The sequence below is a fragment of the Cydia splendana genome, chromosome 21, assembly GCF_910591565.1.
Source record: "Cydia splendana chromosome 21, ilCydSple1.2, whole genome shotgun sequence".
Classification (NCBI taxonomy): Eukaryota; Metazoa; Arthropoda; class Insecta; order Lepidoptera; family Tortricidae; genus Cydia; species Cydia splendana.
In genome coordinates, this window is record NC_085980.1 from 10,474,108 (window position 1) to 10,618,286 (window position 144,179).

The 144,179-nt window shown below is 38.5% G+C and overlaps 5 protein-coding genes and 1 non-coding gene across 6 annotated transcripts; 3 read left to right on the forward strand and 3 right to left on the reverse strand.

Annotated features, from left to right (window-relative positions):
* Nucleotides 1-2,903: 2,903 nt before the first annotated feature.
* LOC134801314 (4-hydroxybutyrate coenzyme A transferase) lies at nt 2,904-31,675 on the reverse strand. The gene is made up of 10 exons (XM_063773856.1): nt 31,388-31,675; nt 24,752-24,914; nt 16,045-16,183; nt 15,201-15,291; nt 10,041-10,229; nt 6,239-6,365; nt 5,464-5,552; nt 4,820-4,939; nt 4,092-4,238; nt 2,904-3,610 (listed from the first exon to the last, which is right to left on the reverse strand). The coding sequence occupies exons 1-10, from the start codon at nt 31,560-31,562 to the stop codon at nt 3,426-3,428; spliced, it is 1,425 nt and encodes a 474-aa protein (XP_063629926.1). The 5' UTR covers nt 31,563-31,675; the 3' UTR covers nt 2,904-3,425.
* Nucleotides 31,676-33,652: 1,977 nt separating this feature from the next.
* LOC134801029 (V-type proton ATPase subunit B) lies at nt 33,653-47,845 on the forward strand. Its single transcript, XM_063773529.1, has 11 exons — nt 33,653-33,808; nt 36,289-36,407; nt 37,781-37,910; nt 39,860-39,991; nt 40,868-40,992; nt 42,345-42,575; nt 43,217-43,319; nt 43,794-43,948; nt 44,850-44,987; nt 46,168-46,296; nt 46,687-47,845. The coding sequence occupies exons 1-11, from the start codon at nt 33,736-33,738 to the stop codon at nt 46,822-46,824; spliced, it is 1,473 nt and encodes a 490-aa protein (XP_063629599.1). The 5' UTR covers nt 33,653-33,735; the 3' UTR covers nt 46,825-47,845.
* Nucleotides 47,846-48,273: 428 nt separating this feature from the next.
* LOC134801023 (serine/threonine-protein phosphatase PP2A 65 kDa regulatory subunit) lies at nt 48,274-56,934 on the reverse strand. Its single transcript, XM_063773524.1, has 6 exons — nt 56,557-56,934; nt 55,300-55,534; nt 53,147-53,333; nt 52,226-52,380; nt 50,169-50,286; nt 48,274-49,336 (listed from the first exon to the last, which is right to left on the reverse strand). The coding sequence occupies exons 1-6, from the start codon at nt 56,780-56,782 to the stop codon at nt 48,485-48,487; spliced, it is 1,773 nt and encodes a 590-aa protein (XP_063629594.1). The 5' UTR covers nt 56,783-56,934; the 3' UTR covers nt 48,274-48,484.
* Nucleotides 56,935-57,390: 456 nt separating this feature from the next.
* LOC134801228 (uncharacterized) lies at nt 57,391-59,958 on the forward strand. The gene is made up of 2 exons (XM_063773760.1): nt 57,391-57,613; nt 59,501-59,958. The coding sequence occupies exons 1-2, from the start codon at nt 57,412-57,414 to the stop codon at nt 59,956-59,958; spliced, it is 660 nt and encodes a 219-aa protein (XP_063629830.1). The 5' UTR covers nt 57,391-57,411.
* A 5,117-nt stretch (nt 59,959-65,075) lies between these two features.
* LOC134801229 (uncharacterized) lies at nt 65,076-66,600 on the forward strand. The gene is made up of 2 exons (XM_063773761.1): nt 65,076-65,336; nt 66,163-66,600. The coding sequence occupies exons 1-2, from the start codon at nt 65,177-65,179 to the stop codon at nt 66,579-66,581; spliced, it is 579 nt and encodes a 192-aa protein (XP_063629831.1). The 5' UTR covers nt 65,076-65,176; the 3' UTR covers nt 66,582-66,600.
* Nucleotides 66,601-86,442: 19,842 nt separating this feature from the next.
* LOC134801376 (U6 spliceosomal RNA) lies at nt 86,443-86,546 on the reverse strand. Its single transcript, XR_010145665.1, has one exon. It is a non-coding gene; the product is annotated as a U6 spliceosomal RNA (small nuclear RNA).
* Between the last annotated feature and the right edge of the window lie 57,633 nt (nt 86,547-144,179).

Here is a 144,179-nt window from a genome sequence, read left to right on the forward strand (position 1 = left end):
AACTACTAGGTATACTATCAAACTAAATAACACCGTCATTCTAAGGTAACAAGTCTCATTTTGCCACGACTATTATAATAAACATGATGGTGGATGTAACGTCAAAGTGTCAGTGCAAGTGTCAACTTGGGTTCGTTCACTGCGTTCCTAAATAATACGAATTGCATAACTAAACTTGTCCAAAATTCGACTAGCTTAAAAAGTCACAAAAATTGCCTCATGATCGAAAGTCACGCACATGTCACACGAGAAGGCTTTTCACGAAAAATGTGACTTTTGTGACCATCTGGCAACACTGGCACAGTGGCCACACGGCACACCATGAATCTAGAATATACCTGGATCTGGCATGAGTGGTGGGGGGGGTAACTGACAGAACGGGATAGTCTTATGTATCTTTCAGTAGGAGTAGCAGCGAAAGAACTATTATTGTTTGTCCTTGTCACAGTCTCACATTTTATTTGTTACCCACCTTTTTTTTAGTATGGATAATGGTGGGCAACAAATGAATTCGACCAATCACAGCGTCGCATTTGCGTATGTTTTGTTCCTCACCGTGGCACGCGTATACCACTTCTATACGATCCTACCTTCTATGCGGCACACGGCAATAAAAACGACCTAAAGCACACATGCGCAAAATTCAACGGCGCGATATGATTAGTCCGCTGCTCACTTACACAGACGTACTACGATTGCGCATCGAAATTTCTTTATCTGCCTCTCTATCGCTCGCAAAAACACGAGCGTTATGAGAGGCAGATATATATAATATATTATCCTAATTTCGATTTTTGGTTTTCGCTGTAGGCCCTCTGTGCTGTGCTGTAAAGTTCTTTGCAAAAGCACCTTCACAGAGTGATTGACTAAGTAGATATCAAAGAGTAGTATAATATGTATAGATGGTCAAGCAAATCTTGTCGGTAGAAAAAGGCGCGAAATTCAAATTTTCTATGGAAGGACAACCTTTCGCACCTACATTTTTCAAATTTGCCGCGTTTTCCAACTGACAAGATCTGCTTGACCAAGTTATAGATATATGTATAGCCTGTCATTGCTGTCAAGCCATTTCCATCGTAGAAAAAGGCGGCAAATTAAAAAAATGGAGGCGCGAAAGGTGGACAACCTTTCGCGCCTCCATTTTTTTAATTTCCGTTGAAAATTTGAATTTCGCGCCTTCTTCTAATAATAAAGTGGGTTTGCCACGGTATATATTCTGGCACAGCCACTTTGTTAGGAGAAAAACTAGAAAAAGGCGGCAAATTTAAAAAAATATAGGCGTGAAGGGTTGATCTTCTATAGAAAATTTAAATCCCACCAAAAACATTTTCATGTAAAATGTTGCCAAGACGAAACCATAAGGCTCGCACTGACAAAAAGTTATCAGATCTCTTGTAGAGCCAAGCTTCTAACTCTACAAGCCCTAACTTCACAGACTCTACACCTTAGTCAAAATATGTGGCTTGACCGTTTCGTCACATGGGCGTAAGGTGAAAAATATTTTCACTATTCATTATTTTTTATTATAAAATAGTTCTTGTAGTAATGAAACGGCCAAGCCACATATTTTGACTAAGGTGTAGAGTCTGTGAAGTTAGGGCTTGTAGAGTTAGAAGCTTGGCGCATGGCTCTACAAGAGATCTGATAACTTTTTGTCAGTGCGAGCCTTATGGGTTCGTCTTGGCAACATTTTACATGAAAATGTTTTTGGTGGGATTTCACATATTTTTGTAAGTTGCTTATGACAATCTTCCATCCCGTAATATAAAGGGTTGCGGGTGATTTACTATTTAAAATCCTGAAATACGTACCTGGGGCATTTTTTATACAATCTGCTTTTTACTGAATCCCCATACAAACTTCAACCCCTTTTTCCCCTAACGCCTTTTTCCACCCCTTTTCATCCTTACGGGGTGATTTTGGAGTTGAAACCTATTCTATATCCTTCCCCATAACAAAAACAGTCCACCAAATTTCAACTAAATCGGTTCAGCGGTTATTGATTTCCCATACAAATTTCCACCCCCTTAGGGACTAAAAATTTCAAGTTTTTGAATTTTTTTGTTGTTTGTGGACTAATACTATGTTACATGCCAAATTTCAGTTTCCTAGGACTTCAGGAAGTACCCTGGAGGTTTTGATGATCAACAGTGAGTCAGTGACGAAATCGGCGTTTTTTAGGCATGAATAAAATCTAAAGTGTAAGAGCTATGCAATTAAATTTTTTTATGCTTAATAAGTTCACTATTGACATCATATCCCGAGAGTTTTATCTGATATAATACAAACCCAAGTTATGAGGGTTCAAAAAAACGACGAAGGGCTTCGAGAAAAGGTAGGTAGTGCCCTTGCGCTTCGCTTTGCTCCAAAGAATATAATTGCTCGTTTTGGCGGGGGCACTACCGTGCCCCCAGATTAGACGCCTTTTTCTACTGATAAGTTTGGGTGTTTGAGAAAGCTTAAAATTAAATTAGTCTAAAGATTCTTTTGTAGTGCATATGTTACCAAATAAAATTTCCAGAATAACTATATTTTTATTTACAAATATAGGAAAATCAACTACAAATTGTAATTAACATCTACGTTTTACTCTGAACATCATCTAAATATTCTAAATCAATGTGTTTGGACAGTTGTCCAATATGTATTGCGCCTCACATTTTGCTTAATGAGAGGGTGAGACGCAATGACATTGGACAGGTGGAATACCACCCTTATGCGTCGTTCCAGGTTATCTATTATAAATATTGGCATGCACGTCCTACACAGTTGCAATCTCATGAAAGACATGCCCTATTACATATCGTTATTACGATACGAGTACTTTCTGGATACGAGTGTAGGTAGGCTTACTTCGCTTACTCCATAGATTTAGGCCATTTAGGGTAAGTAAATAAAAAGAGTTTTATTTAACTAGAAGTACGTTTAATACATAAAAAATACAACATAATTAATCGAAAATATTGACTGTTAACAATATAAATTCGCAGCGTTACAAGAAGCAATAACTTACAAAAAATACTATAAATAAATCCGACCAAAATGGAAAATAATGAAAAATAAGTGTTGATTTAGTGATCTTAAAAAAACAGTACGCTTACACTACCTACGAATGACGGGGTATCACCTATTTATAAAATAATACATTTTATCTATTGACAATATAAGGCAATCGGTAATATTAGGCTATATTGGAGACTACTGACCCCTAGCGTCCTAAAACCAATCCAAATGCATAATGGAATCACTGGAAACAGCCAATGTAAATTACAATTGTAAATTGTATAAAGGCAGTGCGTTTATAGTAACTATCATGCAACTAGGTAAACTACCATAACGTAGTTATTTTTTTATGCTGGCAACCCACAAGGGTGATTATGAATACTTCTGCATATGGGGTTATTTTATTCCTTTTTTTTATTTATTTAAGGCGCAGGCATGCACTTCAGTCTTTCGAAAGCGGCCTTCTCGAGTGCCTGACGGTGGTCGGGATGGGCGATCTTGATGAGTTCATAGGCACGCTGGCGCAGAGTTTTGCCGAACAGATTCGCGATGCCTTGCTCGGTGACTACGTAGTGGACGTGGGCGCGTGTGGTCACTACGCCGCCTCCTGTGAATCATAACATATGTGAAATAAGGTTATATAATGGTAGAAAATGTGGAGGTTAGTTTTCAGGTTAGGTCATCCAGTAGGAGTCCACTGGACTGAATGATCGTCAAAATAAAGTGTTTCGGTGTTAGTTTCTGTTTCGGCAGGTATTTGCATTAAAATCATGTTTCGGCCGTAGGTTCATGTTCAGTTTCCACCAAAAGACTGTCAAAACTGTATTTTCGGTAGTGCCCGATCGAAGTTTCGGTTTCAGTTTCGGCATAAAAATCATGTCATGTTTCGGTTGAAGGTTCGGTTTCGGCCGAAACTAATCAAAACCGAAGCTTCAGTTTCGGCTAAAAAAACCGGTTTCAGTCGAAATGGTATTTGTACGACTTAGAATAAAAGAGTAATTTGGAGTATATTCATATATTAGATTTAAATAAATTTTGTGGGGGGTTGTTACACTTGGTGCCGTGACCAGGATATTGAACACACTCACCGACTTTAAGAGTTGGTACGATCTTGCTCTCGCCGCGCTTGGTGTTGGAGACGATGGCGATGATGGGCTTGCCGCGCCCGTCCACGGCCTCGGCGGCGCCGCGGATGAAGTCTACTTGACCGCCGAAGCCGGAGTACATGCGAGTGCCTGGAATACGTTTTTGAGCAGAAACAATTAATTTAAAAATTACAATAAAGTCGGACTACGATAAGTTTTCATGTTTGCGCTTATAGGGAAATTTATGCATTATTACTGCCAAGTTTACTTCAGAACAGTTGGTATATACCACTTGCTGGGCACAGGCCTCCTCTCATGCGCGAAAAGGCTTGGGCTATAGTCCCCACGTTAGCCCAATGCGGATTGGGTACTTCACATACACCTTTGAATTTCTACGCAGATGTATGCAGGTTTCCTCACGATGTTTTCCTTCACGGAAAAGCTACTGGTAAATATCAAATGGACAATCATAGACTAGGAATCCTCTAGACGGAGTTTAGAGCTATTATATCATGAAACTGCTGCCAAAAATACTGGGGTGCGGGGGACTTGGTGAGCGAGTTCCTGTGCCGTGATTGGTCCGTTCAAAGACACGGACGTCACACAAAGACACTTTCGACTCGAAAATGGAGTAAAACTACCGTATATTGTGGCAGAGGGGGTAGAGCTACTATGCTCAGTCTGGAGGATGTCTTGTCTGTGTGGACAATAGAACATGCGAAAAGGCTAACCGATGGAATCCGCCGCCACTTGTCCAGTGAGGTCCACCTCGATACAGGAGTTGATGGCGGTCATGGTGGGCTGCAGGGACACGATGTGCGTGTTGTTCACGTAGTCGATTTCCAACATTTCTGTAACCAACACAAATGGTTAAAATACACACCCGTTTCGGTTTAAAAGCACGTTCTTTTGACCGACAGCCATACATTTAACCAAGCAAAGCTAGAGTCCAATAGCCTTCCGAAGATTCACGATGACGCGCCGATGCGTTCAAAGGGTTAATAACATAAAGTGTAAAAATTATCTTCATTTACTGTAATAATAATTACAATTGCGCATGCTACAACCCTGGGACTGTGACGTGTCGGTCACAATATAACAAATAAAAAGTACAAATGTGATCCTAGCATTGAATGTAAGACCCAAGGCTCGGAACCGGTTTTTTTATCATACAAAAAATACCGGTATTATTTCGTTCTTTAGTTTGTTATTTCATTTTTAATGGGATAATGAGATAATACTAAGTTGTTACCTAAGTACATGATTCAGTCCTACGTAAGGAGCATAAAATAATTAAAAATATTGGCCTATATCGGCTTTTTCAAAAAAATCGGTTCCTAGCCTCGGTAAGACCACCCCATCGGTCAATACGTACCAATGGCGGGATTGTTGTCAACAAAGTCGTAGAGCTCGCGGTTGCCGACCAAGAAGCTTCCGACGATACGACCGCGGTGAGTCTTCTTCCTGCATAGAAAGTAGGATCCTATAGAAGTGGTATACCGTGCCTCCGTGAGGGACAAAACATACGCAATGCGACAGGACTTGACAGGAGTATGATTGGTCGAATTTATTTGTTGCCCACCATAAGACATACTAAATTTACGGTGGGGAATTTAAAAAAATGTGAGACTGCCAAGGACAAACAATAATAGCGCTTTCTCTGATACTCCTACTGAAAGATACGTAAGACTATCCCGTTCTGTCAGTTACCCCCACCACTCATGCCCAATCCAGTTTAATACTAGATTCATGTCTTCCTGTAATATCATACCATGAATATGGGGCCAATTTTCAAACAATAAAAACTCTCTCTCTTTGGGGTTGTGCACAAATCACGCGAAGTGTTTTCGGCTACTTTTTAACCCCCCTCCCCCTTGGTGATATTTGGTGAGGTTTTTAGCTACCCCCTCTCCCCCACATAACCTCACGTGTATTTTTTTGAATGTTTTTCCATCCGACCGATCAAGGCCACGCGCTCCAAAATTTTGTAAAATAGACTCGCTATTTTGAAGTGCGGAGTGAAAATGTAGGCTAATGAAACCGAGAAAAAGTATCTACTGATGATACGTGTGGTGGGGCAGTTTTAGGACTAGGTTGAGCTGTACATAATTTCGTTGTCCTGTCCCCAATAATAAAAAATAAAAACTCACTTGTTGTTAGTAATGCATCCGCGACGGAACAGGTCAATGACTCCAACACTAAACATTTCCGAGTGGATTCCGAGGTCCTTGTGGTTTTTCAGGGCGGAGAGCACAGCGTCGGGGATGCTCCCAATACCTGTTACAGATAACGTATATACAGGGTGATCAATCCAAATGGGTCAGTATGGAGAAGTCAGAAACTATAAGAGATAGCGAAATCTGTTCTTAGAAACCATGGCTTCGATTTTAGATTTAATAATAATGGCATTCAATTTTTTTTTAATCTATCGTACATAACCGGGATTCGAACCTGGTCAATATTCTTGTTGTTTGTTTGTATGGCAACTTTTAAACGATGCGCGATAGGTGGGGGGTGCTCGACCAAATATCATAGAGGGCCCCGAGACAAAACAAACTACATAAAAAAAAAATCAAAATGGCAGACTTTTTTTAATTTTTTCAAGTTGGTCCGAGCGCGCTGAGATTTGGCATGCGGCGAGCCTGGGGGCCCAAGATTACCATGTCAAAAATTTTTTTTGGAAAAATCCAAAATGGCGGCGGACACGGGCAAAGTCAAATTTCCAAGTAGGTTAAGCGAACCCGAAGGGCGAGTTTCAGGCCGGGAGACCGAAGGCCGACCCCGGCGGAGGGCCGAAGGCCCGGAGCCTCCACCCCGACTCCCAATAGGAAAAGTGTTGGGTCGTGTTTAAGTTCCAACTTCCCCCTTTCGTGTGACGCTTCGGGCCTTCGGCCCTACGCGGAGCTCGGCCTTCGTTTACTCGGCTTCGGCCTCGCGTTTTGGGAGTCGGGGTGGAGGCTCCGGGCCTTCGGCCCTCCGCCGGGGTCGGCCTTCGGCCTCCCGGCCTGAAGTTCGCCCTTCGGACTCGCTTAACCTACTTGGAAATTTGACTTTGCCCGTGTCCGCCGCCATTTTGGATTTTTCCAAAATTTTTTTTTGACATGGTAATCTTGGGCTCCCAGGCTCGCCACATGCCAAATCTCATCGCGCTCGGACCAACTTGAAAAAATTAAAAAAAATCGGCCATTTTGAATTTTTTTACTGTAGTTTGTTTTGTCTCGGGGCCCTCTATGATATTTGGTCGAGCATCCCCCACCAATTACGCATCGTTTAAAAGTTGCCACACAAACAAACAACAAGAATATTGACCAGGTTCGAATCCCGGTTATGTATGATAGATTTAAAAAAAATTGAATGCCATTATTATTAAATCTAAAATCGAAGCCATGGTTCTTAAGAACAGATTTCGCTATCTCTCATAGTTTCCGACTTCTCCATACTGACCCATTTGGATTGATCACCCTGTATAATTAACTATTATACAAATACATTTGAGAAACGGAGTGCGATGGATTGAGTTTAGTCTGTCTCAACCTAACTCCACTTCGCACTGTTAGGTCCACAGACAAAACATCCTCCAGATTGAGCATAGTCGCGCTACCCCCCTCTGCCAGGTTTACCCTTGAATTGCCGACAGACATTTCATCGAATGTTATTTCGAAGACAACGTTTCAAGTATTTTCATTTCATCGACAAGTTATTGCGTCGAAGAATCGATACTAGTAAATTTAAATCGGGGACTTTTAATTGGTACTTGAGTTGTTTTGTATATAGTTTATATCGTGGTATTTCTTTACGGGTTTTCTTATTTCTTTTTGGATTGTATTTAATAAAATTTAATACGCGTAAAATTATTTCAATTTGTAATATTTCGTTATCGAAACTAAACGCAATCACGTCAGTTGGCTCACTCTGCGCGCTAATAGATAGCTATGTGCTCTAATTTTGAAGATATAATTTTACAATTATAAATAGGTTGGTAACAATAATTTTACTTACTAAGCCGTTCATTTCTGTGTAGGGTCGCAGTTCTAACCTAACCTTAACCTACTTTGAAAGCCGTTTGTTTCTGTGTGGGGTCGCAGTTCTAACCTAACCTAAACCTACTTTGAAAGCCGTTTGTTTCTGTGTGGGGTCGCAGTTCTAACCTAACCTAAACCTACTTTGAAAGCCGTTTGTTTCTGTGTGGGGTCGCAGTTCTAACCTAACCTAAACCTACTTTGAAAGCCGTTTGTTTCTGTGTGGGGTCGCAGTTCTAACCTAACCTAAACCTACTTTGAAAGCCGTTCGTTTCTGTGTGGGGTCGCAATTCTAACCTAACCTAAACCTACTTTAAAAGCCGTTCGTTTCTGTGTGGGGTCGCAGTTCTAACCTAACCTAAACCTACTTTGAAAGCCGTTCGTTTCTGTGTGGGATCGCAGTTCTAACCTTACCTAAACCTACTTTGAAAGCTGTTGTTTCTGTGTGAGGTCGCAGTTCTAACCTAACCTAAACCTACTTTGAAAGCCGTTCGTTTCTGTGTGGGATCGCAGTTCTAACCTTACCTAAACCTACTTTGAAAGCTGTTGTTTCTGTGTGAGGTCGCAGTTCTAACCTAACCTAAACCTACTTTGAAAGCCGTTCGTTTCTGTGTGGGGTCGCAATTCTAACCTAACCTAAACCTACTTTAAAAGCCGTTCGTTTCTGTGTGGGGTCGCAGTTCTAACCTAACCTAAACCTACTTTGAAAGCCGTTCGTTTCTGTGTGGGGTCGCAGTTGTAACCTAATCTAAACCGACTTTGATAGCCGTTGATTTCTGTGTGGGGTCGCAGTTCTAACCTAACCTAAACCGACTTTGATAGCCGATCGTTTCTGTGTGGTGTCGCAGTTCTAACCTAACCTAAATCTAAAATTCTTACAACAGAAAAATGTATAAATGTGTAGTACGACATATAAAAATGTATTAAAGTAATACGTCGAACAAATGAATTGCAATGTTTAGTAGTTGTGCCAATTAAAATAATTTGAAACGAATTATCGATCAAGTAATATTCGTTGAATAATATTTCTACGCAGTAAGAAAAATTGAAATAAATAGTATATGAAACAAAATAACGCCAAACAATATTACTAGTAATAACGTTTCGATGAATCGTTGTCGATGAAATAATATTCGATGAAAAGTTTGTCGCCAAAACAAGGGTACACCCCTCTGCCACGCTTACGGTAATTTTACTCCATGTTCGAGTCGAAAGTGTCTTTGTGTGACGTCCGTGTCTTTGAACGGACCAATCACGGCACGGGACTTCGCTCACCTCGTCCCGCGCACCCCCGCATTTTTGGCATCATCGGTTGCATGAAATAATTGCTCTAAACTCGGTCTAGAGGATTCCTAGTCTATGGTTAGGTCTCATTGACTATCAAAATTTTAAAATTTATTATGCAAGTAGACCTCAACGACTCTTTTACAAGTCAATACAACATTTACAGTAAAACACTTTAAACTCTTGCGTTTTGTACACATATTTAATTACACAAACGGGTCTACCGCGATATAACAGCTCAACTGAAACGTCGGAATATAAGGTAAAAACAATGAAATTATATCGCGGTAGGCCCGTTTATGTAATTAAACATTTACAGTGACATAATACAGTGAAAACACATGAAAAATACATAGCAACATTCATAAATACAACAGCCAATACTTGATCATCTTGTCCCTGATCAGCTGTCCAATCTTTTCTCTGCAGGACACGACCGTTTGCTCCAAGTTTTAGCAACCTAACATCAGTTCTATTCAACCGCACAGTCAACTCTACGTGTCACCGTTACGTCTCATTGACTTACCCATCTGAAGCGTAGCACCATCTTCAACCAAGTTGTCTTCGATCAGTTGTCCAATCTTCGTCTCCTATTCTACTTAACTGCAGAGTCAACTCAATTTGGAACCGTAAGGTCTCATTGACTTACCCATCTGAAGCGTAGCACCATCTTCAACCAAGTTGTCTCCGATAAGTTGTCCAATCTTCGTCTCCTCAGGACTTCCGCCTTTGCCACCATGCTCCGGTAATGGAGTATTGTCCTCAACGGCGTAGTCGATGTGCGACACGTGGATGATGGCGTCGCCGAATGTGCGAGGCATGTTTACGTTCACTTGAGCTGGAAATAATAATAATAGGGAATATTACGCAAAACTCTGCGTAGGGGGCACCATATCACAATATCCACACCACAAGACGGGAATCTACCGCGAAACAAGAATATCGAAATTTCGTTATCTAACCTCTCTATCACTCTTGCATATTCGATCGATAAAGAGGCAGATAACAAAATTTCGATTTTCGCGTTTCCCGGTGGGCCCTTGTTAACAAACCGCCTTGATGCGTCAATGTCATATTTTATTGTCTGACGTGAAAACTTGTCAAAAAACAGTTTAAGGCGAGGTATGCCCGAGGAAAATTTTCAGTTTCTGTCAAATTACCCCATTTCACACACAAGCACACTTCACGCACACTACCTCACTTTACTGGGCCAGGTCAGTGACCCATCCTGTTTTTTTTAAGATGCAAATGAGAGTATTTTGAGTTTCGTGTTAACCACTAGCCTCCTTTGAGGAAGAGAAACTCTAAAAAAGTTCCATTGAAAGAAGGAAGAGAAACAATATATTTTATCTTACTCTCCTTGTCTTTTCATGTCACATGTGACGTATTTAAATATATATTAACTAAAATCGAATTAATTAGGTACGCGTACTAAATAAACCAATAAATACAGAAGTCGTCAGATGAAAAACATTATTTAGGTACTACTCTATTCAATAGGGCTTTCGATAAGGCGCAAAATCAATTCAATGACAATTTCATTGAAATCATATGTGTATTCCGATGATCTTATTATTATATAACTTACTTACCTTAGCTTAGCTTCAATCTGTATATATTTAGTTGTAGTACCTAGCTAATAAGAAAATTTTGCATGCTTTTTCAAGTGAAATGTAGGGGAGAGCGGGGACAAACGTAACGGCGGATGGAAAGGAAAGTAACTATTGCTCTTAATGTTTATCTAATAGTCAAAACACCACTCCGCTGCTATTAGGTGATACACAGTGGCGCCCCCTTCACTTGCAACCAGTCGAAACGGGCGCCACGTGCTATAAGGTTGTGTGAGAGAACGCAACGTGATTTTTCGAATCAAAAGTACGTTTTTGGACTTTTGTTTTTTGATGTTTACGTTGTATTAAATACATACATTTTCTGAATATTTGCATATCCCCTAGAGTGGCATTGTCCGGCTCCCGGTCTCTACGGTAAGTGGCGGGGAGCCGGGAGACGGACAGACATAACAAGCCGTTGAATGGCGGCGCCTCAGATTTAACGGTGGGTTGAGGTTGAGTGGCGCGGCCATTTTGGAAAAATATACGTGTAGTGGCGGGGCCTCTAGGGTGGTCGCGCGTTAGAAATATGTCAATTTCTCAAAAAATATGTATGAATGATATACATTAACTACGTATTATTGAATTCAGCGTAAAGTGGTTTATTTGATTGTATACCAATGAATTACATTCTAATTTATGTGAATTATGCTGGACTTGATCAAATCTCATATTATTACCAAATTTTTTCTACTTTCATGTATAAAAATACGTATAATTAGGAAATAAAACAATTGATTGTAGAAAAAGCAGTTTTTATGACAAAACAATACATTTAATATGATTCACACAGTTCTAACAAACTTTATTTTACGCGGGAATTCGACCGTTAAGGAATACCATCCTTGTTTATTGACGAATGCATCTTGCAAGAGTGAGCAAGCAAGGCATAGTTTTAACGGTTTTATTTTAGGCGCGAAATACGATGTCGCACAGAGGCCGGGAGACAGTCTCTACCACTCACGGGCTTGTTATGACGGAACCGTCTCCCGGTTCGCCGCCAATTAGGGAAGTGTCCGGCTCCCGGCCCCTGCCACGCAGGGGCATATTTTAAAAAATGGCCGCGCCATTTCTCCTACCCTTCAACCGGAGGCCCTGCCACCCGAAGGGATGTTGATTATTGATTAGATTGATTGCAATTTATTTTCTTGAGCACGTTCCGTTTCAAATATATCTTTCATGTTTTCAGAAAAATGCGGTCGGGTACAAGAGTAACAAAGCCGTATAGGTACAAAAGTAACATTTACATCCCATACAATATATATCTATTGAATCTTATATGGGGTCACATGCTTAATGCGTCAATGATGATTTAAACGATGTATGCCATATTTGTGAGTAAAAAAACTCTGACCCTGAATAATCTGAGTAGAAAACATGTTTATAACAGAATAATTGATCTCATCACTTGAAATATAAACAATTTCTAACGAGGACTTAATATTGATTTGTTTTCTTAAAATGCTAATGTTTATGTAGTAAAAACGCAAATATTAAAGTGTGTGATCAATAATAATTTACATAGTTAATTAGTACTTTTTTGATTTGATATGTCATATTATATTAATTACAGCCCACTGTGTCTTGTTACTTTTGACCCACACGTGTTACTTTCTGCACGACAACGGGGTCATAAGTAACAAAAGACGATTTTGTCACTCTGGTACTTACATACAACATACACAATTATAAGGTTAATCAAGATGTTAATGTACAGAACATGAAATGAAGTTATATATGACTACATTAATTTCATCAAAATAATAGCGGTTAGCCAGAAACTAAGGTCAAAGTACAAAGTGTTGCGTTTCTGCCCGCTCTCCCCTACGCATCCAAAATTACTGTCCACCTATGTTCATTACTACATTTTTGCAAATAAACATATCGTTATCTTTATCGATAAATAAAGTCCTGGCAGGGTGGAAATTTAATATTGGCGGATTGTTTTTCTCTGCATCTGACTGTACAGCTACGCCAAATTTTTGGTAAACTTACGGTTATATGTTCAGAATCTGAATCTGTGTAGTTATTTAGTACGAAAATACTTAAGATATATGGACATTCCTCTGGTCCTTGAACTACGTCCAAAAGAGAGGTATGGGCACTGTGAATTACATCTCGCTTTGTGTGGTAGGACACAGCACAGCGGATGTCATTCCAGATCTAGAGCAAAGCTCAACCTTACAAAATCTGCAGCCAAATAACACTAGATCCTACTCATAGTATTGTTCCTGCCGGTGAGTATGGTTGCCAGTTATCAACGAGGGTGCGGAGGGTTAGGCACGGCAACGAGCATGTACCTAACACCTCTGGAGTTGCAGGCGTCCATAGGCTACGGAGACTGCTTACCATCAGACGGGCCGTATGTTCTTTTGTCAGCGACGAGGTATAAAAAATAAAATTAAATATGCACAGAATATAATTGAACTAAAAACTTTGTTTTATTTTATAGTAAATTTGGATAACAATCGATACAAAGACAATCACAGTAAACCAGTCCGCAGCCTGTAAGCCTCGTAGGCAAGTATATCTCGGCCTCACGAGCCGCAAAATCTCGCTAGGACTGAGGCTAGACCATAGTAGTTTATTTATTCTTGATTTCATGAAGGTTTGCAGAACAGCACGTAACCGCATTATACATCAAGGACCTCACAGCAACAAAATAGGTGTACCGCTCAAGATTTTCAAGTAGTACACGAAATATTTACATATCGTTCCGTATTAATAGGTAATATTTGAAGATCAAAAGTTCTCTAACATAAATACAAGATCACAAAATTGTCATCACAATCAGTTCATTGACGTTGACGTACAGAAGTCACATGGGTACGTTTTTAAAATGACGCAATATTAGGTAATACCAGCATAATGAAAATTAACTCCAATGAGTAAGTATGAGTCTTCAAACTTTTTTCATTTTAAGCGGGGTTTCAAGGAGCAAATTACTTAAATGATTTTGGAACCGTATTGTTTTAAGATAGTTTACTGCATTTTTCAATAATTATGCCCCATAAAAAACAACAAATCAAATTTAAGATGAGACTCGAGCTCTATGTGATGATAATTTATTTACCCTATTTTTTTAAATACAATTTGTCTACTGGTATACTTTTTCGTATACGTATATGATTTAATGTCAAACTAATTGCAAAATCCAACTGTCAGTTTAGTGCGCTCCGCGATAGGACCGCCTTCGTTCAAGCCCAGCGGGCATCTGATCAAAGAAGTTGCGTGCACGGGACCGCTGATATCATGTTTTTGAACTTATTTATTTAATGTTAAATTAAAAAAAAAAGTAATCGCGGAATTCGCTCAAGCATAAAATTGCGCGTTATTAGAAGCAGTTTTCATATTTTTATCTTTTGTGCACAAATTGTTACGAATCTTTAAAGTCTGTTTTAGACCTATGTTCGTGATCGTTTTCTATCGAGCAAAAGTCAAAAACTTAGGATTCGAATCGTGGAAGTCCCTAGAAGAAGCCCTCAAGATTGCTAATTGAATGTATGGCAGCCGTATTGTGATCCAAAAAAGAGCTACGGCTTTTTAAAAACTTCGTTTTCTGAACCCACTGCACCTTAAGGCACAGTATGTATAAGTTATTCTATGGTTTACTAGCTAGCTTAGTGCTGCACTCTGGCGGCAGAACATTGCAGTAATAATACCCCCTATTAACTAGATGAGGTTTTTAGAATTTTTACCCTTATCGAGGTTTATAATATAATCTTTAATTAAAGTCAATAAATAAAAATATATACACGCAGTCCCTGTGCCCGTAATCGACTAGCAGATCATCAATATCATCATTATCTGAAGGTGAATTTATCACTACACCTTATAAAACAAAGTCCCCCGCCGCGTCTGTCTGTTTGTGCGTTTGTATGTTTGTTCGCGATAAACTCAATAACTACTGAACGGATTTTCATGCAGTTTTCACCTATCAATAGAGTGATTCTTGAGGAAGGTTTAGGTGTATAATTTGTTAACTCGTGCGAAGCTCGGACGGGTCGCTACTATAATATAAAGGTATTTTTTACCGACTATGGGACCAATTATCAAATCACGAAAAAAATTTAGATGACGGTATTTAGACTGGAACAGCCACTTTAATTCTTAGTCTTCTCTTTAGCTAGATATTTCTCAATTGCATGCGAATTCTAGTTTCTGTGGCAACGGTAAATATATTGAGATGGATCACTCACCGATAATGATTTTAGAGTTGACTAGAGCGGCGCGTACGCAGTCTACGGACGTGCCCAAACTGCAGTAGCCGTGGCTGTCGGGGGGAGATACCTGCGACAACAGGAATTAGATTATATAACAAGATAATACTGCAGAACATGTTAAAAACGCAATTAAGATCATAAAAGGTGAAGAACTAGTCGTTATTCGTCTTGCAAATATCGTCAGGTGACAAGCAAAACTCACTAATTACTACCACAAGTTAATAGCCATAGTGAACCATATTAATACCTAAATAAGGTTGATTTTTGTTTAATATTTTTTAGTAATTAGTGAGTTTTGCTTGTCACTTGACGATATACAATACCACATTCCACCTATCCAATTTCTTGGTCCAATGTGTTTTACGTCTCACATTTTGCTTAATGACAGAGTGAGGCACAATGACATTGGACAAAGAAATTAGACAGGTGGAATACCACCCTAAAACACGTACCTGGATGACAGCAATGTCGGGCTGGATGATCTTCCTGTGGAACAGTTTGGGGATATCCTGGAGGAAGATGGGGATGGCGTCGGAGCGACCCTCGGCCACTGCCTTGCGTACGTCGGCCGCCAACATTAACGCTGTTTGATTGTGAACCGTATTGCAAAGATATAAGGTCCAATGGTCTCATTACCTGGATGACAGCAATGTCGGGCTGGATGATCTTCCTGTGGAACAGTTTGGGGATGTCCTGGAGGAAGATGGGGATGGCGTCGGAGCGACCGTCGGCCACTGCCTTGCGGACGTTGGCCGCCAACATTAACGCTGTTCGATTGTGAACCTTGCTGCAAAGATATAAGGTCCAATGGGATCATTACCTGGATGACAGCAATGTCGGGCTGGATGATCTTCCTGTGGAACAGTTTGGGGATGTCCTGGAGGAAGATGGGGATGGCGTCGGAGCGACCCTCGGCCACTGCCTTGCGGACGTTGGCCGCCATGAACAGGGAACATGACCTGGAAACCAATGTTTTTGTATTCATTCAGGTATTACTTAGAAAATATCGCCTCGTTTTCGGCGTGGAACTCGCTTCGACTTCGTCCACTAAAAACGCTCCGAGTATATCCGATCGAAAAAGAAATTAAAGCGCTCTCGTCCTGAGCTTTTCGTTGCCTTTTAGGCCAATGCATGCACTGCTTCACAAATATGGTAGATAGTTAGGGTTCCGTACCCAAAAGGTAAAACGGGACCCTATTACTAAGACTTCGCTGTCCGTCCGTCCGTCCGTCCGTCCGTCCGTCCGTCCGTCTGTCTGTCACCAGGCTGTATCTCACGAACCGTGATAGCTAGACAGTTGAAATTTTCACAGATGATGTATTTCTGTTGCCGCTATTTTAATTTAATTTAATTTAATTAATTTATTTATAAAATAATAATTTTACACGTCACATCATAAAAATATATCACAATTATTAATAGTAAATCACACACATAATTACCTACATATAAAACAATAATTTTGTGGTACCTACATATATCACATGCTTATTTTTGTCGAGTATGAATGTAGACAGTTAGTGGTTCGACTTTGTACTTTTTTTTTAATAACTAGGTAGGTACATACTTTTTACTTACTTAAGAAATCACGCAACGAATAATACGCAGCAGAGACTAAGTAAGATTTCAGTTTTGATACGAACAAGTTATTGTTTCTAGCAGTCTTTATGTCATCGGAGACTTGATTATAGATTTTAGGACCGATGTAGTTGAGACACTTTTTTGCCTTGGCCAACCGCGTTCGAGGAGCGCGGAGCTCCTGGCCGCGCCTGAGGTGATATTTGGGTTCATCAGCGTAGCTATAACAACAAATACTAAAAACAGAATAAAATAAAGATTTAAATGGGGCTCCCATACAACAAACGTGATTTTTGATCAAAGTTAAGCAACGTCGGGCGTGGTCAGTACTTGGATGGGTGACCGTTTTTTTTTTTGCATTTTTTTCCCGTTTGTTTTTTCATTATGGTACGGAACCCTTCGTGCGCGAGTGCGACTCGCACTTGCCCGGTTTTTTTATTTCTTGTGTTCTTATATCAGAAACATGTGAAATAAGCAAATCTAAATGTATAGACCTATATCGTCAGGTGACAAGCAAAAGTCACTAATTAGTAATTACAAAAAAAAAATTAAACAAAAATCGACCTTCTTTTCGTACTAATATGGTTCACTATGGCTATGAACTTGTGGTGGTACTTAGTGACTTTTGCTTGTCACCCGACGATATATGAATAGTCCTAGTATATAAGCGACTTGATTTTTTGGAATGTAATGCTTACTTATATATTTTGCCATAAATAAACAATTAAATCTGTTAATTTTACTCCTATGCCATCGCCCATCCTCGTAGTGTTAATTAAGCTTAAAAAAATATTTTATCACAGGAAATTCGCACGACTTGGCATATTTATAAGAAACAATTTTGATAAGATTAGTTATATATAGTTCGAACATGATTATCGCTGTACTTCCCCGTACCATCGCCCGTGCTTTGCCCACACTTAACTGTACATCGGTGGACCTTATTCCTTTTGTATTAAGACGAAACAGGAGCTGAGTTTTAAATATTTTAGGTAAATATACCCGTCTCGCTAACGGAAGCGGCACCTAAAAGTAGTGCGATAAGGACAAGGCGAAAAATCCTGCGTAAAAATCTCAAAAATCGAGGTTTCGTACTCCTCTGTTTCCTCCTCCAAAACTTAACCAATCGTAACCAAATTTGGAAATCTAAATGATTATGAAATTATCTGTGTCGGACCGTTTTGCTTTTTTGGCTAATTGATATCAGTTTTGAATGCCACGCCTCTCATTGCGGCATAGTCAATTAGGCCATTTTGGCCATTTTTGAAGGGCTCTAGCGCCTTAAAAAACATAAATATCAAAAAAAGCAAAACGGTCCGACACAGATATTGACAATATTAATCTGTGTTAAAAAAAATCATTGCTCTAGCTTCAAAAACCACGGAGGAAAACGAGGAGTACGTTTGTATGGAGAAATGACCACTCCCGTTGGCTCTTAAGGTCCACCGATGTACAGTGAGTGTTGCTGTTTGTACATTATGCTGCAACTCTAGATGGCAAGAGTTGACAATTTATAGTTACCACAAATTCCACAAAACAAATAGCGATGTAAAGAAACTTGAGGGCCCTTTTTAGGGTTCCGTACCCGAAGGGTAAAAACGGGACCCTATTACTAAGACTCCTCTGTCCGTCTGTCTGTCTGCCATCAGGCTGTATCTCATTAACCGTGATAGTTGAAATGTTCACAGATGATGTATTACTGTTGCCGCTATAACAACAAATACTAAAAACAGAATAAAATAAATATTTAAGCGGGGCTCCCATACAACAAACGTGATTTTTTGGCGTTTTTTGCGTAATGGTGGGGAACCCTTCGTGCGCGAATCGGACTCGCACTTGGCCGTTCTTTTCTTTTTTTTTCTTTGCGTTTGGCGTTTGTCTATGCAAGATTGTCATCTTCACAAGGCCCCGTTTTCCTTTACCCTTATTGTAAGAAAGACCAATTATCACTACCTTTGACTCACCTTTAAAGTCGCCATCAGATATATCGGGGCGGCCGAGATGCTCACAGATATCTGAACAAGTGAACACGCCTCTATTGTCATGGCGCTAGAGTGCGTGTTTAGGTATTTTTGAGCACCTCGGTAGCTTCCATATATCTGATGGCGACTGTACCTGCCTGATATCAGGCATATCTTTACTCGACTGCAAATAGTTTACACATTAAAATAAATCTTAATTCGATAGCAGTAGCGGTCAATATTGAATATCAAATCTTTACGTAAATGTCAAACAAAACTGTTGAGCCATAAAACGACAAGTTTATCTGATGATATGAGATAAAATGCTTGGAAATATCTGAATTTAACAAGTTACTGTAAATGTACGTGTTTCCATGCTAGTGTTAGTAATATCACTAGGTATATATGTGTTCCATTCTTCCATTAGATACACATTGTGATATTCTATTACTCAGCTAAACAAATATAAGAGAATAGTTCATATGATTACGACTTAAGGTTTCATTTAGCGTCATGCATGAGATGAGGCGACGTTTTTCTCTGTGTGCATGTGTGGACAACCCTGGTGTCCTTGAGAGAGCCTGCCTACCGTTCTTATTTCTCGTTGGAACCCTCAGAGCGCTAAGACCTATTTCCAAAAAATGCTCATTCGGGCGCCACATAGGCGGCATCTTTCTTTGTGTGCATGTCAGCATGTGTACAAACCTGATGTCCTTGAGAGAGCCTGCCTTGCCCACCGCTGTCATTGCACCTTAACTCGTAGCACTAGAGCCTAGTTTCAAACAATCCTCACCTAAAGATGCCTTCACAGTCGGGCGCCACATAGGCGGCATCTTTCTCTGTATGTGTAATGTAGGTACATACAAATACATTAATAAGCGCTTGACAGCGCGGGTAGATCTAAGACTCATTCTTGCAATATATGTAGATTCCTAACGGTTGTGTTTCCTTGTGCTCCCGCTAATATAAATATCCCGAGGGATTTACTGGATACTTTACAGTGGCGACGAGTCAATTAAATAAGTTATCTCTCGACGGACATTAAAATTAACACCGGAGTTCGATATGTCGATCGGAAAATTAAGTGTGTTCGACGTTAAGTGCGGGGTGTGGTCGTCGTACGTGGATCGGCTTAAAATGTACATAAAGGTTAATAAAGTGGCGGACGATATGAAGTTACCAGTGCTTATCGCGTCCATGGGGGACGAAGCATATGAACTATTAGTGAATTTGGCCAGCCCGAAAGAACCTGAAAAGTTAACATTTGACGAGGCGGTAAAGTGCATGAGTGATCACTTACAGCCGGCGCCATCGGCGTTGGCAGAGCGGTTCCGGTTTAGACAAAGGAGACAGGGCGCGGATGAAACTATAGCCGGTTATGTTGCGGAATTAAAAAAATTGTCAAGGTATTGCAAGTTCGGAGATAAACTGGATGACAACATGCGGGATCAGTTCGTGTGTGGAATAAATAGTGACATTATTCGCCAGCGGTTATTTGCTGAGAGTGACGGCGTGACCTATGCGCGAGCGGTGAAGGTCGCGACCGCCCTCGAGGCGGCGGAACGGGACTCGGCCGCGGTGGAGGCGAAGGGGTCACGGGAGTCGGAGGCCAGCGGGAGCGGCGGCGGCGGCGAGGCGGCCGCGGTACATGCGCTCGCGCCGGCTGGCGGGAGCGGCCTACGCAAGCGGGGAGGTGGCGGAGTGGGCCCGGCATGGGCCAGCCAGCAGCGGGCGGGCTTCGGGAGGGTCAACCGGCCCAGCGGGGGCCCTACAGTCGGGCCGCAACAGCGCTATTCGTCTTGTGGGGCCTGTGGCGCACAAAACCATACCTACGGGAGCTGTCGCTATAAGACCTTTGTCTGCAGCAAGTGCCAGCGCACGGGTCATTTACGCCGGGTTTGCCCAGGGTGGGCAAGGGCGGATAGAAGCGGCCTGCATTTCGGAAATGCGCAACAGACGGAGGACGAGGAGATCAGCGGGAACGAGTATGACGTCGAGCAAGAATTAAACCATCTGTGCTTGAACGACTATAAACCAGTAAGTGTTTCTGTGTATATAGACAATAAACTTGTTACCATGGAGATTGACACAGGCACCGCAATGGCCTGTATAAGTAAAAAGATGTATGACGACCTTTTTAACTATTGTGAGTTAGAACCCGGAAATACTGTTTTCACATTTATTAATAATTGTAAATTTAAACCATTCGGCATGATTAGACCTAAAGTTAGATACGGCAATGTAACGAAAGTTTTGCAATTGTTTATAATAGATTCCGCTACGACTTCATTAATAGGAAGGCAATGGTTGGCTGAATTAGGTATTAAGGTTCCAGATATACCTATTCCCAAATTTAGCTGTAACTTTGTATCTGGGAAAGAGGAATTAAAGCATGTTAATGACAAGATTGTAAATTTACTCGACAGATATAAGGAGCTGTTCAGTGGCGGTCTGGGTCGGTACACGGGCGGCAAGGCGACGCTGGCGGTGCGCGAGGGTGCGGCGCCGGTGTTCCACCGCGCGCGGCCGCTGCCGTACGCGCTGTGCGCGCGGGTGGACGCCGAGCTGGACGCCATGCTGCGCGCGGGCGTCATCGAGCCCGTAGACCACTCCGACTGGGCCTCGCCACTGGTACCTATTCCTAAGCCGGATGGCACTCTTAGACTGTGTGCGGATTATAAATCTACTTTGAACCCCGTCTTACTGATCGATCGTTATCCTTTGCCTAAAATTGACGATGTGCTAGTAGGTTTGAACGGTAATAAATATTTTAGCAAAATTGACTTATCGCAGGCATACAACCAGGTGGAACTGGACGACTCTAAGATGTACACCGTGATAAATACGCATCGTGGCCTTTTCAGGTATAATCGTTTAGTTTATGGACTGGCATCAAGTGTAGGTATTTTCCAAAGAATAATGACGGGCTTATTAAAAGGCATTCCAAACGTTCAGGTATTTTTGGACGATGTGATAATAGGGGGTAAGACAGAGGCGGAGCATATTCACTCTCTCGAATTGGTTCTACAACGTTTGTTAGATAACGGGTTAAAGTTGAAGAAAAGAAAATGCGTGTTCTTAACCCAAGAGGTTACTTATCTGGGGTACGTGGTCACCAAAGACGGGATCAGGGCAGATAAGTCAAAAATAAATTCAATTCTAAAAATGGCGGCTCCACAAAACGTGACCGAATTACGTTCTTTCCTAGGGATGGTCAATTTCTTTGCGAAGTTCATTAAAAATATTAGTTTCATATTAGCTCCACTGTATAACTTATTACGGAAAAATGTAATCTGGAACTGGGATGGGGAATGTGAGTGGTCTTTTCGGGAAGTAAAGACATTGCTGACGAGCGCGGAGGTACTGGCTCATTACGATCCAGACCTCCCGCTGGTACTCACTTGTGACGCGAGCCCCAGGGGCGTCGGGGCAGTGCTTTCACAAAGGGACGATAGGGGGCGCGAGCGGGCAGTCGCGTTTGCGTCGAGGTCACTTAGTGATGCGGAAAAGAATTATTCGCAGATTCATCGCGAAGGGTTAGCTATAATATTCGCGTTAAAGAAATTTCACCAATATTTATACGGTCGCAAATTTTTATTACGCACCGATCACAAACCTTTGGTTTCAATATTCGGCCAACATAAAAACATTCCTCAAATGACCGCTAGTAGAATACAGAGGTGGGCTGTTATTTTGTCCGCGTACGATTACGAGATAGAATACGTCAAAACTACAGAGAACTGCGCGGACGGCTTGTCGCGGTTGCCGGAGGCGGGGCGGTCGGAGGAGGCTACTATTCCGGAGCAGACATATTTACATTTCGCTCAAGAGGCTTTACTGCTAGATTACAATGTAGTAAAATTAAAAACCGCTAAGGACGCCATGCTTAGTAGGGTTTTATCGTACGTTAGGGACGGTTGGCCGCCAGAATGCGACATAGATAACTTAAGGCCATATTTTAATAGGAAACAAGAGCTTTACGAAGAGCTCGGCTGCCTAATGTGGGGCCATAGAGTAGTGATACCGGAGAGCTGTAGGGCTAAAGTATTAGAAATAATTCACGAACCCCATATGGGTATCGTGAAATCTAAAGCGATGGCCCGTAGTTACGTTTGGTGGCCCGGGGTAGACGAGGCCGTGGAGGCGGCGTGCCGGGCGTGCGCGGTGTGCGCGGCGCACGCGGACCAGCCGCCGCGCCACGCGCCGAGCGCCTGGCCCTGGCCCGCGCGGCCCTGGGCGAGGTTGCATTTAGATTACCTGGGACCTATTAACGGAAAAATGTATCTCGTCGTGCTAGACGCCATGTCGAAATGGATTGAGGTATTTCAAGTGCCAAGTACGGCCGCTAGCTTTACTATAAATATACTAACTGAATTGTGGAGTAGGTACGGTTTGCCTAAACAGTTGGTCTCAGACAATGGCCCACCGTTTACCAGTAAGGAATTTAAAGAACACACCAGTCGTAATTTTATTGAGCACATATTCACAGCGCCCTACCACCCCGCGTCCAATGGGGCCTGTGAGAACGCGGTTAAAACTGTGAAACGAGTGATAAAGAAAGCTATATCGGAACAGAAACCGGTTTCAGAATCTTTAAATACTTATTTATTGCATTACCGTAACACGGAACATTCCTCAACGGGAGAAACGCCTTCTATGCTACTAATGAATCGTAGACTCCGCACTAGGTTAGACGCTTTAAAGCCAGATAGGGGAGCTAAGGTCTTAGCCGCACAGAAAAAACAGACGGAGGCGGCGGGAGGGACGCAGCGGAGGGTGGAGGCGGGAGACACAGTGTGGTACAGACAATACTTACAAGGTGAGAAGTGGGTTCCAGGTACGGTTTCAAAAGAATTAGGCAGAACAAATTATAAGGTTATTGATAAGGATGGTAAGGAAGTGCACAGACATATCGATCAGTTGAGACGGAGGACAAGTAGGTTAAGTTCGCTGGTAGGGCCAAATGAAGATTTGGTTCAAACTACACAGGAACCAGTGGTGAGGACCGAAGAGTTGGGTGAGGGCGTAGGTAATGGCGAGCTCGAAGAAGAGGGAGAAGAAGAGATGTGGCACGACGCCGACCGCGAAGATCCTCAGCCGAGCCCTGCTAAAGCGCCGAACGCACCTGTACCGCCCCAGACTCGCCCTGACCGTCATGTGAGACAATGTCGTGTAGACAATCCTCCTAAGTATAAGTATTAGGTTAAGTGTTACCTTAGGTTAAGTAGATAAGTCCTTCATTTGGGGTTGTAATTGTAATTAAGTGTGGAGGGATGTAATGTAGGTACATACAAATACATTAATAAGCGCTTGACAGCGCGGGTAGATCTAAGACTCATTCTTGCAATATATGTAGATTCCTAACGGTTGTGTTTCCTTGTGCTCCCGCTAATATAAATATCCCGAGGGATTTACTGGATACTTTACAGTATGCATGTGCATAAACCTGATGTCCTTGACAGCCGGCTTTGTCCACCGCTGTCATTGCACCTTAACTCGTAGCACTAGACCCTAATTTCAAACAATCCTCACCTGAAGATGCCTTCACAGTCGGGCGCCACATAGGCGGCTTCTTTCTCTGTATGCTTGTGTATAAACCTGATGTCCTTGAGAGCCGGCCTTGCCCACCGCGGTCATTGCACCTTAACTCGTAGCACTAGACCCTAATTTCAAACAATCCTCACCTGAAGATGCCTTCACAGTCGGGCGCCACATAGGCGGCATCTTTCTCTGTATGCTTGTGTATAAACCTGATGTCCTTGAGAGCCGGCCTTGCCCACCGCGGTCATTGCACCTTAACTCGTAGCACTAGACCCTAATTTCAAACAATCCTCACCTAAAGATGCCTTCACAGTCGGGCGCCACATAGGCGGCATCTTTCTCTGTATGCATGTGCATAAACCTGATGTCCTTGACAGCCGGCTTTGTCCACCGCTGTCATTGCACCTTAACTCGTAGCACTAGACCCTAATTTCAAACAATCCTCACCTGAAGATGCCTTCACAGTCGGGCGCCACATAGGCGGCATCTTTCTCTGTGTGCATGTGGACAACCTTGATGTCCTTGAGAGAGCCGGCTTTGCCCACCGCTGTCATGGCGTCTAGAAGTGGCGCAGGGGTGGCCGCTGCGCCTTGGGCGAATACCGTTTGACCTGGAACCAATGAAGATTTGATTAAGTTTTATTTTTATTTTTAGTGTTCTGTAAGTAAATTTCTTGTAAAATGTAAAAGCTGCCTAGGTATAGTAAACACCAGCAATGTATGGATTTTTCGGGCAACGTAGTTTGGCACGATTGTGACTATTGTAAGAGATAATTACACCTGTTAACCTACCCGCATACAAATTGAACTTCCACAATCTATTCCGAACTATTCATTGAGTAGATAAGGCTAAATCCTACTAAGTCAAACCAGTTCGTGCATACAGAGGAATTTCGAGATTAGCAGGCCAGTGTATTAGGTATATCATCGCGCTAGTTCTCATGGCGGCGTACTCGGACTTTGTGCGCGAATTGTACTTTGGAGTTTGCCTTTCACAGATTATTTTATTGTTTATGGAGTTTATCATTTAATAATGCCAATTAAACCAAAACAAACTTTGTCTGATGTAATCTCTTTTGTTTAAGTTGGAGAGTGTACAGCCCACAAGCTATTATTCATGGTACGAGTATAATAATATGTATACTCCGCCTGGTACTCTCTTCTGACCACGTGACTGACACAAGCCTACGTCATCATGCGACAGCGCTATATGATAATATGCAATAGCGCTATACAAAGTGGCAATGTTATTGTGACGTAGGCTTGTGTCACTCTGGGAAGAGAAGAACATGTTTTATTAGACTATGCTATTACTGAACATTGAGATTCGCAGTGATATGCGATGTTGCTCGCTAATTCTCAATCGCTGGTCGGCTGGTCGGTAAAGACGGTAAATAATAATAAAAGGTGCAGTGACCTACGATAATATCTTACATAACGAAGTGTTAAAATAAATCTACCATACTCTTATTTTAGCGTACATTTATGAGCGTAAAAAAGTAAGAAAATATTGCGCTGATCTATCTATAATTCTATATCGTTATGTCATCTATTAAAAACAAAATAACAAGACGCATTTACACGCCCTCTTATTTTGCATAACTAACTTACACAACCTTTGTAACACCGGCTTTGAATGTGGTAATCCATATTTATATTATGTATAAATAGCCAGATTTATGCATTGTCAATGTTTTTCACTAAAACCCGTTTTATTACGATTTATTCTAATACAAACAAACTGTTCAAAATTCAACTTAATTTAAATACATATCGCTAAAGCAACTACTCTAAATGCAAACAGCTATTGCTAAAAAGTCTTATACGATTGAGACATATAGCGTTATAAGCCATTTTTCTCCCAAGGGTGTAAAGCATGCGGTAAGTGTTTACGTTTTACAGTTTTGTAGGCAGAATGCCAAGATAAGGTTGGGTTTATTGTACCATCATTTAGCTGACCATTTGTATACCTTAATGCAACGATATAAGGTATATGTTTGTACAAGTAAGTGTGCTGTTGTTAGTATATTGGCTTTTGATAATTTTGCAGCAAGATATTTATATACAGTTATATTAAAACAAGCGGAAAGTTGAAAACAACTCGAGACTGATTAAACGTCATGACAGCTTGTAATAAAAAGGCTACAAATATAATGACCACCAAAAAATACTTTGGTACCCTAAATAAAAATCTCATGCTTACCAAAAAAAATTACTGAACACCAAAAAAATAAGGCCTAAAAATACAAAAGTACCACCACTTTAATTACGACTGCACTTCAAATTGTATTCAAATACCAAATATATTGAATGATCACCAAAAATCATTAATGATCACCAAATCTTGAAGACCAAATTAATGCGATATTTTCACCTAAATAAACCACTATGATTACCAAAAAATTTATACATATTACCAAATAAAGTAAACTGATGCCAAAATTACTAGCCCCTCCCGCTCAACCCCCCGTAGCCCGCACCGCATACCTACCTAACCTAATCTACTTTTCTAGTAGCATTTCGTTATGCTACTAGAAAAGTAAGTTAAACTGCTATCAGTTAAGTGGGTTAGATTAGGTTAGCACTGCGACCCTTACAGAAACGAAATGGTACTAGAAAAGTAGGTTAGGTTAAGTTTCAACTGCTACCCATACAGATACGAAACGCTACTAGAAAAGTGGGTTAGGTTAGGTTTGAACTGCGACCCTTACAGAAAAGAAATGCTACTAGAAAAGTGGGTTAGGTTAGGTTTGAACTGCGACCCATACAGAAACGAAATGCTACTAGAAAAGTGGGTTAGGTTAGGTTTGAACTGCGACCCTTGCAGAAAAGAAATGCTACTAGAAAAGTGGGTTAGGTTAGGTTTGAACTGCGACCCTTACAGAAACAAAATGCTACTAGAAAAGTGGGTTAGGTTAGGTTAGAACTGCGACTGTTACAGAAATAAAATGCTACTAGAAAAAGGTGACGAAGTGGATTAATTAATTTAATAGGATAACGATATATTAAATGTATGCACATTTTTAATTAAAATGTGGTTACAATTTTGTGATCATTTACTATTTTTGCGTTTACAATGATTATTTTGGAGCCATTTGCTTTAATAGGATAGCAAGTTTTAAAAATTTGGTTATCATTTTACATTAAAATGGAGTTCTAATTTTGGTGGTCATTTACTATTTTTGGGTTTACAATGATTATTTTGGTGTCATTTTCTTTAATAGGATAGCAAGATGTAAAAATTTGGTTATCATTTCACATTAAAATGGGGATTGAAATTTGGTAATCATTGACAATTTTTGGGTTAATAATGATTATTTTGGTGTCATTTCCTTTAAAAGGATAGTAAAATGTAATAAAATTGGTAATCATTTCACATTAAAATGGTGTTATAATTTTCGTGATCATTTATGATTTTAGGGTGGTAAAATAGATTTTTTTGGTATTAAATTTTACTAAATCTGGTGATCAGTTAAATAGCAGCCATAAAAAAATATATTTATTTCAAGAAATACAGCAATTTCAATAAAAGCAGTACAATGATACCCACACTATAACTCCGTATCTTTAGGTATTTAAATAAAAGTAAACAAATAACTTGTATATTGTCGGGTAGTTATAACATTTATTGGGTAACCAACCAAATACAAAACCGCCTGGATCTGTTACTGAACGACCTGACTTTAACCTATTACATTATTTGATCGTGTAATGTTTTCCTCTACCCTCAACCTCGGCCATTTGAGGGTAGACTTTGTTTACTTTTATTTAAATATTAGGTCCTTACCTATGAAATTGGCGTTTTTGTTCATAGATATAAGTCTGATCCTAGTTTTTTTTTTTTTACAAAAGTACATACACAATTACAATAAAACTACAGTGCACTCAATAAACAACGATTTTACATACAATTAATTGTTATTTTTTATTGTTAAGTGTTCAGAATTAAGCCTTGAAAATAGGTCTTTTCATGTGCTGTCGGTTCGAGTATTAAAATTACTTATATTTTTCTAATGGTACCAATTTTCAAGAAATGGAGATATTGAAAACATACCTTAAAGGTGTCAAAAATTACTGGAAAAATTTTGTTTGGTTTGAATTAGCCATCAAAAAAATATCCGCAAAATTAATTGTATGGAAATTCGTGTTTCGTTGAAATTCTCCGAACAAAACGCCAATTTCATAGGTAATGACCTAATATTTACCTAAAGATACAGACTATAGGCACAGCCTGTATCGTGGGAAGTGGGACTCTTAGAGAAATACCGAATACTGAGGTTGCGGCTACCTATTAATTATAGCAATATTGACAATAACATCGACCTTTCATCGGTGAATATCGGGATCCTCTCATTACCATGGAAGTCGTGTAAGATTGGCGATGTAATGCACGAGCTAACAACCCAATGCAGAATTGCGTATCATGCTTTTGAAATGGGCGTTGACCCTATCGTGTGTTAAACATACCGACGGGTAATCGTGTATGTGAACATTACCATACAGAGATATGAGGCATCAGGCAAATTCAAGTTGAGGGTTTAAGAATTTAAACGGTTTTGTTAAACCTGTTCTTTTTATAAAATTAAGTAATAGTCTGTATCTTTAGGTATTTAAAAAAGAGTATTAACAAAATATACCCTCAAATGGCTTCTTAAGCCATTTGCCAGTCCTATCTATGGTTGCCGCCGCCGCCGTCATTCGCGCAATGTCGTGGCCGAACCGTAAGCGCTTTAAAGACCAGTTATAAACGATTCGCATTAAACATGCAATATGCAGCCAACACGCTCAAACAGACTCAAGGTGAGGTAACGACAGCGTTCTATATCGGAACCTGTTGGCTGGATTAGATCTCTGGCCATTTATTAAATCAATACGAATGGCTACTTAATGTCTAGTTGTGTCTGTTTTTATTAAATTTTTAGGGTTCCGTACCTTAAAATCGGAACACTTACAGGATCACTTTGTTGTCCGTCTGTCCTTCTGTCTGTCTGTCAAAATCAAACTTAACGTTAACGTTAAAAAAAGATACGACCGTTTATGCCGTAAAAATCGTATATTTCGACACTCTCAAGGGAATCAAAACTTACATGGTACTTCCCATTGACCTAGAACTATAAAAGGTAATTAATATCGTCTTACTTAATGACGTCTCATGTCATGAGTTGCGTTCTCGCGCGCGAGTCCATATTTGAAGTCGCGCAAGATGTATGGAGACTTATGGAGTCGCGCGCGAGAACGCAACTCATGCTAGCAGGTCTGGAAAGAAACACGAATCTACTCTATCTGTTTGGGAACAAATCAAATTATTTTGTCAAAATATTTTCAGTTTGTGAATGTACTTAGTTTACTATGTGGATAAACATTACAAAGTTTTTTTGACAGGTAGAATGGAGTATGAGGACTGGTTATCTTATCTTTGAACCGAAACCGTTGATGAACATGTGAGGCGGGTTATCTAAAGAACATCTTATACAACAGAAAAATAACTGATATTAGGATAAAGGAACTGATGTTACGATCCCATTGGTTTCATAAGTTTACCAAATCTTATAGAGTCAATTACAAAATTTTAGTTTTTTTTTTAATTAAATGCCTTCAGTGGACTATTTAGCCAGTGTCAAGTTATTGAGAGCTATATATACTATATAGGTACAACTAATATTGTATGGTTAGTACAAGACAGTGTATGGTTATTAGCTCTTGTAAAGCGATAGCTGGATTTTACAATGGGCCATGTACTAACTTGGCAGTGGCTCCAGATCAATTAATTTTTCATTATTCACACACTTCCACATTAGTTAACTGCATAATAAGCTATCAGTATTACACTTTAAACAACATTAATGAGCAAAAATAAAGAAATTAATTGCAAGCCGATGTCACCAAGATGGCGGTCGACAGGCTATCAGTGTGTGTACTTGTATGACCACAAATTTATTTATTTCGTCATCAGTGATACTGTATGTATTGTATGATAATACATTACTATCAGAATAACTTGTGTTTACCAGGTTTCCAAGTCAATCAAGGTGCTCCCACATTGGTGTTACAAAGTGTTATAGGTACGAGTAGGTATAACACAATAACATTCACTAACATTTTATAACATCTGTTATAACTTGTTAGATGGTTGAACTGCTCCCACACTGGTAAAAAGGCATAACCTGTTGTACAACAATATATATGTTATATAACAATTGTTTTATAACTTTGTCACAAATTGTAAAAGTTATAGTTGTAACCACTGTTATACAAAAAATGTTTCATAATCATAACATTATATAACATTGTATACCAATATGGGAGCACCATCAGACTTCTGGAATTCTGATGTTATTATTTTTACAATAAGTTATACCAGATATGTGAATGTCAATGTCTCAATTTAATTTATATAGTCTTGTAGTAACATAATAAATTATCATTATCACTGAATAAACAAAAACATGCCTACCAATTATTTATTTATGTCAGTACTTAGTATATTTATGATCTTACAAACTGTAGTGTGAATGGAAGTAAGTACAGATATTTATCTGTAATAAATCTTAGAAGTATTAGAAGTATGCCTGAATGTTTCATAGATAATAAACAATTATAACTTATAAATCTTATAATCAAAGAAACAGCTATGAATGGAATATGCGACTATCCAAATTAATTTTAAAATGTGTATTGTGTGTAAATATCAAAACACGCAATCTTAGAGCATACAAATACACCATAATCAAATGATTCATGTTTTTTATTTATATGTTTTAAAGTCCGTGTTTTTTACGTTGGTTATAACGAGTAGAGTGTAAAAACAGAAGTAGAAGTTCATCAAGTTTACTAACCGACTAACCGTGAAATATAATGTTCAAGGTGCAAGCAAATGTACATACATTCAACTCATTGAAGTCTTCTTGATGAACTTTGTACCCAATGTACCCATTACCTTTGACGTCGCAGCGTTAGTAGCATCCCACCCTATACCAGCTAATCAGCAATAATAGGCCTGCAATAAACCTATTACGACCAATCCAAGCACTATAACTGCATAGTATTACAGCTGTGAAGCTGCGTATGGAGCTAGGGTACTCACCTGATTTCAAACATTTTTCGAACGCCTCCTTCGCAGTCAGCGTCTCGGGCTTCCTGTCCAAAGGCTGCGATAACTCCTGTGTATATGTAAAATACGTTCTATTCGACAACGCGGCACTAATACGCCCGAAATTCCGGCTCGAAACATTAGGTATTATTTTTCCCATTACAGACATGGTGGCGGATATACACGTTACTTTATACACAGTTACTATTTGTAGCGGGATATTTTGATATCGCGGCGAAGTAATTTAATGTTGTTATTTCGGAGACACTCCGGCTTAAAAATAAACAAGTTACGTTCTTGACGTTCGTGTCGTCGGCTCCGCCGCGGCAGAGTGAAAATAATGAATGACGTTTCCGTGGAATCGTAAATCTATACGGCATAGGCAGAGGCAGAGAGTGGCGCCAAGTTCAGAAATTAATGTGAAGGAAAAAGTTGGTGGGCTATATTAATGCAATAAAATAATGTGACTTAATCCATCTATTAAGTATTACTTAAACACAAATACCTAGTCCTTCGCATTCTTCTTACGATGCTCCGATTCGCAGAATGCATAAATGCATTAATGCAGCTGAATGAAAAAACAGATCTTAGGGATTCTGAGACTGACTGAATATATTTTTTACTTTGTCAAAAATGTAGTTGATTTGATTGACGACCTCTTTGGACAGTTTGGACGTTTAAACTTTTTAAACAAACTTTTTTGTAAATTGCTAAGGGGTTACCGCGAAAACCGAAATTCGCAAATTGCGGGGATCTTTCTCTTTTACTCCAATGAAGGCGTTATTAGAGTGACAGGGAAAAATGCCCGCAATTTTCGAACTTCGATTTTCGCGGTTATAGCCCTATTCTACCTCGATATTGACCAAAGCAGGGATGTTACGGAGCTCCGGTTTCGTTTCCGTTAAGGCGGAACTTCCGTTTGGTATTACACATCCGTTTCTGTTCCGGTTCCGTTATGTTTGAAACGGAAGTTATAACGGATGTCAATGCTTCGCGCGGCGGCGGCGTACATCAAAAACAAACAGGTTCATGCCAGTCATTCGTTCATCGCCCCGCTTGCCACGTGCTACGCTAATTTGTTGTTTGTTTGTATACTTTGTTTTATTCGTGTTATTAAAATTAAAATCGTATGTGTTCTGTTGTGTACTGACTACTGACTGTGTGTAGTGTGTGTGGTTAATGTTAGTGTGTAAAAAAACGCACAATGAAGCCGAAATCAAGTGCGATTTGGAACTATATTGATGAAGTTAGTGGCGACACGGCTAAGTGTAAACTTTGTCTCAAGGTTTATTCTAGAAAGGGGAAAACGACTACATCGTTAATAAAAAGTCAGGCTCCGATTCTGATTCCAGTTCCGTTTTCGGTTCCGTTTCCGTTTTCGGTTCCGTTTCCGTTTTCGGTTCCGTTTCCGGTTCCGTTAAACTAAATTGAAAACATCTGTTTCCGTTTTCGGTTCCGATAAAACCACATCCGTTACATCCCTGGACCAAAGATATTGACCTCGATTCGATTGTACAAGAGCGATAGATATTATAGCTAACGAAAGTAACTTTCGAATGTCAATTTTTCGGTGTTGGCGGCAGGTTTGCAGACCCATAAGAAGGATACCAAATTTCAAATCGATACGTCTTTTGCCGGTAATTACGATTAATGCACGAATGGGCTTGCTAAATTGACTGTTGGTTCATATAAATTCGAAATAAGAGGCTTTATACTAAGTACTTTTGTATATTTAGATAAAGTTATTTTGATATAACTGAAACTGTTAAACCCAAATCGCTACTGACTACGCACTATGTCTAATCTTGTAAGAAGTAGTAACCTATTAAATTAATAGGGAACGATCTATAGTGGACTGCTTTCGAATAAAGAAAAAAAACTAATAAAAACACACAACTTCATCGAAAGTAGACAAGGATGCTCGCTTATTATGTCTTTATATCGAATCTACCGGTGTAGTTAATCTTTAACCAAACATGTGTACCAACCTAAAAATTCTAACATAAAATGACATTTATTTTCTACCAATATACAGAAAAAAATAGGGCTGCATTCAGTATAATCATTCTTTTCAAAATAACTTTTGGAAGAAATTTACTGATTTAATTAATGTATTTAATTGAAAATGAATGTTTTATTGTTACTATCAATTAATATTAGGTGTCGTAATCAATTTAAAATTAATATCAGTTCTATTGATTGTCATAGAGTAACGTCATCTTGTGATGAGGTCACGTGACGGCACGTGAAGGAACATAGACAAGACATCCATTCGTCAGTTTTCAGGCGGACAGGACAGCGCAGTTTAGTGTTTTATTGAGCTGGTTGCCTGTGTACTCAAAATGAATAAGGCTCAGGCGACTAAGGAGCATGTTTTGGCAGTGTCCAGGGACTTCATATCCCAACCCCGTCTGAGTGAGTAAAAGTTATTAGCTTATTTATCCAGAAATTTGGTTCGTGGACGTCTTGGAACGTCATTCACTTGGTAACGTCAATTATCGATTTTGCTGCACCTTCCTATAGTATTTTGTTAATTGTTATATCAGAATAGTCTCTCAAATCCTATGTTTTTCCTTATTTAATGTGTATTTACGTTCCCGAAGTTCTGTAATGGCTTCTTTTTAGGGAGTTGTTAACCTTGGGAGCCTTATCTATGTAATTCGGATAGATCATGAATATTTAGTTCACATAATTAGCTGTAACTCTAAAATTTAATGTTGAGAATATGTTGTCCAGGTCGAATCTTCAGTAAACCGATGGATTATTCCGTAATTGGTTGGTGAAATCTGGGGTTTAAAAGAGATCTTTATGTTTAAGGTGCTAAGTTTTAATTTTGATTAGCATGTCCAATTGTCAGTGCTGATCATATGACTATGGCCAGTGGGCTGTTCTGAAAAGATTGTATCAAAGATGTTACATATTTAGTCTGAATGTGTTTAATCTATTATTATTTTAATGATCAACTGTTTTTTGAATTCATACACTTTGGGTTCCCATAGGATTCATATAATGTTTTTGAAATCAGCTGATTGAATAATATTATAAACCTTAACATTTGATTCTTTTATTATAGAATGTTATAAAAAGTAAATAAGTAATATATCTGGTACAGATTTTTATCTAACAACCTACATGGTTTTACCAGTCATGTGATTATGATTTTCAATTGTAGACTTTTAATATTAAACTATGTCAAATGGGCCCAGATGTATCATGTAATGATTGCTGCTTATAAGGTAAACTTTCTAAACTGAAAACAGTGAAAAAGGACTAAAGCTATAAAAAAAAATTGACTTGAGGGGGCAATTCAGAAACTCAATAAAACCTTAACATCAAAAACATTGCGACATCACCCAGAGAAACCCAAAAGCTTTTTCAAATTTAGATTTAGCCCCTCATATGCTTAGACATAGATACATGCGCAAGAATTTAAATCTAAAGGAACATTGATTAGACATCTGATTAGCAGAAATGTAAGAAACATACAATTTTTTATTTCAGGATTTCAGAGTTTGTTTTTTAGGGTCAAACAGATCACTGTGTTATGTCTTTCCTGTAGACATACACAAGAGTTAAGGGCTATAAAGGTTAATTTTCTTATTTAACCCTTATCCACGTGAAAAGGTCCTCCTTTTATTTAAAGAACTATGATAAAATCATTACTTACATGCCCACAAGCTGTTAACTATTGCCCACAGGAGAGAAAACTAGTGTGTTATCGCGAACAGTACATTTTTCTCTCCTGTGGGCAATAGTTAACGGCTTGTGGGCATGTAAGTAATGATTTTATCATAGTTCTTTAAATAAAAGGAGGACCTTTTCACGTGGATAAGGGTTAAATAAGAAAATGAACCTTTATAGCCCTTAACTCTTGTGTATGTCTACAGGAAAGACATAACACAGTGATCTGTTTGACCCTTTAGGAAAAATTGTTCATTACACAAAAAGGGTTGAAAAAACATGTTGTAGGTATTTACATGGGTGTCGCCAGCTGGTGGGTTAGGGGGAGGCACTTCGCTGCCCCAATATTACAGGGTTCTATGTTTCACTTTTATCAAACTGAAATTTGAACATTGTCATAGTGACATTAAGTCGAATTTCAACTATCTTGAAATTGTAACATAGAACCCCGTGATATTGGGCTAGTGACTTGATATGGCCAATATGCTAGGGGGAGGCACTTGATATGGATGATATGTTAGGGGAGGCAGTTATATGGCCGATGGCCAAGGGAGGGGTTGGGGCATACATTTAGTTACAAATTTTATTCTCTAGGGGCAGGTTGTTGACCCCTCCCGCCACCCCCTTGGGTATTTAGAGTTAAAATACCACGCCAAAGTTAATGCTTCTTCTTCCTCGCGTTGTCCCAGCATTTTGCCACGGCTCATGGGAGCCTGGGGTCCACTTTGCAACTAAATCTCAAGAATTGGCATAGGCACTAGAACGAGACTGCTATCTGACCTTCCAACCCAGAGGGTAAACTAGGCCTTATTGGGATTAGTCTGGTTTTCTCACGATGTTTCCCTTCACCAAAAAGCAACTGGTAAATATAAAATGATATTTCATACATAAGTTCCGAAAAACTCATTACGAGCTGGGGTTTGAACCCACGACCTCCGGATTGTAAGTCACACACTCTAACCACTAGGCGAACAGCGCTTCTTACTCCAAAGTTAACACTACTGCTAAACAAGTAAACATGGCCCTATTTTCCTGTCATTAGCTCAATTGCTCAAAAGTGGAAGAGATCCCTTAAAGAGATAAGTTCGCCTTTGTACTAATGACGAATGTTATTTTTCCTGTTTTGTTTTGATTTTTGTACAATAAAGTGTTTTACTACTACTACTACTACTTAACTTGAAAATGACTGAGCACAAGTTTTTTTTTTAACACAGCTTACAAGACGGTGTCGGGTGTCAACGGTCCCCTGGTCATCCTCGACGAGGTGAAGTTCCCCAAGTTCTCAGAGATCGTGCAGCTGAGACTTGCCGATGGAACCCTCCGATCTGGTCAGGTAATTATCATGTTTGTTCATCACATATGATCTGTCAATGTTACAGAACTATTTCTTTTCATATATTTTACAAAAGAATGTCATCATTATATCCCTTTATTTTTATCACAGAATATTTTGAGAAACATAGGGTAATTCGCCAGTAACTGGCCACTTGTTAGTAACTGGCCACCCTAAACTAAAAATTAATTCTATTCACCTATAAACATCAGAGTTCATTTTAGTATAAGGTGGCTAGTTATTGAAGGCTGGCCAGCTATTGAAACCTTATACTAAAATGAATTCGGTTAGGTGAATAGCATTCATTTTAGGGTGGCCAGTTATTGGCGAATTACCCTAGCTAACAAAACTCTTCATCTTCTATATTCAAGTGAATTAATTAAACCCTCCTAGTATTATTGGTTGAATTGAATGAGTTTGACTATCTTCTTTTCGTTGTTGCCATGATCATATTTACTGGGTCTAAAAAGTCTAGGTGGTACAAAGGCCGCAAAAATATGTGACACGCTCTTATGGCTCTACAAATAAGATCGTGTCAGATATTTTTGCGGCCTTCGTTGTGTAACATATTATTGCAGGTGACTGTATGGTAGTACTATTATTTATTCTATGACTGTAGCTAAGCTACAAATGTCGTTAATTAACCGTCGTTGTCGTTATTTGGAATTAACAACAACCATGTATCTTTAAGTATTTAAATAAAAGTAAACAAATAAGTGTAAATTTTCGGGTAGTAACATTTATTGGTTAACCAACCAAATACAAAACCGGCTGATTCACTCAATGATCTGACTTTAACCTACAACTATTTGATCATGTAATATTTTCATCTACCCTCAACTGGATTTAGAAGCCATTTGAGGGTAGATTTTGTTTAATTTTATTTAAATACTAACCCCCTTATTCATAAATTAAATTCTTTGGATTGTCTGATCTGAAATAAATGATTATTTAATTTAATTTAATTTAATAAACGCGCTACAAGCCTCAATTATAGTTCGTTTTTTTTAGCATTAGAAATAAGGTAAACAATCTTGATGTGTCTTTTAATTGAAAAACACATTTTAAAAATAAGTTACGGCAAATATGTAACAATTATGAATCTAATACGATCTTTTATTTTCTTCTGCTTTCATAAGTAATAGTTATTGATTTTTAAAAAGCGTTTTTCAATTAAAAGACATGTTAAGATCGCTTACCTTCTTACAAGTTCTTTCTAATGCTAAAAAAAACGAACTATAGCTAATAATCGTTTGTCCTTACTGTCACTATGACTGATGTATTTGTGAGAAAGGGATAAAACATAATCAGGCCCGTAAAGTTTTATGAATAAGGGTGACAGAGTATAAGCTATAAATGTCGTTGGTGTCCAGGTGCTGGAGGTCAGCGGCTCCAAGGCCGTCGTCCAGGTGTTCGAGGGTACCTCGGGCATCGACGCCAAGAACACCCTCTGCGAGTTCACCGGCGACATTCTGCGCACACCTGTCTCCGAGGATATGTTGGGTGAGCATCAGTACCGTCTTTACATAAGGGCACACGGGGCCCGTGTCCAGGGCCCCCATCCTCAGGCCCCGAAGGATAGACAGTCACAGTATATTTGATTACCCATAATAAATAGAAGATCATAGTAGAAAAATGTTAGTTTAATTCGCTGTCTTTACTTTCCAAAATGGCCCCAAATTCTTATGTGCCCAGGGGCCCCAGCATAGTTTAAGACGGCCCTGGTGAGCATGAATAATTTGGGGCACCTGTAGAAAGAAGACAGGCAAAAGAAGAAGACTTTGCAAGAAACTTAAAAAAAAAGTACAAAAATATTTATTGTCAGAAAACATTGTTTACAAATTTTTCACAGTGACTGACACTAGGTACCTATAGGTTGTGCCTGTCCCGACCCGCCGTGTCCTTACAAAGATTTACAGAAAGCAAGAGGCATGCAATAGAAAAATAATTAATAGTAGAAATAGAAAAAAAATATTTGGCGTAAAAACATACATTAGGTACAACAAATTAAATAAGTAAAGAAACGTACACCAAATAGGATGCCGCTCAGCATAAGCAGTGTCTATAAGACACGGCGCTGGTTTTCAGGACACGCAAAATTAAAAACTAATACAGTAACAGAACAGATAGAAACAGAACAAGACAGAACACGTGTATGAAAGAAAGAGAGAGATGAGAGATCACAAATATTTCTTATAGTTCACAAATATGTATTTCTTTTGGAATATGTCCGCTTAGTTATAATTATAAAGTTTGTTGGGTTGTGAGTAAATTTAGGTTGTACTTAAAAGAGGTAATGGATTTAATAGTATTATCGAGAATACATATTTATCCAGATGAAGAGGATTAATATAATTTATAAGTACCATAATAATCGAAATAAATTCAAAATTAGAATTAATTACACTATGTCAAGATATTGTGAACAAAATAAATTACATTATATCAACAAGGAAGGACATACTCTAGTGGATAAACATTAAGGTATGGTGCCATCATTTCAAGCGATATTTTTTGACATTTTACTAACTAACATAATATCAGTGAAAAAATAAGGATCAAAGTCAAATGGCGTTCTAAAAGTGTTAATCATTTGTGTCGAAAGATGGCAGTAAATGTACTGACTACATAGTTCACTTTGACAATACTCCTCTATTTCAAATTCTCTTTGGTAATAACTGATAAGTTATTCACTAGAAGACTAATTTCCGCCTCTGAAACTACGTATCACCTTAAAAATATGTGAGTTAAACGGTAAAGTACTGCGGTCACCTTTGGGCAGGAGCACCTGGATGCCAGCTTGGACCCTTCGACTCGGTCCAAGGGCGCGCTGTACGAGTCGTCGATGATCCCAAACTCACAAGCGGTATTGAACCTTTAAGTATAGGAGAGACATTGCCTCCTTGTGTGTGTTCTACCGCTTGTACAATGGGCTGTGCTCTGAGGAATTATTTGACATGATGCCAACGGCCGCTTTCTATCACCGCACCGCTCGCCGTCGGCAGGGTGTTCATCCTCACACCCTAGAACCTAAATGGTTGCGTACTGTGCGATTTAAGAGGAATTTCCTCCCGCGGACGCTCCGGCTGTGGAATGAGCTCCCTTCCGAGGTTTTCCCGAGGGTCTACAGTATGGGGTTATTCAAAAAAGGAGTGTACAGGTTTTTAAAAGGTCGGCAACGCGCTTGTAACACCTCTGGAGTTGTAGGCGTCCATAGGCTACGGGGACTGCTTACCATCAGGCGGGCCGTAAGCTTGTTTGCCACCGATGTGGTATTAAAAAAAAAAGTAAAATTAATTTGCCAACGTTTTCGTAGCGCTACACGTGTAGCCGATTTTAGCGTTTTCCCGCTTTGTAGAGTATAGCGACTACGAACAGAGTCCCCGTTGCTGGCACTCAATGTGTTAACATTACTATTTATGTTATTTCAATGTTTTTGTTTTGTACAACAGGTCGCGTGTTCAACGGGTCCGGTAAGCCCATCGACAAGGGACCCCCGATCTTGGCCGAGGACTACCTGGACATCCAGGGCCAGCCCATTAACCCCTGGTCCCGTATCTACCCTGAGGAGATGATCCAGACTGGTATGTTCTAATATTACTACTTTTATATGCTACTGCATGGCTAAAAAAATAAAAATCTGAAATTCTAGACAATAATCATGTCTCTTCTGTTGTTTCAAAACTGCGTTTCTCAATTTGGGATACATGTATGATAGGCTAATTAGCGCCACTTGCAACACTAACCAGGTGTTAACCGGTTAAACCTGGAGTTACCATGCTTACCAGTACAATTTGACACTGGGTTAACGGATTAACGGGTTAACCCCAAGTTAGTGGGATGGTGCAAGTGGCTCATATACGTAACAAGTTTTTTTTAAATGGTATCAGTCGATTAGGTTTACTTTTAGGAACCATTGCAATAAAGTAATACAAATATCGGAAATGATAATCAGTCTGAAAATTGTACTCTACCAAGAAACACCCCTTACGGTACTCCAAACCAAAAAAAACAAAACTGACTTGTCTAATCTTTGGATGTGCCAAGAACAAAAAACAAAGTGCAAGTTTATGTAGTTTCTTGATATGACAACTCACATAGCTATGACTTTTTAACTTTATACCAAAGATACATTGATTGAGTAAGATGCGTAAAATCTAAGACAATTTCGTGCTTCGAATTGACAGGTAAAAGAGATGGCGCTGTAAAGCTCGATAAATTTTGCGGTAACTCTGATGGTCAAAAGTTGGCGTTTGACAATTCTGAATTCAGTGACCGCAAAACATATGGCGCAGTACAGCGCCATCTGTTTTGGATGTCAAACTAGGTGGCACGTTTTTTTCTTAGACTCCTCTCTATTACAATTTATTCTCTTGGTTTATACTTAAAAAAATATACGTGGGTATAAACTATTTTAGCTGTGTACGCTGGACACTTTTATAATGATAGTATTTGTGTAGGTATCTCCGCTATTGACGTGATGAACTCCATCGCCCGTGGACAGAAGATCCCCATCTTCTCGGCCGCCGGTCTGCCCCACAATGAAATCGCCGCCCAGATCTGTAGACAGGCCGGTCTGGTCAAGGTATGTTACCAAAAAGGATTTGAAATAGAGGCGGCTTGTCAAAGTAAATTATGTAGCCACAGTAAATTTACTGCCATCTTTCGATAGAAGATTAAAACTGTTAGAACGCCTTTTGACTTTGATCATGATTGTTTCACTGATATGTGTTAAAGAATAAAGATCAAAGTCAAATGGCGTTCTAACAGTCTTATCTTCTGTCGAAAGATGGCAGTAAATGTACTGTGGCTATAATTTACCGTGACAGTAACTTTCTATACACTCTATATTCTCTTTGCCTATACATACTGTTGACATTATTGATTCATTAAATTTTTGGGAAACAATCAGGCAAAACACACCTCCTGAGCCCCTCGTAATTTTTTTTGTACCATAGCCTACACTGGTAACTGTACATCGCTGGACCTTATGCCTTTTGTAATAAAGTCCACCGATGTACAGTTAGGAGTGTTGCTGTTTGTACATATTCCGCAATCAATTTTGAACTAAGGTTCCAAATTCAACAACAAAACTGCTTCCAGGTCTCAGGAGGTTAAAGTTGACTCAAACTAACTTTGTGAAAAAATCATCAGAAATATGATGTTATGTTACATTTTCAGACTATGTTTTGTCATAGTCAATGCAAATATAGCTTAGACGGACACTCAGGACTTTTAAAATCCAATAAATTTCTATTAATTAGTATTATTTTTGGCTGTCCAGTCTATATAGGTAGTAGAATATGACCGAGCCATATAGCATACAGCTCGAGTAAGATGTAGGGTTTTATCAGTCTAAAACTTGGTCATAAAAAGTTAAAGGCTTGGTACTACAAGATCTCATAACTTTTTCAAAAGTAAAAGCGTTAGTTTTAACATTTGACATGTTTTTGGTAGGTCAGTCAATATAATCATCTTCCTTGCGTTATCCCAGCTTTTTGCCACTGTCTATGGGAGTGTCTGGGGTCCGCTTGGCAACTAATCACGAGAATTGGTGGTTTGGCGTATTGGTGGGAAATTTCCGTCAATATATTAACTACTAGCTTTTGCCCGCGACTTCGTCTGCGTGCAATTAGTGACAGCTGTTAAAGTAGGTATAGCGCCTGGATAATGCTAATAGCAATCATTCAATTCGCGCATTGCTTACTTCAATTATTAGGCAATTCATTAACTCTTTCATTTCCACATCCCTTTGCACTCTCTTCAGGGATGATTTCCGACATAAAAACTATCCTATGTCCTTCCCCGGGACTCAAACTATCTCTATACCAAATTTCAACTAAATCGGTTCAGCGGCTTAAGCGTGAAGAGGTAACAGACAGGCAGACACACTTTCGCCTTTATAATATTAGTATAACTATTTATTTTCTCCACCAGCAAACCGGCAAATCCGTGATCGACGAGCACGAGGACAACTTCGCCATCGTGTTCGCCGCCATGGGTGTGAACATGGAGACGGCCCGCTTCTTCAAGCAGGACTTCGAGGAGAACGGCTCCATGGAGAACGTGTGCCTATTCTTGAACTTGGCCAATGACCCCACCATCGAGAGAATTATTACTCCACGTCTGGCGCTCACTGCCGCTGAGTTCTTGGCCTACCAGTGCGAGGTAAGCTAATCAAATCTTGGTTGGTCTCAAGGAACTCCACAACGATGGTATTGGCTAGATTTTACCCTCGATCGTAATCAGAAGACTTTTGAAGTTAAATACAGCTCTTCTGCCACACACAGAGCCAGAGTACATACTCTGTTTCTGTTGTTGATAAAGGCTACATTAAGTTTTGTTTCATGTCATGTTATTAGTCCTTTTGTCAATAATGGTTTAGGTTTTTACAGGTGTTCAATGGATACCTTTCTTCTCTTGATCAGGTTATAATGTAACTTCGATCATAGGAATAGGATCTGAATAGTCAGACCTTTTAAGTAAAATGGAGCTTTTCTGCCATGTACCTGCTCCCGTCAATGATAATGCTACGATAAGTTTCGTTTCACGTCTGTCTTTCTCCATTTGGTTTTACGGTAGTGCAAGACTAGTTGAAGGTATTGGGGTTCATTAAATTGGGTAATTTAAGTCCGCTTTTATCGGCGCAACGCAACGATAGCCTGTTTAGTGTTATGTTTAAAATCGCTGTAAATCGCAATTACCCATATATTATCTAAATAGATTGTCGATTATATATTATATCCTTAATTGCAATAACGCCTAATTGATAACCATACATTAGTAAAAACATATATTATTGTGAACAGAAACACGTGCTGGTCATCTTGACCGACATGTCCTCGTACGCCGAGGCGCTGCGTGAGGTGTCCGCCGCCCGTGAGGAGGTGCCCGGCCGACGTGGTTTCCCAGGTACCCTATACATACATACATAGTCAAACTTAGGTTTCCAAGATGGATAATGGTATTACTTATATTGGTAGTACTTTTTTTACAGTGATAATGATATTATCTGTCTCTTTTAATGCTGTGTTAGTGAAGTTTATCACATGGATACAACATATGCCTACTTTACCAACGTGATGATAGACACCTAACAAAAAAAAACTATGTACTGTCTTTTAAATTTTAAAGAACAGTCAAACACATTCTTGTAAACTTGAGTAAAGAGTAAGATTTGGAAGAGAATCATAATTGTAGAAATATGAATCCGCTATGTGATAATTATGTCAAAGTTTGAGATAAGAAGACCTCACGTGTCTAGATTTTAGCGTATAATTTCGGTTTCGAAAATCGTCGGGTTTTACAAAAAATTGCGAAGAAATTAGAAATTGAGTAAAGGAATATCTACGATAAAGGAATAATCATAATATTTTCGTGTGTTAGGTTACATGTACACCGATTTGGCCACCATCTACGAGCGCGCCGGGCGTGTCGAGGGCCGCAACGGATCCATCACCCAGATCCCCATCTTGACTATGCCCAACGACGACATCACGCATCCTATTCCCGATTTGACCGGTTACATTACTGAGGGACAGGTAAGGGCTTTATCCAGAAATCATGTGATCAACACACCTACTAAATATTGCAGCACTTTTCAGTCAGCATGGACTGCATATGCACTGTTAGGGAAATTCTTAATATTGTGATAAGCTGAAATCTTGCAGTTTTACTGCGAAAGATTGGCAAGAATTTTACTTGAAATCTAGCCAGAATAAGGAAGTTGTAATGGTTTAAATACTGGCCTTCAGCCAGTAGAAGCTGTTTTATTTTCAATGCAATAAACCGTCTTACTGGATTGTCTAAAACCCGGCTTTTTGAAGGTTTTGGACTTGATAATTAAGTTATAAAAATCTCTTGCTGTAACCTATGGGTTAAAAACGCTCAGAAAAACTGACGTCTTTCCCGTGAATACAATAGTATTTGGTCCATGTTAATGGGTTAAAAACGTTCAGAAAAACTGACTTCTTTCCCGTGAATACAATAGTATTTGGTCCATATTAATGGGTTAAAAACGTTCAGAAAAACTGACTTCTTTCCCGTGAATACAATAGTATTTGGTCCATATTAATGGGTTAAAAACGTTCAGCAAAACTGACTTCTTTCCCGTGAATACAATAGTATTTGGTCCATATTAATGGGTTAAAAACGTTCAGAAAAACTGACGTCTTTCCCGTGAATACAATAGTATTTGGTCCATATTACTAAGACTAATCACGCAGAACTTAAGACGCAGAAGGTTCGAACGTGCCTGTAAGGTTCAGCAATAGTAGACTAAAATAAATTTATTCTACGATGTTCACAGGAAAGTCACATAACCGTAACTCAAACCAAAAAGTTTTTGACCCTTGTCAGCTACAAAGAGACAAAATTAGAACCAATATAAGTATAATGCTTACATTGATTACCCATATAACAAGTCCTAACATAATGTTACAGATCTACGTCGACCGTCAGCTCCACAACAGGCAGATCTACCCGCCAGTGAACGTGCTGCCTTCTCTCTCCCGTCTGATGAAGTCCGCCATCGGCGAGGGCATGACCCGCCGCGACCACTCCGACGTGTCCAACCAGCTGGTATGTTCACTGAGTCACATTCTCATAAATTTGACGTTTATGATATCCATGGTGTTGTTAATTATATTTTTCTCAAAAATGGACGACAAAGTCGACTTTGCCGTTTAAAAAATAGGTTGCGAAGCGCGTAGTTTATGGTCAGTCAAAAATTAAAAAGTTAAAAACATTGCAGTCTCGATTTTGGGACTGCAATGTTGCATACAAATTCCATTATTTGTCGAGTTCCAAACTTTTTAAAAGTTGAAATGGCCATATCAAATGAAGGCACAGGCCCATTAAACAGCCAAACAGATGATTAGTACCGCGACTATTTAGCTGTCTCAAATAGGTTGGCGTATTTTCGGCAGAAAAATACACTTCTATTTTTTTATTAAAAAAATAAAAAGGCGGCAAAGCTAATTTTTTCAATTGTTTCTACTTTTTTCTGTGAAAATATATACGTAAGAAAGTTGCTTTTGTAAAATATTTCTATGATATTTATATTTCTTGCACCATTTTTGAGAAAAGCACTATATATGACTCGGCTGGAAGGCTACTTGCTGGCTTCGGATTCAATTAAACGGACTCCCAAGGTCGTCCGTTTAAAACGAATCCTCAGCCTGCAAGTAGCTACTTCCGAGCCTCGACAATAATGTACTATTACTGCAGACTTATTTAGCCAGAATCTAAGATGATAAATCCCCATCCTAATACGAGACCAAACAAGTAACCGTCAAAAAATTTTTTTGAGACACACTTTTATTGCCGACTGTTACTTTCTTTCAAATGCATGTGTATCAAGTACTTCTCGAGACCTTTCAAATGAGCCTAAACTCAATGTGTTTATGTTTTTCCATCGAAGAGTTCCTTTGGCTACCTTCCAACTGTATCATCAGATTAGTTCCATGTTAGCATATTATTGCATTGTCATTGGAAATTTCAGCTCAATCAGACACCCGGAAGTGGTTCAAATTTTAACGAGTGAGTTACAAGATTTGAAGCACCTTATATACAAAGAAGTATAGGTATACATATACGCAGTGAAGCTAAATAAAAGTGTGTAAAAAGGCCGAGCGTTACAGTCGTCTACCAGCTGAATCGCTATTAATAATGTATACGCGGTTGCTGTTTTTTTTAACAATTTTGGCCTGGATGCAAGTCCTTTAAGCCATCGCGGTTGCTAATTCTATCTATTCCACAGTACGCGTGCTACGCCATCGGCAAGGACGTGCAGGCCATGAAGGCCGTGGTGGGCGAGGAGGCGCTCACGCCCGACGACTTGCTCTACCTGGAGTTCCTCACCAAGTTCGAGAAGAACTTCATCACCCAGGTAACGTGCTGTCAATTTGTCTATGGTGCAGGAAAAACGCGGGAAAGCCAAATGTCACTAGTCTTGGGGTATTTTTAAAGCTTTAACAGACGGGCGTACCGGACGGCGACCTTGGTCCGGTTAGCGTGACTCTTGCAATGAATTAATTTATTAAACGTTGTAAGCATTTATATTATCCTTTATGGTGAAATGAAGATAAACGTCAAACCTAAGCGCCGATGGCGCTGCAATCTTTTTGGTTTTACCTTTCACGTGATCAAGTTCCAAGTTTAGACTATTAAAAAAATAGATCAGATTTTTGCTTACGGAGTTTGAATTGATAATCCATTCAATGAGAGTCCAGAAGATTTACCATAGACTAAATTACTTACGAATACTCTCTTCCCTCAGGGTAACTACGAGAACCGCACAGTATTCGAGTCGCTCGACATCGGCTGGCAGCTGCTCCGCATCTTCCCCAAGGAGATGCTCAAGCGTATCCCCGCCTCCACCCTCGCCGAGTTCTACCCCCGCGACTCGCGCCACTAAACACGTCACAGCGTGACCGCCATTTTGAACTTGTCAACTTGTCTATGGTCATCAAAAGCGCGGGAGCGCTAAACGTCACTTTGACAGCTTTGAGGCGTTTTTTCGGACGGTTGACCTTTTCACTGTCGTAAAATGAGGTGATTTTTGAAAATTCTAAATTGTTCGGTGCCCTTAAGTCCATAACAAGAAAGAAAATTGTTCGGCCTATAAAGGTGGTGCAAATTTAAAGATTGAATTTTCTAACTTATCCCATTTTACGGTACGTGCGTTTAGATATGCATACAAAAATTACTATAAATTATTTTAACCGAGATAACGCTAGATGTCCGTTTTGTTAAAACCAAGTTGAAATGACGCGTCACGTTATCTTGTAAGATAATATATTGTTTACTAGTAAGTTGTTAATAGTTTATGTAATGTGTATTACTTACGATCGAAAAACTATATCGTGTTGCTGTTCAAAGTTGTCTGTGGTAAGATAGCCATAATGCTATATAATGCCGTCTTGTACATATTCCAAAGTAGACATGATAGTACTTGCAATATACTAAATATATTTTGAATAGACTTCTTTATTTTATCCTTCGTTGGAGTATTAACGACAAATAATTAAATATAAATTATGTGCACAAATAGTGGAAAAAAATATTTAAAAAAATATATTTAATCGAACTCAAATGTTACTATGCAGTTTTGTGATATATTTCCGGCTTCAAATCTTATAGCATTTTGTGAATGTTTGTATGTAAATATACAACGATACCGAGCCTGGGCTGTCACTGCGAACTTTGAAAAATCGAATTCTATGTATCTCCGTCTCTATCGCTCTTTATTGGAGTGACAGAGCTGGAGATAGATGCGATTTCGAAAGTCGAGAGTTCTCGGTAGACCCCCTGTACGTAACCGTGGTTACATTCCATTCGCTTGTTGCCATCGCCGATGCAAATCTGGAGTTCAAATACCGCAAGTGAATTAGGATACTGTTGTTTTTTGAATGGAAATAAAAGAGTATAGAAGTTCATTGTTATTTCATTCTAAAGAGATCCTCACATCCTGAAGGGATTCTTTCTACCCTGTGGACCTTAAGGACGAGAAATGGCTGAGCCACATCATTAAAAAATGTATCAGAATTTGTTGCACTCTCCTGCAAGAGAAATTCCCTAATAACGCTCAAGGTTCCACTTTCCAACTACTCGCTACTCTCATGATTCAATTTCGAAATCTTGCTTGCCCGAGTATCATTATTAGCACGAGTAAGCAACTTTGCTCCCTTGTAAAACATTATGTATTGTCTAGTACTTTTGACGTCTAATACATCAAATCGGATCCAGCTTTATAATCAGGGAGAGGTCACATGGTAAAATTCTAGGCCCAGCCCTGGACCTCCAAATCCGCCTATGACGGTTAACGGGTTAGAATGATCATGTGGGATGATAAATGAAACAAGAATTTTGGATAATGGCTTTTATTGATTATTTTTATACTAATTACAATTTCATATAAAGTGCAAAGTAAATGCTATGAAACATCCAACGAATCCTCACTGTTAGGTACTTTTTGCAGACTGTTAGGTTTAATTTGGGTAAAATCGGTTCTCCCCGCGTTAATCTCCTTAAGATACTGGGAATTATGGAATAAATACTAATTAAAAATAAGCTACTTAACCGGCGATCCCTACAATCGCCTCCGACGCGAAGTATTTCACGTCCACATCAGGGTCTACATTAAGTTTCTCCAGAACTGGTTTCACTTGAGGCTGGATGACAGCCGGGTCGAGGAAGGGCGCCATTTTCTGCAGCGTCTTGGCCACGTTGAATCTGACGTTGGCGACATTGTCATCGGCCATAGACAAGACTGTGGGCAGGAGTACTCTGGTAGTTATGTCTTTGCCGCATACTTCGGAGAGGACATTTATGCAGAATAAGTAAGTCATTCTGTGTAGATAGTTTTGTTCGCGGGACATAGCGAGTACTTTAGGGATCACATTAGTTTCTGCCCAAGACGGTCCGTATTGCTCGACGAGTTTCTTAAGATTCAGGGTAGCTGCTTCGCGGATAGCGTACACGTGATCGATGAGCCAAGACATGCATAAGCCTGTGAGTTTTTCGTCGAAGAAATCTTGTCCAAGTTGTCCGGCTAGAAGCGGCATGTGTTCAATGATAGCCAAGCGTACGCGCCATTTTGTGTCTTCAGCCAAATCCACTATAGCGGGAAGGAGGCTTTGGACCAGCTGTTGGATGCCGATGACTTCATTGACACACTCGAGGTTAGAAATGATGTTGAGACGGACTTCAGGGCACTCGTCCTTGAGTTGCGTGAGGAAGAGCGGCAGGAGGTGTTCAATGGTGTTCTGGCGGCCGACGATGGGGCTGAGGCCCATGATGACGGAGGCCAGCGCGGACTTGACGTGCTGGTTGGGGTCGCAGACGAGGTCCTTGATCTGGGGCAGGATCATGGTCATGATGATGTGCTCCTGGTGGGCTTTGTCCAGGTTCATGCAGAAGTCTTTCACCTGGGAATGAAAATTATCGTTTTAATAATGAATAACTTTATTTCTTATTTTAGGCTGTATGTAGTTCACAAGGCGGAATAGAAAGTTATTAATCGTCAAGTGAAATATGCATTGCCGCGCTTAAGCTCGGTTTTCCTAGGATAGCGGTGCCGTCATATAGCGGCCGTCTCCATACAAAATAATACGGCTAAATATGGATGTCGTAGTATTTTGTATGGAGACGGCCGCTATATGACGGCATATCCTAGGAAACCAGAAATTTAGGGGTGTGTAATATTAGCACGGCACTGATCAGTTTTGTCTTTAGATTGCAACAATAATAATTATCAGTCAGTCATCAAGTCATTGAAAGATGTGCGACAGAAAGATGGACTCGGAAAAGAAATGGCGTCGCTGCGCAGTTGCGCTAACGTTGCGTCCGAATTGAGTAGACGCCGACGCTCGGGAGACATCGGGTGGATACGGAAAAAATGACCATCCTATATCATCATCTATTTTTATTTTTTGCTTATGCATTATTTAGGACTTTGACACATTCACTGCCAGCGACCCGCTAGGCGGGTTCTCTGTTAGTAGGCGGTTTTCGCTACATACGGTTTTTCTTGTGTTATCGACTACGCTCGTAGTGCGTAGCTCGCGCTGACATTGAATGTGTCAAAGAGAAGATGGGGCTTAGCTGGCGTATTTTTTAAAATCTGGACCGTAAAGGCCTGTGCACACCGGGTTGCGTGTGCGTGACGTGTACGTGCGCGTGCGCTAAAATGTTGGGGCCGCACACGCACACATCACGCAAGCGGTGTGCACAGGCCGTAAAGGGTGGGGCGAGTCTGACCTTCCCGGCGGCGGCGGCGCGCACCTCGGCCTCGGTGTCCTTGAGCAGCGCCTGGAAGATCTGCGCCAGGTCCGCGCGCGCCAGCTCCGGCCCCACCGCCTGCTGCAGCTCCACGAACCTGAACACCACCACCATCCATCAATAACTACTTTTTTTTAAATAGTACATTATTGTCGAGGCTCGGAAGTAGCTACTTGCAGGCTGAGGATTCGTTTTAAACGGACGACCTTGGGAGTCCGTTTAATTGAATCCGAAGCCAGCAAGTAGCCTTCCAGCCGAGTCATATATAGTGCTTTTCTCAAAAATGGTGCAAGAAATATGAATATCATAGAAATATTTTACAAAAGCAACGTTCTTACGTATATATTTTCACAGAAAAAAGTAGAAACAATTGAAAAAATTAGCTATGCCGCCTTTTTATTTTTTTAATAAAAAATAGAAGTGTATTTTTCTGCCGAAAATACGCCAACCTATTTGAGACAGCTAAATAGTCGCGGTACTAATGATCTGTTTGGCTGTTTAATGGGCCTGTGCCTTCATTTGATATGGCCATTTTAACTTTTAAAAAGTTTGGAACTCGACAAATAATGGAATTTGTATGCAACATTGCAGTCCCAAAATCGAGACTGCAAAGTTTTTAACTTTTTAATTTTTGACTGACCATAAACTACGCGCTTCGCGACCTATTTTTTAAACGGCAAAGTCGACTTTGCCGTCCATTTTTGAGAAAATATATATAAATGGCTTTTACTCCTCGCTAATTTTAGCAAGGTGGATTCTGCCAATGTCGAGGTGTAGACTTTTGACTTGCAATAACAACTTCTCATTGCACTACAGTGAGTAATCGTTAAGTGTAGCCAGGCGATAATTCCGTAAATATAACAGATATCAGAAAACTTCAAATACCCAATGAGTAAAATTACATTAATAACTTTTTTTTAAATAAAAGCATAAATATCCCAAACATTAACTTCAAACCCTCCCATACATTTAGTACGACGACTCACCCCTCAAAGAACGTCGGTGTCGATGTCGTAAGAGATAGAACTGCTTGAGATTCATTATTTGCGATAATAAACTGTAATAAAATAATAAGACTACCGTTTATGAAATAATAAATCTAATATTTCTTTTTTAAGGAAGTACAATATTTCTTTACAGTTTTTGCTCGAAGTGACGCCCTTATTGTGCGAATGTGCGATACATTGACGGGCCCTCTTAAATGTTTCTAAATGAACTTTACTTAAAATTTGCGGTGTAATTAAAAAATAAATGTTAGATTTATTATTTCATAAACGGTAGTTTTATTATTTTATTACAGTTTATTATCCCAAATAATGAATCTCAAGCAGTTTTATCTCTTACGACACCGACGTTCTTTGAGGGGTGAGTCGTGTACTAAATGTATGGGAGGATTTGAAGTTAATGTTTGGGATATTTCTGCTTTTATTTTAAAAAGTTATTAATGTAATTTTACTCATTGGGTAACGCACTTTTGATATAAATTTGAAGTTTTCCGATTGCACAGTCAGCAGCAGAAGTTGCTAAGCGGGTGTTCAAAATTACCTTGACACGCTCTTATTCTCTTAACATTAAAATCGCGTCAAGATCATTTTGAACACCTGGCCCGCTTAGCAACTTCTGCTGCTGACTGTATGTGAAACGGTATAGCGATCCCTCTCGAACACCGGCGCGGCGTGCGAGTCCGCTTCCAGTAACCTTTAGTAAAATTTAATAACATATTTTGGGTACACCTTTCGCGATTTCTCAACAGCCGAGTAATCTGACTGCCTTTGCACAAACTTTTATACGAGGCAGAAGAGGTTTGGGATGCTTCATGTTATTTTTAATTTTTATTACTACAATGTACAGATAATTTTTACAGGAGGTTTCAGTAGCGTCGTGTCAAAAATGTTCACTAGGTAATCCAATGTTTATTTGGCTTGCTATTTCCTTCGGATTTCTGATCATCAGAGATGTTCTAAGATGTCTTTAAATGGGCAAGCCCGTGGGAATCGAGTTCCATGGACGCTCTGCCACTGGGAGGCTTTACTCACTTGTCTGCCACCATGTAGCGGACCCTCCACGAGGTATCTCCGGCGCGAGCGCGTACTGTGGGCATGACCAGTTGCTCCATATCTTCAGGCGGGAGCAGTGCCGCGACGGCAGCGCAGGCCTCCGCAGCCAGGAGACGAACGGAATCTTGCTCGTCCTGTTAATAAATAATTATGGTGTTTAAAGGAGTACACCTCAGGTTTATATTAGGTAGCGGCAACTTCAGTTGGTAAAATGAACTGGTCTCTTTTAAAATCTAGTATGAGACCAAGATAAAACAATGTCATGTAAAAAGAGTATTTGTTAATTAAGCTCTAGATGTTATGGAAGAGCGGGGTTTTCTGTCACAAGTATTTTATACTTACTAGAAGACTTCAACCTTTCCAACTGTACCCTCTTTGTTAACAAATAAAATTTTTCATTCATTTTCATTTTTTTCATTTAGAGTGAGACGCACTACCGCACTTATGGCAATGACTGATAAAATAAGCTACAGATAAAGATAAACCTTATTGAACTGACTGTGGGAGAAGGCCGAGTAGGTCCATTTGTGTAACCGTGTCAACCTGGCAGCTGGAAGTGGCGTAGCTCCGTCTTCACAGGGGCTCAGACGCAGCCGTAAGAAAATAGAAGACCTTGTATTGTATTGTAGTTCGGGCGATTTTCCGCAACTCGACGACTTGCGCCTATTTTGCGTGATAGGGGGTGGGCTAGTCCTGCCAGACCAGCTCCTCGAGGAATCCTATCAAACCTTTGATGTTGAGTAGGACCTCGGGAATCCAAGATGTTTTTCCCTGTATGGGGCCACTCTGCTGCATTTCAACACCATGTGAGAGGCTGTTTCTTCTTTCTCCATGCATCCACGGAATAGAAAACCTTTTTATAGGCCTCCGGGCTAGATGATAAGATCATGTTCAACTCACCTGTGCCAAATTGACGAACATGGGTATGAGATCGGACTTGACGTACTCCACCTCGACGACCCTCGCGAACTCGCCGAGCTTGTAGGCGGCGGCGCGGCGCACCATCGGCGTGTCGTCCTGGCACAGCAGGCGGAAGTGCTGGCGCAGCTCCGCCTTCACGGGGGCTGACACGCGGCCGTAGCATACGCTGGAAAGAATGTTCAATTTAAATACAGCATTGACTAATTGCACAATCATAGTGGGGTTTTACAACAACACATTACTGACGCAAAAAAAATGTTGTTCAAATGTTGGCAAACTCATACTTAACATTCAGAGACTGAAACAGTGTAAGACCCACTGTGATTGTACCATAAGCTCAAAGACAAGTGCTGGTGGCCTAACAATAATGCTTACAAAACCAGACATTGAGTTCTTGGAACTTAATGAATTTCTTGAGCACAGCAGTTATGTCTTTGGTGTGCTAAACTAAATGAATATAGTGTAAAGCAAACTAAAAAGGAATTTCTGTTGTCAGAGAGCTTGTTATATTTGAGGTATTCCAGTACTAGTGTCCGACCGAAGGTTCGGTTTCGGTTTCGGCCAGTTTCGGCCAAAAAATCATGTATCGGCTGTAGTTTCGGTTTCGGCCAAAAAACGGCCGAACCTTTCGGCCGGGCCGAAACTTACGAAATAGTACTTCGGACAAAGACCAAAAGTTGGGGAATAAGTAGGACAACAATATTAATACATACCTACATATACTGATTCATGTATAAGTACAGAAATTAATTGGTTTATTATAAAACACAATTCGACTAATGAGAGCGCCACTGGACGGTCGACGCAGTCTTAAGAGGCTGTCAATACCTATAACGCGCACACTGTCTAATTGTATCGGAGTGAATGAGATAGCACTGCCGCACGTAGCCGTTGGCCGAGTATTAGCTCGGCCCTAGTCTAACGATGTCTTTTTCGCTCTTATTCACTCACTTATTCAGTCATTTTTCTATCTACCTCTAATGGCAAATTTTAAGCGAGGCTAAAGGCTACGCTCAACTAGTGCCGCAAAGTTGATTTTCTCAATAGTTAATATTTTGCGAAGCTGAACAGCTGACTATTGATTAAAACGAAGAAAAAAACCCTTATAAGTGTCCCCAGTACAGTTTTTCATACAAATGCTCGACCTTAGCCTCACTTTTTACCTCAATTTACCATTGGTTTGTGTTCCACATGTCCTCTACTTCAGCTTAGCCTTTGGCCTCGCTGCGCCATGCTCGGCCTGCGGTCTCGCTTTTTAATACAATGGACATTGGTTGGAGTCTGTGCTTAACTACTTATCCTGAAGCCTGAAGCACGGCTTTGACTTCACATGAAAGTTCGCCTCACTGGGGCACTTCGGACTTTTAGGCCCAGGTGAAGATCGGTACCCGGCCTTGCGATATTGTTAACAAAAAATTTTGCGCTCGCTGCGCTCGCGTTTTTGGTTGACCCTGTATCTATACGTTAGCTTGACTGGTGAATGAATAGAGTTAGACCAAGAAAATTCTGCAATGATTTTGATAGCATACGCAGTGCTACTAGTGCAAATGTTATTTATACGTCATAATTTCATAGAAGTTTTATCAAAATCGTTGCAGAATTATCTTGGTCTAACTCTAGTAATTTTCTTAAAAAACTGCTTAAGTAACATCAATTTCAAGGACATTGGGTGTGGACAGCCCCATAATATGTTTGTAAAAGCGGTTTTATGACATTTATTCAACGATTTTAACAAGTCTACAAAAGTTTCGGTTTCGGTTTCGGCCGAAACTAGAGCCAAAGCCGAACATTAGGTTTCGGTTTCGGTTTCGGCAAAAAAACATGTTTCGGTCGGACACTATCCAGTACACAAACACTACTTTTTTCTATTAAGGAATTAAGAAATGAAGGATTTTTTTTACCCTCATCAATGATTTTATTAATGTCTCACTTATATAATATATTTAGAACAACTTACTTTAGGAAAAATAGGATGATCATCTAAGTAATTCTTACTGATATACAATAAATAAGGAATTAGTTGGAAGGTATAGCTAGTTTATGAAGCTGGCAGGCAGTTATAACAATCAATCTTCAAGATAATATCATTGTGTTGAGAAATAACAATGAGTGTAATTTGTTAAAAAAATTACCTGAACAGGCCACAAGCCGAAGCCCTGGATGTGAACCAATCCCCGCCAGCTAAACGCTGCACCAACGGCACAAAGTGCTGCTCCAGGGCCTGGGGAGTGTGATGGGCGGCCACAGCCCGGAGGGACGCTACGGCCTTGTCGCGCACTACCGTCTCTTCTACGGTGGCAAGGGACTCCAGGGGTGGGAGGAGGCAGTGGGCAAATTCACCGCCACCAACAAGGTTGATGAAGTTGCCTGGAATGTAAATCGTTAAAAAAAAACATGAGATGAGTTCACATGTTAAATTAAGAACTAATTTTATACTAAACTGTAAGTTCACATGTAAAAAACAATTTTATAGGGTCATTGTGTCAGTCACCGTCCAGTGCCTGTTTCCGTCCACTTGGCGTAGTTGCCACAAATAATAGTGTATAATTTTAATATATACCTATATATCGAAATTATACGCAATTCTTGAAATTATACACAATTCTTTGTGGCAACTACGTGTGGACGGAAACAAGCACTGGATGGTGAACTGACGCAATGACCCTACTCGGTTAATCATATGTAGCAAAATGTTGTTGATAAAATCATTCGAACTTGTAATCTAATTAACAAAAAATTATCATTCCCGCAGCCCAAAAATGGAATATGCCACCTGAAAGGGTAATTTTCTATGCACTTTACTCTTACTCCATTGGCTCAGCAACCCAAAATGAGATTTAATGCTTATGCACTTTAATGCTATTAATATACATGTCCAGGAATATACAAATTGAACACTTCCTTAGACCTAAATAATCCTGAGTTATTATTAAATTTTATGATGTTGAGGGTTGCAAGAACAGTATTACAGTGTTAGGCCTACCTTCATCACAAGCACTAAATTATTTCAGTATGTTATTAGCAAAATTTATTTATATGTATTGTAAGAGACAGTAACAGTTAGAACTCTATTTCAGCATTAGTTCTGGTTGTGGTAACGCGTAATTCACAACAACAATTTTAGAAAAAGAAACCGACATCCGATATTAATGTAGGTATGACGTCCTTCAGAATGTAATATGCACATTAAGTTATTTTGCAACAGTTAAGCACAGAAATAATGCTAGACTAAATTAACGTTCATTCACAACAATGCGATAAAGACTATAAACAGAAATCTGAAGGTCTTATCAAATTAAATTAGTTAAATTACAAACAAAAATCATCTTCAACTTCAACGCGTTGTGTGTACGAATGAGTAATCAATCGGCAATCTCATTTTTACATACCGAGTTGCTCAGCAAGCGCCAGCAGCACTTCGTCTTCATCGTAGATCGTCTCTGTGAGGAACGGGATCAGTTCAGATCTGGTTCTTTCCACGCCCAAAGCTAAGGCAATGGTGGATAACTTCTTGATAGAATTCAATCGGAGTTGCACATCCTCGTTTTTCAACTCGTCAATCAACACCGCGATTGGATACAAAGACTCATCGGTCCCAGAGTCGCTGGCTGCCATTTTGTTATGGAATTTTCTGTATATCTTCGATTAGAATAATTTCTTGCTTAACTTAGATTTACTTCAGATTTTTGTTAAAAGCTGTACGCACTCAAGATTCAATACAAGAGGTGCAAAATGGCAGCTATCACAGCCATAGAGCAAAGAGTGAAAATGGTGTTGCCATTGTTATTGTTTGGAAACCCCATAAATTCTAAATAGATTTATGTATGTGGTCCTGTCCTGTTTACTTGCTGTTTCTTTAGTACTTGTTTGCTAAAAGTAAAAAAAATAACATTTTAGCAATCAAAATTGTACAGATTTCTATACAAGATTATTTCTTCATGCATATTATAATTTCCCTCAAAATGATAGGTTCGCAATAGTAATACAATGGCAACATTAAAATGACTATAGATAAACCTATTTCTCTTTTTAAATTAAAGTTATTTTAGTGACTAGAGCTCTAGTATCCAAACAGCCCAGTTTAATTAACAGATTTCTACAGTTTATTTTATTGAAGAACCTCCTTCTACCTATGCCTTCTACACTTTGCTGGTATTCTGTCATCTGAGAGAAAAGTTTATAATGGTTATCAAACCCAAATTTAATCATGAAATAGTGTGCCCAGAGAGTATTGTGGTCTCGGCATGAGATTCGGCAATGGAGACTACACGAGCGAAAAGACGCAAGGCAAGGATGAAATCGCAATCAACGCCTCCATAGCCCACATAGTGTTAAGCTGCGTTGCCGGACAAGGAATAAGTCACTGGAATGAGATAAACTTTACCCAACCTGGAATGCATGGAAACCTATTCCTGTTTGGAATTTTTGGATACCTTCTGCACCAAAGTATGTTATTTGAATCTGTAACAACAAGAATCTGTAGTAACAAATCGCATGTAATTTTAGATATAGTTGGTTAAGCAGATCTTGTCAGTAGAAAAGGCGGCAAATTTGAAAATTGTAGGCGCGAAGGGATATCGTCTCCTAGAAAATTATAATTACGCGCCTTTTTCTACTGACAAAATTTGCTTGACCATCTAAAAGTAGGTAGGTACATTGCTGGCTAAGTGGGTTCCACGAATTCAATTGATCGATCAAAAGCCGGAATGTATCACAACCCCCATGCGATTTGTTGCGGTTTGTTGCAAGATGAGGCCTTATATTGATTGCGCTGGTCATATTTATGGTTATGTATACACCGTGATTTTATTGAATTCCGTTAACTTCGGGGCATGGTTAAGTACGTTTAAGAGAACTAAATGGCATAAGTAGTTAATAAAAAAATAATTTTTTTTGCTCTTTTTTGTAAAAAGAAATTAAGTTGAAAAAGTAATTAAGAGCCAACGGGAGTGGTCATTTCTCCATACAAACGTACTCCTCGTTTTCCTCCGTGGTTTTTGAAGCTAGAGCAATGATTTTTTCAACACAGATTAATATTGTCAATATCTATATCGGTGTCGGACCGTTTTGCTTTTTTTGATATTTTTGTTTTTTAAGGCGCTAGAGCCCTTCAAAAATGGCCAAAATGGCCTAATTGACTATGCCGCAATGAGAGGGGTGGCATTCGAAACTGATATCAATTAGCCAAAAAAGCAAAACGGTCCGACACAGATAATTTCATAATCATTTAGATTTCCAAATTTGGTTACGATTGGTTAAGTTTTGGAGGAGGAAACAGAGGAGTACGAAACCTCGATTTTTGAGATTTTTACGCAGGATTTTTAGCCTTGTCCTTATCGCACTACTTTTAGGTGCCGCTTCCGTTAGCGAGACGGGTATATTTACCTAAAATATTTAAAACTCAGCTCCTGTTTCGTCTTAAATGCAGCATATAGCGTTGTTGTAACACGGGCATTACATTTAACTCAACCAAACAATTGAAATCTGTGACATATTAAAGTTATTTCGAACATAGATCGACCGAGATTGTACTTAAGTTTAGTAGCAAATGTATGAACTCATTCAAAACACTAATCAATATGTAAACCGGTCCTAAGGCAAGTGTAGACGCTTGTAGAGGCCTTATAGGATAAAATAAATGATTGATTATCTCCGAAATGGAGTTAATTAGAATATAAGTGTCTTTGAGAAAGTTATTTATTTTAATCTCAGGAATGCACCCTTGAAATTAACGGAAATAAAAAAAAACACGGTGTATAGGTACCAATACTACCAGTACATAATATAATACACACGAATATTAACGTAAAAGTGTAGTTTTTTACATGCTTTTTTATAAATATAATGTACTATTCAAACTGCGTGTTCAAACTATAATATATTGCTAAGGTTAATGTGGCTAATTCCGTCATAGGGACTATTCGGTCCACTAGCGTTTTTTCGAACAACGAACAAAATTGATAATTTCATCGACGAAGCAGCGATTGCTTTTAGTTTCAGCAATCAAAAGCGAATGGTTTTTTTTCCTACGATTGAAAATCAAAGAAATATATGTTCGTGGCGGAATAGCCTCTATCATGCACAGAATAAATAATAGTACTAGGTACAGAAGACTCACTCTCTAACAAAACGCGTCAGTTACGATCAGGACAGATATGGCCGCTAGGTGGCGATAGCGCCACGCGCGGCTTATGGCTAGCCATGGGCTCGCCACCAAAATTGGTGTGGAACGGATGTACTTGTAGCTACCTGTTGCAAAGCGACGAAATCGCGGAGTGAGCTACGCCTGCCTCTATGACGGAATTAGCCACACTGACCTTATTTTTTTTCCAGGCGCAAGATTTAAAATCAATATGGGCCCAGTGTACAATTTCAGCACAAAAGCTACGCGCTATCTTCCTATTCCTTGCATGATGGCCGACCTCTATAAAGGCAACCATCTTTTCGCAGGGTTACATTTGATGTCCGGCCTAATTCCCTTCTCATTGTCATTGATGGGCACTAGTATTGACAGCGCACAAATCGGGAATTTAGTCATAGCTGGCAACATTATTTCTCTAGGACATTATTCTTTGGAAAATAATATGGAGTGGGGCTTTTATACGGCCGCCGCCGCGGTTTTTACTTATTATATGTGCCCCCAAACGGGTCCTAAGATCATATATCCATTTGGCTTGGCACTGATGGAATATTGCGCTTATAGGGCGGCTAAAATTAAACTAGAACGTAAGAAGATGATTTTGAATTTTATCGTAGCCGTGTTGCTTATCATTGATCCTTGCGGCTGTTGATTGTAACTTTGTAACTTTTAAAAATAAATATGTAACTAAGCTTTGCTATTAAATAACACAAGAAGAAGGAGTGACGAGTTTTCATTGTAGCTTATTATACACTTACACCATTGTATGTAATAGCAGGTAAGTACAGTCACCTGCAATAATATGTTACTCTTCGAAGGCCGCAAAAATATGTGACACGCTTTTATGGCTCTACAAATAAGATCGTGTCAGATATTTATGCGGCCTTCGTTGTGTAACATATTATTGCAGGTGACTGTACATTGTACCTACCTAAATTTGTATGCATAACTAGCACCTGCACGCGACTTCGTCGGTGTGGGATAAGGATTATGATAGATAATTGATAAAAGTACAAGTGGTGGTGGCCGAGTGGATATGACGTCCGACTTTCAATCCGGAGGTCGCGGGTTCAAATCCTGGCTCGTACCAATGAGGTTTTCGGAACGTATGTACGAAATATCATTTAATATTTACATACCACTAGCTTTTCTGTGAAGAAAATCATCGTGAGGAAACCTGCATAGAGTTAGACCAAGAAAAGTCTGCAGCGATATTGATAGCTCACGCAGTGTTATTTATACTTACGTCATATTAAGTTCAATAGAATTTTGACGTTTAAAATAACTCTTGCACTGCGTGGGCTATCAAAATCGCTACAGACCTTTCCTGGTCTAACTCTACCTACATCTGCGAAGAAATTCAAAGGTGTATTATGTGAAGTCCCCAATCCGCATTGGGATAGCGAGGGGACTATAGCCCAAGCCCTCTCGCGCATGAGAGGAGGCCTGTGCCCAGCAGTGGGACGTCTAATAGGCTGAATGATTATATTTGATATTATTACTAATTGATAAAAACTACCCTATGCTTTCCTCGGGCCTCAAACTATCAACATACTAACAGGACCATTCGACCGGACACTGACATCAGAATAATATTTGAATCACGTTGTTTAATAGTTATCGTGCGTCTCCGATATATTTAATGGCCACTGTTCCTGCATCGCTCTAGACTGACTCACTGTTAAGCACCGCCCAGGGGCACCGCCACTATCTACCGTGTAACATAAACCTATCATTTTACATCTCACATTTGAAATTATTCCCATTGTCTACGTCTCTGTCACAAAAAGCTTTGTCATCACAAAACAAAGGAATCGATACAATAACAGGGTAGGGTAACCAACCGTCGCGTGTTCGAGTGAGTGTCCCTAATGCACGCGCTAGGGTGCCCCATTCGAGCCCCCTGCCGGGACAATTTCATTACGTCTTAGACGAGTTGAAAGGAGAATTACGCATTTTAACGTAAGCAATATAGTAATATTGAAGTCATATCGAGAGCATATACAGTACCTCGCAACCTCGCACAGTCGCCGTCAGATATATTGGAGCGGTCAAGGCGCTCACAACACATCTCACATATCTGAACACGCCTCTATTGTCGAGGCGTTAAAGACGTTAAAGTGCGTGCGTTCAGATATTGTGAACACCTTGGCCGCTCCGATATATCTGATGGCGACTGTACCTAGACGTCGAGCATATATATGAGTTGTTCCCCGGAGTTGAGACTAAATAAACAAAAGCTTTACTAAAACGTATAAAATGTTCTGCTAGAATCTAAAACTCCTTTAGATCAGTTTGTCTTTCAAACTCATCAACTCGTCTGTATTCTCCACACGCAGTGCTAGTGTTATTTTAAACGTCAATCTTCTATGAAATTATGACGTAGATACCACTTAATAAATAACAATAAATAACACTTGCACTGCTTGCACTGCGTATGCTATCAAAATTGTTGCAGACTGTTCTTGGTCTAACTCTAGTTCATTTTAGATTCCATCAACTCTCAAGAGTTCTTACACCCTGGCGGGTGCTGTCTCTGCCTGCGGCCCATGACTCGGGCAACATCTGATCGGTGTATCCCTTACATATCATTAAAGTGTCAAAAGGACCTTTAGGTACGTATTGGCTTCGGCTCCGCGCACGCCTTCCAAAAGTCTGGACACCATTGTTCCGTGATGGGAAATACATACACATGGTTACTACTACTTGATACTAAAACGAAATATAAAAGGTGCCTTTATATTCGGGAGCCGCAGATATCGGTTACCGCATCTGGTGGCCATTATCAAAGAATCCAGAAACCGTAACCGATACTGCATTATTCCCAGACGTAGAAGGTTTTTGTGAAGAAATACAAATACCTACATATATTATATAGATAGTCACAGTTCTGTAAAGCTGGACCAGTAATATAATTATGAGCATTGTCAAGAGGGCGCTGTTACTCTCATGTATAGGATGACAGTTCAGTATAGTATGAAAAAAATAGTTCCAGTGAAATTCCGCAACATGGCGCGTAATCATAATATATTCCTGGTCAGGCTTTATAATAATTATACAATCCGTCGCAAAAATATCGGCATGAGTAGGGTGTTAGAGACAGACCAAGCTAACTAGGCAGCGATTTTGATAGCAGACAAGTGTTATTTTAGACGCAATAATTCATCCCACCATAAACGGCATAAAATCAGATAGAGTCGGACCAAGAAAAGTCTGCAGCGGATTTGATAGCCCACGCAGTGTCAGTGTTATTTATACGTCAAAATTTCATACAAGTTTGACGTTTAAAGTAACACGTGAACTGCGTGGGCTATCAAATCCGCTGCAGACTTTCCTTGGTCTGACTCTAAGCCAAAGAATATAATACTCACTAGGAGAAGAACGATAACTCCATACAAAAAAATGTCCCTTTCAAAAGTTCGTTTATACTACTGGCGCTCTGGTAGGATACCATTGTAATTAGAATTGACAACCCGTTTAGCCTAGCGGGTATTGGCAGTAATCCTGTTCAGGAAGCTAATGGTCCTGGGTTCGAATCCCGGAGAGGGAATTTCTTTTTGTATTTTTTCTTTTTTGTTGGGGTCAGGTTTATAACAGCCCATCAACGTGCAAACTAGCGCCACTGTTAAATAATCGTGATTATTTAAATTTAGCGACAGGTATTTCAAAAAGGGGGCCGCTACTGACTGTATTTAAGTATCTGTATTTAAGTACCTTTTGAATACACCAAACTAGTTTTTATGTTGCTGGATTCGTCGATCTATGAGGTCAAACCAAAAACAACCGTTTTAACTTTGGACGCGTAGATTGACGAATCCAGTAACATAAAAACTAGTTTGATGTATTCAAAAGGTACTTAAATACACAATACAGTCCGTAGCGGCCCCCTTTTTTAAATACCTGTCATTAAATTTAAATAATCAGGATTATTTAGCAGCGGCGCTAGTGTGTACGTTGATGGGCTCTTAAATTAGCATATCACAAATAAATAAAAAAATACGTTAAAAGGTAATGATTAGCCAGGTACTATATTTAGAAATTCGTCAAATATAAAAGGTAACAAAACAGTATATTAAGATATAAATATTTTCATTCCTATTAGGATTACTGTATATATGTTAGGAGCAATACATATGAATACATACATTGATATGGCAAATGATTACAAGTTGTTATTACATCTATCCGGTTATCGGACATTTTCTCCTTCACAGCTCCGCGCAGCGTTCTTGGTCACCGGGATACTAGTCTGGATATGCGGCAGATACGTGCCCTTTGAGCTTTTTCCAAGAAATCATATGACGGCCCAGGATTATATTGTTATCTCACGCTCAAGCCATCTGCTGATTCACTCTCTAAAACAAAACAGTCACAAATTAAACAATATAATCTAATTGCCTAATTACTAACGTCGCGAATTGCTACCGGGTCTAAATTTACCAGCTTAAACAATGTGAGGTTTTACATCTATGATGAATTTTGATTAAAATTTCGGACGCGATATAGCGTTCGCGGGACTTACGGGGATAGTAAGATTAAATAATTATATTTGAATTTGGCAATTAGTACGCTCATTTTTGTTTAAAGATTAATATATGTATTTCTTACCTTGAAATGATCACTGTTTCTGGTTTACTACAACGGTTTAAATTTAACTAAGTCTGTGCGAAGACGCATTTAGATATGTTGCTCGTACATATGAATAGTTTTTATTTTTAAAATTAATAGGTAAATAAATATATTTCAAGTGAATAAATCGTTTTATATGAAAACTGGCATTTTTGCGTTAAATGACTTTAATGACAGCATTGACATTACAGATTTTTGTCTTGCCTATGTTCTTACCGGCCAGACCCAAATCAAGGCCTATCAAAGAGGCCCATTGACAAAGATTTTTTTTAATTTTATCATGGAGGGTAGAGGCACGTCTCCCCTTCATAGATTTTATGAACATAGACAAAGACAAACTGACTGATAATTTACATATGACTTCGACTACTTCATAAAATACAATTCAAAATAAAAGGCTGGCGCTGCGGCTGACCAGGCCCAGATTCTCAAGCGCCGCAAATACTCGACCTTAGTTAACGACTATGAGTTTGCGGCGCTCGCAGTTGAGACTCTGGGACCTTGGTCATCCGACATGAAGGCATTCATGAAGGCTTTGTCGGCGCGGCTGGTCGACTCCACAGGGGACCGTAGGGCTGGCGCGTACCTCTCTCAGCGTATCGCCCTAGCGGTACAGAGAGGTAACGCCGCCAGTGTAATGGGGTCCATGCCGCAGGCCGAACTTTTAGACGGGGCATTTCTCTTATGATTGGGTCCTTTATAGGTTTTTTATACTGTATTTATAGGTAGTTTAAATTAGTACTAATTTATTTATTTCATTTTTAATTCTAGTAATATCTAGTTTAGTTTAAGTTAATTTTAATGTAATTTATTAATTTGATAATATTTAGGATAGCGAATTTAAATGTATTATTGTATCCAATAAATACACCCCTTGTGCTTACCTACAAAAAAAAATTCAAAATATATTTGATACTTAAAATAATTGGATTTGTTCCTAGAAATCGTATAGACAAAGCCAGTTCTAGCAATGTTGCTGTAGTAATATATTTAAATTGGAAATTACTGGCAATCTTGCTCTAGGAACGGGCAACACATGTACAATTATGAAGGGTCACGTCATCCCAAGGAAGTCAATAGGCCAACAATAGGCCTTGCTCTAAGCACTGGCAATTTTCATCATCGACAACGGCATGAAACCTAAATCAAACATAAATACAACTTGACATCCATTGTCATTGTCATTTACAATTTTACTATTTTCTACACAAGTTTATTTTTGAATGTGTTTACTCTAGCCAATGGGCCAAGATGACAATATCCACGCGGCCCTATCGCACGTGGTCCTATGCTGCGTCACCGGGCCCAGTCTCGGACGGGTTCATATCAAGAACTACACCCATCCGGGCATGCACACAAACCTGCTGATACATGGTATTGTGGGATTCCTACACTATCACGGTTAGTTGACTCTTCTTCCTAGCGTTATCCCGGCATTTTGCCACGGCTCATGGGAGCCTGGGGTCCGCTTGACAACTAATTCCAAGAATTGACGTGGGCACTAGTTTTTACGGAAGCGACTGCCATCTGACCTTCCAATCCAAAGGGGAAACTAGGTCTTATTGGGATTAGCCCGGTTTCCTCGCGATGTTTTCCTTCACCGAAAAGCGACTGGTAGGTAAATATCAACTGATATTTCGTAGGTACTGTATATTTGTATAAGTTCCGAAAAACTCATTGGTACGAGCCGGGGTTTGAAAGTCGCACGCTCTTACCGCTAGGGCAGCAGCGCTTCATCAGCTATATAAAAACCGGCCAAGTGCGAGTCGGACTCGCGCACGAAGGGTTCCGTACCATTACGCATAAAACGACAAAATAATCACGTTTGTTGTATGGGAGCCCCACTTAAATATTTATTTTATATTGTTTTTAGTATTTGTTGTTATAGCGGCAACAGAAATACATCATCTGTGAAAATTTCAACTGTCTAGCTATCACGGTTCTTGAGCTACAGCCTGGTGACAGACAGACAGACGGACGGACTAGACAGTTGAAATTTTCATCGCCCCCGCTATAACAATAAATACTAAAAGCGAATATTTAAGTGGGGCTCCCATACAACAAAGCTGTTTTTTATGGTAATGGTACGGAATCCTCCGTGCGCGAGTCTGACTCGCACTTGGCCGGGTTTTTTAAGTTACGGGAATGGTTGGCCAGATCCAAAATCGGATATGTTTGCGGTGGCTTTAAAGTTTAAACCATCTTGAATGAGTCTGTTTATTTCTAGGAGGCTTCGGTGACGTCGCCCAAGCCTACAAGATCAGCCTGGCCGCGTCCAGATACCTCCCGATCCCCTGTCTAATGGCCGATCTAACGCGAGGCGATGACGTACGTTCCCTCCTCCATCTCCTCTCCGGACTTGTCCCTTTCGTCATCGCTGTGTCATCAGCAAACGAGGACAAACACTTTGGGAACCTCATGGTTTTCATCAACATCATTTGTTTAGTGTTGTACTCGCATGAAAAGAATAGCGAGTGGGGATGGTACACGGCTGGTGCGGCTGTGTTCTCGTATTTGGCCGCGCCTCAGATCGGCGGGTTGGGCCCAAAGGTGATATACCCTTTGGGGTTGGCGTTGATGGACTACTGCGGGTATAGGGTGCATGGGGTGGCTAGACAAGCGGCGGAGCTGCCTCCTCGTCGGTAATAAAGAGGATGTGACTGTATTTGTTTCTATTATTTAAAATGTTCAGTGTTTTCATCTCGATTATCACACATACATAAAGAATTTCATTTAAGGTTAATACGAGCTTTCTCTTACTCGTGGGTTGGGTGGGAGTTTTTGTCAGCGGGTCGAAAAAAAAATGTTAAAACAAAGGAGAAAAATCTCTAATAACTCGAAAACCATGCAACTTTTATTGGGGTCATGTTAGGCTGGTTAGGCTCCTCTTGAGTTGACCTACCTCCGGTGTCAGGGTGTCACTGTGACGTGGTAGTTCTGGGACACCCTGTGTATGGAATAATGTTGTTATAAGGTAGACGTACGAGTGCGGTGCTCGTCTCTGTCCCTGTACAGTCAGGGTATTCATAAATATCGACACGAACATAGTGCCAAAAACATGAAACACTACTTTAATGGATCCAATATTAAGGTTGTGTATACATATTTGTATACATATTTATAGCACTTTGTCCGTATCGATATTAACACGTTGGCTGCCATGAACATCACCGGTGGGATCACGTAATCTTCTCTGTGTGGCCATGAGCATCACCGGTGGGATCACCTAATCTTTTTTGCATGGCCATGAGCATCACCGGTGGGATCACGTAATCTTCTCTGTGTGGCCATGAGCATCACCAGTGGGATCACGTAATATTCTCTGTGTGGCCATGAGCATCACCAGTGAGATCACGTAATCTTCTCTGTGTGGCCATGAGCATCACCAGTGGGATCACGTAATATTTTCTGTGTGGCCATGAGCATCACCAGTGGGATCACGTAATCTTCTCTGTGTGGCCATGAGCATCACCAGTGGGATCACGTAATCTTCTCTGTGTGGTCATGAGCATCACTGGTGGGATCAAAAGCTCATTAGGTACCTCTTTATTAACCTCAGTCCGATGCTGTGCGCATCACCGGTGGGATCACTAAATTTGTATGGGGCGTGGGAGCAACACTTTAGGTGAAGTATGGTGGGCAGCCAACGTGTCAATACCGTGACCACAGAATAAATAATAGTACTAGGTACAGAAGGTACACTCTCTAACAAAACGCGTCTGTTACGATTAGGACAGATATGACCGCTAGGTGGCGACAGCGCCACGCGCGGCTTATGGCTAGCCACCAAAATTGGTGTGGGACGGGTATAGGTACTTATATGTACGGTCAGCCAAGAAAGTGGTCTACCACTTTTCGACTCTATCAATCAGATGATGTAGTTGAATCATCGAGAGCGTGGAATTGCATATGTAGTAGTATTGTTTGTTTACAGGCATTCTATATTTGAATTTTCTATTTTCTTGTACTATCAGCATACAACCACTACAAATGCAATTCCATCTTCTCGATAATTCAACTATATCATATAGTCAATTGGCTGACTGTACTTGTAGCTACCTGTTGCAAAGCGACGAAATCGCGAAGTGACCCACGCCTGCCGTGACACATGGCATTTTTAACAATAAAGATGACAGCAGGGTGTCATCTAATGGGAATAAGCATGTCGAGAGCTAGGACGTTTACCTTACGATCCATTTCACCAAACAGCATTTGCATCTGAAGGGTTTCCGAATCGCAAGTGCAGGAAACATGACCTAAGTGCTTAATACATTCTCAGAACATGGCTACTTGTTTGCATAAGTGTAGTATTGACCATTTTAATGTATTATACGCTAGTATAAAATAGCTAGTGAAGTAGTAGATGTGTTTTTTCAGACTGATTGAGAAAAAAACCCACGCTGTGGCCATTTCTTCCGCAAGTTTCGCACGGCGCGCCATATTAGCTTATACTTATCGCCTTACAATTTCGTAGCTTTAAGCCCCATTTTAAGTGATCATTTGGTAGTCACCTGCAATAATATGTTACACAACGAAGGCCGCAAAAATACCTATCTGACACGATCTTATTTTTAGAGCTGTGTCACAGATTTTTTCAGCCTTCGAAGAGTAACTTAATAGTAATATCGCAGGTGACTGTACCTACCAAAACGATTATAGGTATCTACTGTATTATATTATAAAGATCAAAGAGCAAATATACTCATGTAGATCTATAAAAAAAGTTAAAAACTCATCAAAAACATTCCCAGATGAGTAAACAGCAAACTTAACTGTTGCAATCTATGTATTATTAAAACCTCGTTTCAACTTTTATGATGTCGTAAAGCAGGATGGCGCTATTTATTGAAGGGAGGCGACGACATGCGTCCGTCATCACGGTTTTCATCGTAATATTAGTAGGAGCTTAATTGTGATGTGATATATGATATAGCTTAAACGTATAGCAGAGGAGTCACTTTGTTGTAATGTAATGCTATTGCATATAGTCACTTCTCTTTCTCTGCTATATTTAATTATTTCAATTTTATTGCACATAAAGTACCTACTAAAGTTGGACTTAATGCCAAAACGCATTCTTTACCAGTCAACCACGAGAACCAAGAAAAAAAATAAAGTTCAGGCGTGGATTTCACACACGACTTTCACCAGTTTCACTTCATTTCATAATTCTATCATAATAGTTATGTTTAATCTATAGTCTGTCAAGCCATTTCCGTCAGTAAGAAGAAGCGGCAAATTAAAAAGATGTAGGCGCCAAAGATTATCGTTCCATAGAAAATCTAAATTTCACGCCTTTTTCTACTGACAAACTTGTTTGACCGGCTATTGTGATCACATAATAAAATTGAATGAGACTTTTGTCGTGGTAATAATTAACTTATGGTCTAACTAGACGAGAACAGACGAGAACATATACATCGGGGCGGGTATTGTATTGGTGACACCGCGGCTCCGAATCGAGTGGCCCCGCTGTTCCCACCTATCTGTCGCTATAAAGTTAAAAGCACATTAGAATTACAGCAATCGTTTTCAACGATAATAAACCCAAATCTCGCATTTCAGCAATTATCTTCATCTTTTATTGTTAGAACAATATTTAAATTGTTGCGCCATAAGCAGCGATGAAATGGTGGATTTTGAAAGACTACAGTTTTGCAATTGTTTTTTCATCACACTTGCTCGGAAAAGATGTATTTACACGTAGGGCTTGCGGGCGGGAAATTGAAATTTTCGCCCTAGGGCGGAAAAAATCTTTTCCGAGCAAGTGTGATGAAAAACACTTATTTACACGTAGGGCTTGCGGGCGGGAAATTGAAATTTTCGCCCTAGGGCGGAAAAGTGTTTTATACAGAAGTTTGTTTTTATTAATTCTCCTTTTTTTCCTTACAAGTGTGATGAAAAACATTGTGTGTGCCACGGGCGGTAAAGAAATTCCGAACTCGTGAACATTTTAAGCCCTCGCTTCGCGTCGGGCTTAAAATTGACACTCGTTCGTAATTTCTTATTTCCCGCCCTTAATACACAATGTACTAATTCTATACGATGTTTGTTTCGTTATCGGAATACGCAACTGGTCCATTTCGAGTTATTTACATTATAAGACGGAAAATAAACAAAGTCAGTCAGGGCCACTCGGGGCAAAGGCATTAACTGCACCTACTCCTTGCCCTGGAGATGTGGTGCTGGAGAGACCAAGGTGTCCATACTCCAGGAACTCGGCATCACACAGCGTTTATCGACCGTAGTACAGTCGCGCATACTGCAGTACTTTGGCCATGTCACTAGGCGAGATAACGACTCCATAGAGCGACTGGTCGTACAAGGAAGAGTGGAGGGAACCAGATCGTGCGGCAGATCACCTATGCGCTGGACTGACCAAATAAAGTCCGCAGTGGGAAACCGCGTATCTGACTGTGCCAGAGAGTCTGCCAACAGGGAGAGATGGCGGGAGATCGTGCGAAGAGCTGTGTCCCCCTCTACTACCGATGCGGACGCCTCAACGTGACCACGACCGCTCTGTCAAGAGCGATACGACAGAGAAAAAGAAGCACCTACTCCCATTGCGCTTACTTTAAGTAAAGGATTTATAAGACCGTCTCAGCTAACTCTGCATCAACTTTGCAGTGATAAAGTGTGAAACTGCTGTTATAAATGTAAAATTGAACCACAGGGCGAATCGGATCAAAATCATAAATCCGTTGATATTTAAAATATTGAATTGATATGAGCTTATTTTCGGACTAAAAGGAGCTTCCTCGCAGTCTGAAGATAAGGAATATTTAAAACTAGCTGTGCCCGCGGCTCCGCCCGCGTGTAATTCGGTCTGTGTCAGTAAGCGGCTAATTTCTAATCCTAATTTCTCTCCCTCTCCCCTGGAGGCGGAACTTGAAGTAAAGTTGACATATGGATATGCTAGAGGACTGAAGTCCAGATAAAATATTTTACAATTAGGTACCACTAAATAAAACTACACTCCAAAATCAATGGTTTTATTCGCCCTTATTCAAATTTTACACGTGACTTAAACGACAGAGTAGTAGGTGTATATCGGACGATACAGTACCTAAGCCGTAAAGGGGCCCACTGATTAACAGTCCGCCGGACGGTATCGGCCTGTCAGTTGTTCGGAACTGTCAAAATCTTAAGGTATACGCGCGCAAGCGAAAGCGAAGCGGCCTGCCTGGCTAGACCGCCACTCACCGTGGTCTTCTTCAGACTCCTGAGGAAGACCACGTGCCCCTTGTAACCTCAATGCGTTGCAAGACTTTCGGGTATGATTCGATTTTTTTCGGGAATGCATGGTAATGCGTATAAAATGCGAGTCCCAAATCGTTTGACTCCGCAAACGACCAGTGCCGGATTAAGATATTTTGATGCCCTAAGCATTTCTAGACCATGGTGCCCCCTCATCAAGATTACATTGAATTTTTTTGGTTAATTGAGTGACGTTCATTGCCGCATTACAGCTGAAATTGGAAATTAATCACATTATTTTATCACGACAATTGACAGTGCCGCAGCAGTAACGTTGCAACAGAGTACCTAATGCTGCTGCAGTCGCCACCTGAATGTCACCTTTATCATATCTTAGAATGTTATTGAAAACGCAAGCGAAGCGAGCGCGAAATTTTTTCGATATATTAACGCAATTTTATAGACAGTTGTACATTTTTACTTTTAGTATGGAAATCAGTCACATAATTTAATCACGAAAATTGACAGTGCTGCAGCAGTAACGTTGCAACAGAGTAATACTGCTGCAGTCGCCATAGCTTAGAAATAGATTGAAAACGCGAGCGAAGCGAGCGCGAAATTTTTTCGATATAAATCGGTAATTTGATAGACAGTTGTACATTTTTACTTTTAGTATGGAAATCAGTCACATCATGTTGTCACGAAAATTGACAGTGCTGCAGCAGCAACGTTGCAACAGACGTAATGCTGCTGCAGTCGCCATATCTTAGAAAGTGATTGAAAAGGCGAGCGAAGCGAGCGCGAAAATTTTTCGATATAAAAACGCAATTTGATAGAACAGTTGTACATTTTTACTTTTAGTATGGAAATCAGTCTCATCATTTTATCACGAAAATTGACAGTGCTACAGCAGTAACGTTGCAACAGAGTAATGCTGCTGCAGTCGCCATATCTTAGAAAGTAATAGAAAACGCGAGCGAAGCGAGCCCGAAAATTTTTCGATATAAAAACGCAATTCGATAGACAGTTAGACAGTTGTACATTTTTACTTTTAGTATTATGGAAGTCAGTCACATCATTTTATCACGAAAATTGACAGTGCTGTAGCAGCAACGTTGCAACAGAGTAATGCTGCTGCAGTCGCCATATCCTAGAAAGTTATTGAAAACGCGAGCGAAGCAAGCGCGAAAATTTTTCGATATATGTATTATTAATTTATTAAATCAACATAATTATTCAATTATTTTTGTTGATATCCGTGTCTTCTAAACTTAGAGTTAATTTGGCAAAATCTTTCCTCGGTGGCTTATTCATGTCACAACGTATTAAATTCAGCGCCATCTGTTAGTTTACCAGGGTACTCAATAGTGGTAGCACATATTTGAAAAAAGTTTGCCCCTCCTTCCTAAGTAGCGCCATAAGATTCAGGGGCAAACTTAAGTCAATCGCGTGTTATGGCTACCCCCCCTTTTAGGGGTTGAATTTTTATACCCTATAACCTGGCCGGGAATTTTCTCGACAGATTAGTAAAGTTTTCATCAAAATCCGTTCAGCCGTTTTCACGTGATGCGCGTTCAAATAAACAGACAAACAGATAAACAGATAAACAGACAAACAGACAAAAATTCTAAAAACTTTTGGAACGTGTTCTGTTATCGATTCTAAGTATCCCCAGCCAACTTTTTTTCAAATATCTTCCATGTACAGACTTTCGACCGTCTTCAGCTTTATTATATGTATAGATAACAGTTTTTTTTTGTCTAATCCGATTCGCCTCGGTCTACCCTATCTTGATAGAAATACAGATTTGGTGGTGGTAACATTTCCTTCCACGGTGTCGCTTGGACGGTTTACAGTAGTATCCAATATAAGGCTTATATTGGATACTACCTAGCTTATATTATAAGCTAGGCGCAGTTTCCCTTAAGCACTTGTTAGGTACAAGTTTGATTTGAAGCTTCAGTCATTGACACACATTCAAAATGTTAGGCTTCCATTTAACAGCCATATTAACCCGAACAGTATCCCCCGCTGAATAAAACCCCAAGACAAACTCAAAAGATTAAAAAAAGGCATGTTAGGGCATAAAGTTAGGCTCTTTTACTTTTAAAAGAGGCTATAGACAATAGTCAGATGTGAATTGACCGGAAAGTATGGCTCGCTTGGGTTTATTGCAGAAATGAAGCACTAATTTGTTTTGTATGAGATTTATGTGCGGAAAAATGAGGGTAACAAATAAAGTTTAACGACAGGGTGGTTAATATGAATGTGTGATTATTTGTGGCTTTCCTTATACTTAAACTGCAATAAGGGCGTTTTTATCAGAATGCAGAATGTATGTTGAAATTTCAGATGGAAACGTCCTTTGCTCTTGAAACATAAGAACCCTTCTGTGATCGAAAGCCACATTTACTCCTAGTCATCCTAGTGGGATAGGTAGCCATGCCAACCTACAAATATGCAAGTTGTGAAAAGTTTTTAAAAAGTTCGAAAAGTTCTAGGATAGTTCAGTTTCCAAATGGAAATGGAAAATTTTGATTCCAATACATACCTAAATTAGGGTTGCCATAAGTGTGGGGACTCACACCGGGACATTTAAAGAATAATCGGCCAAATGCATGTCGGGCCATGCTCAGTGTAGGGTTTCGTAGTTTCCATTCTGTCAAAATAGGCCAAATGGGGGCTAATAGTAGGTAACTATCATGTACGAGTAAGTACATTACAAGCATAAGGGAGTACTTTTACTAAGAAACTAGCTGTGCCCGCGGCTCCGCCCGCGTGGAATTCGGTCTGTGTCAGTAAGCGGCTAATTTCTAATCCTAATTTCTCTCCCTCTCCCCTGGAGGCGGAACTTGAAGTAAAGTTGACAGATGGATATGCTAGAGGACTGTAGTCCAGATAAAATATTTTACAATTAGGTACCACTAAATAAAACTACACTCCAAAGTCAATAGTTTTTTCGCCCTTATTCAAATTTTACACGTGACTTAAACGACAGAGTAGTAGGTGTATATCGGACGATACAGTACCTAAGCCGTAAAGGGGCCCACTGATTAACAGTCTGCCGGCCGGTATCGGCCTGTCAGTTGTTCGGAACTGTCAAAATTTTGTTCTAACTGACAGGCCGATACCGTCCAGCGGACTGTTAATCAGTGGGCTCCTTAAGGTATACGCGCGCGAGCGAAAGCGAAGCGGCCTGCCTGGCTAGACCGCCACTCACCGTGGTCTTTTTCAGACTCCTGAGGAAGACCACGTGCCCCTTGTAACCTCAATGCGTTGCGAGACTTTCGGGAATGATTCGATTTTTTTCGGGAATGCATGGTAATGCGTATAAAATGCGAGTCCCAAATCGTTTGACTCCGCAAACGACCACCCAACTAACATTAGGCGCTAAATTTCAGGGTTACAAGAGATTTATATAAGCGCCTATTTACTCTTTAGGTGTTGTTAGTACTCTAAAAATAGGAGTTATAGCCGGCTATAACCCCGTTTTAACCCCGGATTGGGCACAAATTTTATCACCGTAAGATTTATAACAGTGCTACAGTAGGGTTAGGGGATAAAAAAAGAGACATAAGAGCGGTATAGTGGAGCTACATTAGTGTTAATTAATTCTTTAGGAGCTATATGGGTTGCATATAGGTGACTACAAACTGTTGTAGTAGAAGAGCGCTAAAGTAGTGCTATAATAGCGTTGATTAACAACTTAGGATTTAAAAGGGTGCCAAATAAGCGACTACTAACTGTTTGAGTAGTAGTGTAGAGCTATATAGATGATACTTTCAGCTTTAGATGGTATATTAGCATTTAAAGTCAATATTTGTAACACTCAAGAAGGTAATTGCACATTTTTTCCTTAGCCCTGACTGCTTTGGTTGCAGATGTTTCCATTTTGTATTATTATTTGTACGCTTGCACTGTGACAGCTTGAAGTGAAATGTAATGGCGGATAAATAAAAGCAAATACCTAATTATTTTAGTTCACCGATGCCGGTGTTATCTGCGGATTTATGATGGCGAAATTAATTACACTGTCAATAACTATATGTATTACTAACAAAATTTTAAAGGGCCTCTGATCCTTTGCATATTTATCTGAATATAATATTTTTTAAATTGTGGTCCACCGTATTTAATTTTCGCAAAATTACACAATATACGTGAAGTCCGGTTTTAAATACAACAATACTAACATTATGTCTATATTGAGTAAAATTATCGATTTTTATTAAGTATTTACGTTCTAATTAACAGTTTTTGTTTTGCTTATTGATTCATCGGTCATATTAACATGGCGCTATAGGCTTAGGTTGTAAGTAAGACTCTAATAACACTATAAGATGTACTAAGGTATTGAATAACGCCCGTCTGCGACTACATGATCTATAAAAGTGACTCATAACTTCTCTTTTCGACTGTAAGTGAGACAAGAGAGTTAAGAAGCGATTGCGAGTAATGGAGCTATAAAAGAGTTTTTATCGCCTGTTTAGAACCCACAGACCAACCCCTATAGACCGAGCTTATAGGACGACTCGCGGTCACCGCCCGTATGGTGTATAGGTCAAATATAAGATTGTTCGCGCGCCGCTCCGATCAGTTGCGCCCAAGGTTACGACCTGTTAGCAGTGTGCACGAGTCTAAGAAAATAAATCGTAAACTATTGAATTCATTGGGAAATCATGGGATATTGCAGCGTAATATGGTGTGGCAAGTCATCTAAGACATCTACTTACGAAACAGATGGAATAACATCCCACGGGAAAGTCAAATTCATTATTTCATTGAATAATGTTTCTTGTCCGCGGGGTTCATTTTATACTGGTCAGTAAGCAGAGGCGAAGTATGTCCGTCCCTTTTCGTCAACTTGAAAATGCAATGCGCTAACCCTTTCCCTTTCGACTAGTGATGTGACGATGATGGTTTTTCAGTTGCGGAAACTTCGTGCTTCTTCATACCGTATTGTACCATTTTAGACATAATATATAGGTAACATGTTGTGTAAGTTTTTTTAGAATCCTCTAGGCCGCATGTCACGAGGTGGACCTGATGATGAACTTCAAAGAAGTACCTACGAGGGAGCTCGGTGTTGGTTTGTGATAGACATATGTTGTATGGGTTATTTAGAATCCTCTAGGAGAGCAGTTAGGCCTCATGTCACGAGATGGACCTGATGATGAACTCCAAAGAAGTGCGAGGGAACTCGGTGTTGGTTTGTGATAGACATATGTTGTATGGGTTTTTTAGAATTCTCTAGGTGAGCAGTTAGGTCTCATGTCACGAGATGGACCTGATGATGAACTCCAAAGAAGTGCGAGGGAACTCGGTGTTGGTTTGTGATAGACATATGTTGTATGGGTTTTTTAGAATCCTCTAGGTGAGCAGTTAGGTCTCATGTCACGAGATGGGCCTGATGATGAACTTCAAAGAAGTGCGAGGGAACTCAGTGTTGGTTTGTGATAGACATATGTTGTATGGGTTTTTAGAATCCTCTAGGTGAGCAGTTAGGTCTCATGTCACGAGATGGACCTGATGATGAACTTCAAAGAAGTGCGAGGGAACTCGGTGTTGGTTTGTGATAGACATATGTTGTATGGGTTTTTTAGAATCCTCTAGGTGAGCAGGTAGGTCTCATGTCACGAGATGGACCTGATGATGAACTTCAAAGAAGTGCGAGAGAAGTCGGAGTTGATTTGTAATAGGCATATGTTATTGGTCCATTTGAATATGTTTTCAATACAACCTTCTATGACCTTAATAAAACGGACAAAAGAAAATAATTGTATGAGATTTTGGCGACACTTTTTTCGCGTATCGAAAGAGATTGCGATTCTGAGTAGAAATAATATAAAAATTCTAAACTTTAAAATTCATGTTCTGGGTACTTTAAACAGAAATGCCCTAATATGTTAAGTAAAAATTTCAGGTACATTGTTAAATTACTTAATGAAATATTAAATTAATCAATATAATTATTAAGTAAGTTTATTCTAAGTATACTAAATTGGTAACAATTTTACCACAATAAATTTCGGTGTCACTGGTAGCAGTACCCACTACCTGTAATGAACATGTCCCATCCCTACGCTTACACGTGTCAGCGCGCCATGTTTGAAACGACCAATCGCAACGCCGTGAGCACCCCTCCCGCACCTCACAGTTTGGTGATTTGCGTCGGGAACAAAATGGCCAATATTAGGTTTCTAGAGGCGGTGTTCTGTGTTAGAACCTTAAGTGAAAATTGCAGCTGCTTATTACTCATATAGATGTTAAGGTGGTAGAATTCACTTTGAGCTATAACACTAGCTGCTTAAGATCCATTATAGCGGCCAAAACGGCTACTGTGGATCTTAAAGCTATACATGGACTTCTTAAAGACCTTGATGTCACCAGAGCCTGTAAGCTTAGAGTATATAGCTATTCTCCAGCCGTTATATGTCTTTAGGTGATCAAATAAGTGCTAAGTGTCGCCTAATTGTTTGTTGGGCAGTGCCGGATTAAGATATTTTGATGCCCTAAGCATTTCTAGACCATGGTGCCCCCTCTCCCTAGGGTCATCAAGATTACATTGAATTTTTTTGGTTAATTGAGTGACGATCATTGCCGCATTACAGCTGAGAATGGAAATTAATCACATCATTTTATCACGACAATTGACAGTGCCGCAGCAGTAACGTTGCAACAGAGTACCTAATGCTGCTGCAGTCGCCACCCGAATGCCACCTTTATCATAACTTAGAATGTAATTGAAAACGCGAGCGAAGCGAGCGCGAAAATTTTTCGATATAAAAACGCAATTTTATAGACAGTTGTACATTTTTACTTTTAGTATGGAAATCAGTCACATCATTTTATCACGAAAATTGACAGTGCTGCAGCAGCAACGTTTCAACAGAGTAATGCTGCTGCAGTCGCCATATCTCAGAAAGTGATTGAAAACGCGAGCGAAGCGAGCGCGAAAATTTTTCGATATAAAAACGCAATTTGATTGACAGTTGTACATTTTTACTTTTAATATGGAAATCAGTCACATCATTTTATCACGAAAATTGACAGTGCTGCAGCAGTAACGTTGCAACAGAGTAATGCTGCTGCAGTCGCCATATCTTAGAAAGTTATTGAAAACGCGAGCGAAGCGAGCGCGAAAATTTTTCGATATAAAAACGCAATTTGATAGACAGAGTTGTACATTTTTACTTTTAGTATGGAAATCAGTCACATCATTTTGTCATGAAAATTGACAGTGCTACAGCAGTAACGTTGTAACAGAGTAATGCTGCTGCAGTCGCCATATCTTATAAAGTTATTGAATACGCGAGCGAAGCGAGCGCGAAATTTTTTCGATATAAATAGGCAATTTGATAGACAATTGTACATTTTTACTTTTAGTATGGAAATCAGTCACATCATTTTATCACGAAAATTGACAGTGCTACACCAGTAACGTTGCAACAGAGTAATGCTGCTGCAGTCGCCATATCTTAGAAAGTAATAGAAAACGCGAGCGAAGCGGACGCGAAATTTTTTCGATATAAAAACGCAATTTGATAGACAGTTAGACAGTTGTACATTTTTACCTTTAGTATGGAAGTCAGTCACATCATTTTATCATGAAAATTGACAGTGCTGCAGCAGCAACGTTGCAACAGAGTAATGCTGCTGCAGTCGCCATATCTTAGAAAGTTATTGAAAACGCGAGCGAAGCGAGCGCGAACATTTTTCGATATATGTATTATTAATTTATTAAATCAACATAATTATTCAATTATTTTTTTGATATCCGTGTCTTCTTAACTTAGAGTTAATTTGGCAAAATATTTCCTCGGTGGCTTATTCATGTCACAACGTATTAAATTCAGCGCCACCTGTTAGTTTACCAGTGTACTCAATAGTGGTAGCACATATTTGAAAAAAGTTTGCCCCTCCTTCCTAAGTAGCGCCATAAGATTCAGGGGCAAACTTAAGCCAATCGAGTGTTGTGGCTACACCCCCTTTTAGGGGTTGAATTTTTATAGCCTATAACCTGGCCGGGGATTTTCTCGACAGATTAGTAAAGTTTTCATCAAAATCCGTTCAGCCGTTTTCACGTGATGCGCGTTCAAATAAACAGACAAACAGATAAACAGATAAACAGACAAACAGACAAAAATTCTAAAAACTTTTGGAACGTGTTCTGTTATTGATTCTAAGTATCCCCAGCCAATTTTTTTTCAAATATCTTCCATGTACAGACTTTCGACCGTCTTCAGCTTTATTATATGTATAGATAGATAGAAGAAGAAGATTTTTTGCAATAACTCAAAACCGACTGGGCCGATCATGTTCGCTATAGTTTTAATTGAAAGTACATATTTATTAAGCTATGTTTCACGATTTTTTTTTTATATTTTTTGGACCCATTGTTCAAAAGTTAGAGAGGGGGACACACATTTTATTTTTCGGAGCGATTATTTCCGAAAATATTTACTATATCAAAAAAAGATTTTTTAAGACCCTTATTCGTTTTGAAAGACCTATCCAACGATACCCCACACTATTGGGATAAAGCAACAAAAAAATTAAAAAAAAAACATTTCGTATGGAAGGTGCCTACCCAAAAAAAAAAAAAAATATAGTTTTTTTTTTACCGTTCTGTCACAATTCATGAATTATGTATCCATGCCATGCCAAATTGCAGCTTTTTAGCACTAACGACCACGGAGCAAAGCCTCGGACAGACAGACAGACAGACAGACATGGCGAAACTATAAGGGTTTCTAGGTGACTACGAAAGCCTAAAAAGTAGTAAATGTAGAAAAAAAGGAACTTTTATTACAACAATAGGTAACATAAAAGGTTTAGCCCTTGCCTAAACACAAAACAACTTTTAACACAGTCATTAAATGCCAGCAATCCGCCAGTCGGGTTCTCTGTTTGTAGTCGCTTTTCGCTACAAAGCGGAAAATGCACGTTATTTTTTTTATATTTTATCTTGTATTTCGTTTTTGTTGATTTTCAATGTTATTCTATAATTTATTTTGATCTTATTATGGGAGAAGGGCTTTAGAAAGTAAAAAAAAAATTAGATAGTTATTTTACTATTTTTGTTTAGTTTTCAATAAAGAGGGAAGTACGAGAAAAAATTTTTACTTAACAATTCCCTAACTTGTTAAAAAAAGAACTTTAAGATAAATTTCTACAAGTACAATTTTCTGACATGTTTAACATACACCATATCTTTTTTTCAATTTTTTTTATGAATATTTAATACCTTTAAAATGATATTTAATGTTACGTATGCGCTTTTTCACGCCGCGCGCGTTTCCCGAAAATGAGGCGCGGAGGTCTGTGTTCAGCGTTGAATAAAAAGTATAAATAATGGAGGTAGAGTTCTGCAAGTATAGAGTTTTTTTATAGGAAATATCCTCCACTTTTATAATATTAATTTGGTTTCTTAAATATGAATACTTTTTGAGATATTGGGGAAATAAGAAATATCTACTTTTTCCCCCTTTTTTTGTTTAATAACTTTTGATATTTTTTGTGTGCTAATAAACGCATCCAATACATTTTTCTAGACAACATTACGAATCTAATCAATCTAATGAGGTATCACACGTATTTTTAGGAGTAGTATCTCTATTGTTCACCGTTTTCAGTTTCTCGAGTAGACTAAATCTGTTGTTGTAAATTCGTAAAAAGTGAACGGACAAGTGTCAGCGCTTGCATCGTTCTATCTACGTACGATTAGCCTAGCTAGTTAGACTTGTCGTGTTTATTGTTGGACTGTTGGTACCTATATATATGTATATTTACCAAGTCCAGCCCCCTACTAAGTAAATAGTTACTATGATCTTTAAAACCGGGACAATTTCCTTATCGGCCGGGACACTGGGACACCATGCTTCAAACCGGGACATGTCCCGGCGTACCGGGACGTATGGCAACCCTAACCTAAATAGAAGTTTCCGAAGTTTTAGCATGTGGAAAACGAAGTGTCTGAATCCTCGGCTCGGACCCGGACCGTTCTACCATGACTCATCATAGTCGTTATAACAAATAGGGTGCGTGCCCGCTATTAAGTTTATCTGTGCCGTGAATTGACCCAATCAGTTTATTGCCAACTGTTATTGTTTATTGCTAACGATGCTATGAAGAGAGATGAATGAGGGAATCGTTAATCCAGACAAGTTCGAGGAAAAAGGATGAAATTAGTTGGTTCAGGTTCACGTAACTTTATTCTTTATTCAGGCAAACACTAAGTATAAGTTTACAGCTACAGCCAAGACACTTATACTGTTAATACATATGTAGTCAGTATCATAAAATTAGTACACTTGTATTACACATATTATACACTTTTCGAACTATCTAGAATTAAACATACATATTATGTATTACTAAGTTACATAGAGATTTAAAAAAAAAAACGGGTTGCACTCCGGGAGTGCCGACAGAAGTGAAAACTCAATGACTAGTCCAAAATGTCTGCAGCACTATGTATAATTAGGATTGTTAATTTTTTTTAAATGTTCTATTTCGAAAACCATTTCGAGATATAAGGTTTTTAAACAATTTCCGACATGTGCTGCGATATAATAATTGAGGATTGAAGATATTTCAACAAATATCCTTATGACCTTAGTTTGACCTTCTCCTGGGCTGAATGTAAAGTCATCGCATAATAAAAGTTATCGAACCATAGTAAATAAATCCGTCACTCACGTAATTGTCAAAGATATCATTGTCATCGATTGTCATAATTCAAATTTTCAGTTAAACCGCTGCGCTTGTTTGTTACGATTTGATGACAGCGTTTTACACAAAAATAAAACGCTAATTAAATAACTTACCATATTCGAAACCTAAGAATAATATTGAGAATGGCAACATTGTGTTGTCGGTCGTATTGTCCTTTTCTAGCATATACGTCCCTCTCTCTCTCTCTCACATTCCCACCACAGAGCAGTTGGTTTTGACAGGTGTTTGACAGTTACCGCCAAAACAAATTTCCAAGTCATTGTCTCAAAATTATGCATATTTACACCAGGCAGGATTAAAACTTTAGGTTTCGAATATGGTAAGTTATTTAATTAGCGTTTTATTTTTGTGTAAAACGCTGTCATTAAACAACTGTACCGATATTCGAAACCTAAGAATAATATTGAGACGTGTTTGTTATCGCCTGGTGGTGGGAAGACGCCAAGCCAATGTGATTATTATACATGTACTTATTATGTATATGTAATATTATTATATTACGAGTGTTTAATTAATTATGTAGTACACCCTTTATTTTAACACCTGTGAGGAGAGAGGTATTATGTAAAGCATACAATTTGATATACCATTATATTATGTTACTAACTTTACATTTCATATACGTACTTAATGTACTTATAAATGTTCAAAGAGAAAAAATGAGTCACCACAATGGTGCTATACTTAATTATATGTATGTGAAAACTAGGTAAAAGAAGATGAGATAAGTCAGTCTACTCTTCAAGAAGCATACAACATCTGTGATAAGGAGTGATGTAATTCAAGTATGAAAAGAATAAAATCATAAAGTACTCGAGTAGTTTTTATTTATAACTCCCAATTATTAACAAATTTGATAATAATTATCTAGTAAAGTAAGCAGTTACAGGAATATAACAAGGACAATACCTTTCTTATTTCCAGAATCCCTCGGGATTAAGTAGACGAATATTTTAAATATTCGTTATAATTCACTATCACTACCCACAAAGTTAATATTGGGTACCTACTTACTAAAATGTCATAGGGAATTACTGAATTCCTTTAATGACTGTGAGTCAGTGTGAGCTATATACTTGGTTATAGCTATAAAATGCATTTAATCCTTTGTACGCTTTACTAACGCGAACGCGAGCTAATGTACCTAAACAAACCATACTTAAAATTGTGAAGGTTACTTTGAGAGCTTAAGCCATAACATAACACTCATGTGGGCACGCCTAGTTATGACGCTTTTTGGTGCTCTTGGCGTTCAAATGGTTAATATAGAAATGCCACAGAACCTTATCAATTATATTTGTAAAGGTGCAGGCTCATTCTGCTTATATTCATGTTTAGCTATCATCAAGTGACCTTAATTGTACTCATTAATTTCTATATATGCAGTAAGAGTAGTTTACCTTATCTGGTGCCTACTAGTAGGCATAAGCTTGATTGGTTCTGAACGCTAAAGTGGTTTAATTTATGTAAACCATTCATAGCATTGCTTAATTCTGAATATTCAGTTTCCTCTTTCCAGTGTGTAAATTATTAAGAATAAGGTACTTAATTCGAAACCTTAGCTCATCGCATATGTGTTTTTAACCAAAATGCAAATTTGTGTGTTTATTTAGTGATCATACATTATTTGCAATAACTGTGCGGACCATGGGGTCCCCGACCTTTTGCCGGGCACCCGTGGGCCCAAAGCCAACCGCGCAGAGGCCCTTTAAGAGGGACCTATTTCATCCAATGCTAGAGTCAACACTTTGTCGAATCTATTTGATATTTATGTATACTTATCCTCCTTATGAACTAAGGATAATTGTAACTTTTTGATATCAAATATACGCCGAATTGTCAATTATTTTATATTTTGAAATACATATAATATTACTGGATTTGGACCAGTATGCTTTTGAATACTATATCTCTGGCCTACTATATAGGCTAGTCTATTAGCATCCCGCCTCCTGGAAGGCAGTCTACAGACTTTTTAGATATATATTCACAGTAGCGCTAAGTGTGTGGACCTAGTTTTCCGACACTTGACTGCATGAGATTATAGTGAACATTTTTTCAGGTCTCGGGCAAGAAGGGTACGGCCTAGATAGGTTGAGGTCCTTAACTTGTGGATTTGGTAAGAGCAAGACACAGGCGGGGTGTAAATTAATTAATCCACCATGTTTCAAGAGATTCATGTGCATTGATGCCTTCAGGTTACGCTGTACAGACAGACTAACACTTTGGCAGAGTTTTGCCAACATATAATAAATGACTGCATTTGTTTGGGTGTACATGTTCCACACCAAAGACATATTTATATATTTCAATCCATTTTTGAAAGTTTGGCGTATCAAAATAGCTTCGCCTTTTCGCAAGGCGTGCTCCTGTTTCTCTATTTTATTGTGCAAGCGAACAGTATCACAATGCTATAATTTTGTATAAATTGAGAACTAGAGGGTCATGCCCTAGGCGTGACCGCCCAGAAGTTGTGCTAGAACCTTTCGTGCAAACCATTCAGTCACTGTTTTTAAAAACCTTTTGTAGTGGGTGCATTCCACGTTCTTAAATTTGTTAAACGTGTAATATCAAACTATGACAAGTCATGATAAGTGAATTAAGTGGTAACAGAATCTGGTCCGTGCATAGAAGCACTTGCCCTTGAGGTTAGGGCATGGGTAGTTTATAATAAACTTAATCCGTGCATGGGAGCACTTACGATACAGGTGGTTTAAAACTTCCAGGGTCACAATACAGACATAAGGGTGTAAAATACATAATTCATAAACGCCCGTTAGGCCAGTTTTGTATATTTTATTTCAAACATGCTTGTGCAGCACCGCCAGCACATAATAATTTCCCATACCATGGCAGTCAGAGATATAATAATTAAATAGGTAGGTAACCTTGGTCATATCGTGTACATAGGTAGGTACTCGTAAACATGTTAACTGAAAGACTAGTGCTCTCGAGGCTAATATAATTTATGGAACTGTGAGCTGCTCTTACATTGGGATCATATGTATTTATTTCTAGTCTGCCTTAGCAGGCCTAGACTTCAAAGGTTTTTAGATATTCATAGGGCCGTTAAACGGACCTTTTGTACACCTTGAGCAGGCTGTTTGTTTCACACTATGAGTAATATATATTGTAAACATAGCTTATTTCAGAATGGAATCGTAAGCTCTGTCGTGTCGTGAGCTTACCGAGCCTGATTTAATTAGAGTCCACAGATTATCTGGACCTTGGAGGATTGACCACTCCTTATTCTAATTATCAATATTCTGCCTGGGCTTATAGTCGAAATTCAGCGACTAAATTTCTTAGTATTATCTATGCCGCCCAAGTTATGAGGCTTAGCGTCTCCAGACCACAATTTTATTTATATATTAGGTTGCAAAGATTTTATCATCTTTAAAATAAAAATGAGTCGAGATAGGCATGGAATCTTAGGTTATTTTTTTTTTTTTTTACCTTTTATGATTTTAGAAATGTTATTGTAAATAGTAAGAAGTTTTCACTTTTACCACAGTGAATTAGCCCAATTTTGGGTTTAGCCAACAGGGTGTTCGGGACCCTTAGAATAGATTGGTAAACAGAAATGAAAACTCTAATAACGAAGCCTTGCCTATTTCGACTGATTTTTACCCAAAAAATTATTTTAAAGCCTTTTTACTTTCTCTAAGAGGAGATATTTACAAATTCATCTTTGTAATATTTTTTTGATTGTGGCCTACTCGCTCGCTTAATTGTGTTATAACCATATCATTTATATTTCTGTGAATATGTCTGACATGCCTTGCGCAGGCTTACATAGGTTATAATATCATCATCAATACCTTGACGTCAGTTTGTGAACGAATCAAAGATTCTTTGGCACACCTTACGCAGGTGGAAACATGGCAGCCTTGCGCAGGCTTAGATAGGTACATAATATATTGGTTTTATCACAAATAACATGACGTTAGTTTGTGAACGAATAAAAGATTCTCTTAGGCACACCTCACGCAGGTGGAACCATAACAGACGTAGGTTTAAGAATATCATTCAAATCAAATACCCTGTGGGTAATATTCCCTTAGTTGCGGGTTCCTTGCTCGACAAGGTGAAAGGCTTTAAGCAGGCTTTAACAGGCACTTTTAGAGAGTGTCATTCACGGTGACGCGCAGATTTGCCAAAACTAAACTTTAACTCTACAGTTAACTAATATAATTTGACAATATGAACCAAACCATGCGTCTTCGTCAATGAATCAATCTAAAGATTCCCGTATCGTTAATGCCCTTCTAAATCACAGGCTTCCGATTTTATTTGAAACGTTTACAAGTGTACTATTTATGTAGGTAGGTAGGTAGGCTTAAGAATTGACCATCTTGTATGTAGTTACGTATAGAATTAATAATCAAATTATTCAAATCCAAAATAACACAAGCACATATAGCAACTACATGCAATAGTTCTTTCCTTAACCTTTTTAGGCTGTAAGTACCTGCTAAGTTATTTATTTAAGTAGGTACCTACCTACATTTTTTTTTTTTTTTTTTTTTTTTTTTTTTTTTTTTTTTTTTTTTTGGAGATATAAGTTGGCAGATAAAGAGTGAAATACTTCACGATTTCGCATGTCATTCTTGCGCAGAGCCATGCTAATCTCTCTCTATGTCTAGTCAGATTTAAGTTTATGTACTGCCGAAGTACTCACTTTCCACAAAAATAAATGCAATGTTTGCGATGTAGGTTTGTTCGTTACCTTGTGTCCCTCAGAGCGGAAATAGAAGCCCGCGAAGCGGGGCTTCGTCGACTCCTAAGCGGGTACACATTATTTATCAGCAAGTTTATTACCAAAAAATAAATTTTGCAATAAATATTATATTAACCCGGAACGGGATAAAAAGACAAATTGCTGATAGATACTTGGACAGATAAAACCTACACGTCTATAAGCTTCTACCTTCATACGTAGGTTCTACGTAACACGTATTAACTATCCGATCCTTTCGTATTCGAAAACACAAATCACTTGAAAACTGAAGGGTATGCCTCCACAGATCACCATTTAAGTATTATAATTTCAACCGTTATTATACACACACACAAAGATTTAAACTACCAAGACTCTGAAGAGACTTAATGTAGGTATAAAATTAAATTATAATGGTGACACGTGCACGCTTTACCAGCTCGATGTGTTTTCTAACATGTGTTTTAGTATTTTCATTGGCATAGCCACGGTGCGCGCAGGCAGCCTTTGAAAACACTTGCACATCACTATTCCGGATCGTTTTTATTTGCTAGATAGTTTAACGGACAACTAAATTTAAATATTTATTTCGAACGGCAAAAGCCGTTAGAAACTGTTTTTCAATATAGTCAGCTAAACTGGGGTACAAATTCAAAAACTCACCAGCAGTTTAGCTTCACGACCTTCCAGATGGAAAAACAGCAAGCCAATGACTTGGAAATTTGTTTTGGCGGTAACTGTCAAACACCTGTCAAAACCAACTGCTCTGTGGTGGGAATGTGAGAGAGAGAGAGAGGGACGTATATGCTAGAAAAGGACAATACGACCGACAACACAATGTTGCCATTCTCAATATTATTCTTAGGTTTCGAATATCGGTACAGTTGTTTAATTTATAATTAATACCTAAACAGTAGATTTCATTGCTTAATAATATATCAAAAACCTTGTTCCTACGTGTGGGAATGATTCACAAAAATAATAGTTCGAATCCACGAAGACCTACGACGTGAAAGATGGTGCCGTGAATTAAACTTGGAATACCTACCTACTTCAAGTGTGACGTGTGTCGACGTGATCCTCACAGCAATACTGTGTATTGCTGTGAGGATCACGTCGATGTAAGTATAAAATTAATATTATTTGACTACAATTACATAAAAGGTCACTTTATTGGTAGGGTCGTGGTACCTATTTATTTTCTGTGGTAATGTAGCCAGAGTATCTAAAGGCAAACCGCTAAACCGATATGGTGCCTACTAGAAAGAAAGAATATGAATACATAGCCATACTTAAAATTCAACCTGAAACTGCTTTAAAAAATATATCATTTCTATTTCCAGGTACATGTTGCAGTTCAAGCTGCTGATATCATGGTGGACAAGACTTAAGTTAATAAAGAGTTGAGAATAATAAAACATGTTTTTGTTTACCTACTTTTTTATTAATTTAGGAAATATATGCATATAGGTTTCCAAAAAAATAGTCACTTTACATATATATATGTATGTTTATCATGTTCTGCACGAGCATCTGACAATGATGGCTTCTTGTTGACCAACCAGAAGAGAAGTGTATGGTTTGTTATTTAGGGCATTATTTACGGTCGTAAAGTATTACGACGATTAATAACTAATTGGCATGTTCCTAATATAGTAGTATAGTACGATATCCAAACAATGGTGACAAGCCGGTAGAAAGTTCCCACTGGGTGCTAAGCTTAGCACTTAGCTACCTTTAGCAATGGACGCTTGTAACGATTTTATGAATCCAATCGTCTTACAAATTTGGATCAGTTAAAATATATACCTATGATGTAGGTAACTTACATTTGTATTTTTTCTCCCCTGATTTCAGCAAAGTTATGGTTGGAGTTGGATGCTATATGGATACATACTCCAATAAAACTAAGTTATATTTTATAACTTAGGCAGATTTCTGGAATCAGCTTTCACAAATTTTGATATTTAGCAATTTGAACACATATCAGTGAAAGAACATGGGTCAGTATGGAACAATAAAAATTAAAAATCATTTATCCGTATTCATATTTTGATTAATTTATACATTTTCAATTTTATTTTAAGTTTTAATTGTGTGTCGATAGATGGCAGTAAATGTACCGTCACTACAAAATTTACTATGGCAATAGCCCCCTATACTATCTATTCTCTTTGTATTGTAGAAAGTAGAGAGGAAATAGAGAGTACTCTCTCCAGGCGGGTGTTATGCCTGGGGACCGAAGTCCATTGAGAGTTGGTCGGAAGTTATATATATAGAAACTGACATTATAACTCCGTAAGCGCGATGTAGGTCTCACATACTAATTGCGTTCTAGACGTAGTATCTTCTTTTTAGTTGTTTGTGCGTTCTAGCTCCCTAACGCCATCTGTTAGATTATTGTGGCACGACGTTGGCAGTGACAGCTAGAGGAGACGCCACAGTATTAAGTAACATTTAGGTAGAGTTTTAAAAAATCCTGATACTACGTTGTAGCAAAAAGAATAGATAGTATAGAGGGGTCTTTGCTACAACCAAAGACATATGTAACTTCGTATAAGACGAATAAAGTCTAAGGAAAAAACGTGCCTCGGAATTCAAGTAAAAGTCATTCTCGAATAGATGCCGCAAACACCTTTAGCCTATCTTCGGCTAGATATCTATGTGTGAAAATTGTTAAATATGAAACGGTGTCGTCACGCCATCTAGCCGAGGATAGGCTAAAGGTGTGTGCGGCATCTATTCGAGAATGACTTTTACTTGAATTCCGAGGCACGTTTTTTCCTTAGACTTTATTCGTCTTATACGAAGTTACATATGTCTTTGGTTGTAGGGACGGCCACTTGTCTGCGAATATGTCTGCGGTTTGGGTTTGGACTGCAGCTATGAAGTTATTTAGTAATTCTATTGCTCGGTACGTGGGTGCGTTTGAACCGTGATAGGTGCGAACATTTGGATATGCAAAAAGGTTTCTGGCTCTACGTGCACTACGCCCTACTGCAGCTATGTAGTTGTCTGGGGTAAAAATACGCATACGCTCCAGAACGGATGGGTTGTCAAACTTGGCACGAACCATTTATGTAACATATATATCTATATGTATGGTACTTTCCGTTGTAAAAATAGTGATGCAAAGGAAACAGAACGAGTAGTTTTGTATATAGTTTAGGGGTCCACAGATAACCAGTTCACAGATATCAGCCTGTCAGTTGTTCCGAGCTGTCAAATTTTGCGTTTAACTGACAGGCTGATATCGTCCGGCGAACTGGTAATCAGCGGGCCCCTTTAGTCTCTTAAATGATCGGTGAACATCGGTGGCCATTATGTTTCCAAAAATGTTATTATTTATTCGTTATGTTAACGATGGTATTTCCTCAGTTGGGCTGCTCCAGATTCGAGGGAGACGACATTTCCACACTTGCTTTTATCGACCACAAACACTTTGGCGTGATGTTATAAAACACAGCCTGAAAGCCTTCGGGCGCAAATGTAAGTCGGTGGTTAGTGCCGCGTATTAATCTGTTCAACGGTTCGCGAAAGTGCCGAGGGAAGGGAAAGGACCGGGTTACGAGTATTTTTCTCATAGTATAAACTACCTTACTGTAATAGGTCTTATGTCATTGGAATAGAGTTGATGAATAGGCAGTCAATTGTGCCTATAGGCATTATAATGCGATGCCGATTGTATGCTGAGCTGACCTGGATATGGAAGGTAAAGATTGTAGATTTAACATAGATCTAGATTTTAGAACGACACTTAGGCCCTTCGCTCACGAGACTATTCAAATGCTACGCGACTGAGATGCAAACCATGATCGCCTACTGGTATGCTACTTGTTTCCGCACACGGTGCTACGCTAATGAGACTATTTTGTGTCATTTGCAGAACAACATCACCACAAAATCTGAGAAATTATCTTGCCAACTATCTAATAACCCCACATGCTTCGCTCCCTTGGCAATCCAATTATTGTGTATATTAATTTAAATAAAACCTGTCAAATTGATTTTTTTTCCTATTTCAATCCACGCCTTTTCTGTCACATCTTTTCTTACATAATCAGGCAGCTTATAATTATATAAACATGGATACTTTTCCACCTCTTGAACGAAATTTATATTAAAAGCTTGTTCCGCCGCCATCTTGAGTATACAACGCGTATACGACTCGAGTCGCGTGCGACCAGCAAGACAGTATCCTGCGACTCATATCATATCAAACGCGTCGTCCACGCGTCTCGTCGTGTGCAAAACGTAGGAAATAAATATGGCGGGTACTCACAAGCGACGCGTGGGATACGCGTACGAAACACAAATCGCTTGAGAGTAGCCTCGTGAGAGAAGGGCCTTTAAAATATAAAGATACTTAGTTGAAGTGTGCAAAAGGGAAGCCATCACGTATATATGAACATTTTATGAGTGTGAAAGAGGCAGACAGTCTGCATACTATAAATGGATAAATGTGACCACTTTTGAACTTTACAGCGGCCGCTAGCGGCTGCATAAATGTCATAAAACGGGTTTACCTTTATTTTAGCGTCAATTTTTCTGCAGATTTTCGTTTCACAGAAAATTTTTCAAGTAAGTAATTTCAAATCGCAAAATAATCTTTACATAGAATATTTACTTCAAATAATTTTAGTTCGGATTAGTTATGTTTCACCAAATATTTAAAACATTAGTTTTGTTTCAAGAACAATTTGTTCATGTAATTTCATTTCACAGAATCATCGATCTGTAGAAAAGTCACTTCTTATAAATACGGTTCAGGGGTCATCCATTAATTACATCACACGTTTAGGGGGAGGGAGGGGGTCAAGAAAATGTGACATGTTGTGACAAGGGGGAGGAGGAGTCACACACTTTGTGACGTCACTTTAACTTCATCACTCATCAGTAACCGAAAATGTATTTAAATTATTTTATACGCTAATATACATTTAAATAACAAGTTTTTGAAACGATAATCGTTTTTATTGGTTCAATTTTATTTCTTAATCAGTTTTGGGTTATAAAATTACTAATATTTCTTTTGTCAAAAATATTTTGATATAATATTAAATGAATTGCCGATTTCGTTGAAGAAATGTGACGTCACACCAGGGGGGAGGTGTTTGCCAAATGTGACCAAGTGTGACAAGGAGGGGGGGGGGGGGGAAGGGGTAAAAAAACCTAGAAATTCGTGTGACGTAATTAATGGATGACCCCTCACCAAAATTTAATATACAGAATAGTCATTTATTCGAATTTTATTTATTTACTCGTTAATTTAACGCAATCTGCTTCTCTGGAAGGAATTCGTTTTTAGGGGTTGTCGTTCTAACCTAGCCCACTTTTCTGGCAACAGTTCGTTTTCTTGGGCGTCGCAGTTCTAACCTAACCTAACCCACTTTTCTAGCAACATTTCGTTTTCTTAGGGGTCGCAGTTCTAACCTAACCTAACCCACTTTTATGGATAAAGTTCGTTTTTATGGGGGTCGCAGTTCTAACCTAACCTAACCCACTTTTCGGGCAACAGTTCGTTTTCTTGGGGGTCGCAGTTCTAACCTAACCTAACCCACTTTTCTGGCAACCGTTCGTTTTCTTGGGGGTCGCAGTTCTAACCTAACCTAACCCACTTTTCCAGCAAGGGTTCGTTTTCTTAGAAGTTGCAGCTCTAAAGTAACCTAAACTCCTTTTTTAGCAATTTCAATGAATACTATACGAGTATGTGAAAGGTAATTTTGTAAAATAATAATTGTTAAAATTAATATTCTGTGAACTGTAGTGTCGCACAAATAATATTCAATGAATAATAATTCTACAGTCAGTCTTTTATTTTATTTAAAAATCTTTGTATAAATATTCTGAATTTTAATCAAGTTACAAAATATGTTCTACCTAACCATTATATTATACCTAAGAACGGATGTAAAAAGTAATGAAATAAATGCATTTGTATTTGTATTTGTATTTGTATTTGTATGCTTCTTTAAAATGAATAATCGAAGAAACAGAATTAATTGTAACAAAAATGTGCGATTCGATTATTCTATGAATAATTTTCTGTATAACAAAATTCTGCAAAAAATTTGGCGATGAAATAAGGGTACACCCATAAAACGTAAGGTTAGCGGGATGCGGTAGGTGATTACATATACATTGGTATTAACGTTGAGTAGTTGCCATTTAATTAGGGTCAACCGGGATAAATGCGCCTCTTGTGGTAAATGCGAAATGCGTCTTTTGAAGATATCTTCCAAACGCAACATATTATAACTATTACAGCCGTCTACATTAAAAGTTCAGTGACCACACTTCGAATAGGGAGGGTTACAATAGTTCTAAAATGTTCTATTTAGAAGAAACATTTAAAATACGCATTTATCCCAAGTGACGCATTTACCGTGACCTATCACTTTTCAGCTTTCTGTATCCTTCAAAACCCCTATTTATGAAGGTTACAGAAAACAGTAAATCTGAGCAGGAATATCGATTTTGTCAGTTGCGGTAGCAATGCAGTCTGCAGTAATGTCGCTCTGGAATACTGCAGCAGTAATACTGCCGGCGTATTACAGATGGATTTATCCATTTTATCCACGTGATAAAATAACTGTCACTTTTTAACAACGTGGGATAGAAAGTGACGGACACCGTTTTATCACTTTGTCACGTAGACAAGAACGACCGTCATATCATATCCTTGGTGTAAGTACTTTAAAAAGTTTGAATCCAAACGGTTTAGTATTTCAATAGCCCTAAAACTCGTAAATTCCACATTTTTCAAACATTCCCTTAAGAATTTATCCTTACTAACTTGGCTCATTTCAATCATTCCGGTGACGCGAATGATAAATGATTCGTTGCTGTAATAGGCTGTCACGGGTAACAAATGATCAAACGGCTAAATGCACATTATCATATTATTTTGCAGTAAAGATGTGAGCACTTGGAGGAGACATTTGTTGAGATATTTTTTAATGTTTTCGTGTTGTACCTATAGTTCGTTTTTTTTAGCATTAGAAAGAACTTGTAAGAAGGTAAGCGATCTTGACATGTCTTTTAATTGAAAAACGCTTTATAAAAATCAATAACTATTACTTATAAAAGCAGAAGAATATGAAAGATCGTATTAGATTCATAATTGTTACATATTTGTAGTAACTTATTTTTAAAATGTGTTTTTCAATTAAAATACACATCAAGATTGTTTACCTTATTTCTAATGCTAAAAAAAACGAACTATAAGTAGATCTATGAAGACAATAGATTTAGAAGAAATTTCCCGCACTAATGAAATCTAAAATGTTCGTTCGAATAGGAATAATATAGTTTCTACCGTATTCGAACTTCAAGATATTCACAAGAGACGACACGTACTAGATTCATTCTAGATACGTTATAGTTTAGATATCAACTAGTTCTCTTTTGCAGCGCAATTCGGGCAACCAATGTCACTTTTACGTTAGATAGAGTAAGATGTGAATTGGATCTCTAAGTCATATCATGTGGAAATCGTTCAAGAGTATCTCCAGAATCGCGCAAATGTCAAATTTGACAGGTTAGATCTTAAACATATCGTTATCGTATCTTGGTGATGTCTAAACGATATCTAATAGATGTCTATTTCAAAACCCGAATCGGGCCCTTTGAATATCGCTCCTTGATGAATAATCGTAGCATGCTACCAGAATGCTACGCATACGCGTTACTATGTGTTGCTATGTGCTACGGCGTAGGAAAATATTACCATAACTAGTACCAATATACAAAGAGCATAATAATACATTATATATGTATCTTCTAAATAAAATTGGTTTTCAATTTTAATTTAGATTCAAGACTTTTTATCACTTTGTAAATACAGCTAGATGCAAAATTTTGTGGCCGGATGTAAGTACATGGCGACAGTAGGTACCGTAGACCGGGGTGACTTTGGAAAATTTGGGGTACTTTGATAGATTTAAAACGGCCATAGAATTACCATTATTCATTATTTACTGAAAATGTTCCTGTAACTAGTTAGATTACTATATATTCATATTCACCTACTGTAAAAAATCTCGCATAAATATATATTATGGCTTAAAAACTAGAATTTTAAAGTCGCCCCTGCATTTGAAAGTCACCCCGGTCAATGGTACCTAAAATCATTCAAGGTACCAACGCAGTAGGCCTATAAAAATAGCTTATATGTATATTATAGCACAGGAGCAGATTCATTTCATTCATTCATTCAGTACCTGTCTCTTCCGCGAGATAGACTACCCGTCCATCTATTATTAAAACAGTTATTTAAGTAGAAAAGACGTGCTAGGTCTACAGCTAAAGACAATATTCATATATGAATGCGCCCTATCTTTTTGAAAAAATCACATAAAACATGGCTTTCAAAGTGCGTAAATTAATATTTATTATCGCCTCGCCTTGTATTTCAGCCGAACTGTGTTTATGAACCTTGTCAAAAGTTACGTGATATACGCGCTGCATGAATAAACACAAAATAAAAATAATTGGCCAAGCACGAAGTCAAGACTACGGTGTTCAGAGCACCGTTCCCTTTCTCTATACGCCTTACTAACTCTATGTGCTCTATTGTGAAGAAAAAAACACAACGACAGTGAAGAACGGAATTCTTAATTTGAATTTTTTCAGATAAACTGCAATAATAAATATGATTCTTACTGAGCACATTGAGATCAGAGTCAATTGGTTGGAAAGCCCGTTCGAAATTTAAACTTATTTGCAATATAATAAGGTTGTATTTTGTAGATCTCTCTCATACTTATAGTAGGCTATTCAGAAAAAAAATAATATCCCACAAAAATAAGCAAGCAGAATTAAACTTTGTATCAAAGACATAAGTCATAAATTTCAATGCCAAAGTTTTAACTAAGGATCTTTCTCGCTAAAACTACTTCCTAATATGAAATGACCAGTGTAAGCATCAGTTAGCTAGCCCTAAGCAACCAAAGATCAGGCTGCACTTGAAAAACTAATAAAGATAAAGTTAAGCTGATAATTTTCCCGCCGCCTCCATGCTTCTTTAAGTTGGGTATTGACTAGTCAGCTGCCTGTTAGCTATAGTTTTCGCGAAAATCGCCAGGACAGAGGTGAAAATTTTTGTATGAAAACTTGCAACTTTAAATGCATTTTTTATCGAAACTATTGCACTCTAAAATGAAGTCAAAATCAGTCCATCGACTCAATTTTTTGCAAGCTTTCTAATGGTACCCCACACGATTCTTACAAATAAAAAAAAATTCAGGCTACCCCTCTCAACCCCCTAAATTTCCCCCTAAAATCAGAAATAAGCAGTTTTGACTTATTCACAGTGTTAGTGATGGTACTTGCCATAACTATTCCAAATTTTAGGTACCTACATCAAATGGTCTTTGAGAAAAACGCATTTAACCGATTTGCAAGACCGAAGTGATCCCATAAGAGCACCGTGAACAAAGTTTTGTACGGTGCTCTAAAAAAGCTAATATGATTAACATTCTGAGAAATGTTTTGTATTATTTGCTCTCTACGTTACTCTCACTAGGTACGTCTATTCTCGGGATTTGTCCAGCGGATCCAGGCTCCCACGAGCCGTGGCAAAATGCCGGGATAACGCGAAGATGATGTTTTGTATTATTTGCTCTGCTTGTGTGATTTTTTTACACATATTTTTTTAACATGAAAACAAAAGACTCGTTGTTTATGGACAATATTGGCCGAATGACCGAGCGAGTCAATTCTATTAAGGTGTACAGCGGTACGGTGTCACTATAAAATCTTGTCGCTTTAACTACTAGACTAGACTAGATACATCACATCACTCAATAAGCACTGTCGTAGAACATAAACATGCCTAGAAATCAAAATGGTTGACTGTACTTATACATGGACTTATACATATATAGATCTTATTAGATAGGTATATATTAGTACTTCCACCTCACCAATAACTTAGTAAATACCTACATATTATAAATCTAAGACAAGACCCCATCATCTCTAGTCTAAATTCAAAATTCAATTGTTGGTACTTAGATGACGGCTCCCTTGGCGGAGACGCACTAACCGTACTACAAGATATACAATCTATCATAGATAAATTTTCGAAAATCGGGCTTGCATTAAATTTCACTAAATGCGAAATTTTTATTCCAGATCACGTTCCATTGAAATAGATATACTAACAAATTTTAACGCAGTTTTACCTAATATTTGCGTTCATTCAAAAACATCCCTCACCCTTTTAGGCTCACCAATTTTTGACGAATCAATCGCACCCGTCATTAACTGTAAATGTTCGAGCCGATATAGTTTAGTATCCAAATTTCCTAAGAGATGGCGTTGTTACAAACGCAAACTAGGTAACAGTAGTTCATCGTAGAATATACATATATAACTGTCAAATATGAGAATAAATGATTGGTATTGGTATCTTAGCAACTTATTCAAACAAAGTGGTCCTTCGAGCCGATATAATTTAGTATCCAAATTTCCTAAGAGATGGCGTTGTTACAAACGCAAACTAGGTAAAAGTAGTTCATCACAGAATAAATGATTGGTATTGGTATCTTAGCAACTTATTCAAACAAAAAGTCTTCTCTTCGATAGCTCGTGTGTATACTGTCTTCACTTCCACCTTTCTTTTACTCGATTTAGAAACTCGAACTGCCAGGGCTTCCAGAGACAAATTCTCAAATTTGGAAGGTGGAGGCTATTAGAGGATTGTCTAATGACCATGAATCGGATGTTAGATGAACTTCGAATCTTCCTCTCTCTTTGTTTTACTCTTTGTTTTCTCTCGCACATAACAATCTCAGTAGACCTCCAGCGGTTTGACGCTATCTCTTCTTTTATGACTCCTTTCTCGTATAACTCTTCTACTTCGATCTCTTCTGCTGTTAGCTCTTCATCTATTGTCTCTAGCTCCATAATATTAATTCTTATATATTAACATAATAATTTATAATGCAATGTAATATTACGAAATAAATAAATATCATAAAAATATCATAAATATCATCTAACATCCGATTCATGGTCATTAGACAATCCTCTAATAGCCTCCACCTTCCAAATTTGAGAATTTGTCTCTGGAAGCCCTGGCAGTTCGAGTTTCTAAATCGAGTAAAAGAAAGGTGGAAGTGAAGACAGTATACACACGAGCTATCGAAGAGAAGACTTTTTGTTTTTAGTAACTTTAGTGATGTTTATTTTATTTTATTAAAAAATGACATTCTGTCATTTAGGCGGGAGTATGTTCGAGCCGATATAGTTTAGTATCCAAATTTCCTAAGAGATGGCGTTGTTACAAACGCAAACTAGGTAACAGTAGTTCATCGTAGAATATACATATATAACTGTCAAATATGAGAATAAATGATTGGTATTGGTATCTTAGCAACTTATTCAAACAGTAAATTAAATTTATTCAATAATACATCAGACCTCCTATTTAAAATAAATCCCCATATGGCTCTTTTCATCATTCGTTTTTGCTTATTTACACACAAATTTATGTATTTACTCCGCAGTTGCCCAATTTGGAAATTTCCGTCCATCCTGTCTTCCATAGACTCCTCCCTTCAGTCATCCCTTTCCAAAACACTGAACATTCATCTCGACAATAATAGTTCATGGACCCAAGCGGTTCTACCCATAAGGCTGGGTGGACTGGGCGTTCGCACTTCGGCCAGTTTGGCTCTACCCGCGTTCCTGTCCTCAGTATACGGCTCGCTATCTCTCGGCGGTATTATTTTAAACCTTCCTCAGATACCTGACGATGAGATAGCGAATCTAAGTGAGGCCAGGGAGGCCTGGTGTGAGTCGTGTCCGGGTGAGGACATCCCAGTCGCCCGTCACATTCAGCGGGCTTGGGACTCCCCTCCCTTAAAAGCAGCTCATACCACACTTCTTCAGGATAGTCCGGACGACTTCGAACGTGCCCGAATTCTAGCCGTATCAGCCCCCGAGTCGGGCCATTGGCTACGAGCACTCCCTTCCCGTCAAATAGGCACCGTTTTGGACCCAAGTAGCTTGAGAATAGCTATATACTTAAGGCTTGGGTCCAAAATATGTGTCCCTCACACTTGCGCCTGTGGCAAAAACGTCGATCAGCTGGGCCGACATGGCCTTTTATGCCCCAAAAGCGCCGGCCGCCTATTTCGCCACGGTACCATCAATGATTTGGTCCGTCGGTTGCTTGCCACCGCCTCTGTGCCTGCGATTCTCGAACCCGCGGGCATGGCGAGGGACGATGGCAGGCGCCCCGACGGGGCCACATTGGTGCCGTGGAAACTAGGTAGGGCCCTGGTGTGGGACGCAACGTGCGTAGATACCTTCGCACAGTCCCATATCCAGGCGACCCGCACCCAGGCCGGCGGCGCGGCTGACCAGGCCCAGGTTCTCAAGCGCCGCAAATATTCGTCCTTACTTAAGGACTACGAGTTTGCGGCGCTCGCGGTAGAGACACTGGGCCCTTGGTCAGCCGACATGCAGGCCTTTATGATTTATTAAATAGAACTCGTGTTTAAAAATAACTCCTATCTGTGTTTTTCTAACAATTATCTGGTGCTTTATTTCATGCATGGTGTAAAATAATTTATTTTAAATACAGTATATAACCCTATTACGAAAGCTACTGAATGTGGTTACTAACCAGATGTAGTGCATAATTATTTTCTATAGTATTTTCACGGAAACGTACGAACCGTGTCTTGCTACTTCAGTCAGTCTCGGTACAAAAAGTACTGAGGTTGACTGAAGTAGCATAACAAATCGGAAACGTTCCCGAGAAAATACGATGGAAAACAATTATGCACTATTACATCTGTATTTAGCACTACACGTTTTTACTTATCTTGACTCTAGTCACTTTTGGAACCTGTAGATAAATAAAATAAATAAACAAGATAAATAAATTTTATTTATTTTATTTTATTTTTACATGGAAAACCAACAGCGCTATATATATCCAGATATTACAATAGAATCACAGAGCCAATTATAGGTTTACTGTTTAAATAAGTACATATATATGTATTTGAGCGAGTGTGTGCTCCTGATAGCTCCCGACTGACGTATGTTCTGTCTCTGTGTACTCGGTCTCGGAGGATCTAGAATTATTGGAGTCGGTATTTAGTACAACACGTTTCTACTTATCTTGACTAGAGTTACTTTTCAAAATGGTGCTACCTACCTACTGTCGGTAGGTACGAGTAGTTCCGTACTTTTTAGTATTTGTTGTTATAGCGGCAACAAAAATACATCATCTGTGAAAATTTCAACTGTCTAGCTATCACAGTTCAAGAGATACAGCCTGGTGACAGACAGACGGACAGTGGAGTCTTAGTAATAGGGTCCCGTTTTTACCCTTTGGGTACGGAACCCTAAAAAGGCCGTAAAATCGGGATCGCGAAATAATTTGAGCTGTTTGTCGCGGGTAGTCGTAACCCACTGAATTATTCATCCACAGTATTCAGATGAACGATTGTTTTAAAACTATTTTGAGATGAGAATGAATAACTTCGTTTGATAATATTAGGGGAGACTTGAACTCACGACACTGGATCGCTATCCCATTGCGCTGCCATCTGAGCTACCAAGACCTCAAGACATCGGCAAGAGCGACTACAACTTTAAGTTTTTTTTTTATACATTACGAAAAATAATTGGCTGTTTCATATATTCCGGCTGATGTGATGCAGCCGCTGATTTCTATGGGACAGCCAAATATTTATCGGGATTTCTGCATTATAACACTTTAAACTCTCGCCTTTGTACACATATTTAATTACACAAACCGGAATTTAAGGTAAAAACAATGAAATTATATCGCGGTAGACCCGTTTGTGTAATTAAATATTTCTACATTCATAGGTCATATAATATGGTCCCATAATAAAAGTTGTTCAGTATGATCTATAAAGTCACTACGCAGAGTATGGCTGGTGGTTAAAATTTCATCCTGTATAACTGTAAATCTGACAAGGGGTCATCCATTAATTACATCACACGTTTAGGGGGAGGGAGGGGGTCAAGAAAATGTGACATGTTGTGACACGGGGGAGGGGGGAGTCACAAACTTTGTGACGTAACTTTAATTTCATCAGTAACCGAAAATTTATTTAAATTATTTTATTTGCTGTACGTTTAAATAACAAGTTTTTGGAACGATAATCGTTTCTATTCGTTTAATTTTCTTTTCTAATTAGTTTTGGCTTATAATAGTACATTACTACACTGCCCTGCTTATAGTTTGTGCAGTACTTGAACGAAAAACATCGTTTAATTAAAGAACTTATTTAAAACTGAACAAGATAAACAATTGCATGACTTTCCAACTGCGATTACTGCATTATGTTGTTAGCACGGCAGTACAGAGGCCGGGACGAAAGACTCGCTTCGCTCGGCCGTCTATATGTCTTCGGCCGGCAACCCCATTTCCCGCCGAGGTATGTATAGTGCTTTTCTCAAACATGCAATGAAATAAATAAAATAAAAAATCCACGAAACCCAAGTTTTATTTGCAGAAAACACCCAAAATATAACCAACACGTACCTATATCATTATCACGCGTATGTTTTACACAAGTCGTGTATTTTTACTACCCGTATATTTTCATGTATCTTTGATTTTTTCGCCTTGTATCCGCCTGACTGTCGTTTTCGTCACATAAGTTTACATAGTCTTTCATGTTGATATCATGTTTCACATACATCGTTGCTTTATGCATGGAGTAAATAAGTATAATTTCCACAGTGTTGACGAGTTTGTAGTTACATTCATTTAAAATATGCCACAAGACTGTTTCTAATAAACTGTAAGCCATTTTTCTTAGTTTCTCAAATAATAAAATTGCCATAAGCAACCATATACATACTTCGTCTTTGACTTGGCGGCAGAGGCAGCAAGTTATTAAAATCAATTCTGCTAACGCTGCCAATTCCAACACCTACGATTACAATTAATATTAATTTCATTATTTCGTCGGAACTCATATTAAAGTCAAAAAATCAACAACGCATCATAAATCCAATAAAACAGAATGAATATTTTTCAACTTTACCTCCATAACAATTTAAAAAATATAACTACGCGTGTTTGAGTAGACCTTTTTACCGCTAACGTTTAGATGAAATATTTTAAATGTTTTTATTTGTGTAGTTAAATTTATAATTTAAAATTATAAAATTATTGAATGTATTATTTATTAAGTTCATGTTGATATTATACAAATAAAACTGCAAATTATAGCAAACATTGTTTTTTGTTTTTTTTTTTTTTTTTTTTTTTATAGGCGTAGTGGCAGAGTGTCATTACGAACCATAAAGCAAATACTGCGTCTAGTTTTTTTTAATGGATGAATGATACGGTGCTGTGTCACAAATATCTGTGAAATGAAAATTAAAAAAGAGGACTTTGCCGGCCTAGGCCTGCAAGATGTGTATGAAATTCCATTAACGACCTTTTGTCCTAGCCGCACCTGAAACGTCATACTTCGCAGCCTATTATAAGGCACATAACCTCAATATTTCATTGCATGTTTGAGAAAAATTACCTACTACATATTTAATATTTGTTTTGCCAAAATTATTTTGATAGATAAAATATTAATATATAATACTTAATTCGATTTGCCGATTTCGTTGTAAAAATGTGACGTCACACCAGGGGTTTGTCAAATGGTGACAAGGACCGGGGAAGGGGTCAAAAACCCTAGAAATTCGTGTGAAGTAATTAATGGATGACCCCCAAGGTACGAAGTGTCACAGAAATCATAATCCTTAACCGTAGTACAAAGTGATACACTATTGAAATACCTTGTCCGTACATTTAAGTTTAACCCTTTCTTAGCTCGCAGCTACCCCTTGAACTGACGCAAGCAGTCAATGGGGCAAGTTTATCGCCGTTGCCGTCGGAATAACTTGCTGAGCTATTCCTGCCAGCTGTTTAACTCAACAAAATAAACAGTTCTTTGACACACATACAGGAATAGGATATTTGCACAGGCACTCCTGCTCTCATATTTAGTCGCTTAGCGCGGTTGTTTTATGCGAATCTAGGCTATCAAAATGGCTGTCAACTTAGCTTAGGCTAACTCTATTCGCTTGCCATTTCGGAGTAATTAACAATGGAGCCGCCATTAACAGGCGTTCCCCTCTGTCGAAAATAGGCGGCCAATGGTCAACCACATGTCAACCATATGTATGGACTGACGTTTATCTGACATGACGTACCTATACATTTGATGTTCCCCTCCCCCGCAAAAAACGACAGACTATTTTGTACCGAAAATTTTAGACATGGCGTCTCCGTTGGTTATATCCTCTAAGCTTGTCATTGTGGACAGCTAGGAGTACTCTGACTTTACCTACCAACCTTACGTTTTAGCCTACTTTATGTTTTAACGCGGTATCTTTGCATTTTAGACTTCGAGCAACACCGGCTTCCGACACATCGGAAGGGAGGGGCCCTAGCGATATCTCACCGTACAAATCTTTCTGCCATTTTTCGCGGGGGGAAAGGTGCACACAGTCGCACTTCTCACACACTTACATACAAAATCCAATCTGTAATGACAACACAAAAACATAGAAAATGACACACGTCATAGACAAATCTTGCAAACCTCGATCTCTTTTTGTGTACGGACGAGTGACAAGTGTCACAACACGCACACTAACACATTTTCGTTGAAGTATGTTATTTTTTATTTTTTATTTTTTTATTTTTAAACTTTATTGCACATACAAAAAGTACAACAGGCGGACTTAATGCCGTTATAGGCATTCTCTACCAGTCAACCATAGGGCGAAACAGAAAAGAGTCCATGTGGGTGCAGTGAGAAATAAACAGAAAAAAAACGTAACTTTTGAGCGAAGTAAAATATCAACATTCTAAATAAATACCTACTATATATAATTATGTTATACCTTATGACTACGAGTACACTAAATACATACATATATATATACATACATACATATAAACAAGGATATATACAAATACATATAATTGCACGTGCGTTAAGGGTTACCTACCTACTAATTCCTACTGTGCCTGCCTTAGCAGGTGGTTATAAAGCAAACGTTTGAAAGTTAACTTGCTTGGAGCCTGTCTGATCGTCAGAGGGAGCGAATTCCAGAGGCGGATTGCTTGTACGGTGAAGGAAGAAGAGAGAAAACCACTATGGTGAGGAAATACCGAAAGTTTAAGAGAGCGGGAGGAACGAAGTTCACAACCCGGGCGAGGGGTTACAAAACTGAATCTACATTTAAGATAACTGGGAGCAGATGGCTCGAACAGTATTGAAAAAAGCAAACAAAGAATTCTGAAAGTCCTACGCTGCCGAATAGGGAGCCAGTTAAGCTGGCGACGGTAATGAGATATGTGGTCGTACTTGCGTAGACCGAAAATAAAACGAATGCCGTTATTGAGCAAGCGATCGAGCCTGTTAAGTGAACTCTGTGAAATGTTTGTCGTGCACACATCAGCGTAATCGATGAGCGGTAGTATTAGTGACTGCACAAGTAATTTTTTGGTGGATATTGGGAGAAAGTTTTTTAAGGGATATAGAGAGCGTAAAGTACCAGTGACCTTTCGACTAACCTCCGAAAGTTGCCCGTCCCAAGATAGATGCCTGTCGATTATAATACCGAGATCCTTAACCTGGCTCGAGACAGGTATTGACGAACCATCAAACATTATTGGTGATACAGAGGAGGTGTCCAAATTCAGGAGTTGACGCTGGCTTCCCACAATGATGGCCTGACACTTAGATGGATTTACATATATGCCGAAGCGATTTGACCAATCGGCTATGAAGTTCAGGTCATCATTAGCGATTGCAAATCCGTGAACATTTTTCAAATCCGGATTTTCGGATTTTGGTTTGACCGAAATCCGAAGTTCGGATTAAATCCGGATTTTAAGAAAGGAATATGTGGCATAAAGGCAAAGTGAAACAAATAATCAAATTAAGTTGTTTTTATTAAAAATAAAAAAACAGAATGCGTACACTGCTACGCCAATAACAAAATCTTTAAAAAATAATAAAAACAAAATACATACGTACACTCCCAAGTAACAAAAGGTTCTATAACTAAGGCATTTTATCACCAAACAGTGGTATAGTAGGCCTATAATGGTAACCATTGTGACTGCTTGTACTATAAAGGTTTTTAACAAAGCGTTTTGTTTCTATAAGATTAAAGACCTTTTAAGTACTATAATTTAGCTCTTAGAACGCTTATAGGATCATACAAAAGAATCTTTAAAGTGCTGCACTGTAATAGATATGCAAAAAGCGATTATGGTACTATTTAATACTATAGACGACTTTACTGATGCTTTTATGTACCTATTTTGCACTAATAATGCGTCTAAGTAACTTTTATAGTACTAGTAACTTTTATTGTAGCAGTATCGTAAACACTATTACAGGATCAATCTGCACTATAAAAGGACTTTGCACGACCATTACGTAACGTTTTAGCTTTTTAAAAGCTCTCTTAACATCGCTATAAGGCTAGAAGAGTTCTCTAAAAGTCATGAAAGTTTTTCTATAGTGCTATATAGTACCATAAAAGTTACCTAGTACGTTGCTAAATAACTTAAATCGTAACTTAAAAAATGGCTGCTGTTTTCTGCCATAATAGCACATTAGCGGCACGGCAACGTTTACGGTGCAAAATAGCACTATAAACATGTTTCATTGGTTACTTTTATAATTCCAAATTGCGACATAAACGTTGCAGACAGCACTATTTTAGTACTAAAGAGCGTTTCTCGTCACTTTTACATATCAACCATAGAGCTGATTTATCACCGTGAGAGCCTTTATGTAATGTTTATAGAATAAATCAGTGATAAAACTAGGGCCTATCTGGGGTTTTGTAAACGTTTACAACACCATTATAGTGCTAATCATGAACACTAATTAGCACGCTCCAAAACGTTCTCAGGACTTTTATAGTACCAAATTTTGTTACTTGGGCTGCTACGCCAATAAAAAAAGCGGACGCGGGGCAAGCATACAGGTGCGAGCGAGTGCGCGACGCGCAATGCCCGGCTGGCAATAGCTCTCCCGCGTTACCGCTTCATGTGCACCGCTTTTTATTTCGCATTAGCATTAATTTTGAGCAAATTAGTACTGGTGGGAAAAAATCCGAAAAACCGGTTTTTTCTTTTCAAAATCCGAATTTTAAAACGGATTTTCAAACGCTCCGAAATCCGGATTTTTGAACTTCGAATAATCCGGATTGCAATCACTAGTCATCATTGATGGCTGCTATGGCAGAGTTAATATCAATAACATCGGCTTGTGTGTACAACTGCAAATCATCTGCATACAGATGGTGAGCGCCCCTGATTCCCGAAGTGATGTGGTTAATAAAAACCGAAAAAAGAAGAGGAGAGAGGATACCACCTTGCGGTACCCCGGCTTTCAAATCGCACCACTCCGAGAAACAGTGACCAGCACGCACAGCCTGGGCTCTGTTACCGAGATATGAGGCGAACCACGCAGACGCAGCCGACGAGATCCCAAGATGAGAGAGGGTAGCGAGAAGAAGGTCGTGATCAACTGCATTGAAAGCGTTAGAAAAGTCAATAAGTACCAGTACCGTGACTTTTGAGGATTCCATGCCAACCCTGATATCCTCCGTGACTTTCAGAAGCGCAGTACTGGTACTATGTCCCGCACGAAAACCAGACTGGTACTTAGACAATAGGGTGTTAGAATTGATAAATTTAGAGAATTGGCTGTGGACTACCGCTTCTAGAATTTTGGAAAAGAAAGGAAGAATCGAAATAGGCCTGAAATTATTGAGACAGCTCGGGTTAGAGATCTTGGGAAGCGGGAGAACATAGGCTTTGCGCCAAGAAGACGGAAAAACCCCAGATATGAGGGAAAAATTGATTATGTGGGTGAGTACAGGCAGTATATTTTCTAGAATAAGCATTACCATAACTCGTCCAATGTCATCGTGGCCGACGGCTTTAGATTTAACTGTGCCAACTATCTTCCGGATCTCCTCAGCTGTGACTGGGGTAAGAGTGAGCGGAGAAATATTGGGAGACGGAAGTGAAGCTATGTGTGAGATTGTTGTGGACTTATCTGTTGAGCTTAACATTGTAGTGTTGGAAAAATGGGCATTAAGTTCATTTAAAGAGAAAGACGAGGGGACGAAATGGCTACTCGGTTTGCCTACGCTGAGTGATTTTAAGAATTGCCACGTCTCCGCTAAAGATGAAGTCGACACATTATCGTGTATGTAATGGCGTTTGGCGGCCCTCACCAACTGGTTACAGCGATTTCTAGCCACTTTAAAGACACTCCAGTTTTCGTCGCACCGATTACTTTTGTATTTGCGGAAAGCCCTGTCACGCCTCGTCATCGCCATCCTGACGTCCCCGGTGATCCATGGAGCTGGGGGCCGCCTCAACCGGACCTCACGCACCGGCGCATGTGCATCAAACAGCTGGAGGATTGTTTTATTGAAGGCTGAAACTTTATCATCAACTGAGGATGCAGCAAGCACAGGCGACCAGTCAGCAGAGGCGGCATCCATTCTCAACTTCTCAGCATCAAGGCGAGCATAATTGCGTAATCGTACCACTACCGGCTCCTGTTTGGGGACCTTCACCTTGTACGTGAGGTAGATCAAGTCGTGACGCGAGAAACCCGGAGCCACGAGCTGTCCAGTTTTAATAACATCTTCGAGGGAGGACGTAAGCATAACATCCAGCCACGTATCCGGCGACTCGGTATTACGGTGAGTGGCGCTGAGAGGCAGTATTGAGAAGTCACTGGCACGAACGATAGATTTGAGATTCCGAGACCTGCAGTGGTCTTTCAGAAGATCCGTGTTGAAATCCCCCATGATTACGTGGTGTATGCACTCAGAACCTATAGAAGAGAGCAGATTTTCCAGAGTTGAAAAGTATTCCACTGCTGGAGGACAGTAGACAACACCAACAAAGACATTAACTCCCTGCATCTTGACCTCTATAATCAGGTATTCCATAGAACCAGAATATACGGATGGCGAAGAGTCAATGATCTTGAAGGGAATGTCAGAGCGCAGGTAGATGGCTACACCTCCACCACCCTTCCCGGTACGATCATTGCGCAAAAGTACAAAGCCTGGAAGGCTAACGGAAACAGAAGAAATACTGGGCTTTAGCCAGCTTTCGCTGACAAGAATCGCATGGACATTGCAGTTGGAGAAAGTATCCAAAAGGTCGGTGTAGTGGCTTGGAATACTCTGAGCGTTTATATGGCAAACGTTAAAGTGTTTGGGATAGCCTTGGAAAACGCGCCCGATCACTGTGCCGAGCGAACACGGCTCCTCGGACGACTGAGACGAAAAAGACAAGTCACAAGCAGAGTAGAATGAATCGTCAGACCCTTCATCGCACATGTGCAGGAAAAATAAATAAAATATTAATATAAACTAATATATATATATCTATAATCTATATGAGCTATATTGATCCTAACTACCTAAATATTACAGACTAAACTATACACATCTGTGACGTCCCACGGTCAAAGGTACCTTATGGCGGGTATGGAGTTATGCATACCCCAGTAATCTACACTAAATAAGCTATCGATAACACAAAAGATCAACCTTCTAGGTTGCGTAGTTACAGAGATATGTTTTTTTGAAAACAATGTTGTGAAATGAGCAACTATACGATAGAGAAGTTTTAAGTTTAGCCGCCTAAAAAACTATGTTCCTGAAGTAAGTTACATAGTTGACTACAAATAATAATACCTTATATATCTGAGATTAAAAAAATATTGCGACTTGTTCTGTAATGCAAATAGAAACTTTTGATATCGACTGATTTATGTGTATACTAACCAATCTCTTGAAATTAAAGTTTTATTTAATTTTCACGATTGATTGCAATGAGCTCTCAAGATTTAAATTTTATCTATTAGAAAACGACACTGACAGACAGTTTAAGCAAAAAACAATACCGATTTAGAGGTGAAAATGTATTTTCTGACTTTTTCATATAAAATCACAAAATTGAATATTTTTACTTTTAATGTGACACACAATCAATTTTTCTGAGCACATATGAAAGAAATTCTGTCATTCAAATGAAATAAATCCTAAAACCCCAACTAAATACTATATTTAACCCCTTATGCCACTTTAAACTTACATAACAATAACAGTATTTGCTCCATACATTTACGAAAAGGTACCTTATGGAAATAAATCTAATAATACATCACTACAAAATATCAATCATATTACAGTTTATGTTTTATGAATAGAAAATATTAATTTACATTAAACTGCCCCAAATTTAATTAGTTCTTCGTCATAATAATCTTAAAAAAGACCAATAATTTGTATGTAATGAAAAGGTACCTTGTGATCAAGTTACATGATGAGGCATGATGATGATGGAACAGTTAGGATAAACTAATAATATTTTGGGGTTAAGATGGTATAAATCGTCTATTTCTTATCAATAATATATTTCGGTTGCTATTGAAGATAAGCGGCATTGAGGTTCAATGACCTCAGATATTCCATAAGGTAATGCGTCGGGTATTGGCATTTTTCAGCAAACCAATGGCTGATTTATTGCATGCGACCAAACCAAATGAAGATTACTCTAGTTAAGAAAGACTTGACGAGAGTAACTTTGGTATAATAGCAGGCTACTTGGATTTGTGATGTCGGTCTATGTACGGTTATAATATTTGCTAGGCCCCCCGACCAGAACTGAAATTATCAAATTAGTTTTGCAGAATGCTAATACAGTTCACTACCAAACTTCTTTTCCCGTATTGACTAGTTTTTTTGGGAATTTTCAATCTTTTTTCCATAAGGTACCTTTTCTACTAAACTCTGAGACGACATTACTAGGCTTATAACTAACTTATAACAAAAATAAAAACAGGTAAACAAACGTTACGCATTAAGGTTTCAGATCACACAATAAAAAAAAATTGAGCATTTTTTCACCTCTTTACAAAACATTTCATATCTCCGAAACTAGAAACCCTCATAAGGTACCTTTTCCCGTGGAACGTCACATCTTATACCTGTTTAGCCCGCCGGTAGACTTCAGCTCACAATTCACAATATGTACAGAATTTTTACAGGAAATACAATGCCAACATGATGTCACACAATAATAATAGAGCCATTAAGCGAGTAACGAAGATTTAGTAACACAATATCAATGAAATAACAAGTAACAATACAATGACAATAACAAAAAAAAAAAAAAAAAAAGGGCTCCCTATAAAACACTATAAAATATGAAGATATAAAGCTAAATTTCTGAACGAGTCCTCATCTGACAGTTGACGTTTAATCAGAGTTGTCAAACTGACGCTAGTGACATTGTTACATTTTGTAATTTTTGTATATGAAGGGAAGCGAACAAGTTTTTAGTGGCTATTTATTCTAAAACGCGGTAGTAAAGAGAAAGAGAAAAGTTGAATGAATTATTGAAGTTGAATGAGTTATTGTATTCTGAGAGATGAGAAGTCGGATTTGTCGCTCGACCGATCCGCAATTTGTACTGAGCGAGCAAAATCGATAAATCCAACAATTACATGAGACTAAAATATAATAATTGTGTTTGAATGTAATTAAACGTATGATATGTAAAAAAAAATATTACATGTGAAATGTAACACTTTCTTTTTGAAAATTTGATGTCTCCGACCTCTTTTTATAACAAAAAATCGAGCAAACAGGCATTTTTGTGCAGCAGTGATCACGCGCGCGTCTGGACTCGGTCTAGTGAAAAATCCAAGTGCAACTAGTTTTATTACCCGCGCTAGATTAGATTGACGCGCTAATCTTGTACCTCGGCAGAGGGGAAATAGTGCGAATGCCGCCTCCCTTCCGTGTTGCTCGAAGATTTTAGATATGTTTTTCCTCAACAAAAAGTCTGCGAACTATTCAGGGCACCATTGATAGATGATTAAAAGCATCGTTGTTTATTATAATCTACTGCTTACCTTTTTCTACGATCAAAGAACATTAGTTAGATGATCGATGATTACCAGCGTTACTAGAGTTAGCTGCTGATTGAAACTCGCTTTTGTAGGGCATTCCGTTTGTATTGAGAGTTAGAAATCAGAATCAATAATCATTTGTTTTCAGGCAACTAAGGCCCATAAATACCTACATACCTTACAAACTAACATACAAACAATAAAAAAAATATTAGCTAAAAAACATATTTGGCGACACAGTTTTATTACCACAACTGTCGAAATATCACACAGTTCGGTCAGAAGACCGCGCTTGCGATGGTTTCCATGTGCACGTAATGGCGCGATCGCAGCTAGAACCCTTTCAGCTCGAAACGCGTCTTCCTGCAAACGTATTACACCACATTAATGCATATTATGACTTTACGAATTGAAATAACTACACATATTTAATTACACAAACGGGTCTACCGCAATATAATTTCATTGTTTTTACCTTAAGGCGCTCTTATACTCGAGTTTTACGTTTTCAAGGGGGTGAAGCAGACGCGTGGTAGATCGGGCAGGCGGGCGCCCCGCGCGGCGCACCGCACCATTCCCGCGCAGCACGTCTACGTCCTTATTCTGACGACATCGGTATTCTGAATTGTCAGTTCCGGGATTTTTAGTTCGGCAATTAATATTGAATAAGATTTATTAGTAAATTCGAATTTTGATGAGTACTTAATGAAATTAAAAACCGGACAAGCGCGAGTCTTACTAATAGGGTTCCGTTTTACCCTTTGGGTAGGGAACCCTAAAAATGGTAGGTAAGACGGTGAGGTCAGTGAGTGTACCTAAATAATTATTAATTATATACAATATGAGTGTATACTTGACTGGTCATGTTGTTGTAAAAATCGATTTCGACTGGCAAAACATATTATTTTTTGGCAACCGGGTTTTTTAACTTAATTAGACCCCGCTGAATCCGAAATTGCCGGTTGCTTGATCGAATTCTTGACTGGAAGTGAGATAGTTGATATTAAAGGTCCCTTTTTTTAGTTTTTCGTAAATAACTCTTAAACGGTGGCGCATAGCAAAAATTTTCTTAAACATAAGTAATCTGCATAAAATTGCCTACAAGAAAGATTCCGTACAATTTTTCGCTAGGATCAATATTCAAAGAGATATTAAGGCGGGAAAGTTAATTATAATCACTTTTCGAAGGTCTCTTTTTATTGTTTTTCGTAAATAACTCGTAAACGGTGGCCAATATAAAAAAAAATTGTTAAACGTTAATAATCGACACAACATTTTCAATAAAAAAAGAATTAGTACATTTTTAGCAGGGATCAATATTTAAAAAGACAATAACGAGGGAAAGTTAATTATAATAAATTCTAAGGTTCCTTGTTTTTATTTTTTCGTTAATAATTTGAAAAGTATGACTCATAGCAAAAACAAATTTCACACAAATAATAAACATAAAATATCCTACAAGAAACATGTAGAACACTTTTCGCTAGGATCAATATATAAAAAGACAAAGCATCCGGTAAGTCAATTATAATCAATTTTAAAGTCCCTTTTTAGTTTTTTGTAAATAACTCGTAAACGGTGCCCCCGTTGCAAAAAAATATTATACATAAATATTGAACATAAAATTGTCCACAAAAAAGGTCTTGTACACTTTTTCGCTACGATCAATATTTAATGAGGTATTAAAGGGGGTAAGTTAATTATAATCAATTTCCAGGTCCCTATTTTAAGTTTTTCGTAAATGACTAGTAAACGGTGGCCCATAGCAAAATAGGTTCTTAATGTTAATTAACCCCCCTTGGCTAAAAAGTGGCCTCCATGTTTAAAATTCATTTGTTTACGTAAGATGTCCGTCTTTGGGTCACGAATTTACATGTGTGTACCAAATTTCAACTTAATTGGTCCAGTACTTTTGAAGAAAATGGGCTGTGACAGACGGACAGACAGACAGACAGTCGCACGAGTGATCCTATAAGGGTTCCGTTTTTTCCTTTTGAGGTACGGGACCCTAAAAACTAAAAAAAGTGACATGTGAATTGATTGTAATGAACTTTCTTCCTTTAATATCGTTTTAAATATTGATCCTAGAGAAAAGTGTTCAGATATTTTTTGCAGGAAATTTTATGTAGATTATTTATTCATAAAAACCTATTTTGCTATGAGACACCGTTTACGAGTTATTTACAAAAAACTAAAAGGGACTTTAAAATTGATTGTAATTAACTTACCGGCTGCTTTGTCTTTTTAAATATTGATCCTAGCGAAAAGTGTTCTACATGTTTCTTGTAGGAAATTTTATGTTTATTATTTATGTGTAAGATTTGTTTTTGCTATATGTCATACTTTTAAAATTATTAACGAAAAAATAAAAGGAACCTTAGAATTTATTATAATTAACTTTCCCTCTTTATTATCTTTTTAAATATTGATCCCTGCTAAAAATGTACTGAATCTTTTTTATTGAAAATTTTGTGTAGATTATTAGTTCATTTTTTTTATATTGGCCACCGTTTACGAGTTATTTACGAAAAACTAAAAAAAGGGACCTTTAATATCACATATCTCACTTCCAGTCAAGAATTCGATCAAGAAACCGGCAAATTCGGATTCAGCGGGGTCTAATTAGGTTAAAAAACCCGGTTGCCAAAAAGTATTATGTTTTGCCAGTAAAAATCGATTTTTACAAAAATGTGACCAGTCTAAATTATTCAATTTGATTAATTTTATAGCCTTTTAAAATATGTTTACACAATTTATCAATCGTGACTGAATTCCGGATTGGTTAGATGGGTGTGTGCCTTTGCTGCCCAACTTGTTATAAAATGACAATATGACGGACGAATGTCTGAAATGTCACCGTATTTAAGAATTATTTTGCTTTTCTTCGTAAGTATGTTGAAAAACATTGTGTGTATAACATATTTGCATATTTATACGGTGATTACCCATTTTATGTAACGTCCGCTAAACTAGCACAGGTCCGACGCTGACAGTGGTCACGGGCGTACTGGCGTGAGGAATAGGCGCAAGGTATTGCCGCGTAGGGAGTAATTTAGTAGGCAAAATGTTGAATTCATCAAATGATGAATGAAAAAATTAACGTGTCGATAAAAGGACAAGCAATAATGAAGATTTACTTAAAAGCTATCGACTGAAGTAAGTTTCATATACATTTTCGTCCTAGTACTTCTAACATAAGGAAATAAAGACAGTGTTAGGCATGTTTTCAACTTAAGATTCTATCGAGAAAATAATGAGCCGTCGTGTTTCTGACAAGCAATAACGTAGTTCAAGGACTGAAGTTATACATACTAGAAAATAATGCGTGAAATCCTTGTAAAAGTCTGTAAATATGGTGACAAAAAAGTGCATTTTACTACACACCGCGCCTTAAATTCCGACGTTTCCGTCTTTCCGTGACCACAGCTGGTGCAACTCAGCTGAAACGTCGGAATTTAAGGTAAAAACAATGAAATTATGTATATCGCGGTAGACCCCAAGTAGACCCGTTTGTGTAATTAAATATGTGTACAAAACGCGAGAGTTTAAAGTGTTATATTGAAATAAGTACTTTTAGGCAAAAAAACACAAATTTACAGTTAGGTATAATATTCTCGTGAATACTTATGTCGATATGAAGTCTTTTACTGCATTCATGTGCTGAATAATTTTTAACAAAAAAAAACACCGACTTCCATGGGGGCCCGTGAAAGATTATTGTAGATGGTGCACTATGTAGAAAAGGAGGTAAACCACCCACTTTTCTAGTAGCATTTCGTTTCTGTGAACCTAACCTAACCCACTTAACGGCGCGTGCGGTGCGGTGTACGGGGGTTTGAGCGGGAGGGGCTAGTAAGTTTGACATCATTAGGTATACTTTATACCTACATTTTATGGTAGGTAATTATAGTGGTTTATTTAGTTTAGGTATCATAGTGGTTTTCCGGGTCTGAGTCCGAGTCCGGTTCCGAGTCCAGTTCCGAGTCCAGGACCAGGTAAGATCCTGGTCCAGGGCCAGCTCCGGGTCCGAGTCCAGGTCCGGGTGCGGGTCCGAGTCCGGGTCCGAGTCCGGGTCCCAGTCCAAGTCAAAATCGAAATTCGAAATCGCCAAACGTGTTAGACTATGCGTCGTTGAAGAGTTCTGTTCTGATCATCATCAGCAGTTCCATTTCATCAAATGCGACAGTTTTTAATGTAAATGCTTGATTTTATGATGAAAATACAAAAATCTCTATACGCATGCCTTTAAGATTTGAGGAGTTCGGTCGATTCTTCATAGATCCCGTCATCAGAACTCGAGCTCGACAAAAATGTAGCTTAAAAACTTAACTTGCTTAACAAACATAACGAAGAGGACAAATCGCCAAACGTGAACTATGCGTCGTTGAAGAGTTATGTTCTGACTATCATCAGCAGTTCCATTTCATCAAATGCGACAGTTTTTAATGAAAATGATTGATTTTCTGATGAAAATACAAAAATATCTATACCCTTGCCTTTAAGATTTGAAGAGTTCCCTCGATTCCTCATGGATCCCATCATCGGAATTCGAGCTTGACAAAAATGTGGCTTAAAAATTTAAGTTGCTTAACAAACATAACGAAGAGGACAAATCGCCAAACGTGAACCATTGCGTCGTTGAAGAGTTCCGTTCTGATCATCATCAGCAGTTCAACTTCATCAAATGTCACTTTTTTGAATTTGATTGGTTGATAAAACATAAAAATCACTATATGTATGCCTTTAAGATTTGAGGAGTTCCCTCGATTCCTCATGGGTCCCATCATCAGAACTGGGTTTGGACAAAAACGGGACCAATCTGTATGCATATACATACAATCAAAAAAAGAATTTTCAAAATCGGTCCAGTAATGACGGACATATGGAGTACCAACATTAAAAAAAAAATAAGAACACACAATTGAATTGATAACCTCCTCCTTTTTTGATTTGGAAGTCGGTTAAAAAATATATCATTGGATGTATTAGAATGAGCAGTTGAGCCTAGCCTAATCTTCCCGCGATCGTTTGAGATGGACAAATCCAGGCAACTAAAAAAAAAAGCTCATATCTCATACTGCTATGCAAAACTGAAACGCAGTAACTCAGCAAGAAATTCATACATTGTTCCAACATTTTTTATTTGGTTGACAGAAAGATACCAGTTTTTTTTGCTAAGAAATGACGAAAGTAGGTTTCAATAACGTCAGCCGTCAGAACCCGCATCAAACACGCTCTTTCACTTCGAATCACTTTCATAGTCATGCACATTGGGATGAATGATGAATTGATGATAGAACATTGCAAAATACATACGATTGAAAAAAAATAGTGTAGTAACTTTTTATCTTCCTCTTGTTGACAAGGTAAGTCATTTGAAATTTATATATATCCTAGTCGGTATATAGTCCGAGTCTTGGGATTAGTTGTCAAGCGGACCCCAGGTTCCCATGAGCCGTGGCAAAAATGCCGCGATAACGTGAGGAAGAAGAAGATATAACCTAGTCGAATCGTCATGTCTGAGGGTCGTGACCAAGATAAGTCGCTCTGCGCTGTAGTGCTCTCCATCTTGGCCAATTCATTGCCTTCCTTAAGGAACCCTGTAACCCCTCGCGTGTAACCTCTTGAATGGCGTTGAACCAGCGTGTGGGTATCTCTCCCTGAACTTTGAGGCATACGAGAAGATACTTCGTCATCTTGTTCTATAAATCTGAGGGTCAAGGACGGTGAAATTTGCTGTTTCCATTGTCGCGTTACGTGCTCTGCCAATGAATTGGTAGAGCACGCAACTGAGCAGCTGGAAGGATGAAGGGTGGAGAAGGTGTGAAGTAATTAAAAGTAAGGACTCAGGGGGTTAGCTATAACGTTTATTTTCCAGGTATGTGGGTGGGTCAATATGGCACTTCTAAGATTTAAAATAGTCCAGTAACACAGGGTAGCGGTGGTAGCGTAGTAGGTAGATCGGTGCTCCGGGGTGCGGCGCCTGGAGAAACGCGTTCACACGTTCAGGCGCGTGGTGACTAGAAGGGCGCGCTCAGACGCGCGGCTTCAAGGGGGGCGCGCTTAGGCGCGCGGCGTCAAAGAGGGCGCGCACAGGCGCGCGGCGTCAAGGAGGGCGCGCACAGGCGCGCAGCGAGGGTCACCAAATCTGGGAGGCTTATCGACTTCAAGGTGGCGCACGATGTTCGTAATTTATAGTGGTAGTATTTATGGTAGGAAGTTACGCCAGGAAGAGGAGGGTTTCTTAAGGTGCGGGGCCTCACTTGGCCCCGCACGGACCCTTACTTTAGAATACGCTCAGAAGAGAGCTGGCGATAAACTGACTCAGAATGATGGTTGTACCGCTTTTATAGGTGAACTTAAGAACTAGAATTACATAGTTGGAAATTTAAAATTAGTTGAGTACCAGTTATTATTTGTAACGAAATTTAGAATAACCTTTGCCGAAAATATACATACTAGCCTTTTTAGTGGTGAAATCCGAACAGTTGAAGAGTGATTGACGGGTTACGTCAATCATCTTGCAAAATGTAAACAATGAAAGAATCCTGGAATATACAGCATTAAAATCAATGAAATTCCCCTAAAATTACATAAAATAATTGGAAAAACCTAAAGGTATGTATTGAGTAGTGTCCGACCGAAGCATGTTTTTTTGCCGAAACCGAAACCGAAACCGAATGTTCGGCTTTGGCTCTAGTTTCGGCCGAAACCGAAACCGAAACCGAAACTTTTGTAGACTTGTTAAAATCGTTGAAAAAATGTCATAAAACCGCTTTTACACACATATCATCACCCAATGTCCTTGAAATTGATGTTACTTAAGCAGTTTTTTTAAGAAAATTACTAGAGTTAGACCAAGATAATTCTGCAACGATTTTGATAACACACGCAGTGCAAGTGTTATTTTAAACGTCAAAACTTCTATAAAATTATGACGTATAAATAACATTTGCACTAGTTGCACTGCGTAGGTATGCTATCAAAATCATTGCAGAATTTTCTTGGTCTAACTCTATTCATTCACCATTCAAGCTAACATGTAGATACAGGGTCAACCAAAAACGCGAGCGCAGCGAGCGCGAATTTATTTGTTGAAAATATCGCAAGGCCGGGTACCGATCTTCACCTGGGCCTAAACGTCCGAAGTGCCCCAGTGAGGCGAACTTTCATCCGAAGTCAAAGCCGTGCTTCAGGCTTCAGGATAAGTAGTTGAGCACATACTCCAGCCAATGTCCATTGTATTAAAAAGCGAGATATTTCCTTGAGCGCTGGTGGCCTAGCGGTAAGAGTGTGCGACTTTCAATCCGAAGGTCGCAGGTACAAACCCCGTCTCGTACCAATGAGTTTTTCGGAACTTATATACGAAATATCATTTGATATTTACTATTTGCTTTTCGGTGAAGCAAAAACATCATGAGGAAGCCGGACTAGTCCCGATAAGGCTAGTTTACTCTCTGGGTTCGAAGGTCAGTCTGATGGCAGTCGCTTTCGTAAAATCTAGTGCCTACGCCAATTCTTGGGATTAGTTGTCAGTTGGACCCCAGGCTCCCATGAGCCGTGGCAAAGATTCCGGGATTACGCGAGGAAGATGATGAGTTTTCTTATTATTCCTTTGCCCAGGCCCAGTAACATGCGACAGTGCTATCTCATTTACTCCGATACAATTAGACAGTGTGCGCGTTATAGGTATTAACAGCCTCTTAAGACTGCGTCGAGCGTCCAGTGGCGCCCTCATTAGTGGAATTGTGTTTTATAATAAACCAATTAATTTCTGTACCTATAAGTACATGAATCAGTATATGTCCGACTTATTCCCCAACTTTTACTCTTTGTCACATAGTTTAGTTTCATAGTACGAAGTACCATTTCGTAAGTTTCGGCACGGCCGAAAGGTTCGGCCGTTTTTTGGCCGAAACCGAAACTACAGCAGAAACATGATTTTTTGGCCGAAACTGGCCGAAACCGAAACCGAAACCGAACCTTCGGTCGGACACTAGTATTGAGGTGGCTTAGGGCCGCATTGCATATGGAAAGTCATAGAAATAATAGCCCAAAGTAAGCCAGGCAGAAGTCCCAGTCTTCCCATGTATCCCGAGGGTTGATAAGGACTTTGAGAGTCTTATTAACGTCTGTAAATTTCAGATATAATTCACGAAGTATCGTAATGTGATCGCAGACATAATAAGCAAGTTAGAATGATCGGACGTGGAAAGCTAATTGCTGGAATTGGAATATAGTACGCAGAAAAAGGAAGGAGGTATCCGAAGGTAATGCTACACCATGGCGAAAATTTGGCTTCGACATTGATATTATGTATAACTTTTCTCCCTAGTGGCAGCCCTGGTTGGGAAAGTATCCCTGATACATAATGAAGGGTATTATTTGAGCTCGCAGATGTGCCTATTGATTCGATTTGTGGATTGCCTACGAGTTGAGCAAAGAAACGGTTGATTTTGTTTGAAAGGAAATGTTTGCTCATTTGTAACTAGGTATGTTCTTATAAATGTATTGAAATGACAGGTTAATAACTAACTAATATTCCAAATCTTAGAGGATATAACCAACGGAGACGCCATGTCTAAATTTTTTTGCGGGGGAGGGCACATCAAATGTATAGGTACGTCATGTCAGATAAACGTCAGTCCATACATGTGGTTGACATGTGGTTGACCATTGGCCGCCTATTTTCGACAGAGGGGAACGCCTGTTAATGACCACTCCGCGTTTGGTTATATTCTCTAAGTTCCAAATAGAGATGCAGATAACTGTATCTCTACCTACAGTTAGCGTTCAAAAGTAAGCTAATACAAGTAACGCGCAAGTGGGGTAATTTAAACTAATCGAAAAATCTTCCATGTTTTACATTATTAATATTTATTAACTAGAGTCACACACAACACATCTTTTTCGCTATCTGGACATATATGGCACTCTAGTTAATAATGTAAAACATGGAAGATATTTCGATTAGTTTAAATTATCCCGCAGTCTAAATTGCCCCCCTGCACATTATTAGAATAGGTAGTAGTCTGATCTACTTGTGTACTTAAAATAAAACTAATAAGTACCTAAGTAAGTAACAGTCATTGAAAACTTAGGTTTTAATTTGGAATTTGCGATGTTAAATTAAAATAAAGCCCCCGATTTAAGAAAAGCCTAAAGTAACTTTGTAAAAAGTATGAAAATATATAAAAAAAACATAGTTACAGAAACCTCTTAGCTCGACTTTAGTGGCACGCGGCCACTCCTTCGCATAATCATTTAGCTTTCTGACAGAACGACAATAGACTGCCGTATTCGAATTTCAAGATATTCACAAGAGACGACACGTACTAGATCCATTCTAGATACGTTATAGTTTAGATATCAACTAGTTCTCTTTTGCAGCGCAATTCGGGCAACCAATGTCACTTTTACGTTAAATAGAGTCAGATATCTATTAGATGTGAATTGGATCTCTAAGTCATATTCTGTGGAAATCGTTCAACAGTATCTCCAGAATCGCGCAAATGTCAAATTTGACAGGTTAGATCTTAAACATATCGTTATCGTATCTTGGTGATGTCTAAAAGATGTCTATTTCAAAATCCGAATCGGGCCCAGAAATGACTCCACCATTTATCTATCACTTAACTAATCTATCACGAAACCTAATACTTCAAAAACTCAGCTTTATCCCTTATTGACTCAACATAAGAGTCATTTCAGCAAGAATTTTTGTTTTTTGGCGGCAGATAGAATTGTGTTCTGATGTTTCCAAATGTTAAACGTGTTTAGTAACACTTGTCGTTTAAGTTGACAGCCAGATTTATTGTGGAAACATGACACAAAGATGGCTGTTCGTTTAATTACTCTTGGATTTGGATTTACCAAAAGAAAAAATATGTGTTTATCATACAGAGACAATAAAGATAAGATAAAGATAAAAAATAGTTTATTCAAGTAGGCATATTACAATGCGCTTATGAACGTCAATTAAACCTAAATTGTAGGTAGGTATGTCTTCAAAATGTTTCGAGTTTCGACTCATGGGGATTGCTTTACACGATTTGTAAAAATAAACGTGGCGAAATATTCGTAAGGGCCCCAAATCTTTAAGCTAATATAGATGGCTATACAAAACATAAAGTAATGGCTCTGTGATTTGTAGACCTCGCAAACACACATAGTTCTGTCATTATGAAAAAAATCCAAAAACTGGTTCGACAAAAAAAATCTATTTAATCATCGAACCTGCCCACAAAATTTCACTAATTGGTTCCACAAAATTTCACTAATTAATCCACAAAATTTCACTAATCGGTTGAGAATTGCGACACCTGTAGAGGAAAACATCCATGCATCCGGACATGCACATGCAGCATTTTTGCCCGAGCTGAAATAGACACCTTCGTTCACTTTCGGTCAATCAAACCAACCACTCTGTATAGAAAATAAATAATACATACTTTAACCATGTTTTGAATACATATTAACTCACATTTATAGATGGGTCTATCGCAAATTTATTTTATTACCTTTATTTAGTAGCGATCACGACCAGTGAAACCTGTGTCGAAACGTCGGTAAATAAAGGTAATAAAATAAATTCGCGATAGACCCGTCTATAAATGGGAGGTTACTCTAACTCGAATTTAAACTGTTGTGAGACATACTAACATTGAATAATTTTACGGTTTAGACTCACTTGTTTTTAGTCACTCGCGCGACATGTTTCGGAGAGCCTCGGTCTCCTTTCTCAAGCACTAACAGTGCGAGCAGCGTTCACGACGGCCGTGTATTGCTTACCGAAACATGTCGCGCGAGTGACTAAAAACAAGTGAGTCTAAACTGTAAAATTATTCAATGTTACTCTAACTGGTCGAATATTTCCCCATGTCTATAACAAGAAGTAGGTACAGTAAGAAAATGAAGTGTGACGAATTCACGGCTCTGTTGTCGCGCTTGTTTTCACCTGTTTCTAGAAAGATTAAGCGGCTGATTATCCGGCTGTAACCTTTGTGGCGTTTTTATGACGGGCTTATTCTCGACGATTCTTGTAAAGCCTATTTATACGGCGCAAGACCTTGCACGCAATAGGGAATATTACGCGAAACTCTGCGTAGGGGGCGCCACTACCACAATCCATCACAATCTCCAGGTCTACCGCGAAACAAGAAAATAAAAATTTCGTTATCTAACCTCTCTATCACTCTTGCATATTCGATAGGCCCTTTGAAAATAAACCGCCTTGCTTGATGCATCAATGTCATATTTTATTGTCTGTGAAATTATGTCAAAAAACGGTTTAAGGCATAGTATGTATAAGTTACTCTATGGTTTACTAATACAGGCGCTAGTACTGAACTCTGGCGGCAGAACATTGCAGTAATGTCCCCTATGGTATTGATGCATTTGCTAATTACTGTAAACGAGTAATGAATGAATTCAGTCGATAGACCAAAATATCGCAAATTAATCTTTTAAGGTCTCTGCCCACAACGTATCATACCATGACCGTGCTGTGAACGTATCAGGCACGGAATGTAACGCGATACGGACTACTATGCCCACTACACCGTGTCCACATTGTGTCATATCCGTACATATCGGGTTTAGTGCCCGTAGTAACCGCGTATCATCCCCATAGCATCCGCCTATAATCCCCGTAGCATCCGCGTTTCATCCCCGTAGTACCCGCGTTTTATTCGTTATCAGACTGGCATGAGCAAGCAAGAAATATGGCAACGCGTTTATAACGGGCTTAGAACGGTTATAACCTGTATGCTGAGTATGCTCACCGTTTCGCCGCCTGCACGCACCGTTCTGGCAACGTTGCGTGCCGTGCACGGAGCGTTTCAATTTTTGACGGTCCGTGCATGGCACGCGACGAGTATGGTCGGTGACGGAACGGGCTAGTGAACATAGTCTCATACTTTTTAATACAAAGAATATTTTTTTGCCTGAAACGTTTCTACTACGGTCATGGTATGATACGGTGTAGTGGGCAGAGACCTTTAAACGCTTGTTTAAGAAGTGTAACGCTCTTACGGTAGATGTCGCTAGGGTGACTCCCTAAAAGGCCTATATGTCTTGAGGTCTTGGTAGCTCAGATGGCAGCGCAATGGGATAGCGATCCAGTGTCGTGAGTTCAAGTCTCCCCCAATATTATCAAACGAAGTTATTCATTCTCATCTCAAAATAGTTTTAAAACAATCGTTCATCTGAATAGCCCTGTGGATGAATAATTCAGTGGGTCACGACTACCTGCGACAAACAGCTCAAATTATTTCGCGATCCCGACTTTACGGCCTTTTTAGGGTTCCGTACCCAAAGGGTAAAAATTACTAAGACTCCACTGTCCGTCTGTCTGTCAAAAAAGTACGGAACCCTCGGTCCGACTCGCACTTGTCCGGTTTTTTGCTAGCACGCGACTATACGTTTATTTTATATCGATTTGTCAAAAGTTTAATTTGCGTGCCAAGCTTTTGGTGCTTTTGAGACTAAAGTGCAAAATCTTTTAGCATGAAAGTTGATTTATTTACTGTAGTGAACGGTAATTCTAGACAGCTAAAGTGATTGGGGTGAAAAAAGCCCAACAGACAAAAAAACGGGTAACTATATACTCTGTATATTTAGGAATTTAAGTAAAAGTAAACAAAATCTACCCTCAAATGGCTTCTTAAGCCAGTTGAGGGCATTACATGATCAAATAATGTAGGTTAAATAATCAGGTCGTTCAGTGACAGATCGAGGCCGTTTTATTTTGGTTGATTAACCAATAAATGTTATAACTTATAACTACCCGAAAAATTACGAATTATTTGTTTACTTTTATTTAAATACCTAAAGATACAGACTATATATATTATGTACTTAGAGATAAGAGAGAAAATAAGTTTTTAGACAAAAAAACATTTTGGATCGTTATCATTAATCGCCTGTATTGTACTTCTCTAAGAATAGTCGTCTACTACCTATGCATCTACAAAGTCATACCAATGAACTGTACCTACCTACCATGGTTCGTAAATATATATATAATATGCAAGTCTAATTTTAATTCTCATTTAGACGTATAGAAATATTTACTCATCTTACACTCCCTTAGGGAATATTTCCGAGGATAAAGATAGGGGAACCTATCTTAAATTCATATTAATCTATGTTGTAAACTATTGTAAAATAACAACACCCTTGAATATATTATCCATTTATTTTCTTGTCTTATTCACAATAATCTCATCTTATGACAACCGTTTGCTAGCACAACTCAACAACCAACTGAGCCCCGTCGGCCGAGTGTAGTTTCTTTTTATACCCAACCAATAACAGTCTTCAATTTCAAACTACCCTTAACTTTAAAAACGAATTAAGTAGGTATGCTAAATACCAAAAACCCTACACTCGTCCATCCTGACTCCGTGTATGTCCTCATACACGTGCCAGGTGGAAACCCTACACTTGGCCGACAGACTACGTATACTTAACAGTGGATACACTAATCGCAAACCGATCAATTTCTTGCGATCAGAGTTAATGTGTAGGATACGAACCAGTTCTATTCACGAACCGATCATTTCTCGTGACTTAAAACAGTTTCAATCAGTCATCAGCACGTCAAAATCTCAAAAACATCGTGTAAATAACCTTTCGTATGCCTGGTCCCGTATACGTACCACACAATTTGGACTATAATTTACAGTTTCAAGGTTATTAATTCAGTAGTAAATTTTAACTAAGGCATACGAAGGGTTAAAATTGTTACTCTTCTGCCGGAGACATCCACTCGACATCGACCAGAGGCCGACACCGATGTCATCAGAATGGACGACCGTCAAGCGGTGAGAAGGGCCCTGGCTCTGGAGGTCAGCGCGTGCGGGCTGCGGCGCGGCCGGGCACGGGAGCGCGGAGGCGGGCTGCGGCGCGGCCGGGGCACGGGAGCGCGGAGCGGCGGTCGCCGTGCTCTAGACGCGCACCGGACTCTGGCGGCGCGAGGCGGGCTCCTGCTGGAGGCGGCTCGCACCGGACTCTGGCGGCGCGAGGCGGGCTCCTGCTGGAGACGGCTCGCACCGGACTCTGGCGGCGCGAGGCGGGCTCCTGCTGGAGACGGCTCGCACCGGACTCTGGCGGCGCGAGGCTTACTCCTGCTGGAGACGGCTCGCACCGGACTCTGGCGGCGCGAGGCGAACTCCTGCTGGAGACGGCTCGCACCGGACTCTGGCGGCGCGAGGCGGGCTCCTGCTGGAGACGGCTCGCACCGGACTCTGGCGGCGCGAGGCGGGCTCCTGCTGGAGACGGCTCGCACCGGACTCTGGCGGCGCGAGGCGGGCTCCTGCTGGAGACGGCTCGCACCGGACTCTGTCGGCGCGAGGCGGGCTCCTGCTGGAGACGGCTCAGTCATCGCCTCGCCTGTTGACTGTACTTGCTTCTGGCTCCTGGTGTCACGCGAAGCGGGGGACGCCGGTAGAGGTGCGGCGCTCAACTTGCTAAAAATATCCAACATTGACTAAGTAATTCAGGGTAACAGATCAATAATTGCCATTTATTATTCGATTTTCATAAGTATTGATCATCTCTATTTGCAGGTAGACAGTACACGAACCAATTCAATTCTCGTGACTGAAACATCTCTAAACAGTACACGAACCAATTCAATTCTCGTGACTGAAACATCTCTTCAAATATCATGTCAAGAAATCAACAATTATAAACCTCACTCTTGAGACAGGATTCATTTTTCCTGAGAACCTTTCAATAACTTTAACCCTGACTATAATTTATAAAATATTACTATGATGAATAACAGCGATAATTAACTTCACATATTCATATGCACAACATGTGTAAAACTGGGACCTTATTGTGTTCAACTTGACCTATTATGTTTCCATTATCAATGCATCAATTCAATCATCAAATTGGTAACTAAAAACCTGTAATCCCAATGTTTTCAGAGAAGGTCTTATATTCTAGATTGTTAGGATTTATCCAAGCTGACAAAGTACTTAGTTCATCAATTGCAAGACGCGTTGGGATTTCAAGACCATTAATTTTATTTTTATAATATGCATATTGTTTTATGAAAGACTTGAACAGTATATTAATAATACACTAAACGTTGTTGTTAAATAGCTGAAGTCTATAAACCTAAATTTCAACATTACAGAATACCAAATCGCACAGTTCGGGAATAAACATAGCACCTAGGTCTGTTTCCGTAGAAAAAAAGATCAGTAATATATTTTTTTTTACACGTCGGTAATGTTTCTTTTCAGGAATTAAAATAAATTATACGTTTTAAATATTACATGGCATGGCAGACATAAACGATAGAACTGCAAAAACCTGTTATGCTTTACCTATCCGTACCATCTGACTTGTTCTAAAAATGCCCTCATTGGTAATCTACTATTATTTGATAACGTACAAAGTTATACACAAAATAATTATAAACTAACCTATTTTATTCAAGTTTGAGTGAAAACATATTACTATAATCAATAAGAGGCTATCAATCCTCCATGATCTCGGTTTAATTGTGGTGTTCTGTTCTAGTAACTTACGAACCAAATCAAGTTCTCGTAAGTACAAACAGGTTCAACCAACTTTAACTGCAGTAACCTATGAATTCAATAATTCAGTGATTCAATAATTCAGTGATTCAACAATTCAATAATTCAGTGATTCAACAATTCAATAATTCAGTGATTCAACAATTCAATAATTCAGTGATTCAACAATTCAATAATTCAGTGATTCAACAATTCAATAACTCAATAATTCAATAACTCAATAATTCAATAACTCAATAATTCAATAACTCAATAATTCAATAACTCAATAATTCAATAACTCAATAATTCAATAACTCAATAATTCAATAACTCAATAATTCAATAACTCAATAATTCAATAACTCAATAATTCAATAACTCAATAATTCAATAATTCAATAACTCAATAATTCAATAACTCAATAATTCAATAACTCAATAATTCAATAACTCAATAATTCAATAACTCAATAATTCAATAACTCAATAATTCAATAACTCAATAATTCAATAACTCAATAATTCAATAACTCAATAATTCAATAATTCAATAACTCAATAATTCAATAACTCAATAATTCAATAACTCAATAATTCAATAATTCAATAACTCAATAATTCAATAACACAATAATTCAATAAATCAATAATTCAATAACTCAATAATTAATTAACTCAATAATTCAATAACTCAATAATTCAATAACTCAATAATTCAATAACTCAATAATTCAATAACTCAATAATTCAATAACTCCATAATTCAATAACTCAATAATTCATTAACTCAATAATTCATTAACTCAATAATTCATTAACTCAATAATTCAAAACCTCAATAATTCTTCAATGACTAAATAATTCAATAACTCAATAATTCAAAACCTCAATAATTCTTCAATGACTAAATAATTCAACTCAATGATTCAGTAAATCAACAACTCAATAATTCAGTAACCCAATAATTCAGTAACTCGATAATTCAGTAACTCGATAATTCATTAAGTCATTAATTCGTAAATTCAAGTCTTCATTAAGTCAATAATTCGTTAATTCAATAATCCGTTACTTCAATAATTCGTTAATTCGTTAAATCAATAATTCGTTAAATCAATAATGCGTTAAATCAATAATTCGTTAAATCAATAATTCGTTAAATCAATAATTCGTTAAATCAATAATTCGTTAAATCAATAATTCGTTAATTCAATAATTCGTTAATTCAATAATTCGTTAATTCAATAATTCGTTAATTCAATAATTCGTTAATTCAATAATTCGTTAATTCAATAATTCGTTAATTCAATAATTCGTTAATTCAATAATTCGTTAATTCAATAATTCGTTAATTCAATAATTCGTTAATTCAATAATTCGTTAATTCAATAATTCGTTAATTCAATAATTCGTTAATTCAATAATTCGTTAATTCAATAATTCGTTAATTCAATAATTCGTTAATTCAATAATTCGTTAATTCATTAATTCGTTAATTCATTAATTCGTTAATTCAATAATTCGTTAATTCAATAATTCGTTAATTCAATAATTCGTTAATTCAATAATTCGTTAATTCAATAATTCGTTAATTCAATAATTCGTTAATTCAATAATTCGTTAATTCAATAATTCGTTAATTCAATAATTCGTTAATTCAATAATTCGTTGAACAATAATTCGTTAATTCAATAATTCGTTGAACAATAATTCGTTAATTCAATAATTCGTTAATTCTATAATTCGTTAATTCAATAATTCGTTAATTCAATAATTCGTTAATTCAATAATTCGTTAATTCAATAATTCGTTAATTCAATAATTCGTTAATTCAGTAATTCGTTAATTCAACAATTCGTTAATTCAACAATTCGTTAATTCAATAATTCGTTAATTCAATAATTTGTTAATTCAATATTTCGTTAATTCAACAATTCGTTATTTCAATAATTCGTTAATTCAATAATCCGTTAAATAAAATAATCCGTTAAATCAAATAATCCGTTAATTCAAATAATCCGTTAATTCATATAATCCGTTAATTCATATAATCCGTTAATTCAAATAATCCGTTAATTTAAATAATCCGTTAATTTAAATAATCCGTTAATTTAAATAATCCGTTAATTTAAATAATCCGTTAATTTAAATAATCCGTTAATTTAAATAATCCGTTAATTTAAATAATCCGTTAATTTAAATAATCCGTTAATTTAAATAATCCGTTAATTTAAATAATCCGTTAATTTAAATAATCCGTTAATTTAAATAATCCGTTAATTTAAATAATCCGTTAATTTAAATAATCCGTTAATTTAAATAATCCGTAACTCATTAATCCGTAACTCATTAATCCGTAACTCATTAATCCGTAACTCATTAATCCGTAACTCATTAATCCGTAACTCATTAATCCGTAACTCATTCATCCGTAACTCATTCATCCGTAACTCATTCATCCGTAACTCATTCATCCGTAACTCATTCATCCGTAACTCATTAATCCGTAACTCATTAATCCGTAACTCATTAACACGTAACTCATTAACACGTAACTCATTAACACGTAACTCATTAACACGTAACTCATTAACACGTAACTCATTAACACGTAACTCATTAACACGTAACTCATTAACACGTAACTCATTAACACGTAACTCATTAACACGTAACTCATTAACACTTAACTCATTAACACGTAACTCATTAACACGTAACTCATTAACACGTAACTCATTAACACGTAACTCATTAACACGTAACTCATTAACACGTAACTCATTAACACGTAACTCATTAACACGTAACTCATTAACACGTAACTCATTAACACGTAACTCATTAACAGGTAACTCATTAACACGTAACTCATGAATACGTAACTCATTAAAACTCAATCGAATAACTCAATCCAATTACTCATTAATCCAATAACTCAATAATTAAAATAATCCAGTAATTTTATAATTCGATAATTCAATTACTCAATTCAATAATCAACTCGATAATTCTAAGGGTCGAATAATTCCACAGTTCTAAAATTCAATAGCTCGATAATTCAATAATTCCATCTCTTTGATTGATAACTTCGATACACGATACGCGATACACGATACACGATACTCGATACACGATACTCGATACTCGATACTCGATACTCGATACTCGATACACGATACACGATACACGATACTCGATACTCGATACTCGATATTTGATCAATAAATAATTCAGTTTATAATTAGATGGCATTATAAATGTGGAGGTTCCTTGCAGTTTAAATAGAAATCACAAAAGTCGGTCAAATGGTTAGGATGAGAACCACTCATCGATCGTATCTATTATTTCGTAAGATAAGATAACATACATATTAAATTGATATATTTCGGCAAAATTTTCTCATAATTGGTACACAAGTAGGGTTGCCAACTTTTTTTTGGCGGAATATAGTATTTTCCAGAATAAGGCATCAAAAATATAGTACTTTTCAGAAAAATATAGTACTTTTAGATAAAATACTAAACATGAGTATAATATACGTTTAATCGGAAATATAGTATTTTAGCGTACTATATATTTTTCCAAAAGTATATAGTACAGGGAGCCAAAATATAGTACAATACTATATAATATAGTACGGTTGGCAACCCTATACACAAGTAATAGGTCGGTCAGTAATAATCGGTTCATCAAAATTATTTTTCTTTCAACTTATCTTTTGGCAAAATATTCTTATACTTATGTTATATGTGCTAGATTCGATGAATGAGATGAAGTCTCAGCTTTTAAATCAATTGACAGCATCCAACACATATTACAATATCAAATCATTCATAATATAGTAAAGGTAGGTGTACATGACCTGATGTCCGGTGGCGCGTGCCCCTCACTAAGGCTGTCGAAGCGGGGTTACTCCCGACTTTCACAACAGGACTCTGCTTCGCTCTGGATTCCTTTTTCACTGCCGCTGTAATTCCAGCTACATACGTTTGCAAGCGCCGTTGATCATCATGAGTCATCGTCAGCCATATTCTCCAACAACTCGGCATGAAACGTAAAAGTATCCGGTGTTACATATAGGTACCTATATACTACATCATAATACCTTATAAACTTTAAAGGAATTACAGTACATAAAATTATGTTTAATGGTAGTTCAAATTATAACATCAATTTTATCTCAAAAACGGTGCGTCGTAGCAAAAAAAGGATTGAAAATTCAAGCCCCCTTTAATGCCCCGTTTGCATAGTAGCCATCTATTTATATTACCACAAATTTTAACATTAAGGATCAAAATCAAAACTCAAAATCATCAATTAATTTGCGAGACCTGGTTGTAAATCATAAATATCAATTTATCTCGGAAACTGTGCGCCGTTGTGAAAAAATAATGAAAGTTAAGGCACCCTTTAACACTCCATAACCAACACATATCAAGACCCACGTGTTGACATATTCTGCCTAATTTCCACATGTGTGTGGGTAGGTAAGTAGCAAAAGAAGTAATTACCGTCACGTATTTATTAGGAAGAAGGTGTACCTACTTGATTTTGTTACTTTGAATTCTCGACCAACTGACGCATATATTCTTATGATTATGTCCATTTAAGGGTCATTTATGGGTCAAACTAACCTAAGTTTAACTGACATGCAATTAGATAGCCTTTAATCATAATCATCATAATATTATTAATAAATTATGTAGGTACTTATTTAAATTAAATAAAAATGTTACCAGTACCATATTTCTTACGTAATCCATTATAATTTTGTATATTTAATTATCTCAAAGCTCAGAATAAGGGTCATGTTATTATCAGTTATCTCACTAAATCAATAAGTAATAACAGTAGGCGTGTACTTACGTTCATCCCACTTCTGAAGTGTAAAATAACAACACCCTTGAATATATTATCCATTTATTTTCTTGTCTTATTCACAATAATCTCATCTTATGACAACCGTTTGCTAGCACAACTCAACAACCAACTGAGCCCCGTCGGCCGAGTGTAGTTTCTTTTTATACCCAACCAATAACAGTCTTCAATTTCAAACTACCCTTAACTTTAAAAACGAATTAAGTAGGTATGCTAAATACCAAAAACCCTACACTATATTCCAAATAATCTTTGGGGAAGACCATAATTATTATCAGAATCATGATAGCCAAATAATTTATAAAAATGTACTATGTATATATCTTGCAATCTAACACTTTATTCACTGAATATCAAAAACTATGGAACGGAATGCAATAACCGGACTACCATTTTTTATCGTCAGAATTCCGACACAGTACCAAAAGGATCAATCCACAAACGACATTCCGCCTCTTTCACTCTTCAACAACGCTCGGATTGGATAGAAAGAGATAGCGTCGGAGTTTATGGATGTTTTTTCAGTTTTTCCTCATTTGAGCGAATTTATCAGCTTGCGAGTGAAATTTTATCCAATTTGTAGATGGACGTGGATTAGATACGGTATTGAGATATGTGGGTACTAGGAAGACAAATAATCTAGAGTTGAAAGTAACAAATGGACATGCTTATTTCGAGTCGTTGATAAAATGAAGGTACGGTAAGATTGAAAATGGTAAAGGTAAAGTTGCGTGCCTCCAACATTGTTATTGTCTTGATTTTTATTAATAATAATGAATAAATCATGTTCCGATAGTCGTGCCAGCGAACGGTCTCGATCAACAACTAGAGAGACTCTCGCTGGGTGGTTGGATCAAGGGTCAGATGCAGAAGGCGGTAATTTTACACGGCGCGTATATATAGTACGTCGGTTCCTCTCTCTGCAGCCCTGCCCCGCTGCTGGCGGCACCCTAGGTTAGGTTTTTTATAATGTGTTTATATGTATTTTTTATTGTTTTTTATGTGCTTATGTATCATATCAATAAATCAAGCGAGCCCCAGAGTAAACTCAAAAGGGCTTGCGTTGTGGGACTTGTGGGTAGATGAGAAGACGACTTCATATAATATTAAGTTTCTGTACCGTTATTTGAAGCCTATTTAATATTTGAGAGAGCGATGCAGTTTGTCAGATGACGTAGCGGTTCACGGGTACTTAAATACATCTGTGATGATAAGCACACAAATAAATGACTTTACCAGGAATTTTCAAATCGAACATAGGTGGCTAACAAGCAAATTGATGGCAATACAAAAATATTTTAAATCGTCATTAATTTGTCATTCTTTAAATAGCAATACCTATAAAATAGACACATACAGAATAAGTCAACAAAGGCAGACGGTTACACGCCAGTAAATATGACATGCACCGGAAGAAACAATATGGGCCGTCTTTGCCGCTAAAAGCGTATCGTTTCCTTGCGAAAATATCAAAGTAAGGAAATAAGCCTATTAGAAGACTCTTTACAAATGTATCTATTCATTTTTTCATGTAGAGGCAGGCGTGGCTCACTCCGCGATTTCGTCGCTTTGCTACATCAGGTAGCTAAAAGTACATCCGTTCCACACCAATTTTGGTGGCTAGCCATAAGCCGCGCGTGGCGCTGTCGCCACCTAGCGGCCATATTTGTCCTGATCGTAACAGACGCGTTTTGTTAGAGAGTGGATCATCTGTACCTAGTACTATTAATTATTCTGTGGTAGAGGCATGGATGCGTGTTAAATTTAGGGAATAATTGCCTACACATGTAGTGCACAATTGTTTTCCATCGTACTTTCTCGGACACGTTCGTATTTGTCATGTTACTTCAATCAATCTCAGTACTTTTTTACCGAGACTGACTGAAATAGCAAGACAAGTTCGTAAGTTTCCGTGAAAATACGAGGGAAATTAATTATGCACTACAACCTGTACAATAAAATCATTGATAAATTATAATAGTAAATTACGATACAAGTGCGAAAAGTAGGAAATTCGCACGTGTATTGTACAACGTTTTACAGTACATATGCCCCTTAAATTTTTTGACATAGGCACCTATTGTCCTTAATCCCGCCCTAGGGCAGTAAAGTAGTAATAAATGTAGGTACTGTGTAAAGTGCCTTATCTACCACAGTGCAGTATCTACCGCCATAAACCACGCCATTCATCTCGCTGTGACAGCTTTACTGCAGGAACTGACAATAATAGCGCTAATGCGTTTGGTTGCTTCTCACATTGAATCTCGCAAACTCATTTAAAAGTAGTCTAAGTGGTTTTTACGAGTATACTAGATCGACGTTTTGTGAATGTATACACGTTTTGTCTAATCACAATGCTTTGCTTGTGGAAAAACGAATACAAAAGCTAAGTATCTAACTATGCTATGCAGTTTTAAAATTAAGTAGGCGTGCAGACCCCAGGCGGATACAGCCGATACAGCACTATGATGATGAGATTTTTTTTACATACATTCATATAATCACGCCTATTTCCCGGAGGGGTAGGCAGATACCACGGATTTCCACTTGCTACGATCCTGACATACCTTTCGCTTCCTTCACTTTCATAACATTCCACATACACGCTCGCCAGTTTAGGGTGCTCTTGACCTGGTGGGTGGAGATTTTTTTAATAATTATATGTTTTGGATAATTCCCAGTTGTTGACACCTTGCTATCACCTCTATTTCTAACGTCGTAAATTGTAAGATGACATGCACTGGACAGCGATGAGTAGATGATTACTCTGACTTCCACCTTATAAAGACTTTAACATGTCACAGCTTATCTATACGTCACAAAAGTCCATTAATCATAGCGGCGGATATCAAACATCGCCATCAAGAGGATATGTGGTTGGCCGCTGCTCCATACAAACGTAATCCCCATTTTCCTCTATGGATTAACATTATAGAAAATATTATTACAATATTTTACATAAATTAACCACAGAATTTCCCTACGAGCTATGCGCAGAGTTTGTATTTAAAATTTAGTTTAGAATTTGTTTTTTCGCTCAAACTTTTATAATAATCATAAAATAGAAAAAAGTCATACGAAGGGGCATTGCTGTGGTTAATATACACGTAAAATGATTTTCCATAAAGTCAATATCCAGGGAGGAAAATGGGGACTACGTTTGTATGGAGAATAGATCGTCCCCTTTCCTCTTAAGATATGGCGGCTACGGAAATTGGGGTCCGTGTCGGATTCCTTTAGAGAGAAAACACGTCGCGTTTGAAATGCTCTTGATTACACCATGTTATACTAAAGTATTCTATTCCATATGGATCTACAACATATTTCGCCTTAGAAATTTAAATAATAATATAAAAATTTAAATAATAATTTAAAATTGGTGTGGAACGGATGTACATGTAGCTACCTGTAATAGGCAAGCGACGAAATCGCGGAGTGAGCCACGCCTGATAATAGTCACATCATCGAAGATATTCCAGATAATTTGGAACCATAGTTAGGTACATATGTAGTGCATAATTACTGTTTTCCATCGTATTTTCTCGGAAACGTTCGTAATGGTCATGCTACTTCAGTCAACCTCAGTACCATTTGTTCCGAGACTCACTGAAATAGGAAGACACACGTTCGTACGTTTCCGTGAAAATAAGATGGAAAATAATTATGCACTACAACTGTACGAGATTTTGGACTATATTTGCATGGTTTTACGGTACAAATTGTGTTTACATTTTCTTAAGATTAATTATGAAATAGGTTTTCATAAGAATTAAACGGGGTCCCTTTGTTTCCCATAAAGTTTTAAGTTCATAATGTATTGTTTGTCATATTATCGTTAGTCATAAAACTGAAACCGGTAACTTTTCAGGATTTTCGTAAGGTTATTCTATAGATAGGTTAGGTTAGGTTTGTTTTATGGCAATCCTGAAAAGTTACGCGTTTCTGAGAAAAACCAATTATGACTAACGAAAATTCGGACAAACAATACATTATGACTTAAAACTATTTGGGAAACAATAGAGACCCGAATTAAACGCATTGAGTAATTTTGATCACATTTGATTTTTACACTTCCACACAGCGAACTTGATTTTTACACTTCCCGAGCGACGGTGAGGTGAAATTGTGTGTTTATTACATTGAATGAAACCCCCACGATAACTCGTGACATGATTCTACTTTAAATATAAACCTAAAGAAAATACCGGGTGTGGCCTGTAACACGAGCAAATAATTAAAACATAGATTGTACTCCTCAAACGGTGACCCTTTGTTCAACAACTTTTAAAAATATGAAGTATTTAGACTCCCTATTTTTCATACAAAATAAATATTGTCTTCAATGGACGCCATCGCCACGCCATATCATTGTGATTGACGTTGCTTGTCACGCCTTAAACATAACAAAATTTGCAATACATTGCGTCTTAGAATAAACTTTAAAGTGTATTAAAAATCAAACCACAAGTTATTTTTAAAAGTCGCTGAACAAATGTTGGTCAGTATGAGGAGTACAGCCTACAGTTAAATTTTTTGCTCATATTACAGGCCACACCCGGTATAGAACCGTGTAAAATATTACATTTGGTAGCGTGACGAGCGTTCGCGTTTGCGTTAAGTAGGTGTGACTATTTTAGTATGGGATTTTGAACAGCGCGCCACGCGGGACGTTTCGGAAACTCATATCCTATACAAAATGACACATCGCAAACGCGTACGTCACTTCACGCTATCGAATGAACACTAGCAAAAAACACTAGAATCAGAATTAGGTATCGCATTTATTCGTGATAAACTATAACATACACAAGTATAGAACAAGAAAGAACACTAGGGGTGTCTAGGGGTTATAACTTCGCAAATTTATACTTTTTTAACACTTTCTTTCCGGATTTTAGTCACAACTCAAAAATTACGTCAACTCAGTTGACACAACTCTAAATTAGATTATTCAACTCAACAAACTCCGAAAGTGACATAGAAAAAGTTAATTTCCTGTAGTAACTTCTAATTCTAAACATCTGCCCTACAAATTCCGGTTCTATAAATATGACACGTCACAAATATTTAATTCATATAATTAGTCATAAACAAATGACAACAAGTTAATAGCGAGACATGTTGTTTGTTTTCATTGCTTAGCAAGCTTTCGCTTCAGGAGAAACGGTATACAATGTTTTAACATTTTGGCACTGAAAAGTGTGTACAGAAATTATAATATTTTTTCATATCTCATGCTCTGAAAGTGGGTCGTTGTTGTTCTAAAAGGTGCGCAGAAAGTGATACGTTTATGCTCTAGCGCAGAAAAGTGGTGTACTCCTCTGCGTCCCCGTCCCACGAGCAACTGGGTGGAAACAAAATGGAAAAATAGTGTATTTATTTCCTCGCCTGGAACAATTGGTAATTGTTTAATTTTACTAATCCCACGTTGATCCCTTTTTTTATAAAAAAATATGTAAATTGTTAAAAACAAATTATTCTTGATTTTTTTCGTTGAATTCTATTTACTCGCTTTCATAAGGCGGGAACCAAAAGGAATACACCAAAAATATTTTTTTAAACCTTACACTTGCGTAAATGAGCAAAGGCAGAATCTTATACAGCCACAGTTAAACGTTTGTACGATATTAAATTGGTTTTTAAAGTTATTTAGCACTATATTCATGAAAATGAAATAAAATACAAGATAAAAATGTCTTATATTATTAATTAAATAGTTAATTAATATTTAAAATACATTTATTATGTTATTACGTGGTGCGGCGCACCAAGGTCGCAGTGCGGTCCGGTAGTCTGTTCCGGCTTTTAGAACGAAAAAGTATAAAATTAAAAAGTAAGAGGCAATCCCGCTGATTTTCATACTAAAATCACACTAAAATGAACAAATAATTTGAAAATTACTGCAGTTTGTTAAAAAATGTGTGTTTTCGTAAATATTGCAATCTAAATGATTTTCGCTAGGGGTTATTAATCTTCCCACATGTAAAGTCTCCGATTGCAAGTAAGTCCTAAGGAAAAAAATCATGGCCGTAGGTTTATTAGGTACTTCAATTACTGATTTTGCGAAATTGCCTTGTCTTGTTTGGTTTCCTCGCATTCGATATGAAAAGTAGAGTGTTTAACTTGGGTGAAAGGCACCATTTCCGTCTCGGACTATTGGCGCTCTCACTGCGTTCGAGCGCCAAACTACCTCGACAGAAATGGGTGCATTTCAACCCTTGGTTAACAATCTACTATTCCGTCCCTTTTTATTCGTCGTTGTTATTTATTTTAATTTCCCTTTTATGATGAATCTCAGTATAACTTACAGTACCTAGGTATACATCTGAATCTGACCAATAGATCAAGTAAACTCGTACAGTTAATCATCACTATCATCAGTGATTTCGGTGCTAATAATTCATACGTAGTCAGTGACATTTACATAAAAGCCACTAAAATCCCATTATGGGTTGTCACCTTGTATGTATGTAAATGTCACCTTGTTAGGTACCGTCAACTGTAAAAATATGGGTGTAGACTAGACAACTTACTCAAAAATATGTCCCATAGTTCTTAATTCACTGACATAAGAGTTATGGGACATATTTTTGAGATGATTTGTACACCCATATTTTTACAGTTGATTGTGCCAAGTGGCAAAGAAATCAAATTGATTGACTGTGCCAATAGCGGATATAAGAGCGAAAGAGCATTGCAACTATACTGCAAGTGACGTGTTTTGTCTTCATTTCTTTTGTCTCACATAATAGTGGATTTCTGAGGCGGGTTTTTCTTTAAACCATCAGTAGTAGAAAGGGCAACAGGAATCAGAAATAAAATTAAAAGCTTGAAAATAAAACTGAACATGACACTGGCGCTAGAGTTCCTTTTAATTGTACAACACTATAAAATGACATAGACTATATACAAGTGATAAGAGCTATAAATGATTACTTCGTGAAACTTTCACAGGTTTAATTGTGTAATTGTAATGAATGTAATCGGAATTCTTTTGAAACGTGATAGTTGTGAAAATGCCAATGGGTGCCATGGCTGGAATGTTGAATTTCAGATTAGATACCTACAGAATAAAATATTATAGAGTCTCTCCGCTTTTCTAATAGATTTGCTATGGCGCACTTGATCTTAGAAGTCGGACGGGCTATACCCTATACCTACTGACTGTTGTTTTTACAATCTTTTATTTAACTTGCTATGTATCTATGTAACTATGTTTGTACGGGTCAAATCTTGCAAGTAAAATTTAACCCACTTCCCGGTTTCCGATGAAGCTGAAAATTTGCGTGCATATGTAATTCGGGTGACAATTGCAATATGATGGTACAAACGAGCTGATCTGATGATGGAGACAGGAGCTGGCCATAGGTACTTTGGTACTAATTGTTTTTGAGGGTTTTAGAGTCTCGATGAGGTATTAGTTGCTTATGTAAAGAAAAATACCTACAGTCAGCGATAGAAGCTTGTACCAGAAATGTAATTTTTGTCAAAAACTTATTTTATACTTATTGTGCGTACAATGTATAAGTTTAATTGCGTACCAATATATGAGGTCCTACCGTAAAAAACGAAAATCAAAATTTCTTTATCAACCTCTACGCTCGAATAACCTATGCAAGAGCGCTAAAGAAGCAGAATAATGAACTTTCGATTTTCATTTTCACGGTAGAACCTCATATATTGATAGAGCTTTTGTTTATGATTTCCATTTTCATACGTATTTTAATTGTAAATTCCGATTTCTCTCCATTTTAGAACTATTACATTACTACGACATGACACACATCTAAGTTCCATTCACAGAATCGCCACTTGCCAAACAACTGTTGTAGCCATCAACTGATATAATGCTGATATTGATACATCTACACCAATAACCGAGTAATATAAGTTGATGTGAATGTTACGCTACTTTCGATCTTAGGTTTCAAGGGTTTAGCAGTAAAATCGCGCGTAGACCGACTTGGATTTAAGTCGATTTGGGTCTGAGGCGTAAAGAAACGGTCGTCCATCATGTTTCTGAATTCACTGTAAGCGGGACATCGGTGGTATTTGCAGAAAGCTTAGTATCGTGATATTATGCGACATAAAGATATACTATGGTCTATGAGTTTAGGAGTGCTTTTGGGAAGATGATAAATAGGTACTGAAGCCATGGGGGTTGTTTGTTGTCAAATGCCTACTGTGTGGATTCTTATTTTTATTCAGACCCCACTGTGTCCCACGTCCCGCTGGTGGGCAAAGGCCTCCCCCCTCATTTTTCACTCGTCTCTGTTTAGTGCTATATCTGGCTAGCCTCTCAAAAAGGAGTCCAAGTTATCCCACCATCGCCGACGAGGTCTGCCCGGATCCCTGGTTAGACTCGTGGGGCTTAACTTAGCCCACAAGTCCGGCATTCGGCAGACATTACCAGCCCAGTCCCATTTCAACTTAGCCGCTTTCCGAGATACGTCTATTGTTTGAGTTTGTGTAAGTGTGGATTCTAATCTGAAATATATTTCCTACGAGTATCTATATACAAAATAAAAAGTGATAAAAACCTGTGCCAGTGCCCAGAACTGGAATCGACCCCCTGTCTTCAGAATTTGCTACTGAAATTATCGGGCTAATTCGAACGTACACCAACTACTAACTAAATAACACGATTCAAGTATCATTCAGCTATCAGTATATGTACGCTCGAATTGGCCTCTATGAAACTGATGCTGATCCGCACGCCACGCTCGCCGCTCCGATGCGAGACGGCGCTGCCTACTGTCCTGTACCTCCTAAATCCTTATTTTATTTATTTAATTTCAAGCAAACATTACCTAACTCCAGCTAAAAATATTTCAACTACAATCCGTCACCACTAATGTTCCATAGATGCCGGAAACCTCACCTGATAGGCCATCATCCAACACTTTCCGCTTTAAAAACATTACGACACCTCTATATTTTATCTAAATCACCTGCAAAACAATATGGCCGCCAGTTTATAATTACAAATGGCCTAATCTTAATGCTAATCGTGAATGCAGATAGTAAATAATGTTTATGAAGAGGGTATAAATCTAGTTTTAATGGCTTCTTCGGACTGGGTTAAATATAATTAGGTCTAATGGTTGAGCAATCGTAATATATCGGCTGATATCAGGAGCAATGTACCTACTTATTAATGTGATGTTCTGTATTTGATACTTCTTTCGAAAAAACGTGGTAAGTATATATGTGGTGGTGAGGGACCTGTACCCAAAGAGTATAGTAAGTATATTCCTGTACCCCTATTGGGAATATCATTCGATAGCGTGACGTGAGGAAGTGACGTACGCGTTTGCGTTAAGTATCATTTTGTACGGGATTTTGAGTTTTAAAAACGTGCCGCTTGGCGCGCTGTTCAATATCCCATACAAAATAGCCATAACGCAAACGCGAATGCATGTCACGCTATCGATGGTGAGGGACTTGCATTTGCCTGTAATGAACGCCTGTCAAGTGTCAAACACACACAGTACATTTTCGTATTTAGCAATAATAAGTTACTCTTCTCTAATAGTACATTGTAGGAGAGGACGGAAAACCGCTAAAAGATGGACGAGTGCGTTTGAGGGCCGACGCGTTAGTGGAGGCCCTCAAATAATACGAGTCCATCTTTAGCGTTTCCGGCCGAGGCATTATATAGTGCTTTTCACGACTACTGCGAGGAAATAAGAAAACATTTGCATAACTATAAGTACTAGACCGCGATTTCTCTGGTAGCAAATTACTAGCCACTGCCTGTGCTGTCTCTTGAATGTTGGTAGGCGTCAGCGTAAGAATATCATTTTCTTCACTAGAAGAACTCATTTTTATAACGAGCGTAGCGTGTTTCTTGTATTTTTTAGTCAAACACAATTTACACTATCCAATTCAGTAAGTATGTTCAGATCCCGCCTTTTTTACTTTTTTATCACTTTTAAGAGGCGTTTTTCTGTTATTTGCTTCAAACCGACTCTAAACTTAGAAGCGTTTTTGCTAAAAAAACCACAAACAGCTTCAAAAGTAAAAAACGCCTTAAGCGTGAACTAAATGGATAATTGTTAAAAAAAATTAACTGAATGGTTTTGATATTTCTTTTTTTTTTTAAACAAGAAATTGGTCCTATAAATAGTCTAATTTTATTTTTGAAGGAAAAAGTTGCGCCAAAAAAGACCTTTTATTGACTTTTATGTTTTAAATGATACTCATTGCTGTAGCGAACCGTCACCAATGACAGATGATGATAACAATGAAACATTGTAGTAGTGGTAGTTCAGGTGCTACAGCTATTGCCTACTTTCCAGCTTGGTTTTAGACAATCTATTGCCACATTTCCGAACAGTGGCGTGAAAAGGATATTTTCTTCTTTACCCTGAGTTTGACTGGTATAATGTCTCATGGCATTGCTAGTAAGTTTGCCTTTTGTACATTAAGTTATTCTTTTATACAAGAAAGTTTAAATTAATTTAATAAATAAAAGTTCAACAACTCGTTCGTAGTGGCACCGCGCTGCTGGAGATGTAAGCGTCCATAAGCCTCACTTTTAACATAAGTCGCAGTGGGAAAAGTTAAAAATAAATAGGCCAAAACCACTAGATTTACTTATCTACAAAACTGCCAGAAACACACTCCACACTATGACATTTCTAACACCTGAGCTCACCTAAATAAAACACCGAAGTTGACGAGGCTTCAGTGCATTTGCAATTCAAATTTCATCAACGGACCAGCGAAAACTACCTCCAAAATAGAAAATGTTATCTCTCTTACTCTGTACTGTGAGACTGAGGAGGGAGTGAGATGGGGGTAAAGTTTAGAATTTCGTTTGCCGCGGTGGTTAGGATTCAGTTAACACTAGCAAATCTTTTTAGGTACCACAACGTGGCGGTGTGCGTTAGTGAAGCTGAGTCCGGAATTTAATAAGAAATTTCTACTTTTAATGAAATAGGCAGCTCGGCAGGCATTTCTTATAGTATATCAACGTAACAAAGTACTTTATAAAAAAGTATGATTATTTATACGTATTAACCATAAGTTAGCTTAGTTTTATGGTGGTCTGTGGTTAAGACTATTAAAAAACTTAACGATATAAATACGAAATCAAAATTGTGCACAATGAAACATTTGGTAAAACGAAATTTTATTAATTAACGTTAACCTCACTAATACTGATACGAAGCAGTTGCTTATAATTTACGAAATGCGCAGTGTAAGTCCTGCTCACGTCTCATGAATCACCCTGTATATTATCAAAGACATATGTAACTTCGTATGTCTTAACGTTTTAGTCGTGTGTCGATGGATGGCAGTAAATTTACTGTGACTACAAAATTTACTATGACAGGACCCCTCTATACTATCTATTCTCTTTGATATTACGTATACGGTTAAGGAACAAAATATCAGTGCCATTTCGTACCTTGTCACAGTGACAATAGTATGAGGTCTCTAGCGATTTTCATATTATTGTCATTGTGACATGGTACGGTAATCTGTAACATATCAAAATCTCAAGATATTTAACTGAAACCACATTTTCCATACTTTAGGTGCGGGGTCCTTCAACTCCTTTTCATCCCCTTAAAGGACAACAGCGATAAAAGCTTGTAACAAAAATGTAAATAATTATTTTAAGCGCACTCTACGAGTCTAACTTCAAATGTAGACTCAAAGGCCTCGAGCACAGCACTAGTGCGATGCAATATGTCACACCACACCGCGGCAGGCGACAATGGATGCCTCGCCTTATTTCCTGCATTTTTACCTTTCATTTATTTGCTTTGGCCAGGGATGTTGCGGATGCAGATTTTTTGACATCCGCGGAAGCGGATGCGGATATTTAAAGCCTCACATCCGCGGATGCGGATGCGGATGTCAAGATTTGGTACTTAAAAAAACGTCAAATATTACATTTTTAGCATTTTTTAATAAAAAAAAACGAAACGTTTAGTATTTGAGCAAGAATATAGGTGCCTTTTATTTAATAAACAGTAAATTCGCCGACTTTTCGGGATCTAGACGATTTCGTTATATATAATGACGAAATTACCTAGCACTTACGGCGCCGACGCCGCCGCTAATACGTTCCTGTTACCGACTTGGTCGACATCCGCATCATGCGGATGGTCCGGATCGATTTTATGCGGATGCGGATGCAGATGCGGATGTTGAAAATAATGCGGATGTTCCGCGGATGCGGATGCGGACGCAAATATTCGCAACATCCCTGTTTGGCAGCTCGAATATTCGTATTTTTGCGAGACTAGATAGAATTTTTGCTTTAACCTGTTAACTTTGTTATGCCGCACAATGACAAACAAGAGTACAGCCCGTCATAATTGAAACGTGTGTGTATATGTGTAGTATGTTTATGTGTTTGTATGCTGTTGATATGTAGTGGGTACAGATGTAGTGGATAATTGTTTTCCTTTGTATTTTCACGGAAACGTACGAACGTGTCTTGCTATTTCAGTCAGTCTCGGTACAAAAAGTACTGAGGTTGACTGAAGACACTGAAGTAGCATAAAAAATACGAAAGTATGAAAATTTGGAAGCTGCTGATGTCGGAGCTTAAGAATCGGGCCTTATTTGGTGCACTTACCTTACTTAACTGATGGTATTAAGCGAACACAACTTGTGGATGCGTGAAACTAAAAATGTGTCAGGAGCGCTTCGACATTTTTCTTTTTCTTAACTTCAGAAAGCAATTCCTTGTCGTTTCTAACTCTGAACTTAATTTACAAGTTAATAGAGTTTATTTTTGTCAGTAAAGAATATTTAAATACGATGATGCTACAGTTACATCGATAAGATATATGACTTGATGACGACACGCACGTTTTCGTATCTTGGAGTCCATTAGCTTGCGTATGGAAAAACTTTTGAGTGACAACACAAAGCGAGAGGTTAGCGAGTGTGAGTGAGTCGAGTTTTCTAAAGAACCAGTGTTAAAGTATATAATATACATCCAGCTGTAAAAGTGCATGCCCATGACAAATGAAATCATTTTCGTTCCCAGGTGAATGATCGAAACTGGTTTCAAAAATAGGACGGTTTCCGAGCCCTGGTATGAACGCTTGAAATTTTAACCCTGCGTTTCCTTACCTCTGTACTTAAAATTGCAGGAATCGATCCGGGCTGCTCCCGACGTAAGGGTGCCCATCATGCTCGCTGTGTTGGATAGCCTTTG

What these genes read in the sequence shown, in the direction of transcription:
- LOC134801314 (XM_063773856.1), bottom strand. Translation starts at nt 31,562, where the DNA reads ATGTCTGTAATGGGAAAAATAATACCTAATGTTTCGAGCCGGAATTTC. An exon ending in GGATGCATTACTAACAACAA is followed by an intron (nt 5,553 to 6,238) that starts GTGAGTTTTTAT and finishes CTTTCTATGCAG; the next exon opens with GAAGAAGACTCACCGCGGTC. An exon ending in TGACAACAATCCCGCCATTG is followed by an intron (nt 4,940 to 5,463) that starts GTACGTATTGAC and finishes TGTTGGTTACAG; the next exon opens with AAATGTTGGAAATCGACTAC.
- LOC134801029 (XM_063773529.1), top strand. Translation starts at nt 33,736, where the DNA reads ATGAATAAGGCTCAGGCGACTAAGGAGCATGTTTTGGCAGTGTCCAGG. An exon ending in CGGCCGACGTGGTTTCCCAG is followed by an intron (nt 43,320 to 43,793) that starts GTACCCTATACA and finishes TTCGTGTGTTAG; the next exon opens with GTTACATGTACACCGATTTG. An exon ending in AGAAGAACTTCATCACCCAG is followed by an intron (nt 46,297 to 46,686) that starts GTAACGTGCTGT and finishes CTCTTCCCTCAG; the next exon opens with GGTAACTACGAGAACCGCAC.
- LOC134801023 (XM_063773524.1), bottom strand. Translation starts at nt 56,782, where the DNA reads ATGGCAGCCAGCGACTCTGGGACCGATGAGTCTTTGTATCCAATCGCG. An exon ending in GGCGCTTGCTGAGCAACTCG is followed by an intron (nt 55,535 to 56,556) that starts GTATGTAAAAAT and finishes TTTACATTCCAG; the next exon opens with GCAACTTCATCAACCTTGTT. An exon ending in TCGGCTTGTGGCCTGTTCAG is followed by an intron (nt 53,334 to 55,299) that starts GTAATTTTTTTA and finishes CATTCTTTCCAG; the next exon opens with CGTATGCTACGGCCGCGTGT.
- LOC134801228 (XM_063773760.1), top strand. Translation starts at nt 57,412, where the DNA reads ATGAGATTCGGCAATGGAGACTACACGAGCGAAAAGACGCAAGGCAAG. An exon ending in TGGATACCTTCTGCACCAAA is followed by an intron (nt 57,614 to 59,500) that starts GTATGTTATTTG and finishes TTTTTTTTCCAG; the next exon opens with GCGCAAGATTTAAAATCAAT.
- LOC134801229 (XM_063773761.1), top strand. Translation starts at nt 65,177, where the DNA reads ATGGGCCAAGATGACAATATCCACGCGGCCCTATCGCACGTGGTCCTA. An exon ending in GGGATTCCTACACTATCACG is followed by an intron (nt 65,337 to 66,162) that starts GTTAGTTGACTC and finishes GTTTATTTCTAG; the next exon opens with GAGGCTTCGGTGACGTCGCC.